The sequence below is a fragment of the Patagioenas fasciata genome, chromosome 6, assembly GCF_037038585.1.
Source record: "Patagioenas fasciata isolate bPatFas1 chromosome 6, bPatFas1.hap1, whole genome shotgun sequence".
Lineage (NCBI taxonomy): Eukaryota > Metazoa > Chordata > Aves > Columbiformes > Columbidae > Patagioenas > Patagioenas fasciata.
This window is the reverse complement of record NC_092525.1, coordinates 16023926-16168104: the sequence shown is the minus strand read 5'-3', so window position 1 is coordinate 16168104 and position 144179 is coordinate 16023926. Positions and strand designations below refer to the sequence as shown.

The 144179-nt window shown below is 43.1% G+C and overlaps 2 protein-coding genes and 1 long non-coding RNA gene across 11 annotated transcripts in view; 2 read left to right on the top strand and 1 right to left on the bottom strand.

Moving 5' to 3' along the window:
* The window catches only part of LOC139828266 (uncharacterized), a 57387-nt gene extending 25444 nt beyond the window's left edge, over positions 1-31943 (bottom strand). The window contains exons 1-2 of the long non-coding RNA XR_011739680.1: positions 31854-31943; positions 7771-7869 (exon numbers count right to left, since the gene is read on the bottom strand). This is a non-coding gene — a long non-coding RNA (uncharacterized lncRNA). The remainder of the gene's footprint in view (positions 1-7770; positions 7870-31853) is intronic.
* Positions 29211-44252, top strand: LHX8 (LIM homeobox 8). 6 transcript variants are annotated; one of them, XM_071810041.1, is made up of 9 exons: positions 29211-30211; positions 32617-32774; positions 33044-33205; positions 36430-36551; positions 37980-38200; positions 38652-38755; positions 41639-41734; positions 42725-42908; positions 43647-44252. In XM_071810041.1, the coding sequence occupies exons 2-9, from the start codon at positions 32694-32696 to the stop codon at positions 43721-43723; spliced, it is 1047 nt and encodes a 348-aa protein (XP_071666142.1). In that variant the 5' UTR covers positions 29211-30211; positions 32617-32693; the 3' UTR covers positions 43724-44252. The 6 variants fall into 6 exon arrangements, with proteins under 6 accessions (XP_071666142.1, XP_071666141.1, XP_071666140.1 ...); XM_071810040.1 differs by having other exon boundaries at positions 29211-30370; XM_071810039.1 differs by having other exon boundaries at positions 29211-30766.
* Positions 44253-60042: 15790 nt separating this feature from the next.
* Positions 60043-143166, top strand: SLC44A5 (solute carrier family 44 member 5). Of its 4 annotated transcripts, XM_065842106.2 has the most exons (22): positions 60819-61021; positions 98131-98179; positions 106040-106113; positions 112249-112333; positions 115196-115280; positions 118015-118143; positions 118932-118992; positions 120450-120573; positions 121684-121767; positions 123084-123196; positions 123623-123754; positions 126241-126340; positions 128683-128775; positions 129674-129761; positions 130987-131249; positions 132289-132383; positions 132759-132862; positions 134260-134333; positions 135372-135442; positions 136572-136660; positions 137256-137340; positions 138273-143166. In XM_065842106.2, exons 1-22 carry the CDS (start codon positions 60970-60972, stop codon positions 138383-138385), a joined length of 2163 nt encoding a protein of 720 aa, XP_065698178.1. In that variant the 5' UTR covers positions 60819-60969; the 3' UTR covers positions 138386-143166. The 4 variants fall into 4 exon arrangements, with proteins under 4 accessions (XP_071666134.1, XP_071666132.1, XP_065698178.1 ...); XM_071810033.1 differs by lacking the exons at positions 60819-61021; positions 136572-136660; positions 137256-137340; positions 138273-143166 and adding an exon at positions 60043-60262 and having other exon boundaries at positions 135372-135673; XM_071810031.1 differs by lacking the exons at positions 60819-61021; positions 136572-136660; positions 137256-137340; positions 138273-143166 and adding an exon at positions 60567-60703 and having other exon boundaries at positions 135372-135669.
* The last annotated feature ends 1013 nt before the right edge of the window (positions 143167-144179 follow it).

Genomic DNA, 144179 nt, shown 5'->3' with positions numbered 1-144179 from the left:
CGCACGTGAAGTGTCCTTTGGTGTCTGATTTACGGGTTCGAGCGGGTCAGGGGGCCAGGGCAGGGCCGGCTCAGCCGCGGGCAGGCGGTGACGGGATCGATGCAGCCACTCTCCGGGTCCACATGGATCACAGACTCCTTGTTTGGTTTGCAAACTCTGTGTGGGGACCAACAAAGGGGACCAAACTGGCTCTGTTTCTAAGCTTTCATTATTGTCATGTAATGAACCTCATAGACAGAAAGCAGAGGTCTGATTCCAGATAATAATTTCCTAAATAAAATACCAACCAAATGCAGAAATGCTGTTTTCTAATGGGTTCTGTTCTTCTCCTTTTTGCCAATATAAAATTCGATGTATTATAGTTTAGTGAATCTTTAGTTGAAAAAATCCATAAGTTATTCAGAGAGCTACTAATAACCAACTGCTATTGCAAGACTGCCAGGAAATCCCTTCAGTAAAGAAAATGTTGAGCAATTGTTAGCCAATTTCCTAGGGATTTTATACTTAATAAGCATAGTATGCTAGAAGCTCTTGATTTAACAAAAAACCCTGAATTATGCATTTGTGTAATGACAAGTACTGTAGGCAACATTTACACAAGCATGCAAATTTTATGTAAAAGCTAGTTTGTATATGGCAAAATACCCATCCCCCATATAAAACATGGGATCATTAGAGGGAAGAATTTTCAGCAGGTATTGCCTTCTGCCGCACGGCAAGCACCACACAGCTTGAGCGAAAAAACACGCTTCTCTAAAATAGCCAGCAAAACTATTGTTCTAACTAGTATGTGAAAAAGATGTGTAACTCACTGGAAAATCATGTGTGATTTGAGCATTTTGTCTCCAAGCTGGTTTTCCCATTGGAGGACATGCCAAACCCCAGACACCAAAATGGGTTATGCTGAAGAGCAAATACCAGTCATTAACTTTCCTGTGGTTTAATAATTACACCTCTTCCTGGGGATGTGATTAAACCACACACAGCATTAGGAAACAGAGGGAATTAAGTCAATATGCCTCAGAGCTGAAGAGTAAGTGAATGTGTATAGTGAAAAAAAAGCCGGATCAGATGGCTGGATGTATATTTCCAAGGTCTGTACAGCAGTGCAACACACAAATGCAATAAGAATAACATCGTTCCAAAATATAATGGCATGCTCCCCTCCATGAGGGCGATGCAGGACTGCATTACAGAGACACAAGGGGCACCCAACAGCAGGGACCTTCCTCACTGCCAGCCTTGGGGCTCCTGTCAAAACACTGTGGCACACTCCGTGTTTCAGCACTGGTGCTGTGGGTTTTTATTCCTTCCTGGAACAAAGGGGAGAAGTGCCTGAAGTGCCTGAACACTGTTGAACTGAAGCCCATGGAAATGAACGCTGAGCACAGTCTTTCATAGTCTCTTCCACTTTAGTTTGACTTCAGTATTCATGTGTTAGAAACATTTCCAATCGGTATAGAATCACAACATAACATCATGATTCATGTGGTGCTGCAAGGTGACATAAGCCATGAGAAAGGGCAATTCTGAAGAACTGCATTAAAAAAAAAAGACTATTTCTCCAGTTTTTAACTGGAGTAGCTCCAGGAAATTCACTTAAGTTGCTTCTGGGTGGGAAGTGAAAAAGGTGGACGGGTGGGAACAGTTTCTCTGTTTCTCTCCTTGCCTCTCAGACAAAGCTGTTCAGCACTGTCTCAGCAGGACACTGGTACTTACCAAAGCATCTGCACTTGGAAACAGTAATATTGAAGTGTGACCCTGGCAGGGAGAGGTTCCCAGCCCTGTGCTGACACTGGCGTCATCCTCCCTCAGCCCACTGCTCTCCAGCCCCCCACACTGCCCTGGACACTGAAGGCCAGCACAGGGCAGGCTGCGGGGACAGGATCCTCACCCAGCAGCACTTGGCTCTGGATGGCAGCTGCTCCATGTTCCCCCAGACAGAGCTGGGGACCCGCAGTCTGAGGACCTGAACCAGGGACCTTCTCAGGCTGGCAACTGCTGAGCCGTGCAGTGCTGCTCAGTCTGGGCACAAGTTCTGCTGCCAAATGTTTCTGGACCTTAGCGAATGCGATTTTTGTTTTTTAAAAACACTAGAATAATTAAAAAGATAAATGTTCTAGCAACGAATTTTCTTTAAAAAAAAAAAAAAAGAAAGAAAAGGTAGTAATGTGAGAGTTTCTCAGTGTGCTGGTTTAGTCATCTCACTATATTGCTTTCCCTTCTCCGGGAAAAAAAACATTCAAAACAGCTGGCAGAATTTGATGCAAACAAAAAGCAGTAAATTCAAACAGGTAAAAATTAGATATTTGTCTCTAAAAATCTTCCAGCTTTATCAGACCCACTGGTAACACGTAATAAAAAATATTTTCAGGTTGAGTGCAGATTTCTAGGCGGTGACAGCTCTTTTCTTATTAATGAGTCTTTGCCCACTGGCCGTGCCCTCTGAACACACATCTGGAGACGTTGGGAAAGGACATTGTTCTAAAACCTTTCGCAAGCAACAGTAACAAGCCAAAGAGGTTTTGCAAAGTTCAAGAGGATGCTAGCTCTGGAGACCAAATTAAATGGCTTTGATGGAGTTACATCGGGGAGGAATTTAAGACTAAAGCACTTCAGTTGTGAGTCATGTAGGCTCCAATGGCACCATCTGGTTTGAACACGGCTGTAACTGTCACTGCTCACGCTGCGTGCTGGGAGGAGCAGAGCAGCGCTGGCAGCATCCTACGGCTGATCAGGGGGGATTTCGATTCCTGGCGTAGAGGAAATGGCAAAAGTCACAAAGTTTTCATTTTCTTTGAACATTTTTCTTCAATGGTTTTGAGGGTTTATTTGAAATACCCAAGGAGAAGACATGGCATCTTTCAGTTATGTGAGAAATTGTTTTCCACTCAGTGGTGACACCCCTGGAACTTAACTGTAAGTGACTATTCCCTGTGTAAACTTGCACTTTAGCAGAGGCGAAAACTGGAAGAAAGATGTTTTCCTCTCCCAAAAAAAATATTTTTAACAAATAATTTTGTAGAATTCTAGCTAATTTCTTGTTCTGCTTTCATTAAAGTGCCTAGATACAGACTTGGACACAAACCCATCTTGCTCAGCAGCCCTTGGCAGTGATGGAAGGAGCCCTGCATGGCCCTCAGCGTGGCACGGCCAGAAGGGGCTGATGCAGCAGGCCTGGAGGTCACCCAGATGCTCTGAGATCAGCAACTTAGTCACCAAAAGCCTGGGGTCAGCAGGTCTCTGAGTCATATCACTAGCATTACTGATGTATATTTTACTTCCAATGATAAATAGTTATTCCTCTTCACTTTTGTATTATTCTAGCACCTATCTGCTGTTTAGAATAATTACTTTTGTACAAAGTTTAAATTTTCAGCAGTTGAAAATTGCATTTATATATCTGGGGGAGAGAAGAAAAGCCATGACTATTTGCCCAGGAAGCTGTCTGCTGCAGAGCACCCCAGAAAATGTCCTTAACTGCTGAACATGTGGCCCTGGTGACAAGGATGTGGTCCCTCAACACATTGCCCATTCAAGGATATATTGCAGACAGGTCTCCATGGATGGTGAAAGACCTTCAAGGGTACTACAGATAGGTCTTCTTTCCCAAGACCTCCTTTCTTTAAGGACTTGCATCTTCACACTCATGCAGAATGAGAGGTTTTTATAGACACAGAGCTTTATGCCTCCCTTAAATGCCAAAGGTATGATATTTTGTGTGAAGGGTTGTGAAGAGCTATCCCAACTGAACTTCAACACACCCGGGATTTAGTATGTAATATCAAGGCCAACAAAGCTCAGCTGGATGGGAAGCCTTGTCTTGCTCCAAACCAGAGCTCCTCCCTTGTAATAGCCCAAGGGCAGGCACTGAAGTCAGCCATCAGACACCATTCCAATCATCGCTTTCCTCCTAGTCCAATAGAGAGTAATTTCTCATGTAAACTCATATTAAAAACAACAACAAAAAAAAGTCATCTATCTCTCCTCTGCTTTCTGTCTGTTTCTGCTGCTCTGTGAGTCACCCCGAGCTCCCTGCCAAAGGCTCCAGCAGCCCCCGCAGACAGAGCAGAGCTCCCTTCCCTTCTCAAGGAAGCCAGAGCCCCAGGCAACGAAATATTGCGTTGGCAACAGACATCTGCATCACAGCAGCTCAGGTCACTCCTCAGCCCTACGGGCGATACAAAAGGAGTGCAAAAAGCACTTGCAGGGCATTGTATCTTAATGCCAAGAGGAAGATCAGAAATGGAAAATGGAGGATGTTTTGGAAAGACAGGAAAAGCCAATTTCAAGCACCCCCTGCAGTCTCCCTTGCTATGGTTTTGGAACAAGGAAATTTTTTTGTTTGTTTTATATAGTCATTCAGGTGCATAGCACAATGAGCCCTGGTCCTTATTTGAATACTAGAATGACACCAACCACATTTAGCATTAATAACAATTGTATGGATCAGTGACCAAGAGAACAGTGTAGCAAAGTCAAGAAGAGCCATCCTCTGCTATCACAAAATGCGAAACATGGGAAGAATTCTGTCCTGACAGTCAAGAGAGTCCCCTTGTGCTGATGAATTTTGCCAAAAACGCAGGTCCTGGTGCTGCCTTGGTGTCCGGCAGTGGCAGCAGAATGCGGTAGGTCAACAGCCACTCCTGCAGACAGCCCCGCAGCAGCCGGGCTGTGCAAGGTTGTTCTGCAAGCAGGAGGAAAAGGAGAAGATAACACAGCTCAGGAGAACTAATCGCTTAAACTACAAAATGTCACAGCTAAAATTAGACCATTAGATTTACTTGGCCTTGGTACAGCGAAGTCTAATAATGGGCAGCTTTAAACAAGCAAGTTGTGCCACTTAGCAGAATTCTCACTGCATTTCAAGTGATTTTATCCAGAATAAACACCACACAGAGCTTGAATTCACTGGCTGTCAACTGAAAGGAGTAACAGCAAACAAAACAGCTTGGGTAAATATCTGGATACTCTTCCCAGAAATATAACGTGGCCCAAAGCAGAAATAAACACAAAAGGAATTGCTCATGGTGATAAGTAGCTTATATGTTCAAGGATCTTTTTACAGTAGGCAACTACAGACTCAGTTAAGCCATATCTCAGTTTTAAAATCCCACTTTCTGCGTTATGACACTCCTTACAGCACATAGAAATCAGCATAGGACCAAAAACCAAAACCTGTCCTGGCAAATCCAAACTTCTTCCTATAGCTACACTGCATTTCCTTACAATCGCTCTATTCCGCAACATGATACTTTTAATTTACATCACTGTATTTTTATTGTCTTGTGGTTGCTTCTGTGCTGCATCAGTTCCCACTAAACATGGAATTTTAGCTGCTACTAGGGAGATTAAAAAAAAAAAAACAGACTGTATATGGAAGTTCCATTTATGACTAGTTCATAAAAGCTGATGAACAATTAAAAACATTTCTATCAACTGTTAATTAGTCCTTAGACTACAAGAGTTCTTTGGGGCAACAGGCTACTGAGAGCCTTCTGTGGATGTTCAGCTGGTGCGAGTGAAGGCACCTGCAGCGCATGCTGCTCAGCCTCACGGTGTTGAGCCTTCAGGGTCAGTTCATCACCAGCTGAATGGACACAGAACTCAGGAGAATGCAGGAGCTCCAGCCCAGGGTACAACAGCCACCCGTTACACCAACACCCAAAGGCATACCAGGCTATTTGACAGACTGTTCTATTACAAATAAATATCAATTATAAACAGAATATAGGTACAAATTATAAATATAAATTATAAATCAATAGATATCTGTTTCATAGAAACATCAACATTTTTAATGAGGATACATGTCTCTGAAGTTCCTCTGAGCACTGAAATAGAAATGCAATTTATCTCGAGACCCTAACCAGGAGACTAAAACAAACAAACAAACCAAACCAAAGAAACAAAAAAACCCACCTGTTTCACTGAACACAAGATTCATTTCACACCCCTTATTATCTGAATCATATGGACTTCAGACACAAGCAAGGGCACAACTAAGGAAGAGTATGTAACTCAAATGCTTTGACTATAAAAAGTGAGCTGCGTGTTGTATTGTCCTAATCTAAAAGAGGCTGCAGAATTAAATTAAAGGCACGTTTCATGTTTCAAGTTTCTTGCAAGAATCAGACCCCTCTAAAATGTAGCTGCCTTTTCTACTGTCAGTACCTCCTCTACCTGGGCTGCCCTCACTGTCGCCTTAATACGCAAAACACATTGCAAACGTTTCATTTGATTGAAAAGTTTCTAATGGTTCTTGTGCAGCAACCTAGTTATTCCCGTTCTGCATGCAATGTCAAGAAAAAACATTCCTTCTGCTTCTTTGTGTCCTGGAGTAAAACAAATAAAAATTCATGTTCTATGAAACAGTTTTTTGGGCTACTTCCACAGCTACACTTAACCACATGTATTGCACATACTCATTTTCCCCTGAGGTTTAAGGAGCTATGCAGCATGTGTGCATGGATACTCTCATTTTGAGCAAAGCCACAGTATCCACACAGACCCATGAATGCAAAGCATAAATGTTGAATTTCACCAAATTCTACTATGAATCCTATTTAAACAAAGTAGGATTTACAATGTACGCTCTACAACAAGGGATTTTTCTAGCAAATTCTGGGTTTAGCCTAAAGAAACTGTGAGACAATCGATTTTAACATTTTAATAAACGTGTTATTCCCCGGGGAAATTAAGAATTAAAAAAAGAGGTCAGTTGTGTGGTCTGCATGCCACATTGGTTCTTTTCTTCTGCACTGCTGCTCCATCTCACTGTTCTCACAATATTTACTGAGATAAACCTGTGTCTCCTCCCGCAGCTCCCTGTGCTTGCAGTACTCTAGCTCCAGCCAGCCTCGGCAGAGCCTGCAAAGCCCAGTGGCTGTAGGGTCACCTGGGGACAGGCCAGCACTGCTCGGTGGGGCTGGCCATGCCCCACAGCCTGCCCCACAGCGTGCCCCACAGTGTGCCTGGGCAGCCCCTGCACAGGAAGGTTTGGTGACCACGCTGGGACAGCTGCTGGGAGTCGAGAGCCAGGGCCCTGTTCCACTCACAGCTCCTCCTCACCTCCCATTTCACTGCTCTGTTTCATTCTGCCTCTCACTTGGCTGCAAATGCTCACTGGCTCGTTTCCTTAGGAGTCAGGTATAGGTTTGAGGATTTTTTTTCTCCTCTGTAATTTCACCCACATCTACCTGGGGAATCAAGTTATATAAATATTGACACGAGAATTTTACATAACAAAAATATTTGTCATTTTTGTTTTCCCTCAGTGTCAGGATTTTGCTTCAGGGTAGAGGTGCCTGTTTCAATGAATATGTTCATTAGCAGACAAAACAAACAGGATTAGAAGACATGTTTTTAAATAGGATTGGTGATGCAAGCCCTTATTTCAGAACAGTCCCAAATATGGTGCACGTGGGGTCCTAAATGCCTTTGTAGTGTCTTGTTTTGTGCTTAAACTAACAGCAATTTTTCTTCGTCCACGCTTCCTAGGGAAATGCACATAGACTGAAGTTTCAGTAGATACTAAAACACAGACCAGAGTCTCAGAATAGCGGCACAGAGCAGCATTCCCAATTCCAGTCACAGGAATTCTGTCTGTCTATAACTACTAATGCAGCACAGCATATGAAAGCACCAAAATGCCCAAGTCGGAGTAACTGAGTTACACAGAGCCCTAAGCAAGACACCAGTCTCAGCCCAGGGACAGGCTGCAGCCAAAATGAGAGCAACTGCACCAAACCCAGCGTGGATCTCAAATACCTGCTGCTACATCACTGCTGGACACCCGTCCACATCCCAAGAGTGCGGTGAGCAGCCCCAGGAGCTGGAGACAGAGAGAGGTGGCCGCTTCTTGAGGATCTGAAACAGAAGCATCATTTGCTAAGTCAGTTTTGTATCAGCTGCCATAAGAAAATAAGGAGAGATGTGCTGTATTTACATGAGGTGGCTCAATTCATATATCATCTAGGCAAAACAGGAGCCTATGTTATTTCTGTCATTAGTTATAATTAGAGAACTCTAATCAACCCCCTGCCTGCCCCAGTACTCAAAAGTGTTTGAATCTGCAATTTTACTTGTGCTCTTCATTAAAGAAGTGGGAAAAAGGAAAAGAAAGTCATTCATGAAATTCCCATCCGTATAAAGGATTTTTATTTTAGGTTTTACCTTCAACACATGTACCCTTAGATCTTTTAAATAGGAATGCAGATCTCTTCCTGTATCATCTTCAATAATAATTCTCTCTATGCATAAATTTATGTAATGCCTATTAAAGACTAGACATTTCTGATTCCTCTTCAGTAATAATTATATGACTTTGGTGCAGAGATACAGAAGAAATATTAAGAGAGGATAAAGATCTTTAAGACAACCACAGGAGGTATTCATTGCACATGCTTTCTAGTGCAGAAAGGCAAAATTACTGAAAAAGCTTCAGCATCTTGAGTCTCAACTATTTCCAACAGATGGTGCTGATGACATAATTACTAATGATTGAATTTCAGCTTTTATTAGTGAAGGATTTTTAAAGGCACAGGTAAGCAGCATCAGGCTCAGACTAAGATCTTCACCAGGGCTGCCCAGATGCCATGACACCAAATTTCACCTCCACCCATTCCACCGCTTGCTTTCTCCATTTCTAGGAGGTTCCAGGTTTTTGCTGAACAAAGCCCTGCTCCCTGCACACTGCTGGGGTCTGGAGAATCACCCATCGCATCCTTGCATGGCTTCATGGGATCCTGGATTTCAGAGGTTCATAGAGACCAGAGACAGTGACAGTTGATCATCCTTTTTTACTCTATCATGCCACTGCCCAAAAAGGTACCACCCCTATGTACTATAACACAAACAAAGGCTCCATTTAAGCCCAGTGTTTCACTCTTACAACCAGAAATGCACGATACTAGCAGAGAACCAAGGGGATTTGCCTGACATGGCTATGCTTGCAGGAAATTGATACGAGAGACTCACGCAACTGATTTCAGAAACCAAGCTGCATACCAAGAGATGTGAAAGAAGGCAAAAAATTGTGAAAAGGTTCTGCTTTGAGAAAGACCACAGATCTGCTGATTGCTAGAATCATGAGTCTGCGTCAAAACCAGGTAGTCAAACATCCGAGGGGAATATCCTTGTTTCCCCTAGAAACCCAGTGCAGTTTATTCAGAATTTCATCTCAGACACAACTAGTTGCCTATATGCTTTAAAGAACCAGTGAAATTTAATCAGACTGAAATTTAATCAGAGTTTCTTTCTGCCCTGTGGAGAAAAAAATTCTCCCTGATCCTGGAATGGAATAGGCAGAAGCCCCAAAACAGCGTATGTTTGGCTCTCTTGATAAATAACCACATGCCAAACACGTGGCCCGGTTGTCAGCTCTGAAATACCCAGGATTCAGTGGGCATGTGGGTCCCCTGGATTTCAGTGGTACTGAAGTACGCATGGAAGAGCCTTTCCCAAGAGGCTTTCTGAACTGCAATCAGAAGTGTAATGTTCATTGACCTGTCTCAGTTTCACCAGATTTGCACATTCCTGTCTCTTAGAAGGAGCTGTGAGACAGTGTAACACCAGGCAACACCGCGTCTGTGCCATTCCCACCGGCTAGCACGCCGCACCAAGAGCAGCCAGGTGAGCTGCAGCAGCAGAACAGGCAGAAATCATTACAGTCTGTTGATTCAGCTTATCTGGAATGAGATGTGTGGTCACTCTCTTATATCATGCTCTCAGAAGTCTAATTATCTCAGAATTCAACTGCTTTTTATTGATATTAGCCAAGTAAATGAACCAGGCAAACAGACAAACCACAGCTTCCAGAGCCGCTATGACACCAGCTTGATTATAAGTCCGTTATCCATGTGGCTGCATCGCAGAGGATCCAAGCATTCCAGGATCCAGGGAGTCCCCAGCCTCAACCGTCACTCATCAGCAATCCTCATTGGGATGGGCTTTGGACACCCAGCAGCACAGCTCTATGGGATGGAATAGCAATGTAACTGAAAAGCTGCCAGAAGGCTTCTTGTGCACAAGTGTCTGCTCGGCAGAAGATTAAACATGAGCACCAAAGACAACCAAATGAGTGTTTGTGATGGGGAAAGCAAAGTTCCCCCACAGTCGCCTTGGCAGCTCAGCCCAACATCCTAAAGGATATATCAACATTCTGGCAACAAGCATGTTTTCCAGTTAATTCATTCTGCTTTCCCACACCAGCCTTTCGTAGTAAAATTAAGAATAAAAACAATTAACAATCAATCGTCATGGCAGATTGCAAGAGCATGTAACCTACCTGCAATTTAAAACTAAGGACAGAGTTGAAAAGGCCTCCAAGGTATCCTGCATGGTTGCACAGACTCGCTTTTCATTGCTGTCAAGCAACAAACACATTCATTCTGACTCTGTCAACACTCTTCTGGGAACTTCATTCAGCACGGGCAGCATGGTTAATTCAGACACGATGCAGCACTCATCCAACTTCTTAAATGCTCCATTCAGCTCGGACAGCTGCACACAGCGCTTCTCTCAGCAGGCACATCAAAGACTCCAGTTTTCCTGCATCCTTCATCATCTATCTCAGTACTCCTTTCTTCTCTATTCATACCATATATCAGCAACAGTTTCACCCTCTCAAAGTTCACTGTGTTCACATTTACCCCAGGTCTGCTATTTCCCTTGCGTAAAGTTGCGTGTTCTTTGTTTAGCTTTAGCCAGAGCTGTGATTCTCCTTCAAGACACCAAAAAGCCTGCTCCACATTGTGGGGAAGTCTCGCGGGTACCAAGCACAGGCAGCAGTGTGCTGAAGCTGTCTCCAGAGGAACCACAGAGCGTGCACAAATGTGCAACCTGTTTTTCTAAAGGCACCTGGCAGAACCTGAAACATCAGGCAGAGGAAAATCTTTTTTAGCATTGGCCATCTCTCCTGAATTTCTCCCACTCCAGGAAATGGAAAGTGTTTCCTCTGCAAAGTTACTCAGGAAAAAAACAGACCAAATATTCAGCTCAGTTTCCTAACAAATAGGCTAACTGGCAAAGTGCAGCTGTGTATATTCATGTATGCACAGTCTCTTGTCCAGTCCCCACTCAATCAGCTGGTAATCCCTCACCAATTCCAGCTAGCTCCAACAGAGAAACAGAGGGCCATCTCCCAAACGTAGTGAAAACAGGTGACTGAGTAGCAGTAGCATCTTACTAATATTCTTACTGATGGAGGAAGTGCAACAAAATTCTGCCTGCAGCATCTGAGTGTTCACAGGAGGCAGAGATTGTGGAGTCAATGGTGGAAATCTGTACCTAGCTAAGGCACAACCCAGCACCGTGTTCGGGACACTGTCACTCCTGTGGCAGGTCTCTGGGATCTGTTAAGTGCTGAACGCTTGCTGTAACTGTAGTAGTGGCATTAAAAATCTGATCCATAACATATTACAAATGGATAAGTAGTGAGGATTTTTGGACAATTTCCTGAGCCTTCCCCATGGGTGACTCTTGGCCCCGTCACAGCTCGTCTGCCACCACTTCATATCCAGCCAATAAGGCAAAACAGCTTCACGTCTGGCTTCTGCCCTCGGGTGAGGCACCTCACCCTCCTGTCCGCTCCAGCACTCTCCATCCCTCCAACTCTGCCACGCACCTACACAGTCCTGCCCAGGCACAACCCGCAGCATTGCCAGATGGCAGCCATTGCCTGGGGCCGTGTTATTTTCCACAGGGTGTGTCACTCTTGGCGCTGTTTCCCCAGACAGCAGCGTTGAGCTCCGCGCTGCTCAATGTCTTCTCAGCACATCCCCGGACAGCACACAGCTCGCCCTGCCTGGCTTCGCTGGCTTGCCATGGGTTTCCTGACAAAAGGCAAGGTCTCCCGTTGCCACCTGTTCTCTCCGTATATTGTCCCCAAGCCTGATCACAGCAGCCTTCCCTTGCCTGTCCTCCCCTTTCCCCAGGCTGGCTTCCCCCACAGCAGGAGAAGCAGCGGCAGGCAGAGCTGGCAGGGGCTGCAGGCCTGGGACTGTCCTGACAGGGACGAGCTGAGGGGGACCCTGGTGTGAGCCGTGCCCTCGCTGGTGGGCTCCTGCCCCGTGGCAAAGGGGCAGATGCAGCCCCCCGGCAAGGGCAGACCCGCAGTGATGCAGACCCCCAGCCAGCCTGGCCAGGACCATCAGGTCCTGCTGTGCTCACAGGGCACGATATGACGCTCCCTCCACACTGGGGTGATGCTCCCCTCCCTCCTTCCCACAGAGTGCTGCCGGCAGCCTCCTGTGCTGCCAAGGCTGCCTCTACCCAGGGACATGGGCACAGGGAACAACCCAGGAGGGTGCCGGGGGCAGCACCCAGCAGCACAGCCACGCAGCACGCTGAGCACGGCTGGTGTCCAGCTGCTCCCCAGCCACAGCACCAGACCCCCCTGACTCCCAGAATGGCGTGCGTGTTCATGCCTGTAACTGGGCAGCTTAGTTCTTGTTTTTATTGTGAAAATAAACCCAAAGAAATGCACTCTTTAAATCTAAATTAACCCCATAGCCCTCACCCTGCCTCAAGGTTTTTATTCACATGCCTCAAAAAAAACCCCGTATGAATTACTTGGGAGACATGCAAATTCCCCTGCGTATGTATCACGTGATAGTATTTTATAATGCACCATATCTGGGAGGTATCGATCAGCACAAAGTTTTTCTCCTGTCGCCAACTAAACGGAACTCAACTACTTCATGGTCACTGTGACCAAAACTGCCCCCCATCACTGGCCCACGAGTCCCTCTCTGTTTACAAACAGCAGATCCAGGAGGGCACCTGTCCCTGTCAGATCCCTTAGTACCTGCACCAAGAAGTTCTCTCCAATGTGCTTCAAGAATTCCTGGACCTGCCTGTGTTTGCTCTCTGATGTTCCCAGTTACATCTGGGAAGTTAAAATCACCCACAAGGACATGGGCAGTTTTAAATATTTCCCTGAAACAAAAGGATGATAAAGGAATAGCCGCCAAATCAGGAATAAGCACAGGTACACAAGGTCAGGATTACCTGAAAGTCTTTAAGATGTAGATGTAGGTTGTAGAAAGACAATTTCAGAGATTAAATTTTAAACTTCCACTAAATGCAAAAAAATGTTCTGTGTTACAGTCTTCAAATTAAAAGTGGATGTAGCTTAGAAAAAAGGGTTAATGAGGAGTTATCTGATTACAAATGTAACCTATGTAAAAAGTACATCAGAAAACAGCAGAAGAAAATAGGAAGCTATTTCAGTCAGTGACACACTTTGATTTTAAGATAACTGATTTCAAAAAATGACCTGATTCAGTCACCCACAGCAAAAAAAAATGTTGAGTTTTCAGGAAATTGTTAGAGTTACTAAATGACTGAAATTTGACAAAAGACTGATCATTAATTGTTTGTCTGAGGAAAATTTTGTAGTGAGAGATTCAGGAGAGCTCAAGCCTCAGTAATCTGGTACTAACACTAAAAGTTCTAGTATTATCACTAAAAGCCTGTCTTCAAATACTCTTCCTATCCTCAGTTTCTTAAAACTTGTGGAATGTATTGTGTCCTTAAATGCAGTAATGGAAAGAACATTTTCCTGTGTAAATAGATTTGGACAGAGTGAAGAAAACTGCTGAACATAGATTTTTCTAGGACTGGGCTTAAGGTTAAAGTTGAAGTCAAAAAAATATGTAAAGAAACTTTCTTATTTGATTCAAAACAGCCAAGACATATGAAAATAAAATCCAATATTCTGAACAATAACAATAATAATGACATAGAGTTGTATATTTGAAGGCAGTGGAAATAGACACTGGAGGGAAAAATACACATGACACCAGGGAGCTGCTGTTTCCATGAAACGTTCTTTCAGAGAATTTTCCTTTGTTTTTCACGCAGTCCCTTACTTTCATCCCAGAGAGAGAGATGAACTGACCCGGCATCGGAGTGAGCGATGCTGCGGCAGTTCTGGACACACAGCATGGGAAGGGGGTGTGGAGATGCAGGAATTACAGGTGAGAAACACCAAAGGGCAGAGTGGTGGCTGCTGGCACTTCCCAAACCCCTCCTCAGGCTGCTACTTGCAGCAGTTTCCCTAAGAAGCCATTTTCTGTACTGAGGAAACATCACTGATCATGGCTCATCCAAGGAAAAATAACCTTTCTCTTTGTTGGGGAACCATGAAAATAAGTACGAGAAGAAAAAAATAAGTAGCCATGAATCATGTCTGACAAAGAGCCCTAATTCATCAACAACCTCTGTGCAAAGCAGGGCCAGCATCCCCCCACCCCTGGCACCACGCTGGGACACAGCCTGCTGCAGGACATGGCCATCGGGAGAGGGAAGGGATGCAAAAGTTGCAGTTCTGGATTAGGGGAGACCTTTGCCACCAGCAGTCAGCCCCGTGCTCCCCGTTGCTCCTGCGTTCGAGGGTCTGGCTGCCTGGCTAATTGTGGCATGCGAGCGGCAGGCTGCACAGATGTCAGATGTCACGCTCTATCTGATGGAGAGGTCTCTGCCTCGGGCTGTTTATATATGACCTACCAGAATTTCCTGCTGCATGATGAAATAATTAGGGGGCCCTCATGCAGGGAATAATGTTGGGAGTAGGTTGCAAAGGCATTACACATACAAAAAGAAAATCCTAAGCATTTTCCTTATCTGTGATATAATCTCCCAAGACCCCTTATATACATTCAACTTGTGTGTATTATTTCTTTTAAAGTTCTTCATGCAGATGCTAAATGAAGGCTTCAGAAAGTTTAGCAGTGTGCTTTCCTTTATGCTCAGATTACACAGTATGAATAGTGGCATAAGCAAACAGGAAAAAAGGGAGATGTATTTGTTTGTTTTAAATCAAGATGGCTTTTTGCCTCTTAAGGCAGCAAACTCTAAACTGCAGATAGTTTAATAGAAGTCGATCCTGTCATCAGAAAGAGTCTCATTTTTGTGGCTCTTCTTTTTTCTAATCAGTTTTAATTCACAACTGGTTTTATGCATAAAGAGAATGCCCATATGCCCGCATGCTCCATGTACTGACTGATCTCAGCCCTCTCCCCCTAGTTCAGTACACTGAAAACCACTGGATCACATCCTCAGTTTCAGTCTGCAACAGCTCACCCATGACGATCAAATCTCCAGGTAACACTTTGAAACCTGAGGCAGGACCCTGACCTCGTGTGTCCTGAGTTCGTCCCAGGTGGGTGAGCTGGTGGTTCTGCTGGCTGGGGATAAGCCAGCCCAGGCAGAGCGCGGCAGGGAGCTCTGTGCAGAAATGTCCCAAAGGAGAGATCCAGCCCTGGCTGTGCCCAGAGCCCCAGCCCCGCTCTGCTGCTGGGGTTGGTGGGCATGAGCTGCTGGGCACGCTGAGCAAGAACCCTGGTGCTTCACAAACCCAGTTCCAACAAGGGGGACACATCTGAGGCCAGAGCTGGAAGCCATCTTACAGAAAAAAAGTTTGTTGCATCTTCTGCATTGGAGAACTGGTTTCCTAGGCTCAAAAATGAGCAGAGTTTGAGAGCTGGGACTCTTCATCTAGAGAAGAGAGAGCTCAGGGGGTTTCAGCCCTGTGTATAAATACCTGATGGGAGGGGAGGAAGAAGAGGTGGCTCACTGACAGGACAAGAGGCAATGGGCACAAACTGAAATGCAGGAAGCTCCATCCCAACCTAAGGAAACACTTTTTCAGTGTGAGGGCGGTCAGACACGGGCATTGCCCAGGGGGGCTGAGGACCCTCCGTCTGCAGGGACACTGGAACTCACCCTGGGGTCGCTGACCCCACCAGAGCCCAGGGGTGGCACCCGGGATGTCCAGAGGCCCTGCCAACCACAGCTACCCTGCGACTCTGTGAACACAGTCACCAGACTGTTTGTTACTGTGAAAAAGCTAGAAAGTCTTCCTGGAAGCTCATTTAATTTGCACTTATTCTATTGACTACCTATAGCACAGTAAAAAACATGCTGTATTCTTTCAGTTTGGATACAGACACACAGTTGTTACCCTTCCCTGTCATTCTACATGGGCTGCCATCAGCACCAGGACACTCCCTCTGTCTTTCTCAGAGAGATTACCTGCTTGGATAGAGATTTTGTTTGGAAATGTAAATATTTTCTTTCTGTCTTTCCTGTTTCCAAAGCACATTACCATTTTGCTACTAAGGGAGGCTTAGAAATGGCATTATCTTTGTTTTTGAGAAGACAAAAATATTAGGTAAATCCCGCATTTTAGATTCAGAAAATAAATTCTAAAACCTGCAGTTCAGATTAAGAAAATAAATGAAAATGAATTTTCAGATTGGGTGCGTAAATCATAGCTGGCTGGTGGGGATTTTGACTCACTCATCTGGAGGCAGCATGAATTAGTCATAAGCATATCATTAAATAATCAGAAATCTTTCCAGGCAGTTAATCAAAATGGGATTTTCTCACAGAAATGCAGTAGTAAGCAAGTACATACTGAAGAAATACTTAGACAGGATAAATAAGTCAAACTTTTTTCTAAATGTCTCTTTTCGCAAATCATAAAATAATTCGGCGGGAAGAAACCCTAGAAGGCGACCTGGCAGCCTTTGCTCGGGGCAGGGCCACTTGGAGAGCAGCTGAGGTTTGGATGTGTGCAGGGCTGGCAGCAGATGGAGACCTGCCAGCCCACACCATGTACCTTCAGTTCTTCATCCTTCCCACACGGCTCCTGTGTGGAGCTCCGCAGCCCACGTTTACACACAGTGTCAGGGACAAACAAAACAAGAGGTTAACGCTCCATCTCCTCAGCAGTTGCACATCAACTGCTAACCAGACAGAGCCTGGGTGAGGGAGCCGGGGGGTGCTAATGGAGACAATTCAGTCTCTCAGCAAGGTGCAATTGGTATTTTTGGATCAGATCACTACACATCTTTTTCCTTCTTGCATCTTGACTTCTCATTAACTCTTCTTTTTAACTTTGGCCTCCGATGCATCATTGTACTGGTTTATTTGCTTCTTACACAGCTTCAAATAATGCACCCAGACATACTAAAATTAATTTCGAAGATTGAACTCCACAGATCTTCCAGATTGCTCAAACAGCTGCCATACGTGTATCACATTTCCAGAATTCACTTAATGCAAATGACCTCAAATGACTGGAAATAGGATAACAGATGACCAAAACATGAAAAAGAAGAGTTTTCACTGTGGTGACCACCTATATTTTCACAGTTAGGAAAGCTGGATCCGCACTTTTTTTAGAGCACAGCATGGAAAAGAAATTCACATTTCCCAAATATCAAAAGGTACGTATGTCACTGCTCTACAGATATAGGATACAAATCCATTTCTAAATCATCATTGCCTTCCCATATCTCTTTATCATCTCAGCAGTCTTCTTTTCCCCATCTGCTTTTCTAAATGGATCCTGTCTTTCACCAAGCACAATAAACAGACAATTCTTTGACTGTACGCTGTTCCTGAAGGTTTCAGTTCACGTTGCCACTCCCTAAATTAGGTTTGTACATAGCACTGTGTACAGAACTACCAAGGAAGTTGGTCTGAAAGGCTGGAATAAAACAACATTTCCTTGATCTTAGTCCTCCATCGAGCTCACTATTTCATAGCTTCTTTACTTATATCAAAAAGATAAAGCCTCGCTTGCTCACCACCATGAGAAGTGTACAGATATTCAGCATCAGCTGGGGCTTTGGGTGGGAGAACAGCTGGGAGTAGGGGTGCGTCTCACATCATGGGCAATAGCATTCTGCCCTCTGAGTGAGACAGAACCGTATTCCAGTCTGCTTGATTTAAGTTCCTTATTCTCAGTGTACCAGTGCACCTTCAAGACAGAATAAAAAACCCACAAGACAAGAAATTTTTTTGCTCATGTATTTGAAGACTACAACCATAACAGACATCAAGTCGCCTGTCATCAAGGCCAGGACCCCCTCGACAGCAGCCATTCCTTTCTGTAAGGGAAAATCAGCAACGATGTGTGATGATGGAAGGCTTTGCCTTCCTCAAGGACCAATTTAGCACAGCAGGGGAAAAGTAGCTAAGGCAATATGCATCTCAAAGCAGGAGAAAAATTAAAGGCAGGAAAAGGAAAAGTGAATCTGGAAAGGAGAGTAAGGGATGAGAGTAGCAGTAGTAACCATGGGAAGGATAACCATGATAAGGACAGTGGAGCATCCTCACACGACACTGCCCCGCACAGGACCTGCTGCGGGGATAGCACCATGTCAGCACAGCCCCATCCTGGAGGACCTTGGGCAACTCACTCATCTCCCTACATCTCTCTTTCTGCCTCAGTTGAATTTTACTGACTTACCTCATGTAACTGAAAAGAAAAATTATGAAATTAGAAGCATATTAAAAGTTGTGGAAAATTCCATTCATAGCTGGCTGCTGATGGAGCTGTGGAACTGCCTCCAAAACAATTTACAAGCCCTAGGAGTGCCTAGTATTTGCATAAAGTATTTGTTGAATCACCCTTATATTTTGATTTTTTATTTTTTCACAACATAAAGTCACAACTTATGCCTAAATGTGTGTATTAAACCAAAATTCAGTAGGGGAAGTGTAAAGAAGTAACTCCTTACACAAGCTAAATACAGTCATTGGAATACAAATTATTCACCTGTGGTGCTCAGTCCTTCAAACCAGAACTTCCATTAACTAAAACTCAAGACTCTTTCAAAGGAGTTATGGATTTAGACAACCCATTTGAAAACCTTTTTTCACTTATTCACTAGGTGAAGGACACCAGTGGTTTCCCAGACCCGTACACGCTGCTTCTGAAATGACTGGGTCCCTCCCAGCCAGCACCAGTTGGTGAGATCAGACCAGTAAGAGCAGAATACGGGAGGGACCCGGGCACAGCAGCCCAGCTCTGCGCTGACAAACCATCCCGGGTGCTGGGTGTTCCAATGGGGAACCCACCGGCAGGGTTCAGACAGCCTGTTGTGACAGCGAAGCCTGTGAAACAGCCTTGCAAAACGTGCTGCTGTGTCCTCCTCAAGTCACAAGCTGCCCTCCCTGACCTTCAGCTCCCACCGCGGAGTAAATGTGCAGTAACAGCCTGTTTAACCACTAATAGATAGCCCATGTAAAGATACAGAAAATAGAGATCAGTATGGTTTCACAGGTTCACAAGAAGGTTTATCCTGGTGGTCCATTTGATCACGTATGTTTGAAGGGTAACACTGAAAGGTTCTCAGTGTGAAAAGGACCATAGCCCAGGGGAAACCTGAACTCCTATGTTGCCCGTGATTTCTGTGATTGATTATATATATCCTTGTCTCAGTTTTAAGCTATTCTTCATTTATTTCATTTGCAACATTTCTAAGCCTTTCCTGATAATCATTTTACTCCCTTGTCTTCCTCCCATTTGGCAACAGCTGAGCTGGCAGCAAGCCCAAAACACGATAAATGACAAATCACTACCAGATGAAGCTGTGAGTTTTACATAGAGCATTTCCTCCAGCCACAGAATACTTTGAGGTCCAATAAAATTACTAAACTGACTGAAAATTACACCGAGATCAAGCTTTACATGAAGGCCTCCCAGTCACAAAAAGCCACCCTAATTCTCCAAGCTGCGAATCAAGTGACTGGGTTAATGAAACCCCAGAAAAGCTGTGGAGTCAGAAGCAGCGACAGCAATGCAAATCCACAGCAGATCCCCCAGACAGGGTTTCATAGTGGCCGCTCAACTGGGGGCAGGAAGGGCCTTGTGCTCCCCAGAGCCAGCAGCCATGACCAGGAACGCTCCACAAGGAGCAAGAGTTCCCCTGCACCCTCCCTTCCCCACGTTAATGCCAGGGACCTGCACCAAATGACCTCCCTGCAGAGGGGGCTCGGACAGGAGCTGCGTTTCCAGCACAGACACAAAAGTTTCCCAGCAATCCAGCAGTCTGAGCCAGAGGAGAATGCAGTACCAGGACTTACTGCTCCCAGCAGGCATGGAGAATCCTTCCCTGCACAGTGCATCCCCCGCAGAGAGTGAAAGGCAAGTGGGACGAAGTTACAGTCAGGGAGAAGGATATTTCTCCAGGGTACCCACCAAGCAGGATGAAGTTGCCTTTTCCTGGGAGTCCTTCCTGCAGTCTCTGTGAACCTAGCACTGAAGCCACAAGGTGTGAAATGTGCATGTTTTCTTAAAGCTTCTTTCACCCATCCAGGGCTGATGCCACAGGACATCACCTTTTTGTTACCCAAAATTATCAGACAAAAATTGAGACACTCCACCTTTCAAAAAGGCTTCCCCATTTTTTGCTAGGTAGACATTTTTAACCAAGCCTGTATCGTTTACAGTGCCCTTGGAGCTCATGCAGAGAGTTCTATTTCTTTATCAAGTTGTACAGAGATCTGAATTTCTGTGTATAGTAATTCTATAGGAGATACAGAATGATAAAGTGGATGTAAACTGAAACCATTCTGAGTCACATAACATAGGCTAAATAATGCCTGGCTGTGGACATAATAACCAAAAGATATAAAGTGAAACCAACAGAGTCCTAAACAGAGAAAATCCTCCTGAGGTAAACCTTTCCAAAATGTTCAAGATGAATGATACAGCCGTGCAATGAATGTTTAAAAGCAAAAGCAAAGGGGAAAGACTCAATAACAAAGCGGTGTTTGGCTATAGCTCTGTGTACCCAGATGCCACACAACTTGTTTTTCCTAATAGCTGGAAAACCACTCCCTTGAGATGGATGTTGTTTGATTCCGTGGGAAAGTTTATAAGATATTGACCAGTTATGTACACAAACGCACAATACACAGCACATATCAGGCTTACTGAGCTGCTTCCAATTTCAGCCCTTTTTCACCACAGGCCAGCCCCGACCACCCAGGGCTGGGTAGGAGGGACACCGGGGACCCACCGCAACCCCCGCTGGGCTCCCACGGGGCAGACCCATGGGGCAGACCCCAAGGGCACCCCACGCGCAACCCACAGGGCAGAGCCCACACGCACCCCTGGCAGCACCCACCACGCGCAGAGCGGGGACCACAGCGCTGGAGCCACAGAGCTGGTAGGTGGAGGTGAGGGAAACTTCAAAGGGTCACATCCAGACAAGACCTTCCTGTCTTGGGGAGTCACAGGCAGCCCGGGAGAGGAGAGCAGGGGAGGCCTGTCAGCCTTCATTGGCCACAGGTAACGGCACAGGGTAATTGCTCCTGATAATGTCACCGGCAGAGGAAATCCTGCAGACTAAACTCATTAGGGCTGCGGGAAGGTGGTGAGGGGCTCTCTTTCTGCAGCAGCACAGGCTGAGTTTGTCTGAGGGGGGGCATCTCTCATGGCACACAGACTGAAAGCTCTCAGAGCTGCTCTTTTCTGTATATTTTAGTTCTTAAAGCCTAACTTCTGACTTTTGGGTCAAAACACATCTGTCCTTTCAAAAAGCACTGCCCCCTGCATGCCCCCCCCCCCAAAAAAAAAAAAAAAAGTGGCAGATTGATGCTCAAGAGACAGTAATTTGGAAATATTTGAATCACTGTCCTTTGTTGGTGCTCTGGTATCAAGCAAGGCAATAAATAAGACATTACATTTCCATAAGTGCTTGTTCCAGAACTTGTTAAGTGTAATGCAGATATTTCCATTGGCTTTGTATCAAGACCAATAATGCCTTGAAGCTGAGGCTTTCCAAGGACTGTGGGCAGTGGCGGAACAGTCCTCAACAGCTCCTCACCAAAGGGCGGCACCATTTCCCAAAAATAAACATTGTTCACGCAAGGCACCTGAGGCACATGCAGACTGCACCCGCCTCTCCCCTCCTGCCTGCTCAGCACCCACCCGGCCTCCACACTGCTGGATCCCACACACCTTCAGAGAAACATTCCAACTGGGCCTCATCTCAAAACAAAAAACAATTATGACTTTACTCCAGTAGCAGTCAGAAAATTTCTGATGAACACATGTACCTCAGAAAACACCAGCTTTCAGAAGTTAAACAATTTGGGGAAAAAATATGTCTCTTTTGAGGAACCTTAATTTAAAAATAAAGATGAAGAGAAAGCATTTCCAGTAAAACATCATATTTCTACTTTTTTTTTTCAGGTTTTGAAACTAATGTCCAATAAAATGTAAAATATAAGATCAATACTTCAATGAAGTCATTTGATTTTATTCTCTTTTTTTATTAGAATTTGAGATCACATGACACGTAGAAGAAAAAAAAAATCTGTTCCAAAACAAAAGGCTGAAATCATAAACTTCACTACAAAATTGAAAGTCCTATACCTGCACTGCTGCGCTTTGAAGCATTAACCCATATTTATGGATTATAGTCTTTCACTCAGCATATCTAAAATGTCAGCACAACCACTCCTTTGCAGAGAAACATATGTATTTCATCTGTGTACATGTACACATGTACACAGGAGAAACTTAAAATCTGCAGAGAGAAGGCCAGTCTTGTGGTCATTATTCAGATTGAAGGCCAGGATCACAGGACTGTTACACGAACAGTGCTGCAATTGGATTTTTAAACACAGAACTTGTCATCACTAAATACACAAGCCGCTTTTGCATCCAAAAGTGTAAGTAACACGTTATATGAACTAAGCTGTTTGTCTACAGTGGCCTTCCTTGGAAATGAAAGACAAAATTAAGAGGAGTATGAACTATCTGAAAACGCAGTAAATTGAATCACTGTGACGCCAATCCGGGAGGGATGTTTTAATTCAAAACTGCTCTGCTGTGTACAGAGTAAGTCAAAAAGCCTCAGAATATCCCAGAGGCTAAGTTTTGCCTAGCCAAGTAAAACAGGCATCATTTATCTGCAAAACAGATACATACACACACTGTAAAAGAAGCGTGTTTCTAGATCTACACTACAGTATTATACACCCCACTTCTCCGTGAAACAGCCAGCACGCGGGCCACACTCTGGCTTCCTGCTGCCCAGCAGATCCAGCACACGTACCCACAGCCCTGACAAACCCATGTGCGAGCACACGGAGCTGGTGTCTGAGCACACAGAGCTGGTGTTTGAGCACACGGAGCTGGTGTCCAGCACCCACAGCTTCAGCACCCCCGGAGCCCCCAGCACACCCGGTGCTGGCTCCCCGCAGGCAGGAGAGCACACAGCACCCCTGAAAATACGGCTGTAATGTGTCTGGGGTATTAGAGCACATTTTCCATTCAACTCTGGAACTGGACATTGTGCTAAACCTCCCAGTGTATGAAAACCTACTTATGAGGCAAGTGAGCAAGACAGCAGGAGCCACCATTGGAGGCACCGCCAGCTCTTTACGCAGAGACCTGTTCATTCTGACAGTGCCCTGTGCCAATGGCAGCAGGCCCAGGCCTCTCCCCATCAAAGTCAATAGATTCATTGTCTTCACCCTGAGCAGAGTAAGCCTAAAATGAGGCCTGTGTGGGTTCTAAATTACTTTTTTTCAGATGTACATTGCAGATCGTTAAACTCTCACATGAGGTGCAGAGACACTGCTGCTTGAATCCACGGTTTCAGATTGCAGGGCAGAGCCTGAACAGACAGTGAAAAACAGATTATGAAACCTGCTCCTAGATGCACGTGTGTTTACATAATCTATCCCCAGGACTGTTTATTAGTATTGTGAATTGTAGGCATATAACCTTAAAATAACCTCTTCCTCCAGTATCCCATTTGCAGAGGAAGATATTACACCCCTTGACTGGATCCATTACTCTTCCAAAGCTTCCCTAAAATAACTGTTTTGATTTGGGAATTTAAATGGAATGAAGCACAGGTATGTAGGCCAGAACATATTTAAAGCATCACTTCTGTTCGCTGACCTGGACTAATTCTATTTCCTTCTTCATTCCTGATCATGGTCTGTAAAGCACTTCACATCAGATCCACGAGCTTGTGCTTTTGCCTGGATATTACTTCCAGATCTAAAACCACAGAAAGAGGGTCATGATCAGACAAATCCTGCACCAAGGTGGCCCATGGGCTCTCAGCAGAGAACGGTGCTGCAGATGATCCTGGAACAGACAAAAGCTCTTCTCTCCACTGGACGGGCTGGATGGAGCCTCCGCACACATCTGAACCTTGCTAAAGACCAACAGAAACCCTGGTGAATACACTATGTGGAAGCATCTGATCTCAACTGATCTGCAAAACTGGGAACTTGCTGTTACTGTGTATAACTGTGCTCTGAGAGCAAGACAGAAGGCATGACCTGCCCCATCCCCTGTGACAGAATGAGTGTGGCACGGTGTGTTGAGCACGGGCCCCTTGGGTCCTTCATGTTGTAAACCTGCCCCTTGATGCCATCAGGAGCTGGTTGCTGCCGATCTCAACGTTTGGGTATTGGTAACACAGCAGTAGAAGAGCATTAGTATTGTAGTCTGTGTAACCCTGACGGCAAGTCAGTGCTCCCTGGAATTTTAAATTTTCTTTCATCCCATTAAACCCTCTCTCTTAGAGTTAAAGAAATCATTTTCTCCCACTCAAGCACTGACATTCAGATGGTACTATGAAACAGCAAAACATTAGGCAGTGAAGTGCTGCTTTATGTAAAGCTTTTTCCAGGTAACCATCCAGAGCAGACTAATTTTTGAACGTTTGTTTGCACAGATTAAAGCAAACAGTTGCCTTTAAAATCTCCAGTGATTTCTTCTGTCACTCTCTTCTCCTTCTTGCAGTTTGAAGCTGAACCAATGAACAGTAGTTTATCGTTAAATCAACAGTAAAAATATTCATGTTCTGTCAGACTTTTGCTGTGCAGTACAAAGAGCATTGAGCATATCATATAGAGAGTGCAATGGCTCTTGGGCCCCACAAAGGGGACAAGCAGTTTTGTGTAGAGCAGTGATGTGAACAAGACCACTATATGTGCAACCAGTACATTTCAGCTGTTGAATGTGCTACCTGAGTAATCCATCTCTTCTGTTACTTCTTTCATTTTTTTTTTAATTTTTTTTTTAAGGTATGCTCAGTGAAACACTTCCTTGCTGCCTTTCAGAAGCAGAGACACAGCAGCTGGGGGTACTGCTGACCACAGCAGAACAGGACCAGATTGGGGTCTCAAACAGTTACAGCCACAGTACCACAGCACAGCACCAGATTGGGGTCCCAAACAGTTACAGCCACAGTACCACAGCACAGCACCTCTTCCCAAAGCCGCAGCGTGCTCAGAGATCAAAGACACGTTTTAAATCCTGGCCATGGGCTTTCCTGTGTGAACAGTTTAGTTAATCTCAGAAAACTGCTCAAACGAACAGGTGGCCAAAGGGACTTGTGTTACATGACATTTCTTCTATCTTGTCCCCTGTCCAGAAGCACTGGACCACTTTCCAGTACTTGGCTCGACGAAGGTAAATGTCTGAATGGAAACACACTGTCCAGGCATTTCATTCTCTAGTGCAACATCACTCTGGCACAAGGTAAAACTTCCCCACTTAGTTCTATGAGTGTCAGTCAAGAGTTAATGTATCCGTATCAGTGTAAAAATGACAAACACGAAAAGGAATAAGATCCCTTAATTCTACTTAAAACAGAGCCCTGAACACCTGCAGCCTCTGCACTTTCAAAAGAAATGTATTTTGTTTCAGAGAATTACAGTAGCACTTTGTACACACCAGTCACAAAATTATAAATCTTTATTCCCTACTTGTAGACACATGCAAATATGTGAGGAATTGTAACCCGTGAGTAGCAATTTCAGATTTTGCTTCTGGAGGCTTGCTGTGGTTTTCAGATCTGGTATGAACGAATCACATTTTTTCACAAGCTCCATTCCCAACTTGTCTACTTAGTAAATAAAATATCTCTAGCTAGGTAATCCCAAATGTGCTCAGTTTTTAACAGATATTTTTATTTTAATACACATGCTGCACATTGAATCAACATGCAAAATTGCAAATTAGCTGGAGAAGGCTTTGAAAGCTTACATCTCAGAGTGAATTTGCCCTTTAACTCACACCGCAAAGAAGAGCCCTTCACAGTGGTACACCAAAACAAGTCCCACCACCGAGTGCAATGAGGTACCCATTGTAACATGCTCTGAGAAGTGTCGTTACCTGACTCATACAGCAACCACAGTCATTTAGATCTCTGTGTAACACCCAGCATTTTCAACTGTGACCAGTAGTTAGGGAGGCAGAAGTACTAAAGTGTCAGAGGCAGTACAACTCCTCCATTCCTGGTTTTCACCAAGCTCAGCACTACTTTAGAAGTCTCCTGAACTTGCCTGCAGCAGAGCTCCGAAAAACTGAAATCCAGCCACTTAGCAATCCCTGAATAAACTTCCAGCAGCAGCAAGCCCATCTCAAAGGCTGTGATGTGCTCAGTGCATGGAATCTGTATGAGCAGACAGGACTGAGGACTGTATCGTGCACCCCGTGTACCAGAGCATGGCCCTGGACATTGGCAAGAGACGGATTTGATCCCAAGACAGCTAATATGATTTTTCTCTGAAAAGCATCTGCTGGGGGGGAGTTTTCATTCGTCAGCCGGGTAACTCGCTCTGCCTGCCCCAGGCGGAGCTGTGCTCGGCATTCGGGGCCGTGACCCAAACCGAAGAGCAGGTCCTGCGACAGGCAAAGGCAGCTCCGTGCTCTGCAGCTCCGATCCTCAGGCACAGTGGCGGCGTGCGGGGCCTGTGCCAGCCCGAGCCCCTGCTCGCCAGGGTTTGTCACCACTGAGCCGAAGGACGAGGCAGCCGCTGGTCGGGAAGGTGCGCGGACCTCCGGCCGGACCCGGCTGCAGCCCCTTGCCCCTCGCTGTCCCCCGCGGCGGCCGGACCGGGGCTCTGTCGTCCGTCCCGCCCGAAGGTGTCCAGGGGGAGTGCTGCCGCGGAACCCTCCCGAGCCGGGCAGCGGCGAGGGCTCCTCGGAGCAGGGGGATGAGGGACAGAGAGAATGCGGAACCCGGCGGGGGAGCGGATCGGGACGCCGGGAGGGAGACAGTGCGGGACCGTACGAGAGCCAGGGCGCTCTTAGTGCCACGCCGGACGGCATGTCGCGCAGGATGCGCGTAGCACCGCGAACACGCTGACCGGGACTCCGGCCATACGAGGAGTAGAGCACCCCGAAACAGGCTTCTTTTGGGGACCCGGAAGGGTTTAGTGTTTCCACAACATCTGCCAGGGGTGTCGACGACACGCCAACCGCAGCTGGGCCGCAACTCGATGGCCCCGGCGGAGCGGGGACAGGAGCCGCTGGGTAGCCTGCGGGGAGACAGAGATCCCTCCCCCGGGCGAGCCCTCCTCCTGCCGCAGCCCCTCGGATGCTTCGCAAAAGCCCGTCCAGGGCGGGGGTCCGTGCGGTACTCGCGCCCCCGTCCCCCTGTCCTCATCGACGGGGCCCAAGGCGCTGAAAATCCTTCGAGCTACTGCGGCTCCGGCGGACACCCCCTCCAGCACACGCGTTTCCATTTGACTGCCCAGGTCTTTGCCAGGGTAGTGTTTATTCATCGTGTAAACAGAAATGAAAGGAATTAAGCGAGCAGATACGATAGCTCAGGGGAACCTTTCAGGCCCTTTAGCATGGAGTTACCATGCTCACAGAAAACAGGACATCCTTACAACTGAAAACAGGCAGCGAGTTTTGTGGCCATGTATTTATAAACAACCCATGATGGTTTCCATTTCGGTTTTGCCCTCCAGTACGTTAAGGGCAAAATGCTCTTTTACATAATTTGATCGCTGCTTTAATTTCCTCTGTCCTCAGCACTTTCCCTAACCGAATGACAGCGTGACAAAATTAGCACAGACACTTAAAAAGTCAACTTCTAGATAAAGTGTTCACAGTGATTTCAGGAACGCATAGGTACAAACACTTTAATCGAATACACACAGATTTCATCCAGATAGTCTGTTCATAGTGCAAGGACCGGAGGTGAAATAAGTAGATCTGAGTAAATGAAGCAAAATTATTGCAGTTGCACACCGGGGTGCCGAAATTACTCCCTGCGCTTCCTCCTGCAGCGCGAGGGCCAGTACTCTAAAAAGATGCAGGGCTACATCCCACGAATTCCCTTCTTGTCCTTGCCTCCCCCCACCTCCAGACCCCAGTTTTTTTCTGTAGTAAAAACAAACAAACAAAAAAGGCAAATAGCATCAGCTTCTGGATGTTGGTGGGAGAACCTCTGGCTCAGGAATCCAATTAGGAAATAAAAACTTTTCCGTTTGACTGATCTGGTCATTCACAATTAAGCAACAGAGAGCTCCACGCTGGAACTGCCATGAACAAAAGCCACGTGTGCAGCTTTGGAAGATCCTGGACCCACAAACCAGAGACAGGCAGCCTGATCCAATAAAAGTTGCATTGCACCGATTTGGAAAACAAGTCATTGGTAAGAGACTGGGTTCGTTTACTTCTAGTTAAAACAGCCCGAAACTAAGAATTCAGGACTAAACAGTTTTGACTGGAGCCAGTGGGGATGCAAACGCACAAGGAGCAAGCCAGAGTGCTGGCTTTATTTTCTTGCCTGTCTTCCACAGCCCACGGAGGCCTCCACAGCCCAGGACGCTGCGGTCTGCAGATGGAAAACCTCTGGATACTGGCAGGTGTGCAAAGACCAAAGAACGTGTAAGAAGATGGCTGAGATGAGAGAGGGGAGCTCGCATGGAGGTCAGCTTTGTACGGCAATGGCTGACAGGCTCTCCTCTCCCAGCTGTCTCCTGCCAGACAGCTGCTGGCAAAGGAGGTGGCCGCACGGCCTCGTGGTTACACAAGGAGCAAACTGAGAGCCACAGCCCGTACCACCCCCGGGAGGACAGGGAGACCCGCGGGCCCGTAAGGGAGCGGGGAGGTGAGACTGCGGGATGAGGGCACCACTCCGCTGAAGCGGGAACCCCCCGCGCTGCCCATCGAGCCCCAGAGCGGGACGGGAGGCGGGACCCGGCGGATCCGGCCGCGGGGCCGCGGGCCCGCGAGAGCGGCGAGGCTGCCGGGACGGTACGGAGGCAGCTCCGCCGCCGAGTCCGCACGTCCCTGCCTCCCCCCTGACCACCGCGACTGAAACGTTGATCCCGCAGTGCCCAGCAGCCGCCGGCTCCGCACCGAACGCGGCGCCAGCGGAGGGGCGGTCGGCGCGGGGGCGGGGAGGATAACCGGTTGCTGCTCCCCCCGAGTACGGCCGGGCAGGGCGCGGAAGAGGCTCCGGTGCTGGGCGCACGGATGTCTCGCCCGGGCAGCGACCGCGGCCGTGCCCGACGGGACTGGCCAGGCGTGGGCGCCCCGATTTGCCGCGGCCCTGATCTCAGTGCCGTTTTTCATAAACTGACCACAATGCCGGTTTTTTGATTTCTCAGCAGACCGTGTTTTAACGGGAGAACCAGTTTCGCTAGAGCAACCTGCAGAGAGACCCATCCAGCTGCACGCACTTGCACTACGGTGCAGTCTTTGATCAAGAATTCTATATGCAACACTCTTTCGTTAAAACAACCCTATTCGTCTGCGCTCAGTACTTTCTTCGTGCTGTGCGTTACCGTCAAATATTTAAGAGATCGCTCCTATGTACAACTGATTAGCCTTCCCACCCACACACATACTTGCATTACTTATGAGAGGAATGAGATCCAGGCGCAGTCCGCCCGTCGGAGGGTCCCGCGGGAGTCCCCTGCTCCGCTCTCAGCCTCGTCAGGACCAGGTCGGGGCGGACTGCCTGCCCCCCGGCAGGGTTCCCTTCCCTCCCGTCCCTCCCTGCTGAGCCCGAGGACAATCCCCCGCCCAGGAGTCCCCCGCAGAGCCCGCGGCGGGATTAAAGCAGCATCCGAGCCGCGCATCCCTCCGGTGTGCGTGGAGACAGCGACAGGGAGACGAGGGTGCGCAGAAATCGGAAATTCCCTAAAACCTGCGTGTCTGCGTGTTTTCATCGCCTCAAAAACGATACTGGGAATACTCAGAGAAATATCGAGGGCGTGTAATTGAAACGATGAAATTCAGACTGGAATTTGGAGAGACAGGTGATAAAAGCGCGAAGCACGGGTGAAGCCTGGATAATCAAGCCCATGCACTTTCCACGTCGACCCCTGTACACATTATAGCGTTTCTGATCCGTTCTCGGAAATAACGCCTCTCTCGGCAGAACCGCAAACCTTTGCGAAGCACCCCCGGCCATAGCAATAACCAGGCTCTGCTACCTGACCGTCTCCGCGCCGGTCCTCGGGGCGCCTTGTCCTCCTGCCCCTCCCGCGCCCCCGGCGCCGCCGACCCGTCCCACGGCTCCGCGCAGCCCCCAGGGAGACCCGGACGAGACTGGCCAAGGCCCGTACCCCGCCAGGGGACGGCGTGCCCACAGCGTTCCCCCCCCCGCCACCCTAGAGCCACGAGGTCTGTGCCGCAGGGAGCGCACGGCTGCGGGGAGACCGAGCCCGGGCGGGGGGCGGAGGGGACCGCGGGAGAGGACGGCGGCCGGGACCGCCTGTCCGTGGCCGCCCGTCATCCACGACTGTCCGCCCGCTCGCCTGGCGGAGCCGGGCTCCGGAAAGAGTAAGAAAGACGGATAAATCTCCCGTACACTATTTTTCCTCAAACAACCGCTTTATGAATTACTGCTGCGCGTTCACAATCGCCGTGGGGATCAACGCGCGGATTGACTTTGTTGGCTCCTACGGCTATATTTTTCAGAGGGAAAAGGTGTATGCATACAGAAAGAGAGTTATTTTATCGAAATCTGATACGCAGCCCTCCGTGAAGCCCGCAAGAACACCCTAAAATAATACTTTGACAGCACCAAAAAAAAAAAAAAAAAAAAAAAAAAAAGGACGAGCAACAAACTCGACGCTGCTGTCGGCCGTGGAACGGTCTCGTCGCACCTGGGGCTCTCCTGACGGCGGGTCGGGCCTCGATCCCTCCACGGCACATCTCTTTGGAGCCCCCCGTCAGGTGCCCGTTTTCTGTGGTGCCGCCTAGGGCAGGTGGCGGCTCCAGTACCGTACCTGAAATGATCCCGATGGAGTCGGTGCTGGACGCGGCTCCGGGCCGAGCGCTCCTCCCCGCGGACACGCGCGCTGACCGGGCCCTTGTCGGCCCGTAACGCCCCCCGCGGGCCGGGAACGGAGACCCGAGGGAAACCCCTCTGCGCGGCCCGGGCCGGGAACGGGGGCTCCGCGCCGAGGAACCGTTAACCTCGGGGCGCAGCACCGCGCTGTGCGAAGCGGGGACCCGTCGCCTTCCGAGGCGGGTGGCCGCGCAGGAACCGCGCAGACGGGTCCGGGGCTGCGGGCCCCCGCCCCGCGGGGCAGCATCGGCCGCGCTCCGGCGCCGCGGGACGTGGAGGGAGAGGGGCCGAACCAGCGCGGGCGGTCCCGGGCCCACCCGGGAGATGCCCGAAAGCCGCCTCCGGGTCAGCGCGGGGAGGCGAGCCGGGGTGTCCGAGGGCGGGCAGTGTCCCGCGTTCACCCGCTGCCGCGGGGCCTCTTGGAGCTCCGGCGCACCACGCCGTGTCTGCTGTCGGTCGCGCTGCCTTGTCACGGCCAGAGAAAAAAAATCCAAAGCACTACTTGCCTTGCTATGGCACTGGCTGTTAGGGACACTAGGGCTAAATTCAAGCGAGGTTCTGTCCTGGTTTAGGTAGGTTTTAGCGCTGGACAAACGAGTGACTGACTTGGGATGTCCCGGATTTGCCGGGGCTCGGCACCGCCACTCGTTCAGTTACGGTCCTGCAGTATCAGGTCCTGGGACATGAAACACCGATCGTAATTTTCAGGGGGAAAAGAACACGGGGCCTCTTCTTTCATACAGCTTCTCAAAAACAGAATTCCCTTTTATTAAACTTAACATATTTCTAAGCGTACGGGCAATTCTCTCAGTTTGCTTTTACTGAGGCTCTGCAACACGTCTTGCATCCATTGTCAGGCGGAGCTGAAACAAAGGTGGGGGGGAAGATGGAAACATAACGACGAGTTTAATTAAAAACACCTGGCTTGTTAAATACGTACAGAGAAGCAGACACCCCGGTTATTTACCTCACCTGCGATGGACAAGCTGTTTTATTCTCCTGAAATGTTCCGAGAACATCAGCAGTATCTGGTCTGAGGGAACTCTGCAGGCAAGGTCTGTACCCATGGAAAAAGCGTGCTAGTAACCTACGGACCCCTCCGCTGAAAGAAACGTTTTCGTTTTCCGGGAGCTGTGGACAGCCAGCTCCCAGCACCCTCCGTCCACGGCGCGACCGAAGGCACTGATGTTAATTAGCAACATCCGTGGGCTTTCAGGCTTGATTTCAGAACCAGAGTAATGCCACGGCCCTTGGGCAGCTCAGATGTTCCTTTTTTAGCTTAATGAGAAAGGTTTTATCACGGGATCTTGGAAGCACGAGCAAGAGTAGAAGCAGCACAAACAGATTTAGGACTTGTGAGTCTAAACTACAGGAGTACGCTTGGGCTTTGAGTTTCAGCAGCGTGGAGAAACCTTTTCTGCTCTCACGTACTCTCTCTTTCCGTCGAGTTTCTCTTCTTTGCTAATGCAGAGATGTAACTCCGATCTTTCTTTAGACTGGGGCGGCGGGGGGCAAGCTGTGGCAAACGTTGAACACAAACAGGGGGGATCCTCTGGGTTTTTTTCGTTGCTGTTTTGTTGTTGTTGGATTCTCCCCCTATCCCCCCGCCCAAACCCCGGCGCGGGCTCGCTGGCGGAGATGTCGCTCCCGCCATGCTCAGAAGGCGGGTTTTGTGCAGGAGGTGAGGCCAGCGAGGCAGGTCCACCCACTTGAAAACAAAACTTTTTTCTTGCAGGCGCTGAGAGCAGAGACCTGGCGCGGGGTCCCCGGAGCCGCCTCGCCGCCCGCGCTGGTATGCGGTAGGGCAGGGCCATGTATTGGAAGAGTGACCCGATGTTCGTCTGCAGGCTGGAGGACAAGGATCTGCCCGCGCTCGGCGGCCCCTCGGAGAAGGTGCGAGGGGCGGCGGGCGAGCGCACCGGGAGCGGGTGGCGGCGCGGGGCGAGCGCGGCGCTGGTGCTCGGTGCGAAGGGGCCGCCGCTCCCCGCTCCAGTTCGGCGACCCCGGGTGCGGCCCTTCCACTTGGCCCCGCGGAGAAACGCCGGTTCCTGCCGCGATCCTCCCCGGCGGGGCGCCGCAGGTGCCGGTGGAACGGCGACCGGGCGGCGCGGAGCTCCGCGAGGGTGGCCAGGCGCTGACCGCGGTCTCCGTGCGCTCCTCAGCAGGCGAGCCCCGCGGCGGCCGACGAGGACTCCTGCTCTTCTTCCGCCGCCCTGTCGCCCTCCTCCTCGCCGCGGTCCATGGCCTCGGGCTCCGGCTGCGCCCCCAGCAAGTGCGTGTGCAGCAGCTGCGGCCTGGAGATCGTGGACAAGTACCTGCTGAAGGTAAGAGCGCCCAGCCCGGCACGTTTGCCCCGCGAGGCCCGCCGGGCTGCGGGACCGGCTCCCGCTGTGCCGAGGCCGCGGGGCCCGGACTGCCCGGGGAGAGCCCACCGGGGCGGCTGCGGCCGGCGGAGACTCTGGGCTCGGAGGAACCGGCCCTCGCATCCCTCTCCCGCCGCTTTCTCGCACCGCTGTCGGCATCTGGTGGCACCGTCGCGGCTCAGCCCCTTCCCACCGAACCGACGGGCCCGTCCGTTTGGCAGCGGGGCTGCTGCGGAAATACGAGCATGTAGTAGCGAGAAGTTAATTGTAGGCACGTCTGTGCGATTGGGGCCTTAGAGGAAAACTGAATTGCTGCTTATGTTTCGGGTAGCGTTTTTCTGCGCTGGGACTGTATTTTCTTGACGTGCTGTAGGAGAGAGTGGGGAAGAAAAGTAATGCTTTAGAACACAGATGACTTCCTTGTGCTTTATTCTCCTGGTTAAGCTGTGGTGGTATGACCCATTTGTTATTAGTTAAAATAAATCTTTTAGCGTGATGTGAATCTCAAAGCAAGAAGTGCCTCTTGAGAAACGTGGAAATCAGTTAGTCCTGTAAAAGGTTGTCTAGTAATGTCCGTGAAGCAAGCGAGCTCTGATTGCGGAGTGGTTTTGCTAGCCTTAGCATTTAGGGCTGGGTAAGATCATTTAGAAAGGAATTAAACCATGTGACTTTAAACATAAAGGGTTAATATGGTTGGGAAGGGGGGCTATTTTCCTTTTGTGTTATTGCCATTAAAACTGTCCTGGATCAGAATCTTGCCCTCCTTTCAAAAGCGAGATCAGACAACTATGTTAGAAGCTACTTGATTCCATTAGATGCAGCCTTTAATAAAGCCATTGTGTATCCTGAAAGTGAAAGTCGGTAACGCCGCTGCAAACACATCGTTATTGTTAGATCACTTGCTTAAATCTCAGTTGGGTGAGGAGGTCAAAGGAACGTGTATGCTGGGCTGGGGTTCATTTAGAACAGGGTGGGTGCAGGTGTTGGGGCGCTCCCACGTAGCTTTTGTTCTGGTAAATCCCGGCTGCCGCCTTTGCGCCAAACTGGACTGGTACACATAGTGCAGTGGGACTGGGAGCTGAGCGAATGTGAACTTTGTTCCAGTCCCTTTGACTCCGTGACATTTTGGTAGCTTATTTACCGATCGTTGCTGTTTCCTGTCTTGAAAAACTGCGATAATGTGGCTTAGGGCAAAACGCGTCTAAATGATTTAGCCTTAATTTTAAATTAGCTGTTACGGCTTCCTGCATAAGCAGGAGAAAGGAATTTGTGCTGGTGAACTGGTGTCTTCCCGATCATCCTCCAGCCCTCTAAATTAACGAGTGTAGACGGACGGCGTTGAGTGGGACAAATATCCAAGCTGCTGATGGAGGGAGCAGAGACCGAACCCCCGAAGGGCGGGCGGGAGATGAACTGTGCGTGGCTGGGCTGTCGCTCCCGCTCGCAGAGCAGCCTGGCGGTGCGGGTCACGGTGCGGGAGCGTTCGGGGGGGCCGCCCGGTCCGGCCCGAGTGCCGCTGCTGGCTCTGCCTGCACTGCAGCCTCTTAAGAAATACCCGTGAGGATCAGTTTGGTGACAGCTGTTATCAACAGTTTCACATTACGCCGTGTGTAACCTTGTCAGTGTATGGGAAGGCGGTTGCCAACAAGGGCGAGAGTTGGGAGAGTGTTGGGCAACCGCAGACGGTGCTGGTGGGACCGAGGAACGGCTGGAACAGCAATTTCAGCGTGAGCGGCGGAGTCGGTACCGCGCTGGCTCTGTGATTTGTCTGGCAGTGTTCTGATGAAAGGCACATCCTGGATTATTTCAAATCTGCTGTTTTGCCATAGGCAATATTATGGGCTGCTTGGCAAGAGATCAGAAATTGACTCAGAAAAAAAAAAAATTAAACTTACTCATTCTTTAGTTTCCAGAATTCTTCCTATGTGGCATGGGATTATTCAGAGGGTTATTACTTAGATTTTACAGTCACCGGGAGTCTTGGGTTTTCAAATAATTTTATTTGGCTGATGTGTGATGCACAATGTCTGCATGACAGAGTTCTCTTTGTAGCAATGAAGAAATGAAAATAATTGCACTCAATTTATTTGCCCCAAAATTATATGTGGGTTTTTAAAACTGCTGATTTCTACTGCTTTCCATGACTGTCTAGTTTCATGATGAATATTACATTTTAAAAAATTGTTGAATTTGCTATTGAAACAACTGCTGATATTTTGAAACTCTCAGTCCGTTCACTAACTTTGCTTTAACAGAAACCTGGCAAATTAAGATGTGGTTCATGGTGTGTTCTATTTGATGGACTTTTTTTTCCTATTTCAATACTCAGATTTTAAAATTTCAAATCACTTTGCAAAGTTTGTTCTTTGTTAGGCAGGACTTTTTACAGACTGGGAAATAAAAGTATGTAAGTTAGCTGCCTTCCCAAGGTCAGATGAGGCCAAATCTTGCTCTATTACTCTAATGCTATGAGAACAGAACTGGGCAGAAAATATCTATGTGGAACTTGAATCTCTTGCTTCCTCTTCTGGTGCTTTTAATTACAAAAGCAAGAAAGCTTATTCTGAAGACCTCCATCAAATTAATTAACCCTTAATATGACATGCAGTTCTGTAGGAAAAATGTTTTGCCTTGAAGATAAATTTTCCATGAATCATCATTGTGTAATTTTTGGCCTTGTCTGTGTAGAATCATTTCAGTTGGAAAAGACCCTCAGTATCATCAAGTCCAACCATAACCTAATTCTAGCACTAACCCATGTCCCTAAGAACCTTGTCTAAATGCCTTTAAAACCCCTTTAGGGATCATTTCCCCCCTCTCTGCACTATCTAGTATTTCAAATGTCCTTCTTATGATTAGGGGCCCCAAACTGAAGAACACAATATTCAAGGTGCAGCCCCACCAGTGCCAAGTACAGTGGCACAATCACTTCTCTGGTCCTGCTGGCCACACTATTCCTGGTACCAGCCATGATGCTCTTGGCCTTTTTGGCCACCTGGGCACATGCTGGCTCATGTTCAGCCACTGTCAATCAACACCCCCACGTCCTTTTCTGTCAAGCAGCTCTGGGTATGGATGGGAAAAAAAATAGGCTTTGTAAATATGAAATATAGTATTGGTAGCTTTGTAAATATAGTATTGGTAGTGCAAAAGCTGAGGAGTATTTTTCTTCTGTGTTTTTTCAGGTAAATGACCTCTGCTGGCACGTGCGTTGTCTCTCATGCAGCGTTTGCAGAACATCTCTAGGAAGGCATACGAGCTGTTACATCAAAGATAAAGATATTTTCTGCAAACTTGATTATTTCAGGTATATTGTAACTGGAATATGATTTTATTAGATAACATGTTACAATTGCTCGTTACTTTTCACTTAAGCTGCGACTAAAATGCACATTTCAGCTCTTTGGTTTTTACTTGCTAGGTTTATTTTCAGTAGTTAAACCCTGACATTTCTCACAAAGGGACTTGAGAAACCCCAAGTCTGTCTGATTTAACTACCCCGAGTCTCCCCCTCTACCCCTCTCGTATTATGTATAGTTGCTACCTTTATATAATAGTTTACTTGTGTATGCACAGGGGCAGGGGAAAAAAGGCAAGTCAGGGAAGCTGCCACAGTTAAGGTCGTCAAGCTATGTGCAAAGAATCATCCTTAGATAATGTTGATTGAGAATACAAGGTGGTGTCGATATTATATTTGGTTTGGTCTAGCACTGTGCTGGTATGAGGCTTAAGGTGTATCACATGGAACTACAAAAACAACCCAGAACAAATACTGTAATCTTTACAAGAAGCTTTCAATGGTTATACCTTTCTGTGATTGGTTTGATTTAGAACATGAACAATTATTCAAGATTAAGGTCTAAGCCTGTAAGGAGGAATATTATGCATTCCTACTGGCATTGAAAGTACTCATGATACAAAATCTTTGGTACAGAAAGTAGCAAAAAAAGTTGCTGTTAATTTTGTTGTGACTGCTGGTACTTCCCCAGACTGAATTATTTGTGCGATTCTCACCTCTGTAGCGGATGGATTACATCCAGCAAGTGAGTTTTGACACTGAAAGAAAAGGAGGTGGCAGGCTGAGCATTATGAACTTCTGCAAAAACAAAGGTTTCTGGGACTTCAGAAAAAGAACTTTTGAGTCTGTGAAGATTTTCAGGACAAATTCTTATCTACATAATCAACATATCTTGGTGGCTAGTTTCCTCTTCAAAGAGAAATATTCTACTGTAGTAATGTAAATACTTGCAGATATTTGAATTTCTTTTAAAATCATAATGTGGTGGTAATTAAGGAAATAACTATGAAGATACAGGTTTTTCCCTTCTGCTGCTGGAGGGGACTGAATGATTAGTGAAGGATGATGTAGCTAAATGTAATAATTCAGACTGCTGCTGGAGTAATGTGAAATATGTTTGAATAATTGGGAGAATTCTGAACGCAAAGTCAGCTATTTCCATCTCCCACTCTCAGCTTTTAGAGAGTACTTCTCTTTACAAAAGGAAAGCATATAGCAGTTAAGATGCTTCAGTTTTATTCTTTGCCTTAGGGAAATATTAACTTCTGTAGGTCATAATGGTCTTGCTATCGCCTACAAACTTGCTGACTTTATTGCAATAAAAACATGGGTACTCTGTCCCCTCCTTGCCCAGGTCTGGGCTGTGATGCCCTGGCCCCTCTTGTGTCCCAAACGTGGTGTCCCCTGTGTCCCAGTGTCCCTGTGTCCCCTCCACAGGCGGTACGGCACCCGCTGTGCGCGCTGCGGCCGCCACATCCACGCCACGGACTGGGTGCGCAGGGCCAAGGGCAACGTGTACCACCTGGCGTGCTTCGCCTGCTTCTCCTGCAAGAGGCAGCTGTCTACCGGCGAGGAGTTCGCGCTGGTGGAGGAGAAGGTGCTCTGCAGGGTGCATTACGACTGCATGTTGGACAACCTGAAAAGAGAAGTTGAAAATGGTAACATGCTGCTTTTGTTAAGAACTATGTTTGTGGTTTAGTTTTAATTAAATTGTTGGGGTTTATTTCATCTTCCTTATTAAGAGGTAATTACTTAGCTTTACTAGGGCTGGAAGCACAGGTTCTTGAATTAAAATAATGTGCAAATTATTTGATGTTTTAATTTTTTTAAAGTTTGTATAACTTGTTTTCTGTCCTAAGGAAAAGAAAGCAAGAGCACATCTAGTTGATACAATATGCGGGATCTATTCGTTCCCTCACTTGCAAGGGAGTCACTTGGGGCATAATGGGTAATAGCACCAGATGAGTTTAACTTGGAACAGACTATGGCCTTTTTAAAGCCGAAATTCACCTGGTCAGGTACTGTTGGTTATTGTTGGAGGACAGTCTGACTTACAAATAACATTGTTTTGAATATTTAGCAGCCATTGTTTTCTTTTTAACGCTTCAGGTAATGGGATTAGTGTGGAAGGAGCGTTGCTAACAGAACAAGACGCTAATCATCCAAAACCAGCAAAAAGAGCTCGGACCAGCTTCACAGCAGATCAGCTCCAGGTAGAGGCAGTGATAAAAACTTGCATGGTTCAGGTTCATGCAGGACAAGGGTGCTGAACTGATAGGAAATTGGATGCATGTGGGGGGAGAGAAAAAACTTGTGTGCTTTATACTATTTCATAAACTATCAAGACACAGCATGTTTCTGGAATTGTTTGTTAGCTTCAGCAGTTTAATACGAAATAGTTACTCTTCAAGCTTTTTATTTCCCTGGGGGCAGACAGTAATTCTGCAGAGTGGAAACAAAAAGGTTGTTCTATTTTGATTGCTCAGTGAAATCTATTTAATCAGGCGTTTATATCGCTACACATAATAAAGACAAAATATTTCTAGAATTATGTAATGTGAAGAATTGTTCTAAAGATGGGTGCTGTATGTGATTTCAAGGCATTAACAGGATGGGGCTTTTGAATTTTATTGTAATGCACAATAAGGGCTGCAAAAAATTGTGTTCTCAGAACAGGTAAGTGTTGTGGGCTCCTGTTGATATTTGCATGAACACAGGCTGACTCGTGGCAATGACTGTTTCTTGTGTTGTTTTGGTTTATAGAGAAGATGGGGAATAGTTGCACACTTATTGATTTTTTTTTTTTTTTCCCTTTCTCTTCCTAAGATGGTTGTCCTCAATACTTGCTTTTTAGATCATATGTTATAGTTTTGACTACACTTGTGTACACCAGGGAGAGAAACTATCAACAGGGACTCACCTTTGCTTTCCTTCCTTTTCCTCTCCCAGCCTTTCCAAAATGCTTCACGTGCTGATTTCCTCAAAGTGTCTTTGAGGTTTATCTGTTAAAAGTATACTAAAGTCATTATAGTCTGGGTGTCATATTTCAAAACCTAGCTTCAGTATTTAATGCTACATTTTATGGGGGGTGGGGGCAGATAAAGACCTGCACTTCATAGAGCTGGCTGGAGTGTAATACAGGAAAAGCACATTTGAAGTACTTGGCAGCAATTCTTGTACTGTCCAATTTGTTCTTGAACATGTGTTGTTGCAGTATGTTTTTCCAATATTCCCTTATCCTGGCTCAGTTCTGCTCCTTCCCATGGCCAGGACTGAGGGAAGAGGGACATGTGGGGAGCCTGGAAGTGCCAGATGAAAGCCTGTCCTGGAGGGAGGGGGATTGCCTGCATCTGCTTGGCTTTCCAGGCTTCTCATCGTACTGCCACCTCGGCAAGGGTTAGCTCTGGGCTGCCTCGAATAGGAGTTGTTGCACCCTCTGGATCACCACTTCATTAAATCAGCTTTCTGGGGAAGAACACCCTGACTAGGGCCAGCTCCCAATGAAAGGGTGGTGGTGAGACCAGATTTAGAGGTTTTAACCTGTAAAGAGAAGGAAGCTGCAGCTTTCTGCCTAATCCTAGCTCTGTACTCCCACTGTCAGTCTTTGAATTTCTGATCACATATGGCCACAACATCATTTGTTTTCCACTCTTAGCCTGACTTTTGATCTGTTGGCTTGCTCTCTTTTTTGTGGTGAAAGCAGTTGAGAAAAGCTAAAGTTGGGATGTAGTAACACATTGAGGCATTTAAGCAGTGCTATGTAACATGGCATGTGGCTGTTCAAAGCTTAGATTGCTATTTCAACCATGTTTGGAGACAGAATGCGTTGTTAACACAAACCAAGCATATTAGCAATAATCTGGCAAGGGCACAGGGCAATGGACACCAACCCCAAACTTCTGCAAAAGGGAACTTTCTTCCAGCAGTAGCTGAAGGGGACATAGCCCCAGCCATCAGGGTGGGAACGGAATTCAGGGCTTCTTCCCATTTGCTGTCACTGAAACTTCCGTGTTCCCCTCCTTCCCTGTTGTAAATAGATGGTAACCTACTTCAGCAGCTGATTGAGGTCTTGGGGCATCTTGTTATTTGATGACCCTTGTTATTTGCTCAGTGCATATCTCTGTGCCTGTCCTTGTTACTGGTATAAAACTTGAAGCAGGAGAAGCCTCAGAGGGGTAAGTGCCTGTCTGAGTGTCAGCATGCGGTGACACACCTCATGAAGGACTTGTACAAAAGGGTGTCTGTGCTTTCTGATGTCTTTGCATGATGCAATAGGACAGTAAGTAGTTTCATTGTTTCTGAATGTGGAGAGAAGGAGCCTGAATCTTCAAAGATGAGCCAGGCAAAGTTTGCAGACCATCAATGGTCAAAACCCAGAAATTAGAAACTACAGTTTACTAAGTTGCTGAAATACCCTGCAGAAACCCATAAAGCCTTCCTTAAATAAGGTGAGTTACTACAGGCTCTAAAACTGTTCAGGATGCAGGCCAAGTTGACATGTACTTCCTCGAAAAAATGCAACTCATAGCCTAATGATAAGTGTTCAGTTTTCTGTAAGTATATTAGTAAATTGTTTCTGTAAAAACAACTATGTAGTGCAGGTCAGCCAAGGGGGAGCGTCCATGTTCTGCAGGTTGGTTGGAGGTAGATGAGGCACAAAATGCAGCTGCAAAGAGGGTCAAGCTGCTCACATAACACAAGGTTTTCATATAACCGACAGGTTCCGTGGTGGATCCGAGCTCATTCCCTCCTTGCACTGTGTGCTGTGCTCTGCTGTCCTCTTTATAAAGCATGTTTGAATCACGTTGCAGGGCCTTTTCTTGCACAGGCTGTTTAAATCATAATGGCACCTCCATTTTTTACTACTGCCAAACAGAATTCACTTATTTCATTTCTGGTAAATGTCTCAGCTCAGTTAAGTCATAATAAGGGGCTTGTGGATTTTTTTTTTTCCTTTAATGTATTTGGGGCTGTCTGCGGACTGGTGATTACAACAGCTCCCTGAAAACAGACCAGGAGTAAGACCACAATGTGAGAAGAGTGTCTGCTGCTCTAGAGTTGTGCGCAAACTGCCATCTCCCATCTTGCTTTCTCAGGTTATGCAAGCACAGTTTGCTCAGGACAACAACCCAGATGCACAAACGCTTCAGAAACTGGCAGAAAGAACAGGCTTGAGCAGGCGTGTTATACAGGTAACTGTGCACGTTACTTGACTAACAAAGTTGGGTAGTGACCCATTGGAAAGGCTTAATTCTCTTCATGTAGTTATTGTGAGATGGAAAAAGATCTAATCCGGAAATTTTATCACAACTTCAGACAACATCCTTGATCAAAACCAGGTCTAGAACAAATGTGTTAATTGGAAAACTTGCTGTATTCCTCTGACACTTTGTGTGGAGGATTAATAATCTTCCAGGAAGAAACTTCTCAGCCTAAGCAGTATAGAAATTGGCACTAGGGTCTTATAAAGAAAAAATCCTGACTTTAATAGTCCGTTTTTAATACCACCACTCTTTTCAAAAATGGCTTTGTGGTGTGACACGTTAGGAGTAAGTGAATATCTAGTGATCCATTCTGGAGAACAGAGTTGAAATACATACCCATGCCATCCAAAACTGAGAGAATCACAAACTTAGTCTTTGCTTGAGGATGCCTCTCAGCAAACATTATGTGCATGCTCTTTTTATGCATTAAGATAGATTTTTATATACTACAAATTATATACTTATGTTTATATAAATAAAAATAACTTTGTGGTTCCCTTAGCTCATTCTAGCCTCTAAGATTGACAGTGCTGATGTAGAAATGAGGTATCTGGCAGCTGCCATAAAGCCCTAAATTAAAAGAAAAAAAGGAAGATTGTACATTTCTCAATGTAAACAGTGGGTATCCTGTGAAAAATGTGCTTGACTGTCAGCAGTATCCAGGCACAGGGGTGTCTGTGTCTGCTCCATGCCCAGGGAGATGCTGCCCCCAGGGGCTCACAGCCCCTCACCCTGCATGTCCCCATGGGCTGGAGGCATCGCGTAGGCTCAGAATTAACGCTTCATCTGAACTGTTATGTTAAGGGCTGAACTAACTAACTGAATCCAGCCCAAGTTAGAACTCTGAGGGTTTTGTTATGCTAATGTTGAAACAGATTGCAATCTATCAACATGATGTAAATTTTCCCCCCTTTTCAGGTGTGGTTTCAAAATTGCAGAGCACGCCATAAGAAACATGTTAGTCCTAATCATTCATCTACTGCTCCTGTCACAGCAGTTCAGCCCTCCAGGCTGTCTCCACCCATGTTAGAAGAAATGGCTTACTCTGCCTACGTACCCCAGGACGGGACCATGCTGACTGCTCTGCACAGCTATATGGATGGTGGGTACAACAGCCTTGCATGTCCAAGTAAAATCGTTATTGACTCTGGCAAGAACAGTTACCAAGTATAGGTTAAATAATCTTAATGGATTTTTAATTGTATTATTGTAACAGAATATCTTAATATGATGTCTGTGTTCTCTACATCTCCCAAGAAGCGTGCCTCCTCAAGCAGTGGCCCTTCACTGAAGGTCTGGGTGTGAAGACCACTTCTTGTGCTTCCTCCAGACTTTGAATACTAGTAATAAGAAATCAAACCCTTTTAAAGATATCCATGCCACTAAAACAAACAAACAAACCAAAAAAAAAAAAAAAAAAACCAAAACAAACAACCAACCAAAAAACACCCAACAACATAACTTACTATTTACCACCCTGGTTCTTACCCAGATGACCATAGATGCGTTCAATCCAGCAGCTTCACCAAATACTGCAGCTTCCCTCACAGTAATGCATGTGGTGGGGGGACCCTGGTGGTCAAAAGTCTGTTTTGGTCATTGTGTGTCTTGTGACCCAGCAAGTCAACAACTTTGGCTCGCATTTGTGGTGAGGAGGGGTGCTGAAGGTCTGGGAGCTGAGCCAGGTGTGTGGGGCTGTGGTGGAGTGTGGGTGCTGGGGGAAGAAGGGAGCGCACTGCGGGGTTTTGGGACCAGGGAACTACTGTTACCCAGTGCGATTTACTACTTGTTGTCTCTTTCTACGTCTGATGCTGACTGGTCAATATTTCTGGTTTTGCAGCTCACTCACCTACAGCTCTTGGACTCCAGCCTTTGCTCCCTCATTCCATGACACAGCTGCCACTCAGTCACACCTAATTCCTTCTGGCAGGGATATAAGCTATAAAGGATGTAACCTGAAGTCATTTATTGTGTATTAAAAATATCATTGGAAAGATATTAATGTTAACTTTTTATTTAACATCTAAAGCATTTTCAAGATCATTTTGCTGCCCAGGTATGTAAGTATATTTAGCCTGAAAGACACTTTTATGAATTCTGCATAAATAACTATTACATTGTTTACAAGCCTTATGAAACACCTTTTTGTATTGTCTGGAAGTAGTCCGCTCTAGTTATGTGTGTGTTAATTTATTTGTCATCAAAAGAGCACTTTGCCTAAAAGAAAGGACTGACAATTGTGCAAAATGTTTACAATTCTTTGTGAAATTGTAGTTTATCATTAGTTTGTATCTGTAAGTTATTGCTAAAAGTATTACCTGTATTTGAGTTGTATACAGCCTATATGTTAAAGCTTATTTCTGTGAGTTTACAAAAATAAATTTTGGTTGCAAATGATTTCAAAATGAACTGAATAAAGTTTCTGCTGTAGCATGCCAAGCAAAAATGTTGTTGAGTTTATGGCTGAACTGTGATCATTTGTCAAGTGTTTAATTTGAATCTTCAGGTTTGAGAGAAGGTCCCTGGCGTACTTAGGTACATTACACCAAACTCTTTCAGGAGTGTTCACATCCTTCCCAATTGATTTTAAAAATAATTTAATGGGCTTAGATGGGTCATGAAACACCTCAAATAGATACAACTTCACAGTAAGTATATGCAAAACGTTCTGCTCCTGAGGATGCACACCTTGGGAGTGGGGGGAATGGTGAATTTGTTGGATAGTTTTTTAACTGTGATTGAAGTTTTCAAGTGGAGGACCTGAAATTGCATCTGCCTTAACATTTTGAATTTTTACTACTTCAGAGTCTGTTTTCTTCCACAGTTTTGTCTTGTGATTTTTTTATTTAAGCAGGATAGCAACTAGTATGCAGTGCTTAAACAGAGTCTCAATTTTTAAAGTAAAATCTAGTTCAGTATTTTAACTGCCTTGTATCAAACTACATATGAACGGAGACTGGAATTCAGTCAAATGTATAGAAGTCTACTCTGTTTTAAACTGCAAATGTGCTAAGACTTAATTACAAAGCAGGTTTTGATACACTGATTTGATGGACAAAGGCTAGTGCACACTATCAATTCAAATTTTTTGTTTTCCTCCTCCTCACAGATGAGTTTCCTTCCAGGATTTAAGACGGGTACATCCCGTTTGTGCACCTAAACTTGCATCAGAAGGAAATGATACTTTTGAAGGTGTGTCTCCATGCCCCTTTTTTCTCTCTCACCTATGAGCTTTTGTCTTCTACTCTGCAATTTTTAACTGTCCTGGTCAAACCATTTGAACATGGGAAAGGTAGTGTTCTCCCTGCCACCATGAACAGAAGACGACTTTTGAAAGCATAACTTTAATGGCAAGCTCTGAATGATTCAAGTTCCATGAATTCAATGTTGGCACTGTTCTGAGTGCTGCTCACAGGTGCCTGAGCTCACCTGAGCAGCAAAAGCAATCACTTGTGCTGGTGTGGTGCTTTGTTGAGGCTGATCTTATCCTCACACACCTTTTTCACAGAATGTTCCGAAGACATGAGGTGTTGTGGAACTTGACTGACTTGACATTTTATTCTAACGTACCTAACCTCTTAGCGAAATATTCCAGGTGGAATACTGAATTCGGTATGCCATTTTAGTACCTAAGTTAGCTCCCTGCATGCATATCAGAAGACAAACTGGCTTTTGTGCATTTGTTGGATCTGATATGCAAGTAGGGCGACTGTACTGCTGAAGTTTTACCAGTTAAATGCTGAATAATGCTAATTTAGATCTGAATGTAATTTGGGAATTTAAAATACAGTTCAGTTGTCTTGTTTTAAAATGCAACTTGACTGCAACAAGTCCCTCTAAATAAAAGTAGTTATTCACTGTAATATAAAGGACTAAGCAGCTTCAGGTTGCCTGAAACAATGTCTAAGCTTAGTTATGAAATATTCCATTCTGTTTGGTTCCAAAGTCAGTGCAGGAATAAACTAAATGGGGAACAATTTTCCCATTTTCCTATGAAAATAGGAAGCAGGAGAATTCAGTTTTGCTACTGTGAATGCAGCTTTTTTAAGTGCAGCTGGGAAAAAGTCCAGTCGAAAATAAGGAGCTCCAGCAGAGGATCTGGACTTCAGTCTTCCCTTTGAGCAGGTCAGAGCTGCACACTGGCTGATTCCAGCTGTTTGCAGCTGGGGCTGGCTGTGGGAAACTGAGGCAGCCCTAGTCTGTGCTCAGCTGAAGCTGCTGCGGCCTGACCTACAGGTTCGAATGTTTGTGCACTGTCTTGTGCTTGTGACTTTGCTGAGCTCCTCTGATCTTGGAGCCATCCTTACTGCTTCTTGCTGTTCAAAAGAGTAACCTGGGTACTGCTGAGCTGAGGACTTTGTTTCCAGTAAGAGAATGTGATCATAGATACAACATGAATGTGTATGCTGAGTCAGAACCTTTTATACTGCACAGGTTCCATTAATCTGAAATGTTGTGTGAAATTAGTGTATGAAATAAGTTGATCTAGACACCTTGCTTAAAAGTGATCTGTCTTGAGCAGAGAGCAGTACAGAACCTTGTCTGGTGCTCTGCTGTGTGGTTGCTTTTGTGGATAACTGCATTTGAAATCTATTCCCTCTGATCTCAAGGCATTTAGCCTACAAGGTAGGATGATCATACAGCACTTGCTAATGCTTTCAATGTAACATATCTTAAGAAATCCAAAATGGAACTAATGATGCAAATACTCTGCATCAAGAGGCTCTCAAAGGAAGAAGTATCACTAAAAAATTAAAGTTGTGTCTCAAAAGTACTGTGAGAAGACTGGCTTTTGATTTCCGTTCCTTTTCTCCATCCTTCCCTAACCTGTTTAACCACCACAAGTTGGGGCTGGCTCATGTATTATTGTGATTGAACAAGTAACTTCACTGCCAAATAAAACTTAAAATTTGTCATATTCAACCTGCTGTAGGGGGAGGGAGGGAGAAATATAGATGAAAAATACCCTCCTAGTGCAAGCTCCACAGAATCTCTAAAGGATGTCTGTTTCCTCATTATCTAGAAATTGGTAGTATTTCAGTTTGCAGAGTAAAGAAATAGTCTATTGCTATAGCATCTTCAAGATCTTTTAGAAATATTTCGAACTCTGCAATTAAATACTGGAACTTAGATGTTTTGAAATTCCAGCTATTCTCTGCAAATGTGAAGTTGTGTTCATATAAGTATAAACCTGAAAAGTACTTGGGCATTCTCTAGTCTGCTTGTCATCCCAAGGCACAATGAAATATCTTAGCTACTGCTAATGGAGATGTTTGACTCATCTGCTCTTAAATGTCTTCAATAGTAGACATTTTTACAGACTCTGTGGGAAATCTGGTACTTTATTAGGGGAAGGGAAAAAAAAAGTCTTCTCCTCCCTGCCAAACAAACTTGATTCATCAAGTTTTTCATAGCAAGTTGTATTTTCTAATAGTTTCCATGCTGTTTTTTTTTTTTGTCCATCTTCTGGGAGCACAAATCTCTGCTTTAGTCAAGCCCTGACTGATGGTCAGCAGGTGACGAGGACACACAAGTTGCTTGTTGCTGTGTTCAGGGTGGGGATGGCTTTTCTTCTGATAATGTTCCATACTCTGTTTGGGAGCAGCTGTTACCTTGTCTCCTGTTTGCCATTCTCTGTAGATTATTGCAGCCTGGGCAAGCGGCTTCTATTTTTCCGCACTGAGTTTATTACAATTTCTCAAAGTTTTCTCGCTAATTTTGAATTCCAGTTCTGCGCTCCCCAGTACTAACTCACTAAGAATCTCTCTCTTCTGTCGCCCAGGCAATTAACTAAAATACTGACTAGAACCTGCTCCTTGGGTAATTCCATTGTTCAAACAGGATAATGTATTTTGTGAACTGCTTACAACTTTTTTTCCCAAGTTTTCTGTCCTAGGTTATTTCCCTCTCTTGTACAGGTCACAATCTGACATAAGCATCTTCTTGACCACAACACAGCTGTGTATCTGCTGTAGCCCTGTCCTCACTGTGCTGGTGACAGTGACACCAAGCCCGGGATCCCCAGCACTGCTGTCCACCAGTGGGTGGTTCCACGTTGCTGATCGATTCTACCCACAGCTTTCATCAGGAAAATGTGTGCACTGCAGCATAAAAAACTTTACAAGTTCAAAAATTTAACTTATGTTATTTTAATTTTGTATATTACTGCTGTTGCTATTTAACTTTTAAATTGTACTCATTTTACAATTAAAAATAAGCAACTAGTCTTGTCATACAAGTCACTAATGGCAAGCTTTTTCCAAAAAATGATTTCTATTGATCAGTAGTTTGAAAGAAGAGCAGAAAAGAAAACCTGAACTGGTTCATTTAATTTCTGAAAATCCACAGCTCCTTAGGAGTGGCTGAATCGCTAAAATAGTGACATCTAGGGACAGAGAAAGATAGTACAACATTAATCAGAAAAGCAGCACAAACTGCCTCTAATTTGTTGATAAATTGATTTACTCTGAAGTACATGTTTGCACACTTTAAATCTCCTTTTTCATTTTAGAATATAATGAATAGTTATTGAAAAGATACCAATCTGTTAACTCTCACGCATTCTTGGGTAGAATGTGGGAGGACAAGACACTGTAGTGGGCATGTACTGTGCTACTGTGTGCTTTTAACGGGCTTTAATACACGGTACTGGAATGCAATTCTGACAGTTTGATAGAATAACCTTCTCTTGTCTTCTGTAGCTATCCTGGTTTCAAGCAGAATAGTTTTCCTTTTCATTATAAGACAATACCTTTTCAGTTCTAGGTAAGGTTGTAACTAATTCTCACCCTGTTCAGAAATGCCAAGTCCAGAGTGTTTTCTGAGAAGATAACGATGCTGCGGCCGCTCTGTTCCTGGTACTCAGCATGTGCTTTCATCAACCACTTAGATCTGGAAAAGCAGGTGTGTTTGTGATTATGTTGCTTAGAACACGGTAATCTCAAATTCCGGAGTTCTACATTTTGATATAAGAACACCACTTCAAAATTCTTTCTAGATTTTTCCAGTTAAGTCTGGTAGTAACAACTGCGACATATCATGGCTATTTTTCTCTCCTGTGGGGAAAAGGATTATTGTAGACTGATATGCGGTACAAACTGAAGCTAAAGGAAAAGACTTACTGAGTCATTCTTAGTTCTTCCATGTATGCTTTATATAAATGCTTTAAAAAATCATAATTTTATATATGTGTGTGTGGATGTGTGTGCAGTTTCTTTTCTCTGTGGTTTGTGCTTTGAAGTGTATTCATTTCATGTGTTACCTATAGCTGTAAAGCCCTGAGGCTAAAAAAAAAAGAACAATGAAGCAAGCATTCACTCTTTTGGTTGAAATAGTTGACTGAAGTGTGATGTAAGACATGAGCTTTGCAGTATTTAATCGTTACCAGGATTAGCAGCACAGGTGGAGCAATCAAAGTCTGGCTCTCTCTCCATTATTTGTCTCCTAGTGCTTCTCTTTTCTACTCCTCCTCATTCTGGGTTTTCCCCACACACATAAGCACACAGCAAATCAGTGGTAGTGCTGGGAAAAGACCTCATAACTGCATTTTCTACCTAAAATTGCACATTCCTGTGTTTACACATCTCTCCCTGGACTTCATCCCACTCCTTTCACAAAGAGGTTTTCCCTGTTGGGCACATACATGACTGTATCAGCTCCCCTGTGGACACTGCTGGTGACTTCGGGGTTCTTTGGGTCTTGGTTGGGTTTTTGGGGGTGTTTTGGTAGTTGGTTGATTTGTTTTTTAAGCCTTCTCACATCTCAACACAAACCAATCACACTCCCACCCCCGAATTATATCATTTGACAGCTGCCATCACAAACTGCACCAGTGTTATTTCCCAAGCGCACTCCTGGGACACAACTCTCTCCTGCTCCAGACCTCCTACAAACTAAGTTTATTACTGAAATATGGGAAATCTAGAACAAGCAACAGTTACACCAGTATATAAAAAGGTACACATTTTTTCTATTTTAAAATTAAGCCATTGCCTTTGAAAGACAGCTACTCCATTTAAATAAATAATACAAAAAAAATTGATTTTTTTTTTAATGTGAGTTAACAAGTCATCCAAGGAAGTTAATAATGAAAATATTATTTAAATAAGATGTAAGCCATAATTTGCTGAGTGTGGGAACAACTAACAGCCATGTTTTTTACTATTCTCAGAAAACAGCAGCAGAAATACTAGCGTCCCGATAACTTGGATACAGACACTTACACAAAAGAAAATGTTAAGACAAAAACCCCTTGTATGTATGTGGTGCATAGTTAATTTATATAAATGTTACATTTCAATATACATTTTGATCTTTGCTGTCTCTACAGGAATTTGTTCAGGCATCTGGGTAGTGGACTAAAATGCCAAGACACTCCACAGGGTATGCTGAAACACGCAGTTACAAGTCTCTTGTCATGACATCAGTTCAGAAAGAGTTGCCACCGCTGAGCACCAAGACTAATATTAACCCCACAGACATAGCATCTAGTTTTTTAAGGTCCACTAACCCAGAACCACTACAGCTGAGTATTACACTCTGATTTGTTAAACTGTTTAAGGCTATTGTTATCATTCCCACAAAATAACCCTCTCGTGAGCTTCGTCATACCAATATGGTGATGCTATTTAAGTACTTCATATTTCTGTAAGAATCTGGAGTTGCATAAACAGAAAAACTCCTCCAAACCAGTAAAGTAAAATCAAACCACAAATAAACCCCCCGCTTTTGACATTATGATTTGGAGCAAATTAAGTATCCAACCTTCTCCTGAGACTACTTTGATTTTTTTCCAAGCTTGGGCTTTCATACTCCAAAATTAAAATAGATCACCCCCAGAACCCAGCCAAACCAACAAAAATGAGAACTCGGGACTTAATGAAAGCTGATTCAAGACAGGAAATTGAGTTGGTCAGATGTGTTGAAAATGATGGCAACCAGAAACTGCATTATGAAGCTCTGTACAAAACAATCCTTTCCTCTCCCTCCCCAAGCCATCTGCAGATGTGTGGATTTGCAAAGTAACACGTCTGTTCTTGGAAGAAAATGTGCCAACAGCAATGTTCATCTGCAAATTCAAACTGCAAAGACATCACAGGTGGTACACACCAAACACTGGCCAAGACAACAGCAGAAAGTTTCATTCCATGTTTATGACCAGGTCTGTTTCATTTCAAGTCAGTTATGTCATTGCTCTCTTCTTCAGCAGAGATCTCAGCCAGACCGCAGCGCTGCTGACTGCCCCGCTGTTCTGCCCCCGGGTGCCTGCAGCACAATTCTCCCTGATGCTCTGGAGTGGATGTTGTGGTGGCCACATCACCCCTTCCTGGAGCAGCGGGCACCAGTGTCCTGAGGAGCTCCCAGGACACTGTGCTCAGAGTGAGGGGCTTCCACAGCCACCCTTGTGACTGAAAATGAGCAGCTGTGCTGCATTCTGCCCTGTGGTGACATGGGCACCCATCTGCATCCTTGGGCCCACAGGCGAGACTTGCAGGGTGATGTTCCCCTTGGGTAACCAGAAAGCAAACCTTGCAAAAGAAGTGGGGTCCCTAGAAAAGACTGGAGATCAGATTGCTTGTACACGAGAGAAAACTCATGCTGGGTTTTGAATTCATCTGGATGTGGATTAAAGTTTCTAGGGCACGCAGCCAGCATTAGATTTAAGTGTAATATGAATGGCAAGGAAACCATATGAGATATAAAACACATCAGCCTGAAAACACATTTAAAAGGAAGCAAGAAAACAGTTTTGCTAGTAAGCCTGACATTTTTTGAAGGAGAACAATATAGCTAATAGCTGCAGTCGGTTCCAACAGACCATGTGTGTTAACAGGAGATACCAATGAAGTTTTAAAAAATATTCAAATTTAATTAAAATAATTTGTACATATGAGACACCTAGTAAAGGTCCTCTATGCTCCAAAAATCCCCTTAAAGTAACTTTTATATTATAAATGTATCTTCCAGCATGTGGGTACATGATAACAGATTCTATAGGGCTGTACATGATCACCTAAATAAAAACAATTATATTGTGCTTTAACATACACGGTGCTTTACTATTACTGATGTTGTTTATTGTCATGGTCAGACCTGTGCTTCACAGTGGTGCTTTACAGAACAAAAACCACACAGACTTTGTTTGCCAAATTTGCGTCTGATCGAACATTTTTAGAAGGTACGGGAAAAAAAGAGAGAACAGTGAATTTACGATAATAAAAGCGAAAATCAGCCGAGGGTAAGGTAGAGTGTCCTTCCCTCTGCATAGGACCAGGTTCCCGCGGTCTCGGGAGAGCCTGGGCCGAGGGTCGGTCCTCATCCCTCTTCTCTGGCTGGCGAAAGACGAGCGGTTCCACCGGGGTGCAGCAGCGGGAGAGGCGCGTCCCGGCCCGTGGAGGGTTCCCGGTCCCCCGCCGCTGTCCCGCCGGGGTGGGCTCGGGCCTGGGAAGCCCCCGGAGGCGGAGTCGGGCAGGGACTTTTCCGGGGCCGGTGCCGCAGGTAAGCCGTCGGGCCGTGAAGGGCGGGTCGTCCCAGGGCAGGTGGGGATTGGCCCGGGACGGGGCCACTGTCCGAGAGTGCCGGTCCCCCGAGGCCGCGTTGGCTGCGGCTGAGCCGTGTGCCGGCCCAGGGCTGCTGGCACCGGCGGGGAGAGCAACTGAGCCGAGAGCAGCCCCGTTCCCCTTGCCCGGCCGGCCCGGGGGATGCCGAGCCGGGCCATCCCGAGCCGAGCCATCGGTCGTGCCCAGCGGCCCCACTCTGTGCCGGAGCTAGGCTGAGCTCCTCAGCTCCCCAGTGGGCGTGCGGGGAGGACGGGGGAAAGCTGTGTCCGAACTCTGAGCGGAAAGGGAGCTGAACTCGCCGAGAGGTTTAAAGTTTCGGGGCTGAGGGACCTGCAGCTCCCGGTCCCCGCAGCCCCCGGCCCCCGCTCGCCGTGTCCGCCGCACCGTCCCCGGCTGCCCCGGGGTCGGCGGGGGGCGGGTGTGGGACAGACACAGACTGGAGAGAGCTGCTCTCCGCACGAGGAGGAGAACGCGAGTCCCGGCGCTGGTGTTGACACTCGTTTCCCTGCCAGCGGGGAGCTGCTTGTTTTCCCGTTCCGTGCTGCCGGTGGGTGCTGCACCCCCGCTGCCCGCCCCGGAGAGACCCGCACCCGCCCCTCAAGGAGCCGGGGACACGGCGGGGACACCCCGGGAGATGGGAACCAGGGACAGGGGGATGGCGAACGGCGGCCTGCGCGAAGAGGTTTTGTGAGGGCACACAACAGAATGTGCCAGTAGAGGCCGCTGCAGAAAGTCCTTTGCAGGCCGGGTGCCATACCGATGCTGACATTCGATAGCGTCCAAGAACGTAACCATGTGAATAGGTATTAGTGTAAGATGCAATGTAGACATCAATTTTACAGTAAAACCTGTGAGTTATTTTTGATCTAGTGCAGCAAATAACAAAACACAAAGTAAATTCTGCCTTAAACTACAAGAGTTCAGTTTCCATAACAGCTGACCGAACTTGTGCCCCCATACTGATGACAGAATTCAGTAACGATTACAGCTGTTGCTTTTGTTGGATTGCATAAAGCAGAGTTCAGAATAACTAACTGAGATTATTGCCCTGTTGAGGCATGTGCAGTGGAAAAGTAAAGAAAGAGAGAAATCTTTTGTTGGAGATCCTGGATGAAGAATGATGGGAGTGAGAATATGGGCACAAGAAGGTGAAGGTTGAGATTTTCATCCAACATTCATGTGGCAGCCAACCAGGCCCTTTGCAGCACTGGCAGCTAAACCTCATTTTGCCACAGAAGTAACAAGTCTTGTACGAGGTCAGCTCAAGGGTCCATCTAGAATGGTATCCTGCTTATGGCAGTTGCAACGAAGAAAGCGACAGAAGGGTTCAACAACAGACATTTACCAATAATGCAGTGGGTTTTTTTCTTTTCCATTTTTTTTCTTTTCCCTGTCCTCCTTTTTTTTTTTTTTTTTTTTTCTAATTTGAAAGTTTCCTGAGCTGGAGGTGATGGCTTTGTATTAAATAATGCTTCAAGGATGTCTCTTTGACTAACTTGACCAGTTGATTTTTGAATGTGTTGGGAACCACAACTTAGTTTCTTACACTATGAAGCATCACTTCGGTTTGCTTGTTTTCAACCTGGTATGTACTAACTTCATTTATTGTCCCTACTGCCTGAATAGGAAGAGGCAGTGAACTATCAGTCCTAGTTATCCTCTTTGTGTCAATGATTTTAGAGAAAAATGTCTTAATGTCCACTTGCTATTTTTTTTCCAAGCTGTATGTTCCTCTTTGGATACTTTGTACCGTGTCTTGGTGTTGTGGCAAGAGTCAGAATCGTAAAGCGGCTCACACTCTTGCATAAAGATGAGAGTATAAGTTCTGTTCTCTCTTCCTGATATTTTCTGGCACTCTGTTTTGACTGCCTCTGAACACCGAAATTAAAATTTTCATGTATTATCTGTGATAACAAAATATGATTCCTGGGATGTAATGATCAACTCAAAGTTCATCTTTGTGTATAGTTATTGGTCTGCTACTCTTGTCTGTATCATTTTACATTTATCTACCATGAGCATATCTGAAATTCCTTCGGTCCCATAAATAACTTCCTATCAGCAGCACCATTTTCCATTTCAGTGTTCCTCTCCTTTTTCAAATCCTTGATGGGTACCTGGAATGGCAAGAGTCCCAACACATAAGTCTTCGAGGTTCCATGGGTGACCACACCACTATAACAATGTTTTGTTTAGAAATTTAAAAAATATATTTTTGTAAGGGCATGTGGAAGGAAAGTTTCTGGTCCTTTAAGGATATCCAGTCAAGAACCTTTTCAATGCAAAAAGTGAGAACAAGAAATGGAGGAAGTCATAAACAAGAGACACGGACCTGACTGACAAATGGTAAGAGAGGCAGCAGTGAGACACGAACTCGGTCCGTCACCCTCATTGATGAAGGAATGTTTATTTCAGTACGATTATCTGGTCAAAGGACTTGTCAGATGGGATACCAAGAAAAAAGTGAGAAGCCGTAAACAAAAAACATGGAGATACAAACTTGACAAGCAAACGTAACAGCAACAAAGACAAGAAACAAGCTGGCTCTCAACAAGCTGCAGGCAAACTGGGACTTCGTAACTGATAAGGGTGCAAACCTGCGGGTCCAGAACGTTGGGAAGGGATCTGTGTAGCTGTGCAAACTATGAAGGAATGTGCAGGGGAAGGGTGTCTCGGGGAACAAAGGAGGAATAGGCAGAATGGGGTATAAAATGGAGCAGTTGTGTGAAAGAGTGCAGGCAGTACACTTGTCTGACTTATCCCAGCATTGATTGCCTCAGTCTTCTTATAAAATTCTATTTTATTAAATCTTCCCTTAACTATCTCTCTTTGTAATCTCACTACCTATCCCATGTGTATGTGTGTTGTAAGAATGAAGTGCCAGCTACTGAGAGTCCTGTGTGAGTGGATTTGGTACCAGCAAATGGCGTCACCTGGAACTGTAGGACCCCTGGCCTGTGTTCCCAGCAACTGCAGCCAGTGAGGTCTCCATGTCACCTGCTGGAGCGGCAGGAGGTCTGGGCTGCCGGCTGCTGCAGTGGAAACAGAGTGTGTCCTGAAAACTTGCTCTGGCACCAGCAGCCAGAGCGGGACGGCAGGTTACAGCTCGTGTGCCTGGTGCTGGCTGCTGAGGGAGACCAGTGTCTCTATCTTCCCCAAAGTGGGTGTGCATGTCTCGGTTGCTGGAAAACTTCCAGCTGTACTTGCTGGTGAGTGGGAGAGGCTGGGATGGCGGGCGTATCAGGCAGGCAAGGATCCATGCTGTTATCCAGAGCCACCCGAGAGCTGAGTGCTGTTGGATGAGTGCGCTGCATCACGCTGGACCAGCCAGCAAGTAGACAGACCCTGAGGATGGGGGAGGCAACTGGGCAGACAGAGGGGCTGCAAGTGTCTGTGTGCACCCAGAGAGAGAGGCTCACGTGTATGCACCCTGAGAGTGTCACGTGTGCACCCAGAGAGTCTCACTTGTGTGTGCATCCAGCAAGTGTGTGTGCATCCAGAGAGAGAGAGTCTTGCGTGTGCATCCAGAGAGTCCCATGTATGTGCATGCAGAGAGTCTCATGTGTGTGTGTACATCCAGAGAATCTCACTTGTTTGTGCATGCAGAGAGTCTTGTGTGTGTGTGTGTGCATCCAGGGTCTCGTGTGTGTGTGCAAGCAGAGAATCTTGTGTGTGCATCCAGAGAGTCCCATGTGTGTGCATGCACTGGGGACCTGTTGTCTCTGTCAGTCTCTGCTGAAGGCAGCACCTCCTCGGTGGCAGTGCGTGTGACCTGTCGGGTCTGTGTCTGTGTGTGTGTCTTTAGGACACCTGCTCAGCTTTGCTACTGGCTGAACCTGCACATGGGAAGGTGGCAGACACATCCCCACTGGGTCCCCAGGCACTGGGTGCCTCAGTGGATGGGCAGGAGGGGTCTGGGGCTGGAGCTGCAAGAGGCAACAGCCACTCCTAACATCCCTGAACATGCTTTAGCCATAAATAGACTTTTTCTTTTCCTTCTATGCTGGCTAAATTTATTTAAGACTTTTTGATGAGGAACCTAGTGGAATGTTTTCAGAAATTCAAGTAACATGAAGGTCAGCTATATTCCCCGATCTTCATGCCTGCTGACTCCTTAGGAGGTCTTCAGTAGTTCTGTGAGCCCTGACTTTACCAAAATCATACTTCCCAACATAACATATATTCAAAATCTGTCTGTATTATTGTAATTTCCACTATGTGCAGTGTGCAAATGTGAGGTTTATCAGTCTGTAGTTTTCTCAATTTTTATCAGAAGTATTTTCAAAAGTTTCCCAAATGTTGATCACCTTCAAATCTATATATGCATAGGAAGCTTAAGGAAAATCCCGTATTGGCCCTGCATATTCTTTTCCTGGTCTTGGCATTTTGAAAAGGCTGGAAAAGCTGGAAAGCTGCCCAGCAGAAAAAGACCTGGGGGTGTTGGCTGACAGCTGAATATGAACCAGTATGTGCCCAGGTGGCCAACAGGTCACCAGCCTCCTGGCTGGTACCAGCACTGGTGTGGCCAGCAGGCCCAGGGCAGTGACCGTCCCCTGTGCTGGGCACTGGGGAGGCCAAACCTCGAATCCTGGGGGCAGTTTTGGGACCCTCACACCAAGAAAGCCCTTGTGGTGCTGGAGCGAGTTGAGAGGAAGGAACGGAGCTGGGAAAGGGGCTGGAGCACAAGTGTGATGGGAGCACCTGAGGGACCTGGGGGTTTCAGCCTGGAGAACAGGAGCTGAGGGAAGACCTTCTGATCTCTGAACTGCCTGAAAGGAGCTTGGAGCCGGGGGGTCAGGCTCTGCTCCCAAGGAACAAGTGCCAGAATGAGAGGAAACGGCCTCAAGTTGCATCAGGGGAGGTTGAGGTTGGATGTTGGGAACAATTTCTTCCCCAAAGGATTGTCAGGCATTGGAACAGGCTGCCCAGGGCAGTGGTGGAGTCACCATCCCTGGAGGGGTTGAACAGACAAGAGATGAGGTTCTCAGGGACATGGGGTAGAGGAGAATTTGACAGTGTTGGGTTAATGGTTGGACTTGATGATTTTAAAGGTCTTTTCCAACCAAAATGATTCTATGATTCTATGAATAAGGATTATTCTTAGTGTCCACACTTTTTGCAAACTAATGCTCAAACACTTCCTGGCCTGCCTTACTGTGCTTTCACATTTAACCTGCTGAATTTTATGATCCTTTATAATTTACTCATTTGAACACAACTTTAACTTACTTAAAGATTCCTCCTTGTTTATAGCAACTGCCCTTTTCACTCTCTCTCAATGTGCTGCCTTCCTTTTGCCATTTCTCAGGCGTTTCTGTGAAACAGGAATACATAAAGATGATCTGCTGTGTCTGAAAGTAGCGTCCTTACAGAGCCTTCTGCATACCTGAAAAACTCTAACTCCTGTAGTTTTTAGTTCTATTCTGACCTTTTAAATTATTTTTCGTCAAGTTTTTAAGTTATTCAGTTATTCCTTGGTTCGAATACTTAGAACCAAGTCAAAAGTTACTTCTTCTCCTGGACGGTTCTACACTAATATCTAAATATGATACATTATTTTATTTTTAAAATAATCATAAGAATCGTAATTTAATATTGATCTATGCACCCTAATGAAAAGAAAGAAAAAGCTTTGCTGGAGTACATGTTAGGTAGTTTGGTTTGGTTTGGTTTTTTTGCCAGAACTTGGAAGTGCTGTGTAAGTAAAAGCTCATTTCTGGTTGTTCACAACAGCCCTAAATATATGTTATCTTATATATAACATACACTATATGTTGTATTATATATAGCACATATGCTAAATTTAACGTGTTAAAGACAGTATCTAATAAATATTATATTATATTATATTATATTATATTATATTATATTATATTATATTATATTATATTATATTATATTATATTATATTATATTATATTATATTATATTATATTATATCATATCATATCATATCATATCATATCATATCATATCATATCATATCATATCATATCATATCATATCATATTTACAATAATATATATAGACACAATATAATATATTGTGCATGCTGTATATCTTATAAACTATGTATAACATATGATACCTATAGAATATATTTTATATATTTATTTGTAGATCTGGCTATACAAACTCCATTACCTATGTTTTTTCTTGTGTGGTTTGTTGAGATTCCAATGCCCATTCTCCAAAGTAGACTCTATATAGATACACCCTCTGCACAGAGGGAGCAAAATGACCCTGAGATGTAGAATAATCCTGAGCTTTCCTGAGAATTGTACCTCAGTTCTGACCAGCAGGTCCTGTCATGCCTGGTACCTTCAGGTTGCTGTGCTGTACCAGAGTGAGCCAAAGACACTGACCCATGCCTGGCTGCCTACAGAGCTGTCCTGCACAGCTTTCCTCATGTTTGACTCCACCTCTGACACAAGAAATTCTTTTTTCTGCAGATGGGATTGTCTGAACTGTTCTTCTAGTCATCAACACTGGATGAAATAAGGAGTTCTTCATAGATGGCAAAACATGTCACCCCTTTTCCACAGTAGGTGTTTGCCTGTGGGATCCGTTTTCTGGGACACAGCGTGGCACCTTGTGCAGCTGGACCAGAGGGAGGCTCAGGAGAACAGGGGGGCTGGGTCTGAGAAAGGACTCCCCTTAGCTTTGCAGCCCACCAGTGGCACACAGAATGCATAAACTTCTGCCTGGGTAGTAATCTGATGAAATGAGGTAACTGAAGGAAGCAACTACTCATTTTAAAAATTACAGGAACAAATAAATCCTCACAATTTAATGCAGAGGGGAAAAGAACTCCCCCCACTACTTCCACTGCTAGCAGACAAAACTGCATCTGTGAAATTCAGTAATTAGAGCAATTGTCCTGAACTGAGACCTCTGGGAGGATGGACAAGGTGTTACAGATGCCTGGTTTAGTTTTCTTAAAACAAGCCAAGGCAGCTAGTTCTACAAGACCTGATGATGCACTGACTGCAGAGGAGGCTCATACCCACATCGCCTCTAGCACATGTATGATTGGGTTATATTTCAATACAAGCATGGTAACAACTTCATGAGCTATGCGTATTAATTTACTCATCATATGCCTTTGAGAGTCTTACGCCAACTTTTGAAAGGATACCTTTATTTGCAAGCCTTGGAAGGTACCTTTTCCTCAAATTGCTCATGTGTAAAATTGTAAATGGTGGCCTACAGGTGCACGTCTGTCAAGAATTACATAGGGTATTTCAAAATGTGTTTCAGTATAAAATGTTCTGTGTGTTGGACTTTGTGATGTTTCCCTAACAACAGAGTAATAGATAAACAGCAATGTGACATCTGAATATAGCGTCCTTTTGCTATAGTGATGATTTGTGGTGTCAAAACTGAAAAAGAATCTCAGCAATCAGACTAATTGCTCTTGAAGTGGCCATTGCCCTATTCAGGTAAAACAAAGGGAGGCAGATGACAACTGAAGGAATGTTTATGCCCAGCAACCCAAATTTGTCAGGACTGGACCTGTTTTTTGACTGAATCATGAAAATGCCACCACCCCGAACCAAAACGAAAGCGTTACAATTCCCCCCGGTGGGGAGGCGACAAACGGCCCCGCTCTCTGTGAGCAGTGCGGGTCCCTCCGGCACTCGGCAGCCCCGTGAGCTCACACCTGTGCCGGCGGGAGGCGGCTCTGGGGAGGCTCAGCACGGGGGCCCGGACAGCTCCGCGGGGCGGGAGCGGCTCCGACCGGCTGCTCTGCAGCGGCGGCACCTGCGGGCTCGGGCCCGGAGCGGGACGGGCTTCCCGGCAGCGCCACGAAAGCCCCGGGCCCGTGCGGCTGCGGCAGCTGCGTTTCGGGGAGAACGGGGATGGATGGAGATCCCCCCGCCGCGGACCGCACTGGGTACGGCGAGCGCTGCTACCGGCCGCCGAAGTTGTCACTGGGAGCCGAGATAAGGCGAAGTTAGCGCGGCGCGTCCCGCCAAGGGTAGCGGAGGGGGTGCGGGACAGCGGTGGGGTGCGAGGCAACGAAGGAGGTGCGGGGCAGCCGCGGCCCGTCCACCCGCTCTGCGCCCCCTGCCCGCGCCCCCCCCGCACGGCTCGGGCACCGCCCCCGCGGGCTCGGCGCAGGCGTCGGCCGCGGAGCCGGCGGGACGGGAGGGTCAGCGCGGGGCGCGGGCGCTGTTCGGAGCGGAGGCTGGCCGGGCGCTGCCGCCTCTCATGCCTGCACGGCAACAAAGAGCGCGCTGAGCGGCGGGCGGAGGCGCCGGGCCCGGGCTGCGCTGGTGCGGGGGGCACCGGGAGACCATGGCGAGGAAGGGAGAAGCCTCCGCGTCTCTCTACGGTGAGCGCCCGGCGCGGGGGCAAGGCGGGGCGGGCCCGGTGCTGGCGGGCGGAGGCAGCCGGCCCTGTGCCGCCCTCCGGCCTGTTTACATTGCGGATCCAGCGTGCAGCGGCAGCCAGAGTTTGTTTGTCTCGGCGGGGCTGGGGTGGGCGTAGGGCCCCGAGCGGAGGATCCCTGGGCTCGGGCGCTGCTCCGCCCGCGCTGCGGTTCGCCCGGCCCGAGGAGGCGGGACGGCCGGACTGGGAGCCGCTGTGCGCAGAGGCGAGATGGGGGCGGGCAGGGCGAGAACCCCCTCGGCTCCCCGCTCTCCGGCAGCAGGTGCGTTGCGGCCGCGGTGTAGGGGCTGCGGAGGGGCCGGGCGGGCGAGCAGGCCGGCGGCAGGTGCGCGGCGGCGGGAGGGCCGGGCAGGCCAGGCCGCGGCGGCCGTTGTGCGGGGCGGGGGCTGCGCACCCGCGGGTCGGGGGTGCCGACCTTGGGAAGCAGGGAGCGGCGGCTCCGTGGTCGCAACCGGTTCCGCGCTGAGCGGGAAGGTCACCGGGGGCAGAACTTCATCTGGGTGCTCCAGCTCTGCTTTAATTGCTCCTTGGAAGCTCATGTATTTGCGACAGAGGACACGGGGTTTGCAAAGCTTCTTAGCCTGTTTGAAGGTGTCGCTACAAAACCGATTTCCTCTTCAGTGTGCGCGAGATTTCCATGCAAAACAAATCTGCAGAACGAGCAACCCCCTTGGAAACAAGGCTGCTTTTCTGTCGGTCCCGGAGGCTGCCTGTAATTGGCTGAGTTACACGAATGGCCAGGACCGGCCTGGGAAGCAGCCTTTGCCTCGACATCGCGGGCGTGCTGTGTGACATGTTTATGGCTCGGAAAACCGTTTTATAATTCACCTCTGTGGTCTGAGCCTTGATCTGGCTAAAGGAAAAATCGCAGCTTGACTTCTTCCCGAAAAAGAAAAAAGCCTTTAGGGAGGAAAAACAAACCAGAAAGAAATCGGTGCTTCACAGGTGAAATCTAAATAGGCGAGTCTGTAGTTATTTAACTTCTGAGAGAACCTGTTCCTACTCCTGTGGAAGTCAAAGTGGTCTTGCAGGCCACTGCAGAGGGAATGGGCCTGGGACCATAGATATTCAGCACTGATGGTGGAAAGACAGGCATGGAAATGTTCTTCTGAAAGAAGAACAGGAGTACAGTGTTCAGGAAGGGAAAATACCTTTTGAATAGAGCTCAGTAAGTGCTGTGTATGTTTCCTTACTTGCCATTTGTAAGCAAAAACACTCTGGTAAGAAAGTTGTGACACAAAGTACAGAGTGTTTTATTGTCATAATACAATCATTTTAAAAGTTATTTTTTCAAAGCATGTTGCTCCAGTAAGAGAGAGGGATCCTTCAGTTATTCAACTTCAGGAAGGGGGGCAATGTGTTTGTAGTCAACTTGTTTGGAAGAATTATTCTGATTACAATTTTTTTTATTTTAGCTGTTTCATGTCATCAGTGTGTTTATTTCCATAGACATTTTGAGGCCTGTTCTTAAGCTCTCCCAGTTTTAGCTGTGTTACCTGTCTGCATGTGGGAGAAGGATTGTAAATTCATCTTCGGAAACAAGCTTCTTAGTGGTTTCTTTAGTCTTCACTGGAACAGCTGTAAGGTGGCTCCAGGAATTTCATCTTTTTTTTCCTCAAAATGGGTTGAATATGAAGATTTTGTCAAGAGCAATGACATTGATTTTTATTGAGGCCTCTCCCTCTAGTAGGGGACTTCCAAATAAGAAAAACCAAAGTTCTTTCCCAACAGGAAGGTTGCGACTGAAGCTAAGGAGGCAAATTACTCATTATTTCCCTTTCTCATTATAGCTGATTTTTGAGGTTGTGAGTTGTTTGGGTTTTTTTTTAGCCAAAGTAGTATTTCCATTCATGTAACTGCAATGTTAAGGGCTGTCATGTGGCTGTTGAAATCAATGGTGAAATTCTTTTTGACCTCGTTGTAGAATCAGGCTCTTAACAGTGATGGTACCATAAGCACTTTCCTATAGGGGTGAACTGCGGTTCAATTGTTGGCTTACAAATCACTGAAGTCCTAATGGATGATGAAGTTGTCTTTAAAGAAAGCTTTTATCACTGTTTTAAGAAACATTAGTAAGAGTAAGTATACGAAGTAACAAGTTTTATTACTTTCAACTCAAATTTAGCTAGCTGACTTTTTTTTATATCTGCATGTTTACATTCTCTCTAGGAAGAGCTACTTTCCTATGATTTCTTTTGCCAGTAGTGGGTGCAACCAAAACTTGAGTCAGTGGTTGAGTTTCCTAGTTACTGTTGTGAAGTGATCATGTCAATTTCTTTACTAAAAATAATTGTCTGTTTATTTTCCCAAGTGGGGAGGTTCTTGTATTTCCCGTGGAAGAGCTTTTGATGATCTATGAAACTTTCTGTTAAGATATGTTATTTCTTGTAGCATGCCTGCTTTTCCCTTTCTGAATTCCATCCAGTGACACAAGTACCATGCAGGAGGGACACACTTGGCCTAAGGAAAATGACTCTTTAGCCACCGCAGCATCATATGTCATGGAAGATGTTGACTGTGATGCTGCTGCAGATAAAGCCTCCTGATGTCCTGGTGGTAAATCCTTGTGTATCATGTTTTGTAATTTGTTTCACCTTCTGGGGTTCAAATGTCATTTATATGAAAGCTGAAACTTCATTTAACACTTTCTTCACATGTGAATATGCTTGGAAGTGTTAGAAGTAGGTGAAACTCAAATGTCTTAAACCTTTCTTCCTTTGACACAAACTTGGTCCCCTTTATCTAGTCTCTGCAGTGTGTGTTTTAGGTGGGATAAAGCATTTACTCTTTGGGCACATCTGCTCAACCTGAGTATGAAGCTTCAGCAATGACTGGTTTTGCTGATGTCATAGTTTTTGATAAAACAGTTAGCTGTGGAATAAATTTAGAGGTCTGGGGAGAAAACCAGAGTATTTTAAAAGCAGCACTTTGTAGTGTGCTTCCTGTTGTTTATTACTGCAGACAGGTCTCTGAGTGAGAACTTTCTTGGTGTGCTGCTTCATCTGTTGCCTGGTCCTTTGGTCATGTCCTCCACAACATTGTCTCTAGAGTTACAGCCAACGGCTCAATACCTAACTGGAAACCAGTAACAAGTGGTGTCTGTATTGAGACTAACACTGTTTAGTATCTTCATCAATGTCACAGGCAGTGGGACTTTGTTGTCGTAAGTCAGTCAAGTTTTGGGGGACATTTAGGCAGTAACTTCCCCTGCCCCCATCTTTGATTCTCCACAGTCTAATACAGTGTTTGCTTAACCTGTCATGCCTCAGGGCATGTACAGGGTCGTCTTTCATGATCTCCTGCTGATTTTTCACAAGATGTAGAATTATCTTAACACACACCCACTTTTGTAGCAGATTTAATGGAAGTTGATGATGGAATCCTAAGTTATTGGAAAGTATAAACAAAACACACAAAAGGTTTATGCAGTTGCATTGTAGATTTATTGAAAAATAGGTCTAATAAACACAATACTTATTTGTTGAAAAACACCTAGATACCAGTGTGTGCTTTGAGTTGAAAGTGACAAAGCAGTTGTAGGCCATTTATGTGGCTGCTGTTTCTTTCTTGACTTCATAAAGTGAATGCAGTGAGGGACACAAATAAGACCATCACATGGTGTATGTGAGGTAGATTTCTAATGTCTCAGAGGATGATGAACATTTCTTCCCAGAGTAAAACTGGGCTCTACATCAGGTGCCTAATGTGATGCTGTCTGCATCCTCTGAGCTGTGTGACATGTTTGTTACTCGTCAAGAAGTTCATCGTCATGTTGAATTTTCTTAGAATGAGTTTTTCTTTGAATAGATAAGACAAAGAATATATCATAATTCACTGAACAATCAGTATGGTGTCAAGAAAGAATTAGAAATGCAGTACAAATTGGTTTCGTTTTACCTTTTTGTCATGACAAGATTAACTCAAATTTATCTCTAAAGAAGTCAATACAAAGTTGTGCCCCAAAACTTAAGGAAGAACAGGACTGATTTGAGGATAATAATAAACAGGACAATAGTAGGGGAAAAAAAGATTCCTATAGAACTGTATGAGAGTGAACACAAAGGTTTGCAATAGCTTTCTAGATAAATTACAGTAAATTATGTAAATACACATTTCAGGACTGTTTAAATACATGTTTTCATAATCTGAAGACTTCAAATGCACATTATTGGCTGCAATAGGATATGATATAGGTATGTATCTAGACACTGTTGAATACATATGCTGTTTCTATTGGACTGTGGTGGCTATCTCTATAAATGATATTTTAAAATGTTGAATATTTACCACATAGAATAGAGACTTTCTGAACAGCAGTGTGGTTTATTGTGTATTATGGTAAAACCACTATTACAAAGATAACTGGGCATTCTTAGTTTTTTATGCATTGTGGTATTTTGGAAGCGTCTGTACTTCGGTGCTTCAGTGACAGTGATACCTTCATGGGATTTCTACATTGTGCCCATCTCAAAACCAGTTTAAACTTCATTCCCTCATTTGGATTGTCATGGAGACTTTTATGGGATGACTCGGATTTACAGAGCTAGGCGTATCCTGTTTTCACAAGAGGCCTTCAAGAGATTATTAAGGAGATGCAAACAATAGCTCAGTTAAATTTACAGATGTCTCCTTTGATACAACAATAAGTCCTTACTTTATTAATACAAGTAACTGAGTGGAATTCAGTGTATCTTCTTAAAACATGACAAGTGCTGCATGCCCGAAACAGGTCAGTAAGTGTACAGGCAATAAAATCAGTAGGATTTAGTCAATGTAAATTGCTCATCTAGTGATCTAGTACTTTTTATTTCTTGAGCCAAATTAATTACTACAGTTTCCAGTCCAATTAATATTCTAGAGTATGTGAAAGCATCCAAACTCTGACTGATCATCCTTTAGAGTTCGAGTACTGTACTTCTTCCAGTGTATTAACTGAAGCTGAGCTGTTCTTGGGAGTCAAGTGTTGCTCAGCTGTGGACAAGGGTGACACAATCAGAACAGCTTTGAGTAAGGAGATTGACTTAACTGTTATTAGTTGATTATTTATTGCTGAGTGGTATGACGGTCACTGAGCATTACCCAGAAAGAAATATTTTAATAAGCTAGGCTTCTTTATGACTACATAAACTTTGTTATATCTTTTAACAAGCAGGATATTAGTATGCAGTTGAGGGGATATTCTCTCTGCTGCTGTACAATTGAACAGTGATGTAATGAAATTAACTCCACATTTCTCTGTCAGATGGATTGGAGCTGTTTCTACATGACACAAACTCCAGGCGAGTGTGGGTGTGTAATGGAGTTGTCATGCAGGAGGAAATAAAGCTCAGACCCACTGCTTTTAGTGAGACCCCCTGTGTTATCAAAGCAAGGCTTTACATATGGGTATGGAGTTTTTAAAGCTTTTAGTGTTTATTTCCCTGGGCTCTGCGCTCTGAAAAAAGAAGCATTGCACAGAAGCGTGAAGCATAACTGTTGCGGAGTTAGAATTAGTACATTTACCATAACTTGGTAGTTTTGTCAGAGCTAGTGAATCCTTCTATTTAGGAGTCCATTGATAGACTGTGTCAAGAACATAAATAGGTTATCATGGACCTGACCAGTCTGAGGCTTCCACCCACGTCCCCTGACCAAGGGCTCCATCTGAGCTCAAGCTGGTGCCTCTGGTTCCTGTTGGAGCTCAGTCCAAGAGGTGTCTGTCCCAGTTCTGTGTCTGAAGTGCTACATGGAATCCTTGGTCCGTGACCCTGGCCTGGTGGCCTCTGGCTGTCCATAGGAGCTGATGCTGTCGCTGCCGTATTCCAGCCCCTGGTGCTTCAGGGTGCGGTGGTTGCACAGCCTGTGTTTGGGGTGTCCTGGGTCTCAGACCTGCCTTCCGTGGGGACCAGTCCTGCTCTTGCTGTTCTGTGGTCTGTCTCCATGTCTTTTTGTCTTCTCAATGTGACTGTCTAACAATGAAAGGGGATCCTTTTTTGATTAATCAGCATTTTGTGCATTCGTCACAAAGCAGTTGTTTTCACAACTCAACTTCAAAAGAAGTTTAAAAAACGTCTTTGTATCAAATGCAGAGGCACCAATGGTTTTGCGAAAGTAAGACTTGATACTTTTCACTTACCTATTTGACATGTTAATGTTCTGGTGTGCTTGCAGTTAAATATCTGCAGGTGTTCCATCTCTTTCTGTGCTTCTCTCGCTTTCAATGATTTTTGATCCGATCGATACAGTCTTAAATAACTCTCAATAATAGTTACAGTTAAATAGAATTAAAATTGTTGTATTAATGCTTCATGGTTTCTGTCCCTTCTTTCTTTTTCCTCATAATGGAAGGTTCACCCTTCCACGTGCTACTTGCAGTGACACCCCCTCGCTCCCCCAGCACCAGACTGAAGCCACCAGCGCTGGGACGTGGAGCAGCGATGGAGGGTTCATCCTTCATCCTTCACTTGCTGCTCCATGTCCTCAGGCTGGTGTGGGCTGCGGTGCCTGGTGCTGCGAGCTGCCAGTGTCTGGAATCTCATGCCAGGAGGAATATGATGTCGATGTTTTTTTCTTCCTCACTCTAGGATCCACTCTGGGACCTTTTAATATATTTGCTAACATACTTTGATACCTTGCCCTTCATTGGCCTACAATTTCAAATGATATGCAAACTTGCTATATGTGGTCGGTTTTACTTATGTTAAATATTTGCTCTGTTTTTCTGTTTTGTTGTCCCTGAAACCGGCGTTTTCCAGCTCCAGCACTGTGTTTCTTACCTGTCCATTGTGAGCTGTTCGTAGCCTGTGCTAAGCTTGTGTCCATCGTTCGTTTTCCCATCCTGTGCATGGTATTACCATCCCGTCTTCTGTCTCCACTTCTCAAGGTCTCTCCTGTCATACTGGGCCTGTATTTCTCTACACTGCATCCTTATGTTAGAGTCATAAATATGTCCTTCTACACGGACCGATAAGTTAATACTATTATCTGTAAAAACATGATAGTACCATACCATGATAAGCAAAAATAAAACAAAGTAGCCATAACTGCCTGGTCAGAAGAAAAATTGATGTTATAGTTAAACCAAACAAAAACAAACCTGGAGGTGATTTAGTAAATTCAGTAATTGATCTTCACTTGCACGTGAAAAAAACTTGTTTGCTGTGCATTCACTCCCGAAGTGCAAGGGCAGTGTAATATTTACAGTTGCTTAACTGTTTTTACTATTTATGTTACAATTTATTTTTCCTCAAGGGCAGTCAGATTCACAAAATCTGCCAGTGTGAGTATATAATTTTCCCTAGCATCTGATTATTGTGTGAAGGAGACGCTGTCTCTTTAGTGGCTATTAGTCTAATACAATAATACGGGAGCATCTAGCAGGATTACATAAATTGACTTAGAGCTGTTAAAGCATGTAAACAGAAGAGCTTTCCTGTGAGGTTAGGGACAGGGTGTGTTTGGTGAAATATGATTCTGCTTTGTTTAATACAAAGAAGATAAACACATCCCAGATTTGTTAACAGCCTCGTTCCAGTGAAGGCCAAGCCAAACATAGTGGCTGTGTCATGTGCGGTGTACACACAACCCTGGACATGCAGGTTTCTCAGGTCATCTTTTCCTGCTGAGCTGGTGCTGATTCCTTTGGGACTTTGAAGAAGGTGTTTCAGTCCTAGGTTGAGGAAGCAGTGAAGAGGTGCCCAGGAAAACCCTGGGAGAAGACAAACAGAACAACCCTTTCGAAGCTCTTTCCAACTTAATTTTCTATGGTCACTTGTTTCGAAGGTGGTTGAATCTCAGCAAGTTTGGGAGCCAGAAGGCCCTACAAAAAGCAGTGTTTGAGTGGGATACCTCTGTACCTCTTTTCCAGTGTTTGTAGCAGCTCCTGGTCAAGTTCAGACACAGCAAACAGCATTTGACTGTGGGTCGGTAATAATTGCTTAAAAATTCTTTCCTTCTTTCTTCTTGGGTAGAGAAAATAGTAGCTAAGATGGGAAATCTAGTGCATAGTACTTATTGGACTATGCTGACTTGATGAACTAATGGGGTCTCATTCGGGTGGTGAGGTGCAGGGGACATAAACTCCATGAGGGTGGTGGCAAAGCAGTGACAAGCCCGAAAAGTAGTTACTTGGAAAAAATACATTTATTGTAAACTTGTGTGTTACCTTTACCAGGGTGACAGGAAATAAATGTCTGACAGCCATTAGAGTTAGATGCATGTCTTGGATATCTAAGTTTTCTTGGGCAACAGATCTCAACAGTAACAAAGTATAATTGCAGACAAATGTCCTGCGCAACTTAAACTTTGTCTTAATGATTTTGCTTTTTTCCCCTCCATATTGCTCAGTCTGAGTTTGTTGGTACCAAGCTTTTATGATACTGGAATTTCACTCTCACTGTTGTCCTTCACAGCAGCTGGGCTGCTATAAGCGCCCATAAATAGAAGCAGCCAAGAGGAAATCTCTCTAACTTGTGGGATAATCCCATGGAGCCTACTGCTGATGTACAAATTCAGTGCTGTCCACATGCCCATACAAATTATGGGGAATTTTTACACACAGGGATGAGATGCTTCTGACTGTTCGTTCTAAGGGAAGGCCACACAGCAACATTTGCACGTGTCCTACCTCGATCCACATAAGTGAAATCATCCTTTCCCTCAGGTTGTGCTGAAGGGAGCTGCAGCAGGTGACCATCCTTCAGGGTGCTCTCTTGATCAGTCATGTTGAAGTCAAAGATCTTCAAGTGTACCAGAACCTGAAAAGTGCCTTTGATTGACCTTGACAGCTGCCAAGACAGGGAATCTGGCCTAGAGGAAAGACTCTAGCTAAAGAGGACCACTAACTAAGGTTCTCAAAAAGTGTTTGGCAGGTTCCTTCTCCAGCAGGCAGTCCCATGCTTGTGCCTATTCCTTAAACCAGTAGATAATCCGCTAACGTACATGGTTTAGTGTGTTGTGTGGTGCTGATGTGGTGAGCATGGGAACCTCGTTCTGCCCTGGGAGCAGGTGTCACCAGAAGGAGCTCTAACACACGAGCGGGGCAGGATTCTGCTTGATTATCTTTTCTGCACAGCTGATAATATATAGAAAAAAGTAAGTATCTTTGTCAGGTTAACAGATTCCTGGTGGACCAGCTGCATGCACAACATCTAGACTTGTACAGGGTGATGTGCCATGAAATCTGGTAGCTGAATTAATGTCCTTCATAATCAGTGCACTTTGAAATAGATGAATATGCTGAATAATAGCTCTAATACTTATTATTTAAGGTATTTGTACTGGATGTTACAGTAAAACTGCTTGTTTTTTCATCACTTATGTTTTTCTACAAGAGTTAGAATTTCTTGGACGTGATCAGGTTGCTAAAAACCAGCTGACTAACAGTGTAGCAAAATACAGTATTTATTTTTAGATTTTTTTTCCCCCAACAGAATGATAAATAGTGCCTATGCTGTTGCTTTGCTCTATCTGACAAAAGGCAATGAGCTGTATCTGTGAATACCCCTTTTTGTTGGTTTCAGTACAATGCAATATCTGTGCGATCATCTAGACAACTGCTATAAACAGGAACATTATAATAAGTGCTGTGTGCGTGTGACCAGTGGTCTTGAACTCTTGTAATATATACCCCTATAAGTAACTGAAAGGATTTGAATGGGATTTGTGAGATAATAAACTATTTAGGTATGTATATATTTATGTATTTAGGAAAATATGTATATAATACATGCATATGTATTTCCTTGTTAGCATTTTTCTAGCATCTGTCCAGGTCCCTACTACACCTTGACAAAACATAAATAACAGAATTATTATAGCCATAAATACATAATTTTGTTTGGAAAGCAAGTAACGTGTGCACACGTTGTTTTTCTGTTTATGCAGTTCATGCCAAGTAGACTCTTGCTGGTTTGTGCCGATGGGCTCTGCACAAGTGCCGGGTGCTGTGGCCAGAGGACTGTGACACGAGTCCAGCGTCTTGCCTTGAGCCTGAGCCCATCACCGTTTTGGGACTCGGGTCCTCCAGGCTGAGAGAACATCCCTCGCAGCTGCTGTCTTGAAGTTTCTTTGCAATCGTAGAGAAAATAAGAACAAGAGCTCAGCTACTGGGAACTGCTGGCTCTTTCTGTGGGTCTCTTTGTGATGAAAGGTTTCCCTTTCAACTAAGGGAATCAAAAATTCTGTAAGTAGTGGATGAAGGGTTTGGGATACTGAAAAACAAAACAGGAAGAGAAATCAGTGAAGGTTTCTTAACAAAACCAACCCTGAAATAAGTGAATCTGTAACTGGGGATAGTAAACAAATAAACAAACCAAGCCGCTAGAATTCTGAGCCATAAACTGTCTGTGAAGGTGTATAGTAAATCTGGAAATGTGGTGAGCAGGAGGAAATAAATACACTCTTTTCCAAGTGCACTGTAATGCTATGTACGCTGTAACCACTACCAGAAAAAGATATCTGAGAAAACCTAAGGATGCTGCTGATCTATGCTCCATCTCACTCACAGGTGTAAGGACAATATAACGAGAAAGGGTGACATAGTAAAAGAGCATTTTGTGGAAGTGTTTCTTTCCTCCCTGCACTGGTGCTATCAGCTGCTCATCGCTTATTGTATTTGCAAGTCCAGGACTTCGATCCTTGCAAGTATCAAAGTGGAGTTAAAACCTTCTCTCCAACAGTGTTAGAACATCCTAGCAGCCCTCATCCTAGGAGCCCACAACAGACTCACCAAATGATCCAAGATGATGCTGGGATTGGCCTAGGGTAAGTTTTGCTTGAAAGTACAGTTTTAGTTTATTGCTTGTTCCTTCCTTGGTTTCCTCTGTTTTAGAGGAATTTGGTGGATTTTCCTCCCCACCCTCACTGTTCTGGTTTCAACACTACAGGTCTGACCTACAGCAAAATAAAAGTGAATGAAAGACAGGGAATTTGGTGTTTTCTTCTGCATTAAATTTGCATTGTATGTCACTATCAGAACTATTTTTTTTTAAGGGTAATTGCAGGTGACCAAAATATAATCATACTTAGAATACAAGATTTCTGTCAGGATGAATTTGTACGTGACTCCCAGCTGTGAATTCTCTGTAATGCATTGGTTTTCCCTGTAGGGAAAACTGCCGTTGTCTCTTGGCAAAACCTCAGTAGTGATAAACACTGATCAACAAGTTGTTGAAGGTGATTTTGTACAGTTGTTTTGCAGCTTTCATAGAACTAGGTAGAAGGCACATTGCAGTGGATTTTCTATATGGCTGAAAGTTACAAGTCTTTTCCAAATCTTCAGGTGATTTAAAATGCTGAATCTGTAATAAAGTAAACATTTTGGCTATGAAAAAATATTCCTCTGGAAGCAGTGGGTATGATGAATGTTATCATGGACTAATGATTAAATTAGAAAAAGATCAGGAAATACTTAATGGGTAAAGGAAGCCTCTTATTTTCATCAGTTGGCTTATAATGACTTGTGTGTTGCTCAAGACAGGAAATTCATGTGAAAAGAAGCTCACACTTCAGGACCGTTTTTCCAGTCATTTTTCTGGAACAAGTAGTACATTCGAAGCAGTTGTAAATGTAATTGTAGGGATTTGACTCTGACAGAATATCAGAGAATCCCAGGAATAATAGTTCTTGGTACCCAGTGATCAGAGCTCTGGCTGATGGATTTATTTGTGGATTTATTTGTTGTTCAGAACAACTGAAACGCTTGAACGCTGGGAATACGAGTAGGAGGGAATGCGAACTGTGGGACAGATTTTTGCTTGAATTCTCTAGCGAGTGGGATGTGTTTAAAGAAGGGTGAAAATCTAGGCCTGGAGGTAAACAAAATACCATCTTGTCTTTAAGACTGAATGTTGGCTTTTGTGTGTATTGTGAAAACACATCATTGCTTCAGTGTTCCAGCATAAGCTGGATGGCAACTGCAGCAGAGATTAACTGGGTGGGTATCAAAATCATGGTAAGGGAGATGGGGACTGTGTCTTGACATAAAATAATTGGCAAACACATAGCTAAAAATGTGTCGCAAGACTATAGAGGTCACTGGCAAACTGACTTCACTTTAATATTTCCAGATTTCTGAGTGCAGTAATCCACAAGTCTTACCGTTTTTTACTTTTTTTTAGTCTATAGTAAAGCAGGAAGAGAGACTGAGGATAATAATTGTATGTCTAAAAAAGCCTACCATTGGAAAGTGTTGGCTTCCATCCTTAGAATACAGTAGAACAGTAACTCGTAACAGCCTTCTGGCATATAGGGTTCAAAAGTCAGTCTTTTGTCTCCTAGAATTTCCAGTTTGTCACATTTAATCTATATTAATCTTCACAATTTTTGTAGAAGCTTTGATTAGGTTTATTGGTTGAGATTTCATATAGAAGGTCCTCTAAGAAAAAACATTTGTTATCCTTCATTTTGTCTGTTAATGATAGGAAAATACATGCTTGTGGTTCAGGTAATTATTTTTTTTCTTCAAGCAAGTTCATTATCACATTTCCCAAAGCGTTCAGGATATACATGCATTATCATCTTGAGCTGCATTTTGCCATTATCTATATGGTTCTGTCAAGAAATCACATGGGGATTACTGTGTTTCTTTGTAAGCACTCAGGAATAATTTCATTAGTGTATAATCCAGAAGTCAAAACCAAGTAGTAACACAACTATCAAATTCTCACTTATCCACAGTTTACTAGGGTTATAGTTTGATTTACTTGGATTCAGTTGATGGGCAAGTACTGTTGGGTTGGAAAATGCTTAGGTGCAGCAGAAGAAATTATTGCTGGTGGTTAAGATCAAGTCATGTTATGGCTTGCAAAGAATTTTATCTTGAAAACATTCATACAATTCTTAATTACAAAATTGCTATGTTTTAGATTAAAATTTTAAATTCAGAAATGGATTTTTTTTGGGTAGTTTATTCCATTTCTCAGCTGTCATGATAACTGAAATCCAATTTTATCTTAATGCCCTTATGTTGCTTACTAGATGTAACTCGCGGTAGACATGTCTTTAGTGAAGGACATGTGGATAAGTCTGCTGTTGTTCTTGGGCACCTGATCAGTCTTGTAAATTCTCCTGTGTTTACGTTACAGTTTGTTCTTCCGTGGATCCTACTGCATCGTCTCATTCCTGTCTCCCTTGCTGACCTGATTAGGTGTTTCCATTTCCACTTGCTTTGAAGTTCACTCATCTTTTTTATTTTATCTTTTTCCCCTTCAGAATAATTAATTGTAATTGTAATTTAGATGGAGATCTGGTATTCTGTGTTTTAAGCCAGAGTTCAAATATTGTCATTGCTGCATTGGCAGGGAAAGAAGTCTGGAAAGCTGAAAACATTAGCATTCTACAATGTTTGATCTGTCCTATTTTAAGTGAAATAAGATTTTAAAAACAAACAAAAAATCCCCAACTAACCAACCAAATGAAAAATATCCCTGCCATCCTGGGAGCAGCACTCACACAAAGAGAACATTGCTCTTGCACAGACCACAGATGTTTTTAGCAGTAACACTGAGCCTGTGCAGGTGATTGGGGAATCTGAATGGACAAACACTCGTAACTGTCTTACCTCCTTCAGCACTCACACGTTCTGCTCAGGTGGACTTTGAGGGCTACAGATATCGCCCAGGATGTCTGGATCCTGTATATAATATTTGGATACATCTGCCCTCCGTGCTCCAGGTCAGATATGCTGAACGTGAGCCCGGCGTGGGCAGCTGTTGAACAGCCACGTTGGTGTGTGCTGGGTCTGTGGGTGCAGGAGCACTGATGCTCTGGGGCACAGCCTTATTTTGCATGTTCTGCCCATTCAGTTTGGCACTTGCATTGTAAATCTGTGTTTGTGGGAAATGTCAGACCTACTATGTATTCATGTAGCAGTTGTCACACAACCTGGAGGTACTGGACTTGATCCATGTAGCGCAGGACATAATTTCTCACAGTTCCTTATCTTCCATGGAAAAGCCTCGTTGTCTAATCTGGAAAGCTGATGTGTTCGAGCAAAATAGTTGCTGTGGATCATCCAGGGAGCAGTTCCCAGCAGCAGTGTGGGGGCGACATGTTCTCACTGTTAAGATACACATATATGAACTGATTGTTGAGCCCAACTGCCTGTAAATGGGACCTGGAAGGTTCATTGTCCAAGAGAAACACATGACACAAAGACTCAAGTGAAAGACTAGTATCGGCGCTTGTGAAACCAAATACTCAGGGGTGAATACTTGTGAGTGTTGTCATCTATCAATGGAAAACACTTCAGAGCAGGAGTGTCCAACTCATTTTCACCGGAGGCCACATCAGCCTTGCAGTGGCCTTCAAAGGGCTGAATGTAATTTTAAGACTGTACAAATGAAGGAGTAGACATCCCTGCTTTAGAGGTTGAAGAGGCTGGTGAATCTTCCAGCATCTAACAACAGGTTAATGTTTCTTTTTTGATCAAATTTTAATCTTCTGTGTGGGTGATGTTGTTCTGATTCAGACTATGTAGAATCCCCTGTGAACAATCAAGAACAGGAGAGGGCTCAGAGGAGGAGATGAGCAAGAATGAAGGGAATGACCAGCAGTATTGGAAAGAAAGCTGAACTTTAGTCTCAACATGAAAGGGAGTATAGGGTGACCTTTGCTTTAGATGTACAGTGAGTAACATACTTGTGTAAACTGCCTTTCCTGAAATAGTAGATAGTAATGTTTTCCTGAGCTAATCAGCACAGGGCAGGGAAAATATATGTGTGGCTCAGTCCACCAGAAAGTATAAAACAGGCATAACCAATAAAAGGACCTTCAGAGAGGGCAATGGGCTTGAGCTGGTTTTGACTTGCACATTTCTTCCCAGCATTGTGATGATGGACCACAGAGAGACAGGAGATGGGAATCACATTTGTAGTGTGATCCAGCTCTATATTGCATTTGCTATATTGTGCTTGTGTTACGATTTCCATACATGGCTGTATCACTCTGCTAAACCCACAGAATAAGTAAACTTGATATTAAACATTAAACCCTCTTAGTGTGGAGTATCTAAAGTAACCTGGTCAGAGAGTATTGAACTCTGACACTAATGAACTTGTGACATCCCACGAGGGAAGAAAATCCCCTATTTTCAACAGCTGAGTTTAAAACAGTTTTATTTGCTGTGAGTTACGTGTGCCTATAAAAATTTATGGTCTCGCTTGGGTTCCAGACCTGAGGTTTTGTTGCTGCAGGCTGGGCAGCCCCGGTGGGCACTGCGGGGTGGGGATACAGAAATTAAGGTTCACAGTGGATTTAAGACACTATGTGACAAATGAGCTTTGTGTACAAAGGCCTGAATTTGAAATCACAATTAACTGTGTCCTAGAAGGAAAGTATATACTTAAAATTAAGCCCACTCTTAAATGCTTTCCTGAATTGGACCATACTTAAGAGGACAGAAGAAATATTACAATAGATGGAATATGGATGTCATGGTGTAAATACTAAGAGCCTCAGTTTCATTTACACAAAGAGGAGATTCGATCAGATTTTAATCTCTAACATTAAGGCTAACATTTATTAACTTTTGATATCCTGCCATTTTAGTATTAACTGTGTATATTTGCAGGGGTTCGTAGGGCCTTTGGCCTACTTGATTTGTGCCCTGGATGCATGTATACCCATGAAACATAAATATTAACAAAAAAAAATTTTTTTTTTTTTTTTTAATTAGTAGTTCTTTTTTTACTAAGTGTCACTCCAGATACAACCAGGTGGATTTATTGGAGTCTGCCATTTCTTATAACCTGAGGCATCTGACTGAAGCAACAAGTGACAGGGGAAGCGACTACTATTTAACAGCACTTTTGACTTGATAAGTGCTCCAGCTGTGTTTTACAATAACGCTACTGTCAGGAATATGCCCAGGGACTTCGTGCCATGCAGAAATCACTGGCAGTATAAACTCACGTACGGGGGGTTTGTTAAAGCCTAGGTGTAATACCTGTGAAAAATAACTAATATATGTTCAAATAAATGTATGATGTTAATATTGGCTATAATCGCAATGTTATGTGTGATTATTAGTTGAATGTGAATGAATATAAAAATATATAAAGAAAAAAGAGAAGAAGAGAATAGTACAAATAAGAGCAATGAGTTACACTTACCATAGGAAAAAGTGCTTTCTTTTAGCTACTCCACAGTATTAATAAGAGTAACAAGATGCAGCAGATGTTGTCTCTTTGTTTCTCTGTGTTTTTATGTTGTGGTTCTAACTGAAATAGTGTTTGAAGAGAGTTTGAACACACGCACATTTTGGAAATAGAAATCCAATTCTGGCATATCAGTCTCCCAGTAAAAAAGAAAAATGTTTTAGGGGAGTATGTATTGATCGTCTGTAAAACAAACCAAACAAATCTCAAAAAAAGATTTTTTGGGGGCAGTAATTCATGTGGAAACTGCATGAAATTATGAACCAACGTTCACTGCCCTACTAAAACTGGCAGCCATTGTGCCTCAGTGAGAGCAGAAGGGCCTAGGGAAGCACAAAATATGGGGTACAGTTGTCTTCAGAGGGAACTTCATGACTGAATGGTTGCAGAATTGGGCCCAAGACACTTGTTTCTTTCCATTAAGACAATGTCAATGGGAAGTTTAAATGATACTGGTTTCTAAAGCACATCTGCTCAGTGCAGCACAACAGATTAGCAATACGTCTATGTATTTCTATCATAACCAACCCATAAAGTCAATCCACTGATCTCCAGCCTTACTGCTGTGGCCGTGGTGCCGATCTCGCTGCTGTGCCCCTGTCTCTGGTGCGGCTCTGCCAGGCCTTGTGGTGACATGAAGCCACGTTTCAGTCCCGTCAGAACCCAGCTGTTCTCACCATGGACATGCCAGACGTGGCTGGTGGCAGGATGGGGAGGACAGGATGGGTGGATGGGGGATAGGACCAACCTCCTGAGTTTCAGCCCATTCTTAAGCTGACCTGACAGGTGCTTTAGTTAATCCTGGACAAGAAAACATAGACTGACGAGTATAAGAAATCAGAAACTATCAATTGCATATAAATCTACAAAATTTTAACTTGCTCAACTCTCAGTGTTCTGAGGAAGAACTGAGCTACAGGTTTTGATTTTGTTTGTTTTCTAATGGTTAAAAGTTTTGGGGTTTGGGAGGGTTTGATTGTACAATTTAGCTTATTGATAAACTAATACAGTCTTCAGATGAAAAGGTGATCTTCACTCAAGTTAGAATTTGCCTTGCATGTGTCTGTTGTGATTTATTATTTTATTACTTCAGGAGCAAATGCATTTTTTTTAACCAAGATTTCTGGTAAGACTTGCAGACACATTGGTATGAAGGGTTAAGAAAAACAGATATAGAATCATAGAATTGTTTTGGTTGGAAAAGACCTTTAGCTGTCCTGTCAACCCTCATTTCCATGGATACACACTTTGAATAAAGGTATAATTAGTGTACTGCGGCCACAAGTACTCTGTCCTGAGAGTGACGTCATAGGGTAGGTGTGTTGTAGTGTCACTTCTAACACATTTAAACTGAGGTGATTTCTCTGAACTATGAGGTCAGAGTAACAGAAATGTTTGTTGTTTTGGGAGTTTGGTGAGGCATCAAACAAATTATCTAAACCCAGACAGACAAGCTGCAAATGTTTGTAAGGATTGTAACTTGTGAAGTTGGTACCCTGGAGAAGACAGGATCGGTCTGACCCTCAGGTTCCTCCTGTCTGTCGCTGTTTAGTGTCTGAGAGTGTATGGGAACTGCTTTCTGTGAACACCTCTAGTGATGGCAGAATGGTGTTAGCATAACTTCTAACACTCCCCAATAACAAGCATATACTTACCTGATTAATGACTGGCTTTATGATTGTCAAAACTATTTGCCTGCATCTCACTTGCTAATAGAATTAGGTGAATTAAATATTGAATCTTATTTAGAGACTGAATGTCTTGCTGTTATCTCTAATGTATAAGTAAATATTCCTCTGAGGAAGTGTAATCAGAGGGGTGTAAACTTCCCTGAGAAGGGAAACAAAACAGCTTGGCTGACCATGGGAAACTTTATAGCTGGCTGACAGGAACAGTGGGGATAGGGTATGTCTGCAGTGCTGCCTGAATTCAACATTAATGAGACTTAATCGTGAGCTTACACCACTTGGAACTGTTTTGCAAAGATCTCAGAAGAGCTCACTGCTGTAAGATGTCAACAGGCTGGTTCCTGTGTAAGGGAAGTCCTGGATGAAGTGCCCTCATCTTTGATCAGGGTGTAATCTGTGTAGTTTAGACTAGAGCCAGAATTATTAGACTGTAGACTAAGCTGGGTAGAAACTTTTTCTCCATTCTGGGGGCAGGGCATGGAGCAAATGATAGACCAGCCTATACTGGATCACTATAGTGGAGAAAACCTTTCAGAAGATAGAAAAAGGCCATTCAAGAAGCTTCTGATTCTTATCTTTGGCACCTTTTTCTTTAGCATAAGGTCTGCTGCTTAAAACATGAGAGAAACTCAAGACTTTTGCCATTTTCAGTGCAAATGTGTTTAGCTTTTCTTGGAAATGCTGCTGTTCGCAACACAAATTTAAGTTGCTCTTTAAGAACTCCATCTGTCTTTTTTTAAAAACCAGAAGATAGAATTCAGAAGCAGCAGAAAGCGATGAAGTTTCTGAAGCATTACTTCAGAATAGTTTAAGTCTCATTCACCTTCCAGGAAAGACTGACATGGGCCCTTTCCTGTGGAACTGGTAGAGAAATCTGTCCTTTTAACTGAGCAAGTTATAAAATATTTGCAAATGTTACTGTAGAATACTTAGTAAATGCATATATAGAGAGTGTTCACATTAATAAAATGTGCTAGTAAATACATCCATAGTCTTGGGAAGATGAATATCAATACCTCTGAAGTCCAAATGCTCTCACCAGAGTGTGCTGGTATTTGTTGCTGAAAGTTTAGAGCCACGTTCGTTCCCACTGGTGCTTCAGAGAGACCAGAACCTGAAACCATAACCTGGAGTTGGCATTCAAGGTGTGGGCGCTATGGGTGTTACGGCTGTTTTCATGGCTCCTGTTAAATGGATAGCCATCATGTTTTGATCCTTAACTTCATGGCTTTCATATTAAAAAGTGCTGGCTATGAAACTACAGGAATTGTGTAGATATTTGAGTGTAAAAAGATATTTGTTGATATCATTAGTCTTTGCTGCTGGAAGAGCGTTGTAGGTGAAGGAGTTAGCAGTGCTCATCAGAGCAGTGTGACCTCATCTGGGTGGCTGCCTTGATGCCACCTGCATGGCCTTGGCTTCATCCTGAAGTGAAGCAGCGTGGTCTCATGTGAGCATCCTTTTGCCTGATGGTAGAAGTGGTGAATAGAGTTGTTCTCTTCCAATAAAATCCCGTAAAGCCTGTACTGACTCAGCACTGATGCTGTTCCTCACAGGTGACAGCGTGTTGGGCTCTGGTTTGGGGTCTGAGTCCAAAGTGATGCCACTTGGGGGTCCCAGTGTCTGAAGGAACATCAGGTTACCATGCTGTCCTCTTTCTCCTCCCAGTGCTAGTGTCAATTAACAGCATTTTAATCAACACCAGCAGCATTATCATTTTATTGTTTGTTTATTATTAACAAGATTGTACTTGTTAATAATAGAAAATGGCTTGTTAGCTGTTGGGAATACCAAAGATTGCTGTTTTCAGAGCAGCATATAGTGTTAGTGTTCTGATGGACTACAAACATTCTTTTCTACCTTCTGTAACTTAAAAGGGCTTGTCTGGAACCAGTTCTGCAATGTTACATATAAAAAAAAAACAAACAAAAAAGGTGTTAGTGGAAATTAAACTCAGTGTTTCAAAATATTGTACAAGGTTCTTAGAGACACGAACTGTTTTAATTCCAGATTTATGCCATGCTTTATGCATTAGGACCTCCAACTAAATTTCAGTTTTGAGACCTTTCAATAATAATGTGTAGTTTTGTAGACAACAGAAGTCACACAGTCTCAGAATGGTTGACGTTGGAAGTGATGCCTGGAGATCATCTGGTCCAAATGTTGTGCGAAGAGCGTGGTAGCTGTTGTAACATTCTCATTTTACTGAAGTTATAACTGTCAGTGATTTGATGTTAGCTTTTAAAACACATATTACTGTGTTTTGGTAACATCTGGTTTTTGCTTTATATGCTTCTCTGAGCTGGTAAACATCTGTCTAACACCAATAAAAGTAGGGTTTGTTATTAATCACACAAAGTGGCAGTGAGTCCACCTCGGTTTTAGACAATACACTTTTAAAACACAAAAACTGAGCAAGGCTGTGATTGGTATTTCTTTTGAGAAAAGAACTTATAGTTTGTTGGTGTGATAGCACACAAGCTTAATGAATCCTGTGGGAGCTGCATGGAACAGATTAGGCAAGGCAGGATGCAAATCCAATCTTAGCTAAAAAGATCAAAAACTGTAACAAGTCCAGCGAAGTTAAGGAGTTATTCTGGATTTATATGATTTTATTTAAACCTGAATATGGCTGATACTACTGTAAAATTAGATATAGAATCAAATCCTCAGGAATGAAGGCCCTGTCAAACTTCTGCTGTAATCTCAAAACTTGGTCATGTGCTAGTCAAAAACACAAGTGTTAACATGCCTAATAATGGAAATAAGCAGTTGATAGAAAAAGTTAAAAGGTAATTAAATCTTGAAAACTCTTTAAAGTCTCAGACTAGTCTTCAGCCGTTTCAGTCTTCATCCCCGGCCTTTTAGAGGTGAAAGTCTGCTTTCCTCTTCCCAAGGACAGGTGTGTTTGTCGGAGATGTCAGCAGCAGGCGCTGGGGCGATCCTGTGCTGGGGACTGGGTGCTGCTCTTCAGGTGCCGCTCAGCTGTTGAAATTTGTGCTTTATCTCTCCATGATATCCCTAGAAGTCTTGTTTCTAAGGCAGAATTAAGTCTTTGTGCTGGTACGACTGCTCTCAAAATTCCCTCTTGTTATAACAGATCTTGCTAAACACCACGATTCTTAAGACATCGTGCACGTTTATCGCAAGAAGGAGGAGAAAAAGTAGAGTTCAGATTATTGCAAATACTATCTTCAACCTTTAGACAGAAATGTAAACAAAACTGATTAAGTTTCATTGCTAATTTTTCCACCTTTATTTCACTGAGGTGTGCTGTTACTCTTTGCACTTTCTTAAGGAACTCACCTCTGGTCCATCATCTGTGGTGTTCAACAAGCATTTCCCTGCTAGAATTAGGGTGATCCCAGAAGCTTTGGAAAGTGAAACTAGAGAATAAGCCACTGGCTTTAGAATCAGAACTTTCAAATTCATAATGCTGAATTATATACATGAAGGGCATGTGTATCAAAATGAGTAATTTTCTTCTTCTTATAACACAGTCATTTTCTGACAGTCCTTTTATTGATCTCTGCCACCATAGGGTTATTCGTACAGAATAGCGCTCTGTTTTCAAATTAGTTTCTGGTTACCTTACCTAATTTACAATATTGTTTGAAGGTTGATTTCACTCTTTGCAGTAGTTTTCTGTGATAGGCTGCCAAACAGAATGTCTCTTGACTGGCAGAATGTCTTAGGGGACATGAAGAGCTGCTTTTGTCTTAATGGAGGATGCTGCAGTGTAAAGGACAGCAGTTCAGAGGAGATCAGGCTAATGCTGCTGCTCACTGAGATATTTAATTAGTGCTGTGCATTCTACGACATAGCAAGGAAATGTCATATTCAGTAGTCCCTTTACTTGGCTGGCCCACATGTATCTTCTTAGGTAGCCTTTTGATTACAGACCAGCACTCTTCATTAAACAAGCTGTTATTAGAATGCACACACTGATTTTCAGTTCTTTCATATGTTTATATTTTAAACAGTGATAGAATTCACAGCAATTCTGTTAGGATTTGCTCAAGTTCTACATTACATTATCAAATGTCCTAATCAAGCTGAAATAAGTTACAAATTCTCCTGTTACTTTTGTTGGGAAGAGAAGCACGTCCAGATTTTTTTAGTCTACACTTTTTCTTTAAACCGTATAAAACTTTGAATGAGTTGGGGTTTTTTTTGGATCTTTTAAAAAGCTATCCTTAATAATGTTATTGTACTGCAGTGTTTTTCTTCATGACGTGCAATGGACCATTACAGGATAATTTAAAAAATACTTTTGTATGACATTATCCCACTGACATTTTGCAGGTTGGATGTAAATTGAAACAGAATATCCTGGAAGAAATGTATTATTTAGCAATCTATATGATCTCTTGTTCTTGCTCCCATCTCCTTCCCTGTATGTACTAATGGCCATCTTTGAAATTCATGTTCCTGATTCAACTGATATAATGGTTGTTTCATTTCTAACATACAGGTAGTTTGTAAAGATCACTACAATTAACAATTAAATTTTAAACTTTAGGTAGTGAAATTTTAAGGAGTAAAACCTAAAGGTTCAAAGAAAATCCGTGAGTGGAAACTGTGTTAACTGTTGAAAGAACGAGATCTCCACATGATGTTTTTGATGAGCTTAAACCAGTTAATGTTGTAGATTTGCAGTTACTTTATTAATGGCCTGATGAAGTGCCTGAGTTACCTTTTCGGTTTTTCCATCTCTCTCAACCAACTCAATTAAAAAGAATATGTCATCTTAAAAGTTATACATCTTTTCAATCTTTAGATCTCTGAGCTATAATACCACTACTATGGATTTTCAGAAGAGAGAAGATCGAATGGAAATGAAACTTGGGAGTTTTAAAAACAGGCATGGAATGGACACATAAAGACTAGAATATTGGTTGGGGGATGTCATCTGGAACTGGACTAGCAGAACAGTTTGAATAAGATATCTTTACAGATTTCTGGTAATTAGCCAAAGCAGAACAACTGCCTAGTTAAGAGATGGGATGATGTAGCTACATCCTTTGGAAAATTATTAAGATTTTAAGTTTCAGTATTCTGGCAAACAATTAATTTTGCTAACACTTTGATTCTGAATATTTTCTTCAAGATAGCAGGTTTTTTGCTAGCTTGATCCACGTCATCTTGAATGTGTGGAAAAATGAGTGATATTAATTTGGGAGTAAAATGAAAACAAATTCAAACACTAACTCAGTCAAGTGGCATCCTGAAGCAAAAGAGTGTGATTTGAATGGTTTGAGAACACTGCCGTAACTGTGACTAAACTACAGCCTGCTCAGGATAAGGTGTGTGAATATTAGATGTGTAGAATGTTTTTATGTCTGAGGTTGAGCAGAATGAAAACCTGTCTAACAGGAGCAGCCCTGTTGCATATATAGCACAGTAGAATGGCAATAAAAATGTGATTAGGAAAAAAAGGGAGAAGAATTTGGGATTCAGGATGGAGGATTTTTCAAGGACATGTGAAATAGGAAAATAAGGATCGAAGGACATGGGCCCTGTAAACCTTTTCTTCTGTACCTCAGGCCCTGGAGTTCATAGATTATTGGAATATAAACTAGCAATTACTACTGTTTACCAAATATCAATTTATAGGAATACATTGGAGATTAAGCTATAGACTAGTATTTAGACATCTGGACCTATTATTAAGGTTTTTAAGCTGAGAAAATGTCCTGGTTGTGCTTTAGCCAGAGGAATTCAATGGAGATCTGCTTATTATGAAGGGATCTCTGTCTCAACAGAACTGTTATTTCTGCTGAACTAGAGAGGAGGTGTGTGTCCTGCTAGCTGTGTATAGGTGCTGCATGTGTTATCACGCAATAACACACGGACACGTGTCACCCTGCAGCGTTAAAATCTTGCATTTCAGAGTCCCCTCGAGTTACAATTTTAAGTCTATATATGTGTAGACTCACAGACCCACATAACCAAAATGTAGGTAAAATACAATCATTGCAAAATTACTAGTTAATAGTATTTTTTAGGTGCTCCAGAGATTTGGAATATTTAGTTAGTGCTGGTAATAATGGTAAAAATATACATAGTATAGTACGTATATTGTGTCTTTCTCCTCACTTTCCTCTTTTGAAGAGATTAGTGGATTAGCAGAATGCTAAGGAAAAAGCAGGGTACAAGCATGCATGGTGAAATCTTCTCTTCACACCCTGACAGTTTAGTTTTGCAACACCTTTTGTTCAGATCAACCAGAGGCTCATCAGGATGAATACTGCGTTGTGGTCCTTCACTGTAGAAGGCAAATTCAGACAGCAGACCATGACATTTAGGTTGGCGTGCAATTCCCTCGAGGTCTCAAGAGGTTAGATTAATCCACCAGGGTAAGGTGTTCTGTAAGCTCAGTTCTAACTGAAGCGTGATGTGGTATCTGTGTGTTAACGTGTACCACTTTAAATACAGATTTTATTGGGACATATAACAACAACAATCTATTAGTTATTGGTTATTATTATTACAATATTTCTTGACTACACTTCTCAGTGCCAAGAACCCCAACAGGAAAAAGCATTGCAGTGAATTCAGCAATGAAAATGTAATGCTAAAGGCTCAATTTTCAGGGTTAACTTTGCTTCTAATTCCTAGGATTTCACAGTTTTTACAGGCGATTACAACTTTGTCCTGATAATCTGTTATAAGAGCAGAAGCTCTAGTGTCCAGTTATAATCTGTGCAATTACTACTGTTTACCAAATATCAATTTATAGGAATACATTGGAGATTAAGCTATAGACTAGTATTTAGACATCTGGACCTATTATTAAGGTTTTTAAGCTGAGAAAATAGTAACAGAAGTTCCAGTCAGCAAGTTCTTATATCCATTATGATTGTGTTGCTTACTGTTCTTAAAATGTTAAGGGACATGTGCAGTGCATTAAAGCTGAGCCTGGGACTGTAAAATGCTCTTCTCTCTGTGACTTTGTGTGAGGAGGTGAGACCTGTTTAGCTCCTGAAATTGGAATTTTCTGATCTTTTAGCAGCGTAACACAGATCCTTATTTTTATGACTTCCATCTTCTCTTATGTTTTTGCAGCTGTGTTAAAAAACTTTCTCAGTGTTAGTAAGATTAATATATATTCAGAGAATCTCCCCAAATCACATTTTATCTCCTACTTTGGTCTGGTTTTGATTTGTCTTTGAGATGTTTCTTCTACACAAGCTACTTGTCAGTCTCTTAAATATTCATGTGTTAAACATTCACATTAAATATTCACATCCACAGTGGGCTGTGAATTCTTTTTTCCTTCCCCCCACGGGAGCTGGAATACTCTTTTCATGCAATTTATGTCTAAAGTGTGAGTAGCAGTCTGGAGTTGCTACAAAGCCTGTAGCAATACCCCTTCCCTAAAGCACTGGTGGGGTTCCGAACCAGTATTCGTGTTGGACAGGCTTTGGGATCCTGAGCATTCGCTCTGAAGGTGCTCGGAGGCTTGTTCTAGTGTTCCTGTAATGGAAGCAGGTGCTGGGCAGGGTTGGCATTGAGTGGCCTTTCTTCTGAACAGCGTGTTGTTCAGACTCTAGAAAATATCGGAGAAATGTTCCTACAGGTTGTATCTTTTGTAATCACCTCTTCACCGATTCCACACGTCTTATGGTTCATCCACATCTAATGACTCAATGGGTTTATTCCTATAATCTTTTCAGTCTAGACTGAGTGTTCAGGGCTGTTATTTACAACCTTGTGTCCATGAATTTACATCCAGGATTATATTCTTCAGCAGTTTTGGTTCCAAAGTGATATACCAACAGCAATAGAAATGTGTTCCTGATTGCATCGCAAACAGGGAAATCTTTAAACCAGTTACAATTAACTGAGTCTTACATATGGAGCACATCCTGCATTTTGCTGTTGCAGCAGAGGGGGAATCCAAGTGCTTTAAAAGGTATCTTGGCAGCTGCTCTGCCGGAGCAGGTGGGTTCGCAGAAGGGATTTTCTCATAAATTGTATTTCTTTTACTGTAGCACTTCATAGATGTATGGAGACATTATTTGCTGCATCACTGTAACAATATGTCATTCATTTTGTATGTTGGAAATGCTAACAAGTTACTTTTGGGAACGAAATCCTTTTAAGTGATGTTGGCTACTTAATTATTAACAGCCTTATTACCTAGGAAGAGAACCTGGCTGAATGGCTGCAGACCAACTTGGCATAACACGTTGTGCCTTTAGAGACAGAAAACATCGGTTGTCACAGTCCCCTTCTCTTGTCTAAGAACACATTTGGCTTTGTTTAAACCCAAGCTTTTGATTCCAGAGGATTTTTTATGAAGACAAAATCAGGAATATAGTAGAAGTCTGTTTTTTATTAATAAGCGGAAAAAACTTGGAACAATGGATCACTTCTGACCATTTCTAAGCAACTGTGAGGGATTTATTTGCTCAAATAAATTCTTAAATTAAATCTGCCTGTGTTATCATTTTGTGAATATATTCACTGTTCCAGATACACAGAGCCATTGTTAGCACCGGTAAAACTGCAGAGCCCATCCTACAGTAAATGGCAGTAGTCTCAGAAATGAAGGCGAAATAAATGAAAATGGGGCTGCCTATTAAAATTCTGGATCTAATTAACATAATCTTACAAACTCCACTTGTAACCGCATATCTAATGGTTCAAAAACAACCATGAAGAGCTGGTGCTTTGTTCATTATACCAGACAGTGAGCTGTACATAGCCTGCTTTCAGAAAGGCGGGCATTCATAATAATGCGCCTTGTGTACAGTGTTATATAGACATAAATTTTAACCTCTGTTAAACAAGCAATATCACAGTATCACAGTATGTTTGGGATTGGAAGGGACCTCAAAAGATCATCTAGTCCAATCCCCCTGCTGGAGCAGGAGCGCCTAGGTGAGGTCGCACAGGAACATGTCCAGGCGGGCTTTGAATGTCTCCAGGGAAGGAGACTCCACAACCTCCCTGGGTAGCCTGTTCCAGTGCTCTGTTACCCTCACTGAGAAGAAGTTCTTTCTCAAATTTAAGTAGAACCTCTTGTGTTCCAGCTTGATCCCATTGCCCCTTGTCCTATCATTGTTTGCCACTGAGAAGAGCCTGACTCCATCCTCGTGGCACTCACCATTTATATTTATAAACATTAATAAGGTCACCGCTCAGTCTCCTCTTCTCCAAACTAAAGAGCCCCAGCTCCCTCAGCCTTTCTTCATAAGGGAGATGCTCCACTCCCTTAATCATCTTTGTTGCCCTACGCTGGACCCTCTCCAGCAGTTCCCTGTCCTTCTTGAACTGAGGGGCCCAGAACTGGACACAATATTCCAGATAGTCAAGAGTCACCAAATCTCCATCTGAATCGTTTGCTTTATATATATATATACATATATATATATAAAAAAATAATATCTTTGCAAGGTGTGTGTTTCTATACAGACAATATCCAGTGAATTAGCAAGCGTCTAATGATAAGGTTTTTTAATCCTATCCATGAGTCACTCATTTTCTCCACAAATCTATTGTTTACCTAACCTTGTAATCAGTCTAAAGCATAACCAGTTATTTTTGTATTCAAATACCATACCAGATACTAGTAACCAAGTGCAAAAGTTGGTCATGCAATTGGGCAGTTAGACTTTCACACGAAACTTTGTGTACATGGTTCAAACATTGTCCTTTGTAAAGGGAAAATACAACATTTTATAGCTTTTGGGAATGCTTTAAACTATCAAGTTGTCATATGTTAAATTGCCTAGACTAATGTAGTGTAATTTACCAGTCATTGCTCTGCATACATGATGTATTGATTGTTTCAGCAATGTTTGCGCAGAAGAATCCTTCAAATCTTTGTGGAGGGTATTCTCTAAGCTGGGCCGTGAGCCCTGTGACTGTGCTGGTGTGTCCCATGGGGCCAGGCTGTCCTCTGTGCCCCCTCGGACTGTGTCCCATGGCACCCACATGGCTCTTGGTCACGTGTGGTCCAAAAAGACCTGAATTAGGGCAGAAAATGTCTTGCTGTGCTTCCAGTTGTTCAATCGCTTTTTATAAAAAAGAATGGTTTTGTTTCAGATACAAAACGCGAGGGTGGGTGAAACATAGAGCATGTGCTGCAACAGCTTGCTGATAAAGATAATTAATACAATAAAGACATCCAAAGACTTGTTAAGGAGACTGAGTAAAAATTTACCATTTCCCCAGGCTATGCAGGGAGACTTTCTGGATGGTTTTCTGTTTTCCCACTTGTAAGCAACTATCATAGCTGGGTGCAGTTTCCAGGCCAGATTCTTGCAGACTGGAGGGCTGAGGAGTTTCCAAAAGCCATATTTTAAATTACCAGAGACGGTTTTTCCAGAGAATTTGTGCTGCTTGATAAGAATGTACTTTATAGATTTGTGTCCCCTTTTCCCCCAGAATAAAGTACTATGGGGGTGAATATTTGTATATTCTATTGAAAAACAAAGGCTGAGAGACAGTAGCTTGTTGAGTGAATCAGGATGTCTGGATTGCAATTTTTAGAAAATATTGTAATTTCTTAATGTTATTCAAAGAAGTGGAGCTTCATCTGTATGCTTCTGTCGGTGGATTACATCAAGGAATTACCTCATGTCATTTCTCTGGTTTTGAATGGACTGACACTACTATTCAAATACTTTTACTCAAATAGAAGGAAAAGCACAATTTGTAATGCTACTTCCAGTACTCCATTTACATCTAAAAGAAATTTTGACTTTGCTAAATAAGTTGTGACTTGAAGGTTCTGTATAGACTATAATAGTTGTTTTCTAGTGGATACTTCTTAGTATAAAAAATAGTAGGCAATAGGAGACAATTTTAAATTACTATTTGATCTTAGTTCTTAAGGGAATGCCTGTGAAAATATATTAATTGTCTCCATTTTGAAGTAATTAATTGCAGAGGACCAAGCTTCTGTCTCACAGAAAATGACAGTAATTCTCAAACGTCAGAGTCCACTAGAGGGCTAAATATTTAGTGGAATAAATTTTGTTTGTCCTAAAAATGTTTTGTAGAGGAGTATTAATAGTCCATTTTCCTCTTTACAGTAAAGTACAACTTGTTCTAGAGCTGAAGGTTGTCTTGCCTGTTTTATACCTTCCCTTTGATTTCGATATCAGGCTCCTATATTTTGTGATATTAGTGATGGAGTTGTTGTTGTTGTTATTGTTGAAGAAAACAGAAGGTTATTTTCCAATTCCTGTGTTCAGCTGCAGGAATACAGTTCCTCCTAAAAGTGAATTCCTAGTTGTGAAGGTGAACTCAGTGGCTGCTGAATGTGCTCAACAAGTGAGTTGTCTGAGGCTGGTGGGGTGGGACAGCGGGACACAGGTGGGACAGCAGGACATGGGGCTGTGCTGGGAACAGGGAGGACACGCTGGGAACCGAGTCTACAAGACACAGAAAGCCAAAAACAGGGACTGAAAACTGAGAGGACTGTCTACAAAATTTTGCCATCTGAAAGGTTGTTTTCAAGATACAAGCTGCATTTTAAAATGTTAAAAGAGAAAATGAGGGGAAAAAAGAAAGAATAGAACCTTATCTTAACTGTGGTGCCTTCTGAGAACTGGGTAAGTAATCATGACTGAAAAATTAAACATTAGTTGCATTTGCAATTATAGAACAACATGAAACACATGATGTATTGGATGTTTTAACAACATGTTACATCAGGTTTCTCGATGTCTAACTTTCACAGAGAATGTTATTGATAGCTCACTAGACAAATTTGTCTAACAAACATTAGGCAACCAGTGGCCATTCTTAGTTTAAATCTGCAACCATTAGAAAAGGCCTGGTATACAGAGGAGTAGAGATCTTCAAAACTATGCATGGCTGCTAAGGCTCTGATTACTGGAGTTTCCAAATGGCTTTTGTGAATTAAACACTGGTTTATTCAAATGGTTATGGGACTGACTGTCCCCTTGCTTGCAAAGTTATTGAATACATTTGTACAAATAAAATAGTGGTAAATAAATGATGCACACAAAGTCCAGAATAATCCAGCTTCTGTTTCCTCCACCTGACATTTTTGTGTATGAAAAATGTGTATAATTGTCATTCCTCTCCCAGTATAAACAGTGCAGTGGTTTAATTATTAATGCTAAATGCTTATAGATAATACCCTCCTTCTAAGGTTGTGAAAGTGTTATTTTAATGTTGTTTTAATGGTTTATAGAAAAAGTCTCGGTATGGTATCTGCACGCAGCATTTTACAGTACAAGATAAACAAGATAGGCTGCAATGATTTGTGATGGTATAAAGCAATTGGGGCTAGAGACTCGGCCAGGAGAAACACTCCTTGGCCAGCATCTGTCCTCATGGAGCAACTGCAGTGAAGCAGCCCAAAAATGAAAAGCTCTGGCATTTTCTGATCCTAGTTCGGAAGCATCTGATTCTTATTTCAAAACATCACTTTTTCCTGTTAAAGCATCATCAACAGCTGTATTTATATTTTGGATGCTGTTTTTGCTAAAGCACGAGACTATGCTTCAAGACCAAGCACACTTCCTAGCTGGATTAATAAGTAAAAATGTTGGGAAAAGGAGATATTTAACAGATATTTAACAGTTACATCAAACATAACTGCATGATAACAGCTTTCTCTAGAGTTCACCTGGTCTTCTGGGCCCCATCTCACTTTGACAAAACATCTCATGGAATTGCAGAACAGGTTGCACAGAATTATTCTTCCCACACATTTTGCTCTGTTTTGGAAGCATCTTGGTAGCTGTGTCTTAGCTTGGAAATTCTACAGAACTTGTGGCTGCAATAGGCCCAGAACAAGAATAAAAAATGTCTGTGAGACAAAAAACCAGACATTATTTCATCTCTAAAGAAGAATTTGGAGGAACAGCTAATAAGCACATTGAAATAGAAGCCTTGAAGCTGTGTAGGCGATACAAACTACAGGTAAACTTATTGTTTGATGTTTAGAGAAATGCAAAACCTCTACTGGCTTTCAGTATTCTTGATCGCATGGCAGAATTGTAGTTTAGAGTTCAATTAAGTTGCAGTATATTAAGTGTATACGTTTTCAGTCCCCTTTCTGTGGGTGGTTGTTTGGCAACCGGTACATTTCAAAATGTGCCTAACAGCGTATGTTGTCCCTAGTGTCAGAAGAATGTTAGGTGTGGGCCTTCGACGTTTGATCATATCATGTTGGTCAAACAGGTTTCGATGTTTTGCCTGATCTTAAGTGAACATGGACGACGTGTTAATTGCACAGGCACCACCTCAGGAAAACAGGTTGCTCAATTCTTGGACAAACTGATGGTCAGCTGTGTTGTCATTCACTTTGTCTTGTGGCTATGACAGGGAGAACATCGTGCTTCCTCAGATACATGGTTAATTAGGACAGTGCAATAACATTAATTTCGAAGTTTTACATTCTTAGAGCCTAATTTAGTGCTTGGTTTTCTTACCACGGTGTAGAAAAGGATCAGCCTTCTTCATTGGACTGTGACCGACCTCAGGATTCCCAGCCAGTTGTCTTTATGATATGTACATACCTGTTTAAGAAGTTTCTGCTTTGGAAAGGGACAGATGAGTTGTGCAAGAACTTGTTACTGTGGTTTTTCCTACTCCTACCCAGGATAGAAGGGCAGAAGCATCAAAATCTCCACATGACTTTTTAGTGAAACATCAACTGGGGTGGATCTCATCCAGTTCTAATACATCCTGGGTATTCATTAGCAGCCTCATTTGGTGGCCTGTGCGCTCGTGTCTTTGAGCACTGAATTAGCAGGTTGTGTTCACCTGCTGAAAGGAGGTGTCACCATTGCTGAGGCACATCACAGGAACTTTTAACCACTGGAACATGCCTATTTACCCCAGTAGAGGGAAGCAGCACATAAACATACTACTCCAAGGCTTTTCCAATAAAAATGCTGTTCTCTTACAAAGCCACACCTGTTCTAGCCACAGGCACGTGTAATCGTTGACCAAACACCAAGGAAGAAACACTAATAAACTCATAGCTGTTAAAGCAGAAGTAGCATTTTATTAGAGTTGAGGAATATTGTGCCATGTCAGTCAGTGTACGTCTGTTTTCAGCACTGTCTGTTCAGCCCGTCTGTTGCTGTGCTAAATTGAGAAGATAATTCCTTGTCATTGTGTACGATACAGTGACAGGGTTGAATTAAAAACATTATTTTTGTTGTTCTCACATGTAGTTCAGACCTGTCTTGAAACTTATTGTAGGAATGCATATGCAAGTGTATGTGTTTCCCATTAAAGAATTCTATGATTGGTGTTTCAATCGTATTCCACAGTGAATGGGAATTTCATACTGATCAGGATATTTCATGCTGGTCGGGATCACCACACAGGGATTCTGTTACTTTGTGGCTAAAAGGAGAGGTTGCTAAGATTGAAAGCTTTTTTTTTTTATGGTTTTGGGATTTCAGATTCACATACTGGCTATAATGCCTTGCATTTCCTTTCTCTGTACAGGCATTATAATATCCAAAGTAACAATGCCAAGACTTCAAGTGTTTTCTGTTCTGCAGTTCTGTGCTATGCAGAAATACAAAATGTACCTTGTATGAAGAAAATAATTTAGTAAATTATAGCTACTTCTAAAGATAAATATTCCACTGGACAAGATTGAAAATTTGATATACAGCAGATGGTTTACATCTTAGACTGAAATGTGTTGGAGTAAATCGTGTTTTCCTCACTTGCACGCCCTGTGCTTCGGGGGAGCTGCTCCCATGTGTACAACTGGTCTGGCCAGTGCTGAGCTGTATGGGCTCCAGCAGCACAGTAATTACTGACAGCGCAGTACCTTATTCTCAGCTGGGAAATCATCAGTCATGTTGTGGTTGTGTTGACTTCCATCAGCGTGTCTTACAGACGGCGTTCAGGTGCAGGCGTTTCCCTCTCTGCTCACACCTGGGGGCTGATGCGGCTGATCAGTCCCTGCTCCCCGTCCTGCTGGGTGCTGGGCTGGGCGATTTCTCTGCTCGCAGGAACGCCTGCCCGCCCTGAGACTGCCCTTCTGATTGGAGAGGTCTGCGGTGCTCGGCTTCCTTGTAAAATCCATTGAAATAGCACTTGTGTGTACCTGTGTGTGCTGGGAAGGTGTGCTGGCAGCACAGGAGGCCACAGTCAGTACCTCAGCTTGCTCAAGCGATCCAGGCGCAGTCACATGGATAGAGATGAAGGAAACTACTATGGAAAACACGGTAATTTACCTGCTTGCTTGTGACAGTTCTTAAGTGCCTGATCTAAATCTCTTTTATTTCAACTGTATTATTTCAATCAACTTTACTGGGCTTAGATCAAGCCCCAAATGGTTCTCTCTAACTTCTTCAGTTATTTGCAGCATCTTCATTTTTTTCCAGCTTAACATTTGCAAGCTCAAAGGTAAAGTGTTTATATATAATGTATATATATATAGCATGTTCTTATTTAAGTAATTTAGATGTGCTTTTAAAAATTATTACAGTGATAAAATGCAACAACTAAATTGATATGCTCTTTGGAATGAGGTATCTTGTGGAATATTTCTTGTAATGGTATTATAATACAACGTACAAAAGTTTCCTATTATAAAGCAGCATGTGAAATAGATCTGTCCCATCTGCAAAGTGAATATCATCTCAGTTTTTGATCTTAGCAAAGAAAATGGCAGTTGTTACCCCACACCACTGCTTTCTTCCTTGTGCCTACCACACTCCTAAAGCTTGGAATTTGATTTCTAAATACTTTTGTGCTTTGGTAGCTAAGGGAGTGGTTTGCTTTTACCGGGAGCTATGTAAATATTAATACTAATAACGTAAATAATTACCACTTCACCCCTCAAGAATCTGCTCAGTTTTTAAAGAACAGTAGTAACTAAGTAGGGAATTTATTATCTAATTTAGAAAAATGAGAAAGAAACAAACGCCATTTTTGTTGTTGTTGCACGAAACTATGATCACAATTGCTGTACCATATATTTTGGTAAGGGACATTCCAGTGATGCTCCAGACTGCTTCTGTCAGTGTATTTTTACCGTAGCCTATAGTTCGCTTTCTTCTGTAAACTGCTGTGTTCTGCACTGGGCTGTCAGCAGGGGCTGGGTGGCCGAGAGGACGGTGTGTTTGGGCACAACGAGCTGGGTACTGGTGCCAGGAGGCCGTGCTGGGCAGAACCTCATTGCTGGAGGTGACCGGTACCGTCTCACATCGCTGCTCCTGCCTGGGGCTGAGAGTCTGCATTTGAATCAGCTTTTGTATTTGCTTGCCTGTTAGTTACAGGGTGTTAGTTTTAATTGTAGCAGTCTTGTGGAGTTCCCCTAACAAATGTGAATATGCTCCATAAATACATGTACCTTTTGACATGCGTTTTCTTCCTTTCATTTCAGAAGCACACAGGTATGACATAAAAAAAGTTGAGCTATTTACAATGGTATACACTGTGTTAGTAATGATCTTCTTATGGAAAGGAGGCTAGTTGTGGAAACATTACATCTTGCCCAACCAGTCGCATTATAAAAGCATTCTGCTCACTGTAACCATTCTGGAAGCTCAGGAGATTGCCCATCAGCAACATTTCTCAGTGCATGACTGACTGGAGCAACATCTATAAGCAGAACATAAGTGTATTGCTTCCCTGCTGAAAGTCTGTTGTGTTTTTGAAAATCTAACTTGTTGCTGTACAAGGAGATCAGAAATCGCTCCTGTCTGTCTGGTAAGTAAATGATATAAAGACAAATGTTAAGAAGCTGGTGTGTTCTGAAAGGTTTCATGATGCCTGACCTAAACCAACTTTGCTGCAGATGAAGTTATTTCTCCCTCTGTTGTTTTTATATGGTACTTGAAGACTGTTGTTTTGTGCTCCTTCCCTTAATCACAGCCATTGAAGTTTGCATTCATTTACTGCTTTTTCTAAACCTCTTAGTGTCTTCTTTTCAATCAGTCTTTCTGCTCTCTCTAATTTGTCTGTATCATCTGAAATTCTAGTGTCATGATCTAGAAATAACTTTCCAGCAGAGGCCTTACATGTCCCAAGCACAAGGAGCAGTGACTTCACCAGTCATGCTCACATCTTGAGTGACTTTGTGCTTTTTTTAGCAAAGATGTTGCTGCACTGACTCATTCTCTGTCTGTAGTCTGCTGTAATTCATTAGGATTCTTCTAGTCAGTGTTGTTGAAAGCAATTATTATGTATGGACTCGTGAATGGAGTTTGTCTTGATAAGGTTCGTCAGTTTACGAAAATAATTTTGAATTGTTAAATTGTGTATCAAAATCCCTTTGATTCTGTCTCCAGAAGTATTTTAACACTTGTCACAAGCACAGTTGCAGAGTTCATTCTACTTCATTGTTCAATTATGAAGGAGAATATTTAATAGCTTTGGAGAAGAGGTTACTCCAGTAGTGGGATTTAGCTAGCGACTGACATTCAAGAGTGAGAAACTGGGGTCTTAATGGATGATTCAGTGAAAGTGTTTGCCCCCAAAATCAAGTAGACTGTAAGAAAGAATTGTTAAGAATGGACTGAGATCAAATAGAAGAAGTCATTACATGATTGTATAAATCACAGCCAACATTTGTGGTGAATATCCTGTGCAGTTCTGGCCCTTCCTTTTCCAGCGATATATAGTAACACTGAAAAAGGTACAGAAAATGAACATAAGCGTGACCCAAACTGGAATGGTTTATGTATGGGAAACAATTGAACAGACTAGGACTCTTGAAGGTAGGCAAGAGGAATATAATAACCTATAAAATTATTAGTAGTCTGCCATGATACCATACAGGTATGAGATGACTGATGGCAAGCTTAAAATAGGCAAAAGGAGGTAGTACTTCAATGATTCATTAACCCGTTGTGCTCCATGGTGTAGGGCATTGCAGGTTGTTAAAGTGTATGGAAGTTGAATAGAGACTTATGAAATGAATGACAAATTCACCCGCAACTGTGAAATACAAAGTCACTACTTTGGTCGCCTGGATTTTTCATTTCTCCTCAGAGATTCACTACAGCCCCTGGTTAGACACAGGGTGTGGGTTCCATGGATCTTTCAAGTGATCGACTCTGGCTGTTATTGTGTGATAGACTTGTGTCCTGGATGAGCTGTGAGCAGAGGTTCACTTCAGTATGTCTGGTGACCAAAATTGTCCTTAGGGAGTAATGTTACAGACCCTGAACTGTTCTGGAGAGAAATTATTTTGTAGAAATACTTATCGTAGAAATTGCTGTGCAAAAATGTTCTTCAAAGCACTGGTTTTGGTCCGGTGTTAGGTATTGTGTATGGTGCACTCACTTTCTGGACCATCGTAGTTGTGTAACAGCATAACTCACATCTTGCACTCCCAGCATTGCTGTCATACGTCACTCCTCCGACATTTTAGCTTTCCCAGTCTCTTCTGTGTTAAAGTATATTTGGTTTAAGAGCCAGGTAAGGTGGACCTAAACACCTCAGAGGAAGGGCAAATAGAATTGTATTATCTGCAGTGTTTATTGTACTGGTCTTTGTGTATTTTGATAAGGTTTTTGTGATACAAACCAAGAACAAAGTCTGGCATTTAGTTAATAAGTAAATTCTACTTTTGCACTGTTGCTGAATTCTTCCCTAATTGAAGAAAATAAGTATTTTTTTCTGCGGGTGGGGGAAAGCATAGGCTGGTAACACCCTTTAATACTAGATATCTTCAGAAGTGGAGATCCTTAAGAAGGCAGTGAGAAAGTGCTCTGAAACAGTCATTTGTATTCTAGCATTGATATCTGAGTGAAGAAGTGATTTTTTTCATTGCATAAAGTTTGGTTCAGTAAATCTCTGTAATTACCGAATTTTAAAAAAACCCCATAAAGCTGAATAACTAGCTTCAAAAGGAGAAATCCCAACCCTGGTTTATTGAATGAAGGACTGCTTCTTTCTCCTCATACACTAGCTTGAAACTTGAAAATGTAAATTCTACCATAAATTTTTGTTATTCTTTTCAAGTCATACTGTAATTCATCTTATTCCAGTCCACATGTGAAGCACAGATTGGTGGGTTTGTATTTAGGAGCTTCTTAATGTGGTTTGGTAATGTGTAGAGTGAATCAATGAGAACTATGCTGACCAGGATAACTATGTGAAGAAATTCTATCATGTTTGACTCCTTCCATCTGTAACCTCTGGCCAAATGCTACTGCATGTTTCTAGGAGAGACCTGACCTGACTTTCTTGCTGTTCTGAGATCCACATAAAGCAGCACCATGTTCAGGGTTGTGTGCACAACCAGCTTCAAACCCGCTCTGCTCCCCCCGGGCTCTACTGGAGCTGGAGCAGGTTTGGAACCCGCTCTTTTGGGGCTGCTGCGGGGAGTTGGAGCAGCCGGGTCAGCACTGGATCGCTGCCTCGTCTGATAACCAGCACAGAAGGGAGAGGCTGCCGCTCTGTGTCCCTGAGGTCCTGTGTGAATTACTGATATTGCCTCCATGAAATTATTTTAAAAGAATTGATTGAACTGGGATATATGGAAAAAGTTCTTCAAAGACTGCTGTTAACACTCCCCTCTCTATAGATTTTAAATAAGGACGTATTTTTATATTGTTTTATTTTAAATGCAGGTGAACCAAGGAAATTTGACCCAAAATTCAGAGGACCTATTCATAACAGGTAAATACCTTAACTCATTCTGTTTAATTCTTTTGGGTTTTTCTTCAGTGAACAGGGGATAAAAATATTATTAACAAAACTTGTGAATTTGATTCTGCGATTCTTTTAAATCCAGAAGACAATCCTTACCACCCTTGAGGTTTTATGATTACCAGGGAATATTTAACTGTGTGCTCTCAAGTTCGTCGAATTTGAATGACAGTTCTGTGTGCCTCATGTTGTGGAGCCCCTGCTGTCTGTCGTGTCCTGGTGCCACAGCTGTGGGATGCGCTCTGTCCTGTTTCCAGGCAGCACCTCCATTCTGCAGTTTGCAGCTGGTTTTCCTGCTCCCGCAGTCACCTCCTCAAGGGATTTACTTGGTTCTTTCCAGAGCTCGACCCGGGTGTGCTGTGACACTGGTGCTGAACCAGGCTGGTGGGGCAAACCGCTGGCCGAAAGTGGGATGGTGACGGGGCGGCTGCTGGAAGGACTCACATTGAAACCCTCACTTGAGTGGACAGGTTTTCACTCTGAAGTGAGTGACACTACCTATGGTGCTGTGCGCTGCAGAGTTGGACTCTAAAATATTGCAATTTAATGGTATTTTTGAGCAGTCTCTTACTGTGCTGTTCCCTCGTGCTCGGGGAGCGGTGGAACTCTGGTGATGGGATGCCAGGAGGACTGCACAGTTAGTAAAAGCTGGTTTTGCACTGTGGCTTGCTGTTGCATCTGTGGAGCTGCTGTGACAGCTTCTGCAATTCCGGGTGTATATGTGTGCTATTCCAATTGTACAGTGCACAGCAGCTTCTTAAAAACACAACCAAATGAACACAGTGCAACACCACTATACCACATACATCCATTGCATTTTATAATGCTTTGGCGAGATAGTTTTGTTGAGAACAGTATAGAAAAGATCAGTTCCCTGGACTTTATGGGTATTGCTTCCTTGTCCAGTAGATCATAAGGCAGTGATAGCTGCATTGATGCTTACTGTGCATACTTGGCCATGAGCTGCCCTTGGATTTATATTCAGCCGATGACCATTTCTGCAGGATACTCAGGTGATCAGTGCAGCACTGTGCAGTGTGCTATAGACATGCCCTTGAGGTACTTTAAGATTGTTATTATTAGTGGTTTTTAAATACAATGAATGAACCAGGGGTTTTTAAATTAATTTTTACAATTACTAAGAATAAATGATTAGGAAACCACAGTCTTTCAAACAAATAAAGACTTATGTAGTTCCTATGAACAGAATGCGTTCTCAGAAGGTGTTCCGAACAGTTCAACAGGAGGAAAATGGTCATCTTCCCTGAATCTGTTTCTGACTTTGGGGCTTCCCACTTTTCTGCAGGAGAAGAGATAGCAGGAAACTGAAAGCGTACATTTTTTTCCAGACAAATGAAGGCTGGTAATGCAAATGTGTGTGGGGACAGAGCCCTCTGTGTGCCTTGCCAGGACTGGCATGACTGTGTGGTGGTGAGGGAAACACCTGTCTATGTTTTCTGCCGATAAAATAGTTCGTCGTGCTCTTGATTTCACTGTCACTTTTCATTGGTTGTTTTCAATTTTGAAAAACGGAGAGGATGTGTTTCTAGGGAGATAGGCTGCAGATTGTATGTATCGGCATTGAAAGGTGCAGCAACAGCTGTAAAACGTCACATCCCATCATTGTAACTACTGAAGCTGATGCATTTTTGGAGGTGCTGTAGCATAGAAATAATGTTCTGAAATTGTTGAGAACCAAGCTATCCCCCTGACCACTAAAAGCCTGAAAAACTGTGAAACAGAAAGCCAAGTCTTACTTAATAGTGTATTAATGTCTGTTAAATAATGGATCACTCCCACACTGTTAGATGGATCCTTTGCAAGGAGATTCAGTTGTCTGTTGTGGTGGTGGGTTTTGTTGTTGTTTTAATGGTGGTGGGTTTTTCATTTGTTTTGGGTTTCTTTTTAATAGAAGAGGGATGCTATCAGTGGTTAGAGTGCTGCACACCGCGGCTAAAAGGAGCGTTCAACAGGGCGATGTGCGTGGTGTTTTGATAGCACTATCATTCTCAAGGTGGTTGTGTGTGGAACTTGGTGTATTTCATACAAACATATTTTTATTGAAAAGGATTAAAATGCAATGGCTGTGTTGATTGACTCTGAGCCAACCAACTCATGACAGTACAAAATGATGTTATCAAGATGATGTCTTTGATTGGTATGACTGCATACTGCAATCATTTCAGTTCTTTCCATTCTCATTCCGTACCATTCAAACCTGTCTGACACTCTTCTCCATAAAAACGTTAGTGTACAGTGGAAATGTACATTGAAAAAGTGGATGGTATCTAACCAAAAAGTAGCTCCGAAACCCACTGCTTAGTTACAAAGCCTCCTGCCCGAACAATCTGGCTTGATTTCGCAGTCGGTGCTGCAGATGGAAGCACGTCTGGTACCACTCAGAGGTTCACTAGTTTACAAGTCAAGTGAAATTGCTCAGAAAGCATCTAAGAGATCATGGGTAATTCATCAGTGTTTTCCCAGATGTAAGTGTAGCATAGAGAGTAAGTTGTAAACTAGTATTTACTGTCCTTAATGAGAAGAATAAATTAGAGAACCACCAGTTATTTATCAAATTTCTTTCTCAGCAGAAAATGTGTGACAGAAGACTTGAACACACACATACATCTCACATAGATGAGAACTGTGTGTATTTCTTATTTTCCTTTCTGAAAGCTAACAGTTTTAGAAATAAATGGAAATGTTTGTTTAGGGAGTTGATCCTAATTTGAGAAGTATCTTTATGATACTGCCAGCGAGACTTTGTGTGCATTGTCTATAGGAATGAATTTAAGGGGTAGTTCTGGGGTGTTATTAAGTGTTCATCTATGTGCATTACTACCAGAAAATACTTGCAAGGTTTCACATATCATATCTACCAAGTGAATAAACTTAGAGGTTGAAGCAGTAGCTCAGCAATTTCTCATCTCAAAGTGATGCAGCACAAGTTCTGGTAGACAGCTCTCTGGAGGAAAATAGAAACTCCTGGTGTTCCCTGTCAACCTGAGCTGGAGATGAACACCTTCCTTACCCTCCATCTCATGGGCAGTTTAACTTAATTCATGTGAGACAAAATCTAGCACCTCATATTTTCAATCTAAGCTGTTTCTGATTCCTCAAAGGCAGAAATTTCTCTAAGCCATCGTTCCCTGCCCGCAGAGGTTCACACTTGAGGACTAAGTTGGGCACCTCTCAGTTCTGAATGTCTGAATGCATGTCTGTTGTCACAGCCCTGGAGCAGTCTGTCTGTCCCTCTGTCCCATTGGCATTGTAATGGCCTTTTGTACTGGACTTCAGGCAGGTTTGTCACCTGAGCAGGGGACTCTGTTGAATGGTCTCAGTATTTCATGCCAATGCAGATGAAGGGGGGAGTGTTGTGGGGAAGGCTTGTGAAGTTAAGGGTTTGTAAAGAATGTAGGTAGAATGTGTTGTGCTTCTTTAAGAATAAAAAAACCCATTTCTTCCATCAGCATTGTCATATCTTAAAGATGTCTGTGGATAAATCAGTCAGGTGCCATCATACAGTGGGAAATCAAGCTTCTGGATTTTTTTAATGCAATTATATTACTTTGGGTATAAAATGAATTGCCTTCCTCCGTTTAGATTTTCTCTAAATTCCAGTAAGGGAATTTATACAGTCAATACAATCATAGAATATTTCTCTAAACTGCTCTGGCAAAATCAAATTAGTGTAAATCACACTTCTGACTTATCTCCAATTTTGCAGAATTAATCTTAACTCTTACTCTTGCCCCTTGTTATTTTTCTCCATCCTCTATGTAGTTTCTTGGGGTTTTCTAATAGTCCTCTTGCTGGTTAGACACATCGTAGGTTTTTTTTCTTGTTGTGTTTTAAAAACTACTGATGCCTCCTGGACTATCTATAATTGTTGAAAATCTTTACAGAAATTCAGTGTTCCTGTTAAGACAAAGATCATCTCTTCCTCTGTGATTAGAAAATGTAGTTAATGGGTTCTCCTGCAAATTGAATATCAGTAAACTTCCATAACAATTGAGCTATCTTTTTTTAACAGTTTGAAAAAAACCAATAAAATTTCCTAACCTTAACTAGCAATTACCTCTTCTCTGAGTAAAACACTGGCTGGGTGTCCAGGCCCAAAGAGTTGTAATGAGTGGAGTTAAATCACGTTGGTCACCAGTCACAGGTGGTGTCCCCAGGGCTCGGTAGCGGGGCCAGTTCTTTTTAACTCTTTATCAGTGATCTGGATGAGGGGATTGAGTGCACCCTCCATCAGTTTGCAGATGGCACCAAGTTGGGTAACATCACCTCAACACAGCATGGATTAGGGGAGTCCCAAAGCAGGAACTCAGAGTGAGGGGGCCTCAGTGGTCACCTTAGCGTGTCAGCAGAGTTGAACGTGGCAACTCAAAACCCATTGTGAACATCTGGAGCTGCGTTCTGCTCTGTGGCTGCAGAGTGCCATGCTCGGGACTGTTCGTAGGTGCTGACATGCTGCTAGTGCTGTTTAACGAATAAACATCATAATTTTTTGCTAGTGCAGCATCTTCACCAAAATCGCACTTGTAACAGATTGGGCGTGGAACTGCCAAACAGAGGCAGGCTCTAGTCAGTCATTAATGATGAAGTGCACGAACTGTCAGTGAATAAATGGCTTTTATGCACTAATACTCTGTGTGGATGATTTCATCTCTGCATTCATTTATTTGCCAGGGTGCTGTTCCACATGCACAAAGCATTGTTTGCATGCACCGCCACGTGTGATGCAGTGGGAGAGGCCAAGAGGCCACTGTGTTTCTGAGAGATGGTGGAAAGCAAATCAGACTAAATGACAGCAGTGAGCAGTGAAATGTGATGTGAGAGCCTGAACTGTGCACTTAGCCAAATGACCGTCTTTTATTACGTCACCTGAAAATGATGAATCTGATGGTTTAATCAGCAGTCTGTCTCTGTGGAAACTCCTCTGTTCAAATGCGTAGACTCACTGTGTTCTGGTTCAGATTATGGAACTTGGTTATCTAAAAAGTACCAAAACCCATCAAAATTTTCAATGCTACCTATTAACAAAAGCATTTTTAATGTTTTTGTAAACCATACCTTAAGAAATGTAAAGTGCTTTTTCTCATCAATCTTTGAATGTTTACACATAATTATATGAAATTATGATAGTGCTATCTTTAAGAAAAATAATAGAGCCCATATGATAAGTAGTGTTCTCAGTTCCTATTCTGATCACCATATTTCCATTAACCCATCTTCCTTAGGGTTCAGTATAACAGTTCAGTCTCTTGAGTGATTTTGCTCTGCCTCGTTAGCCTTTAACAAACTGAAAAAGCAGATTTGCCACAGCGGATTGCCACCTTATTTTGAAAAAAAAACCCGTATCAAATCTGTTTTAAGTCAAAGCATGGCTGGATAATTTCTGATTAGCTTTCAGTAATAAGCATGGGCTTCCAATGTCTCCTGTTTAGGAAGAGGCAATTCCCATTGTTCTAGTTCTTACAACTTTGGAAACTCCCAGAATCTTCACAGTATTACCTTTTATCTTCACCGAGTTATTTTAATTTATTTGTTCAAGATGTTTTACATTTTCTTTTCTTCTTCTGTGGAGCCTTGTTTTTATGAGGTAATATTATGATTTCCCTGAAACTGAGCTACTTGAGCTAACAATGATGTTGTATGTAGCCAAGGTTTCACCCATAGTATCTAGTAAAACAAGCAATTATTATGTATAAGCAACAATTATTCTGTACGAACTGCTTCAAAATTTTCTGAAACTTCCCAAAAGAGGTTTTGTGTACTACTTATATATTTTAAAATACTTATACAAAAGAAATACTTGGCAACAATGAGTTTTACTAGGTGCTGTGCAGAAGTTTGGGTATTATAAAGAACAGAAAACCCTGCACTTCGGTAAAGTGTTTATGGGCGCTTGCTTATGGTGGCTCTGCAAAACCTTAAAAGGAAGTTTTAGCACAAATGGGTGTAACCTTTAATTTCGTTTAGGTATCATAAAATGAGACCTGTGAGAAATGGACTGGAAGAGGGTTTTGAGACTATAGAAGCTGTAATTACAGTACTTATGGTGCCATATTTCTTCTGAGACATCCTGAATTAAATATTGTATCCCTTAAAAACTGATCTGATGGGGTGAGAGCCAAGCTTGGGCAGTGTCAGAAGAGCTTCTCAACAGAGGCTGGGAAGATGAGCAGCGCTATTTTAGCATCGCTTCTGCTACTTCAAGCAGCTGTCCTTTCTTAGATTACTGTCATATTGACCTTGAATCCTGTGCCACCTCATCCTCATTAAAAAATTGTTTCAATTAGATGCTAAAACTGTGTCTCTCTAGAGAAGTGCACAGGATTGTTCATTCCTTTTCCACACCTGGAAACAGTTTTCAAGTTCTCCAACTGTTTGAAAGATTTGCCGCCTGTATCTCCTTCATGCTAAATAACAGTTCTCTGTAAGAGGGAACAGATTGGAAGGCAGAAAGAATGGTAGATACTAAAAATGCCTGTATGTCAGTTTGGATTCTAAGATGCCGACTTGCGTCCCTTGGCTCCTGGCATGGGCTCATTTTACCAAGGTTATCCCCTCGCCGGCATCACTCGTTGGGTTTCCCAGGAGTCCTCCATCACGGAAAAGCAGGACAGGGTTTGGATCGGGTCGGAGCAGCAGCAGTTTGTCACTCAGCTGTGGGATAGCCCAGCGCGGCACCGGGGGGCTCTGTGGATGAGACCCTGCCTGAATGGGGTTGCCACGGGCCATACGCCTTTAGGTTGTGCCACCAGTTCTTCACCAAAACTGTGTCAGATGAGCAGGACGTGGTAAATAACAACAGCGACTGAAATCCTTCGGATCAGGAGGCTCTAGGCAGCACGCCCTTTTACCAGTAATTCACTCCTTTGTTAATTAGATCCTGGCAGACCATGGGCTGCGAATGTCTTTTAACTAGTGAGCCTGCAAAGGCCTGCAAGAGGTGACTTTAGGTTCCACGCATGTTTAGAAACAGGGCTTTTGGAGCTGGTGTGTGAGCGAGGGAGCTGCTCACCCCGGTGAGAGCCCTGGGACATGATGGTCCCACAGATACGTTGGACCTGCTGCGCTGCAGGTTCCTGCCCTTCTGGAGCTGCTCTGGTCATGGTCAGACACTGCACGTCCACATCTCCGCCTGCATGAGCGTAACAGGCACACCAGCCAGCAGAAGACAGTAGTTGAACTGAAGGCTCAGTTTACTCGCCGGCTGAGTTTTCAGACTGGAGAGTGCTGTTCTTTCATCACTTGTCCATAAAAGAAGGTATGGCTCTGCACAACGTGGTGGGGTTTTTTGTCCTCCCCGTAGAGCTTATCTTGGTTGCATTAAATGAGATCAAGCAGCTGAGTCAGAATTTCGTGCAGAGATTAAGGGTAGTTGTGTATAGGGTTTTTTTTAATTTCACACTGTTATTTTTCATAAGCTGTTTATAATACATGTAAGCTGTGCTGAATCTTTCTTTAATTGCATTGTTTGCAATATTTGATACCAGCTTTAGGGAAGTGCTGAGACAGATGTGTCTTGTAGTAGCTTATATCATGAGTGATCTCCTGGATTCAGTGTTATAAGGCATTGTTTGTTTTAATAATATTTAAACCTGTTCCTCAATCTGTTTTTATTGCTGTCTACAATGCAGAGGGCACACACATGTATTTCTGGTCTTGCTGTGAAAGCTGGGCCTTACACCTCAAATGTGATTTTGTAAGACTGCTACCAAGTGCAGATGCAGACGTCTTATTCAGATGTTAAAGTACTTGGTGTTTTCAAAGGTTGCATTAGATACTTTATTTTTAAAAAGTGTTTCTTTCTGTCCCCAGGCACTGTACAGACATTATTTGCTGTGTGATCTTCATAGTCGTCATTCTGGGTTACATTGCACTAGGAATTGTGGGTAAGTAAACACAGGTATGATTGTGCTTTCTCATGCACAGAGGAAGCAACTTCGTGGATGTTGGAATTCTTAAGTGAGATGTCCCTTTTGCTTCTATCTGTATGTTAGGGAGAAGTTCAAAACCATGTGTTTACTGAAGAGAAATTGAAAATTGTGTTCAAGTAAAAATGAGGTGGTTTGGTAATTTTGCTATCATAAAGTAACTGTGATGGAAAAATATCACTTTTATTTGTCATTGTTATGTTAGACACTTTGGTTTTAAGAGGCTTTTTGTTTTGTAAAATGTTACCGAAAGAACCTATGTGAGTAGTAAAAGGAGAATTAAGAGAAATTACATCATTTATTGTGTGATCCAGCGTTGTTTGCGTATCAGGATATTCATTAATAGTAGACATTTTATTTTGTATTTGTGAGAGAATTGTGTGAATGACTATGTGAAAGGGCAAATCATGCTGCAAAAGTGCACTTATTGTGTGTCTGCATGTCTGTCTGAGCTCTTTCAGTTTGCTTGCGAAAGATGGTTCTGGCCCTGTCTTACGTAGAAGAAAAGCCGTTAGTTTTTGTCATAGTTGTGCAATAGCACTTTGTGTTCTTTAGAGAAAGGCTGTGCGCTCCCTGTCCATGGGACACTCCTCTCTGTCCATGGGACACCCCGCAGCTGCCGGGCCATGGTACTGGGTCGCTGTTGGGGGTGCTGCCCATGGGTGTGAGCAGGGACCCCACAGCCCCGCCAGCCCCACTGCTGTGAAAGCTGCTGTCTGCAGCATGGGGAGATGCTGTGAGCAGGATGCTTTAACCTGGTGCTTCCAGTCACTGTCGGAGGGAATACTCATCCTCCCACTAAATTCCGTGGCAGCACAGCAACCACGGCGCTGAGCTGTCCTCTCTCTCCGTGCCTGTAGCCACTGAGCACTGAACAGCACTCTGTAAAGTCTGCTCCCTAGCATTGGGAATTCTTTGTGTCTACTTTTTGTTTCCCTTATTCACCTGCACTTACTGCCCTGTCATGAACCTGGCTGTCTTCAGGAAGACAGAAAGTGAGGAAGCAGATGCTATAATATGTACCAGCGGGTGTGAAGGAGTGCAGAGCCCACGGGGACAGGCAACGTCCTGAGGGGTGTGCTGGACACAGGGAAAGGAGAGCACTGACAGGTCATAGCTGTGCAGTGTTCTTGTGCTGTCACGTCTTGGCTCTTTCCAGCACTGTATAAATCCTCTCAATTTTTTGGCTTGAACATTATGTCAGGTTTGTCTGTGCGGTTTCCGAAGAAGCCCGTATGCCAGGGGTTGCAGGGGTGGGTATCAGCAGAGCACTGGCCAGTCCCTGGGCTCGAGTCCGCAGTGTCAGACCCACAATTCCTGTGCTGTGGGACAGGGACCTGCTCACACCCTGCTCTGCAGGGCAGGGGTTCCTGCGGGACACGAGGCGTCCCAACAGCCTTATCTTGCACACCTTAGGAGATATTGGTTAGAACTAGAATCTGTTCCTGAAACCAGGTGCCAAATTTGTAGCTGGTGGCTTTTTCTCATCCAGATTCACATGGTCCCTGCTTTTTCATCCTTCCTTGTGCCGTGCTTCAGCTATTCTTTTTGCTCTGATTTATTTCTAAGTAAAAGATGAGATCAGCTTTGGTATGGTTCCAGGGGCCAGCCCTGTACAAAATACTTTACAGTCAAAGAAGTTCACTTTAGGAGAAAATAGATTATATGATAAATCAGTCCTTAGTCGTCAATAATGCCTTATGGCTTATTATAGAAAAAAATATTTTCTGCAAATTCTTGAATATATGTGAGTACTGCTCTGGATTTTGTTTTAATTTGGCTTGACAAGTAAACAATAAACGCAGCTTCATCACACAACTGCTATGACTGAAAATGTGAGACAAATTTTGCCCTCACTATTGTATGTATAGCTCACATAGGCTTCAGCTATATGTGTGTCTCTGTAACAGTGGGGTAGAATAATTTCTGTTTTGACGGGGCTGAAATGTAGTGTGAGTAAAAGGTAGGCAGTTCTCCTTGAAAGATGAAACCGAATGATTTTTGATACTAACCTTTCTTAGTTCTGCTTTGGTGATGGCTGCTGTTGAGTGACTGTACTGAATAGAAATATTCTATTATTTACTTTCTTATCATTGTTTTAATTTCACAAATGAACTAATAGTTTTAATTTAACATTCAGTGTAGTTTTCCTTCTTATCAAACTGACTTAACTCTTTACATTTATTTCAGAGACACGAGGCTTATCCAGGAAAATGTTCAGACTCTTAATTTAAGATTGTTTTAATTCAGAAAAGTGTGTGTAAAAGGCAGGAAATAAGTTATATTGGAAAAGAGCCCCTCATTCCGAAGGACAGGTTAATTCAAAGCAATGGCTCTTGTTGTATTGCTCCAAAGGATGCTTAAGCAATACCAGTGTTATCAACATGGATTTACAAATTCTGTATCATGTATTCTGTTACCTTTGTCAATACGCTAGTAAATTGCCTGTGTTAAAAAGCCCTAAGAACAATTTGGCAGGTCAGTTTATCTATACATTAAAACATTAAAAATTTAAGTGAAGCAAAACAATGATATGAAAGACTGTCCTTTCAGAAATGCATGGTAGAGGGAATGAGACTGATAGTATAAACAGATTTGCAGTTCACTTTTAAGTATCACAGGATGCCATTGTTCTAATCACGTTTTCTCCTTGGCAGGCAGCTTTCCATTCCTTACAGCCGCTGACATGGCCCCAGAGCTCAGAAAAAAGGAGTGCATCTGATAGTCATTTAGTGACAGACATTAGCTGTTTTTTGTCAATAAAAGGAGTGACACAACTGCAGGACTCCAGAAAATGCCATAGCGGTGTCACAGGGTATCACATTGTGGCTCTGAGGATTGAGTCAACTGTGTCGTGTGAATCAGCTGTGCTTTAATTTTCTTCTTGAGCCCAGATGTTTGTGTCAGCACTCAGACTGCAGCCTTGTGAGCATCAGAGTATGCTGGCATTAAAATTTTATGTGACTGGGTTCCTTTTCATTTAGTGCTTGGTTGTGGGTCACCAACAGTGCAGCACAACATGCCAACCACGGCGCTACTCAGTTCAGCTAGCTCTTACAAAAACCCTCGCAGTCACTGAGAACTGTTGAATTAGGTACGTATTCTTCAGTTACTAGGCCAGAAAAATTGTGTATTATCACATGAATTCTTTCACTGTCATTGCTCTAAATTTGCAAATAAAGTGACTGGGGATTAAGTTTACTAATCGTGATAGTCAGTCCTGACACAGGCAATGACAGAAGCTGCGTATTTTCTCTCCTGTTGGTCATTTCCCTTCTCTCTCTGCTGTGAAGTTAATTAAATACTGAATGTATATGTTGTAAATCAGACCAAATCATTTTTTGTTTTGCTTTGGAATTTAGCTGAGAGATGTCTTCCTCCATCCCCCCAGCAGCTGATTGATCTCAGTGATGGAATTTCACAAAGCGTGCTAAACCTATGTTTTGAAAGCACATTATTTTTGATTATCACAGAATCACAGAATGTTAGGGATTTTAAGGGACCTCATAAGCTCATGCAGTCCAATCCCCCTGCCGGAGCAGGAGCACCCAGGTGAGGTTACACAGGAAGGTGTCCAGGTGGGTTTGAATGTCTGCAGAGAAGGAGACTCCACAACCTCCCTGGGCAGCCTGGTCCAGTGTCTGTCACCCTCACTGAGAAGTTTCTTCTCAAATTTAAGTGGAACCTTCTGTCTTCCAGTTTGAACCCATTACCCCTTGTCCTATAATTGGTTGTTTTACTAAAAGACGTGGCTGAAGCATTAGGCACATAGGACAACTACTATCAAGCAGGAGGAGTTTCAGACAATTTGATAATGGCAAAGCAGATACAGTCTTAACAGAAATTCTGTTCAGAAGTGAGCTACGTGTTCCAGTGTTTATACTCTGTAATTTCTATTAATTGAGAAACACGCTGCAAAACATGCATGATTGAATTTGAGACCAAGGATTGATACAAACCTAAGGGAGCCGCTTGAAATATTTCAGCAGACTTTGTATTAGAACTAAAAAGAACGTGAGGAGAATACACTGCTCGGCCCATTTGATGAGCTGAGTTTTATTCTTGTTGACTGTGTTAATCCACTCAAATAGGCCCAAGGAATTAAGCCTTGGTCACCTGGGCTCATCTTCTGGAAAGATGATTAGGAAGACTGAGATAACCAAAAAAACCAACCAAACAAAACAAAAAACAACCCCACAAAACCAAAAACCCCACCAACCAAGATCATGTTTCAGTGTTTATCTCTTTTCTCCCAAGTTCATCTGGAGAGTGAAAAATAATTCCAGGTTTAACATGCTACTTAAGAAAGGGGTATTGTTGGCAGTAGTGACTATTTCCAAATTATCTGTAGGAAGCAGATATAAGTCTTGCTATAAAATTCTCATCAGTACTTGAATCTGGCACGGTGGAGCTTATCTCTGCTGCTTGCTGTTTTGCTGCTGTTGAAGGAAGAATACAGCAAATGCGAAAAATTAGACTCTTTAATAATGTGCCAAACTACTTTTAAAAAGCCCAATTTTTGAGGCTGGGAAAACACCAGTGTAGTAGAGTCATCTAACAAACTCCAAAACACAAGAAAACTGACACAGGTTAAAAAGAACTAGCAGATTCATTTTGGTAATCTAAAACCATTCTAGGTGAAAGGTGGCATTACAGATTATCTGTAACTATTATTGAAGATATGTTGTACATCTGTCCTGAACAATTCTCTGAGATCTCATATAGGTTTTGCCTCTACTGCACATGTCATTATTGGTAAGCGCTGTTATTCTTACCAAAGTGACCTTGAGGAAAGTGACAGTTTTACAAATGACTAAATATAATGTCACAAAGGGGAGAGAAAATGTGGTAATTACAGAGAAGCAAGTTCAAGGTGGTTTGCATAGATCAAAGGCTGATGCTGATGCTCAGTGAGCTCCTGACGGTCAGAACACAGGGGGTTTCAGAGCGATGAGCCCAGTTTCCGAGCAGGGGTCCCATCCTGCATGTGGTGGAGGCGCCTCCTGGAATTGTCTGGAGCTCTGCCCTTTTCAGTGGTACGAGTGTAATTCATGGTGATTGCAGAGATACGGCGATCGCAGATTTGATCTATCATTTGAAAACACCCTGTATAGGTTGGGACTGAAATCTTTGTTAAACCGGTAATCTTTTCCATGTAATACAAGCACAAGGAAATGTTTGGGAGAAGAGCAATGGTCTTTTCTAACAGTTCTCTGCAACCTGATTTTAGACTGTCAGCTCAGGGTAGTAATATGGAATCATATTCTGGCGTTGTATTTTACTTTCAGATGATATTTGAGTGAAATTTCCTTTATTTAGGGTCAAAGAAGCAGTTAATAGAGCAGTTCAAGGGCTGGTCATTGGCTAGTCATGAAGGAGGCTGCATTAGGTCTGCACACTACAGCTTAGAAATAACATTACTAATAGCGATAGCTGGTCTTTGATCCTTAAAGAGAAATAATGGTGCAGGTGTAAATGGCTTGGAGAAGAAATCCTGCTTCAAAGTGGAGAAAAGAAGTTCCAAAGTTCAATATAAACCTCTGTTCCCATTCAGTACTATGGTTCATGCTGTCATAGACATCGAGGATCTGAAAAATGGGACAATTCCCAAGTGAGAAGTCAGGAAATGTTTTCATTTCCAAAGTGAGAGTTTCTTTCCATTCTTAGTGCAGATGAAGTCCATTGACTCAGTCGCACCCTGTGTGTTTGTCACACACCCAGATAATCCCATTTATTTCAATGCCATTGTGGTTGTCAATGAATGCTCATGTTTGTCTACATAGTTTTTTCCCTTTTTATAATACTGTTGTTTTTTAAGTCCATTACCTCATATTTTGGATACAACCCTGATAGATGTGCCCTGAAGGTAAAAAGTGAACTGCTTTGCTTTCTTACTGGTTCATCCATGTCTTAATTCAGTTTAGTTTGTTCTATATTTTAGATTTTGGTAGGAAATCAATACTCTCCAGTGGTAATCAACAAAGATTAAAATGGTACATGAGTGGTGATACATTTTTGTGCTAGTGAAAACAGTTTCAAGTATTAACCATGTACAATTGACTGTAATGTTAAAAGATATGTGTGTATTTTCAGCTTGGGTGCACGGTGACCCCAGGAAGGTGATTTATCCAACCGACAGCTACGGGCAGTTCTGTGGTCAGAAAGATACCCCGAATGAGTGAGTACTAAATCCATTCACATATCTTGGTTGCTCGTTCACTATGAATACAATTTGAGGTTTCATATCTCTCTGTCTGCTGAGGGTTCTTGTGGGAAGCTGAAGAGACTTTAAGTGTATTTCTTCCAAATAAAGTTCAGAAATAGCTTACTTGCTCAGTGCAAATCTAGACCCAAATTATGGCTGTAATACAGTTATTTTCATCATTCAGGGAATATTTTTGGTGACTGGCTGGGACAGCTTCTGACTGCCAGGGTTTGGACAGTTAATAACCTTCTTCTGGCCACTTTGGGGTGAGTGGTCCTAAAGCATTGTAGAATGGTTCTTAGTTATTCTCAGTGTGCACCAAATAACAGCAAAGACCATAAGGAAAAATTCTTGGTCTTTTGTGGTGCTTACTGGTGCTGCTGGAGAGGAGACCGAGTGGTCTGGGAGACAGGCAGCTGTGGCCGTACCTTCCTTGGCAATACCAGCCGAACGGCTGTTTGCTTGGCTCTGTTTCCCAGTCTTTTTAAGTTTTGAGTTGTGGGAATTACATTGATTAGTTGACATGAACAGACTACTTCTACAGGAAAATAGCTACTCAGGAAAGGAAGATGTTACATTATTATTATTCTTTTTAAAATCCAGATGTTTTATGAAAGAATTTTAAAACTAGTTTGCTTTTTTCCCTTGCCTTCTCCCTTTTAAAATGTAAATGTTAGGCACTCTTTTTTGCAGGGAGCACAACAGGAGCTGGTGTTTGATAACAGCTCTTTGCTGCTGTTTTCTTTTCCCATTTAGTTCTCTGGGGAAAACCTGAGGACGACACTGTCCAAAGGGCCTTGGATGGGGAGGAGCAGGAGACAGGGAGTGGGACAGAGGCAAAGCGAGGACTCTGTGTCCTCTGGAGTGTTTTTGCAAGGCAAACAGACTGGGTAGTGTAGGGAGAGCTGTTCCACCCTCCGACTAAGATTCTTCACAGCAGCGGTTGAAGAGTTCAACTTCCCAAAGAGGAAAAACTAGGAGGAAAAGTTGTGGTGGTGTGCGTGTTCTCCTCTCTGCACCCCTTCTCTGCTCCCCTGTCCTTGTCCCCAGCTTGTCCTTGTCCCCACTCTGATCTGCAGGAAGCAGCGGGCGGGTGGGTTTGAGAGTCTCGGACATTCCTGCATGGTGTGGGGTGGCCAGATGCTGCTCTCCAAGTGTCATCATCCACTCCCATTCTCTTTTTATACTCAGTTCTTCACTTTAGTTATTTCTTACAATGTTTCTTCCAGTTTGTATTCACAAATGTCCCTCCATATATATGATTGCTGGAAAATAATACAGCTGATGAGACTGCATTTTGGCACGCACTTGCTACGCTGGAGAGTTTCTTATATGAGCCAAAAAACACATAATACAACCTCCTGGAAAAGCAGGTGTTTATGCCAGGAGGGCCCTCTGAACAAGTCCCTCCAGGCCCTACAGGTGTGGGCCGTTCTTGTCAGCCCTTCACTGGTGCCATTGTCAGGTTGCTCAGATTCCCTGAAAGAAAGCAGTGTGACAAGCTAACCCAGGACTATGGGTTTCCAAAATCCCCAAGGACTTGGTCTGAGACTTTTTCCTTGGAAAGTGATCACAGTTGCTGTGTTTTGAATCTTGTGCTTGGGAAAAGCATTCCCAGCAATCTGACTGGGTGGAAAAGAGAAGCTGAAAACCAAGCCAACCGCCACAGCTCATGCGAAAACTGATTTGAACTCCAATGAGTTCCACGCAGTCAGATTAATTCTACCTTGTGGTGTCATGTGAGTCTCTCTTAGGCCTCTTTGTGTCTCCCTGTAATCCATCCATTAATCTCCATGTAATCTCTAAACTTCTTTTACCTTCTACAGAGCACAGTGTAATAATGGAATACAACACAATGTCATTATAAAGAATACAGACCGAGTTCTAGGTGGCTGTTTTCTCATGTTATGTATGTATTTAAACTTTGTTTTCCACTGTCAGTATCAGCAAGTGAACTAAGACAAGAAGAAAAAAATATGTCAATAATGGCTTTGTGCAGCTCACAGATTATGAATGCTTTCAAGAAACTATTGAAGAATGATGACATTTCAGTCCAAAATGTTATTCTATTGATTTGAAGAAATAACAACTAATGAAAGTGAATTGTTTTTGTCAGGGTGCATGTTTGTTAAAGAGCACGTAGTAGAACATACCTCAGTGAAAACAATTTAACCTTGTAAAATGTCAGGCGGTTGAGCTAATCCCGGTTTAAAGGGAGGAGACTGTGCAGTGATATTCTGTGTTTGGTGGGGGACACGGTGGCGGGAGCAGGTGGGCAAGGGGCAGCGCCATAGTTAATGCTGTCATCCCGTTACTGTCATTCTGTGTCCTGGCCAGCTGCTCTCAGCTTCCAACCATAAAAAGGTTTTGATTGATTTTGGTGCCACCTTCTGATCAACAAAAAATAGACAATTTTTACAGTGTGGCATTTGCTAATAGTCATTTTGCGCGTGGTACACACATAATACATTCGGTGTAAGCAAAGGGCCACAGTGGTTTTTTTGCAGGGGTATTTTACAGACCTCATATCTCAGAGGCAGGACTACGGAGACGTGTAACAGTGCCGAGCATTGTGTCAGCTTAAAACCTTACTGTGGAAAAAAATAGCATTCTTTAGAACAAATACTTCTGGTTTCAGAAATGTCTTGGAATGGAGCATTCAGGGTCTGCTTGGGATTTCCTTTTTTGTCATGTGTTTGTGATATGACCATTCATGATAACAGAATTTAAATAGTGATTTATGCTATTAATGTTTGAATGGTAGGATGTATATATATATACATCCTATATATATGTATATTTATAACATTAATTCTCTTATATTTGCTTCCATAGGAACAAGACAATTTTGTTTTACTTTAACATTCTGAAATGTGCCAGCCCCGTAGTGTTAATAAACCTACAGTGCCCTACAACACAGGTGAGTGAAATACATAGAAAGAATATTTTTCTTGTCTCTTAGTCATACATTTGTTTGGATTTAAAATTTGGTGTTCTTCTCCTTCAAAATACAATATGACTAATTTATAGATGATATGTAGCACAGAGTCTCTGTAGCCTGTGATGGTCAGAAAAAATAGGTAGAAATGCACAAGATTGTGCATTTTGGATAAGAGTTGACAAAAAAAGTCTGTTTAGTTGAATACAGCAATTTGTTACTTGTGAATTAATCACAGGCAGCTCTCCAGTAGTAACCAGTGCATGCAGAAAATAATTTTGATTGATATCTAGGGTTTTCCAAACAGGACATGTTCAAGGTAATGTGCGTGTCCTCAGTGACAGGCTGTGGTTAGAGCCTATGGCTCTTTCCAAAGTGAAGGTCTTCAAAGCCTGTTTTCACCTAATGCCGTAGTTTGCACTCCTTTGGCTGTGCTGCAGCTTCTTGCGAAGCTGTGAAATACACCCAGTCACTGAGTTGTGTGGGATAAAATTACCCTCCTGATCTTTTTTACATGAGACCCTTCTACTGACCTGGTTTGTTGAACAATTTCACAACCAGTTCTCTCAGCCCATCTTATGAGGCAACAGCCTGTGGCCTGGGGCAGATCAGAGGAACTGGGTGCAGATCTGCTCTGATCCAGCTTCGCTGCCAAAAAAAACTGTAGCATGTGTTTAAACTGCAGGTGACAGAGTGTGGTCTCAGCCGTCTTGACAACATTCAGTGAAGTCCAGTATTAATTTGGATGAGGGTGGTTATATGGTAACCAGTTTACTGATTACAAATGTTAATTGTCTACTTATTTGACTATCATTTTAAAATGTTTCGCATTCCAGCTTGCCCTTACTCCTGGTCCCTATCCTTGGTAGATGTTTCTGGCCTATCAGTTAGTGAGACCATATGGACTATTTGACACAGCTGAAGAGATGGAAATCTCCAGCAAGGAAGAGCAAGAAGCCTCCTAACGCTGACCAGTTGCTGTCAGAATGGAAACTTTATCAGCAGCAGATTTGCTTCAGGAATCCCCATCTGTCCACACACAGACACCAACACTGTTGCCCTGCAGTCCTTAGACTCTGTTACTGGAACAATTCAGCCGTTCAGAAATACTGAGGTCATTGTGTGGGACTTGGCTGGGGCTGTGGTCAAGTTGGCAGTGGTCATGAACCAAGTTAGGTGAAGTACTTGTTGAAGGAGAGTTTGGGGGAGCAGAGTAGTTATTGTGTTTATTTTCAAATATACAACAACTCCAAAACTGATCGTGTTTTTGAATGCTCTTTGCTATTGCAAATGGTTAATTCTCTGGTCTTTTGTGAAAATGCTGAAGAAATGTTTGATAATTCCTCTTCTGAACTGCAGATAGAGTCTTCCATTCCTGTCCCATTCATATCAAATAGCATGAGAAAGTTAAAAAAAAAAAAGCCACAAGAACTGGCATAGAAAGAGCTTCAGTCTTTCAGTAAGACTGTGGATTTGCAAACAGACTGTTAGAACAGTTCACTGATTGTGCAGACAGCATGTTTCGTTGCCCATTTTACAGCTGGGAAACTGAGGCCAGGGTTAAGTGTGTACTTGTTAGTCACCTGTTGTCCCAGCAGAGACAAAACTCTTCTTTCTTTGCTCCTTGGCCTGTGTGTAGCCCATAGGACTGTAATGCTTGTCTAGAATTCACTCTTGCTGCATCTGCCCTGTTCTAACAATTAGTACAAGATCTGTTCCAAAATTCCTGTTGGTGAGTCATCTATGGTGGGATGCCCGTGAGGGGAAATACAGCTTTGTGTGCTTGGAGAGCAGAGCTTTGCAAAGGGTGTTTGGATAGCACAGGTCTGGAAACAGAGAACAGCCTCTAGAAAAGGCTGAAACTTGCTAAAAAGGTGGACTTCAAACTACCTCACAGTATTGAGGAACACTGAGGAGTCAGAACAGCTCAACACCTGCACGATTTTCAGGGACCGGCAGAGCCTTCAGTGTGTGTTGGGGCAGCTCCTTCTGCATTGGGTAAATCTGAATCAGAATTTCTGAGCGGGTGCATTCGTCAAACCCCTGTCCTCACTCGATGTCTCACTGAAATCTGGTTGATAATGGCTGTACCTTGAGTAGTATGAATTTCGTTCCTGGCATGTGCGCCCCTCTTGCTTAGTAACTAGGGGAGGTTCCTCATTAGTGAGTAGTAAAAAGTCACCTTTGAGTGATTTACACCTGACTTGACTTGAACGATATCTGTGCAGCTGTATTTGACTGAATGGACTGTGTAGAAGGGATGAACAATTTTAGCTACATGAGACATTATTTTTTAAAAGTTCTCCTTATAACTGTAATAAAAATAAACTACATGTATCCTGTGAAAGTAGCTGCTGCACCACCCTGCTCAGATACGCTGCTACCTGACAGATTTTCCCCTCGTGTTTTAAGAAAAGGGTATTTTTCTCAACTGAGAACATAAGAAGATACCAGAGTGTCTTGATATGCCAGATATGAGGAGAAACTTTGAAAGTGTATTCTATCAAAGAATTTCAGAAGTATTCATCTAGGGATCCAAAAGGAAACATACGCCCCTTTCTGAATACTTCATTACACAGTACTGAAGCAATTCCATAGAACGGTGTGCTTTTATAAGTGGCCTTTGTCTTGCTTTTTAATTGCACTGACTTTCCTTACCCTTCTCTACCCGCAGTGTATCTTTACTCCTTTTTTTTTTGTTGTCCTTTTCTTGCAGCTTTGTGTCTCAAAGTGCCCAGACAGGTTTGCAACCTACATTGATGTCCAGGCTTCCTACAGATACAGACCAGATCAGTGGAACTACTTCAGGCAGTTCTGCAAACCTGGTTTTAACAATCCTCGCAAGGTGTGTATGTATCAGTAGGTGACGGAACACATGGGGGTTTTTTTGGGTAGTATGTAATATGCATGATTTTACTAGGCTACATCAAAGCTTTGAATTATTCTGGTTTCTTCCTATAAGGAGTTGACCCATATGTATGGTTTGGCACTGGTTTAGTCAGGAGTGAAGGTCTTGTTTGCACACCAAATCCTCCACTCTTTCAGTTATTACTGTTTGCTTAACAAATATCTGCAGCTGCCCGTGCAGTTGCAGTGCTGTGGGTAGCAGCATTCTTTAGAACTTGGGTACTCCACTGCAGGAGAGTAGAGTGGCTGAAATCAGGTCTTGAGGCTCCTGGGTGATCTAGAGTTGCTTAGTACTTTAGCTACAAAAATCAATTGATCCTTGATGTAACTGATTTTGCACTCACGTGTACTGCATTGTTTGTGCCATCTGTAAAACACCTTGCAATTCAGCTGGATTAATTGTGTTAAATTCTTACTCCTCTTTAAGAGAAAAGGTGAAGGGGAGGCAAAGAACAATTGCCCAGTCAATTCTGACTTAGATGCTGGTCCAAAGTGAGCAGATCATTTCTTTCGTTGTCACTAGGAAAGGAAAAGTAGTCTTTTTGCAAATCACGGTGACAGTTTGGATTCTCATGTGTGTCATAAATGTATGTTGCAGTTTCACCAGTCACGTTTGGGGAGCAGGCTGCCAAGCCCAGTTTAGGACTTTTTCTCACACTGGGTGAGAAACGAAAAACGTGTGGTTATTTTTCTATGTTTTCAGCATTCTGTTTTTCCTCTTTTTAGTCTGTTGCTCAAGTCCTACGTGATGAAGATTGTCCTTCGATGATCATTCCAAGCAGGCCTTGTGAGTGGTTCTACTTCTTACACACATCTTCACAGATCATGAGCGTTCACATTAAAGCACAACTCCAGTCTGAAAAGTGTTTTGTGGTGAGGTCGAGGTTGCTAGGAACTGTCTCTTATCTGACGGTGATGTCCATTCAATTTGAAACAGTTTAAAAGAGTCAAGATTTCTTATTATTTTTTTGTGGCATCTGTGAACATACTGATTGGGTCAGACTGAGTTCTTTCCTGCTCTTTAATCATCACTGATAACAAAAGTTTTACAGCTCAAATTATGCCTTCCAAAACATGTGAGCGAACAACCCCATTAGCACTGGGAAAATGCAGGGCAGACTTGGATTAAGGGGCCAAAAAGTGGTTTTGTAACTATGGTCAGCAGGTATTTCTGAGCAGATAACCACAGGTCATCTCGGCTGCAGAAATGTAATACCAAGACTATCTGTCACTGACCCAGAAGCTCATGCAAATGAGAAATTGCTGTTTATTTTTCCATTATTTCAAATAGGCACCATGTAAACCAGGGACAGGTTATCAAAAGGAGAACATTTGGAATAAGTTTTAAAAAAAATGTATTAAAATGGCTGTGCTGACCCAAAAGACAAAAAATAATTAGCAAAGAAGCTATTATCTTATTTTAGACTACAACAAGGGGCAAAGATTACAGAGGAAGGTAGAGGGATGTTAGTTATTTCCTCAGAATAATTGGTGGGGTGGATGTTCTAGACTGAATATTGAACCCTGGCATCAGTATTTTCTGGAACCTGTTAAGGAAAGCACCGAACTGTTATATTAAGTTAAAGTATAGCTGTGCAGGAGGACTGACCTTTGGAATGGAAACCAGGATTTTCTGCAGCAAGGAGCAGGGCAACATAAATGAGGATGTGAACACCTCTCCTTTTCTCTCTCTTTTATAATATCCTCTTCACTCTCTCTAGTCAATAGTTTCTATCTTTTTTCCATTGCTTCCTCTCCAAGAATATCTAGTGATTGTGGCTGGAACTGCAGCTTCCCTGGCACATAAGGAATGAGCACTTGCTGTTACTTGTTGGTTTTGATACTAATACCATTTGTGATTAGTCATGTTGAGTCTGTCCCTGGGGGCTGGTTTGATTCATATTTGAGCAGCTGCAGTTTTTGTAAGCTGCCCAGATACTAACAGATTCTTAAACTGCTACAGATACTACTGTTGTTATTCAGTAGCACCTAGAATCTCCAGTTAAAAACTATGATCCCACCATACCTGAGCTTGGACAAAAAGCCCCAGAGCATAAAAATAATAGCCTTTGAATATAATGGCTCTTCCAAGATTTGTCAAAGTCAACATATTGTTAGATAATCAGTTGAAAAACAATCAACTGTGAATCTGAAATGATTTAAATATGTTACAGAAGACAAGTGATGCAAGTGGAGCTTGATGTGAAATATAATATGCGTGCTTTGTTTTGATGTTTTGAATAGTTCTTAAGAGATGCTTCCCGGACTTCTCCACAAAGAATGGTGTGCTAACTGTGGCAAACCAGACTACGTTCAAGGACGGAAGAGGGAAAACAAGAAATGTCACTGATCTCAGGGAAGCTGCAAAGTAGGTTTTACCCTTCTTTAGTGTTGCTTGTTGGATTCTGAGATTGTGAAATAAATTAATAATTAAAAAATCTGTTGTAGCAAATGGCTGAGGGTACCCAGGCAAGACTTGCTACAAATGTTTCCTCTGTGAAGTTCCATCAGGAAAACCAGCACTGCGGTATACAGAAGTGAGCAAGGAGCCAAGAGGCTTAGTCTGATTGTCTCGGAGCGGCTGTCAATTTTTAAATAGTTCTTGTTGTTTTTCCTAGCAAAAAATAGAACTAAAGAAAGCTAAAGGAGATTCAAAATTAAATCCTCGTGCTGCAGGACTCAGGCCAATCAGTAATGGCCTTGGCTTTTCCACCAATGCAGGCTGTCCCGGTACTGAGGGCACCTCACCCCGTCAGAGTCCTCCTGGTTTTAGGACATATCTAAAGGTCAAAAGTGAAGTACTGGGCTCTGGTGCATGACAGCACGTCCCTTGCAGAGGGATGGCAAGCAACTCCAGTCCTGGGAATCAGCCAGGATGGGAGAAAACTACAGCAATAGCCTCAGTTTGCAGCTGGTGCCAGTCCCAGCCTGTCTGGAGCTCAGGGCACCTCACCTCACGGTCACACCTGCACCTCGGCACGTTCCTTTCTCTGGCATCTGCAGCTACATAGTCCATTCTTTGATAAGAAGATTCTTCATGTCTTCTTAGGAAAACATTAATATGGGCAAGCGCTTCGCCAGATAGGAAGACAGTTCCAGAAATTTAGCGTTTTGCTTCCCTGAGCTGTTTTCTGCTGCTCAGCTGTTGGCAGCTCCGGAGTCACAACTGCTGGGCTCTTGGTGCACTGCAGTTCTCAATAGCAGACACTTTTATTGTGACATAATAAGCAACTATATCTGGCGGTAATTAGTACTCATGAAGCTTTTTTAATATAGCTTTTTCAGTTTTTCAGGGTTTTTTTACGCAATTTTTTTCTTTGACAAACTGATTTTGGCTTGGTTACAGAACTAGAGGATAGTAATATACTCTTATCACTAGCAAAGATATTACAAATTCTTTCACTGCATTTATTTGTTGTTTAAATACATTCTGCTTTTCTACCTAAAGCAACCTCTTCTTTGGTTTGTCTTCCTTCAGCGGCATCAATAATGTCCTGGATGCAAGATCAGTTGGAATGAAAATTTTTGAAGACTATGCCATTTCTTGGTATTGGATTTTAATGTAAGATTTTTCATGGGTATTTTTAATTTTTCCAAACTCACTTTGGAGCATGCAGGGAATTAAAAAATAAATAATGTATGTGTTTGTTACCAATCCTACTTTTAAACTCAAAGAGCAACAGTGATATCCTTTCATCACATGGTAATAACTTTGTTGTGGTTCTGTACCTGAGGTAAGGATAGCTCAGCATACAAGCATAGCCTGTTAGCTGATCTGGAGTAGCTTTTAATATGGGAAAATGCATCATGCTAGGAAACCTTTAGAGGACTACGACTTAGACCAGCTTACAAAGGTTTAACTAAGCTGATGTCCTTTTTCTTGTCCCTCTGCCCATCTGGCTTTTTTTGCCCAAAACATCTGGTTTTGACGATTTATGCTCAGGCTGACCCATTTTTTATCTTTGTTAACTGACTAAATAAACTGGGAACATTGAGAAGTTACTGAACACAGGCAAGAAGAGATTTTAAGTTTTTCTGAGTCTGTACTAATAACAAAATTCCAATGTAACACCTACGAAAAATTCTGAGAAATGGAATGTTCTGTGAAGTATCTGAGATGGATGGTTTTGGGGTGGGATTTTTGTTCACTTTGCTTTATTCATGTGGCTTTAGAAGACCTCGCTGGGTAAAAGGGTCTTTCACAGTTATTTTTTCCTTTCTGACTTGCTTTCTGAGAGTGAAATGAAAACAAATATTTCCTTACTGCAGACTTGATAAAGACACTCTGCTGATGTGTTTCACGAGGGCCTCATTAATAGCGCTTAACAGTTTATTTTTATGCATCACAATGCCCTGATCATTTCCTCTTATGATGGGTAGAGTCACTGGTTTTCCTCCTAAACTTAATTTTTTTTTTTTCTAGGAAAGCTCGTGGGATGTTACTTTACTAACATTGTTTCTTTGCAAGTAGGGATTTTTAATGGAGGACATAAACCAGCAACCTCCACACACACGGGTATTCCTCCGGTTTAACTTTCTGTGCCGTAGACTGGACCATGGCCTGAAAAAGGCCGTGAGTTGTTCAGCTGGTGTAAACTAGCAAAAAGTCATTGCGCTGGTCCTGCTCAGCCAACCTGGAACCTGGTGTATACCAACATCGCTGGCTCTGCCCTGTGTGATCATCACAAATAGGTTATTTGTTTCTAACAGCACGTAATAGCCATGAGCATGTATTTCATAAGGAAGATTGTGAAATGCATTTTTACAAATCATTCTCTTATGTGAGATGAAGTGACCTGTATTTGGGGTACCAGATATGCAAGAAAGTGAAGCTTCTCACTCTTGTTTTCACTCTGTGTGTGTTTCTTGTCATTCCAGTGGGCTGTTCATTGCAATGGTCGTGAGTCTGCTCTTCCTTGTGCTGTTGAGGTTCATGGCTGGGGTTCTCTTCTGGATTTTCATCTTTGGTGTGATTGGAATTATAGGTTATGGTAAGTGTAGTCTAGCCTCTGAGGCTATTTTTCCTTATTGCTGAAGTTTTGGCAAGGAAAATCAGTAATTACATCAATTAAGTGGTACAACTGGGAGAATTAATGCCTAGTTTTAGACGCAGTTAAGTGAGAAGGGCTTAAATGGCAGTGAAATGTAGTAAGAATCCAGCTGTGCTGATACTTAGCACCAGATATAGTAACTTGAATTATGTACCCACAGTATGCTTGGTCTGTATTCACTTGTACCGATATTTCTTTTCTGTACATGTGATGTTATAACTGACTGGTCTCACAGTAATGCATTTTTGGTTTTTGCTTACCTGACATGCTGAGGACAAACATTTGGCTTGTGCAAGTTTGTTTTTATTTAAACTTGTCTTTACACTCTTCAGAAACATTCATTTTATATTGATTGTTTTTTAAAAGGCATCTGGCATTGTTACTGGGAGTTTGATCATCTCAAAGGAATACCTGGGTCTGACCTCACTGTTTACGATATTGGATTCCAGACAGACTTCAGAGTGTACCTGCAACTGAGGCAAACATGGTTAGCGTTTAGTAAGTGCCCTTTAAACTTGGTATCTGTTAATGGATGTTCAGGAGAATCAATCGCTGTCTTGCTCTGGTTTCTGCCTTGTTAAATCTCCTTCTCTACATATGTCGCTCAGAGGAGAAAGCAGAATTCTCTTTCTCTGTCTTGTGCAAAAATCTACATGTTTTTACAAGGAGACTGGTGTATTTTAAGGGTTGATTAAGCAATCACTCCAGTGATGAGAGTGAAAATGCTTGTGTTGTTAGCATTCTATTTCCTGTGTGTTCAGTCTTCATCATGGGGAAGCAGAAGGCAATAACTACATTAGTCGTGGTGTAGTTGCATAAGGAGGGGCATTTTCCTCTCCTAATCTGTCGATTCTCCCTCTTTGAGGGCCCCAGAAATTAAATTAATAGGTCTACACATTTTTGTAGAGCTGTTTACATAAAGGTCACTGAATTTTCTTGGAGCCTGATGTGAGACTGTGGAATGAACAATTGCAAATTTTATCACCTTTATTTTCAAAAGTGCATCATCTTCTCTTACAAGGGCAACGTATTTAAAACAAAATCCTGCTGGAATGAGACAGCCTGCAGCATATGCATCCCTCCCCAGGGAAAGGGGCGGAGGAGAGAACAAATACTTGTCAAATTACTTGCATTGGCATTACTGCTCTATTAGAAGGCACACAGACACCAACTGATGATGAATGGGACATAACTAAAACATTGCCTCTCCCTGTTGGTGACTAAATTAATAGAGCAGTAGTTTACTGCTTAAATCACCTCTCTCTGCTTTGCGTGTTCATTTAACTCTATGTTGGATCATTGGGCTCATGAGGCATCCTCTACATATTGCTGAGGCAGTGCTTTTTAATATGCTATCCCTAGAGAATAATAGGGCTTTATTTTGTTTTTCCTTGTAACTCTCCAAACTCTGATTCTCAGCAGCCAATGTGTAGTTTATCTAGAGGTCAGTGTCACTTTCAGATGAGTAAGTTGAGGTAATCAGGAATTAAATTACTTTTCCAAAGTCACACAGTAAATCAGTTAAATATCCTTGAGGAGAACGTGGGTCCTCTTAGTCCTAGTCTAGAACTCATCGTGTACTGACATTGCTTTCCTTTTTCACAATGTTTGGGACAAGCTGCATTAACTTAAGAGAACTGAACTGGAATGAGACCAGCTTTAAAGAAACCTGGTTGTGTATTCCTTCATGGGGAGCTGTATCGAAATAGGGTCTGAAATGCAGGTAACAAAACCTTTGTTCTGCACAGAGTCTGTGGCTCGGACCAGCACAGCAGTCACTGGCCACCTGCAGTTCTGGTGGCTGGGGATGCTGCTCATACCTGGGATTGTAACCTGACATCTGTGACCGTCCCTGTCTGGATTCTGAGACTATGCCTAAGCTGTGGGACCTAAAGCCAGTTCCCATGTCCCTTTGCAAACCTCCATACAAGCTAGGGCTTAGGGATACTGTCCCTTCTGTCTTCTCCTTCCACAAAGCTTCTTCGTTTCAGCTGGAGAAGCCGGGTCCTGCTGTGTCCAAACATCCGCAGCGGCCGGGCTGATTTACAGGTGGTCTGAGCATCTGAAGTGCCCAGAATTAATGGCTGTGTCTGTCCGAGGAGGTGTGCTTCAGACATCCAAGACTCTGTCTTCTCTAAGTGAAGTCCAGAGAATTTCATTAGTTTCTACCACAGAAGTAGGTTTTGAACTGACACAAATAGAAATCAAACTGACAGAGACTCTTTAAACCAGATCTGGGTTATGATTCAAACACTGCTCAAAACTGAGAGAGGAAATGTTCTGGGACATGGTGCTTTCAACCCTCTGACCTCAGAGCAAGTTTGTATGATTCCAGCAGTACAGCTGGAAGGTGAAAAAAATGTGTCCCTAACTGCCCTATCTTAGACTCTTCTTCTTTTTTACTCAAATAAGGTGAAAGGAGCGCATACCAGGTTAATACTCAAACCAGCCTATTGATTTGAGTACATCTAAATGTTAGAATAATATATATATTGGGAAAAATGCATTCTTCATTTAAAAAGTTGATGCTTCATATCCATTCTATTCATTTTATTTATCTAAATACTACAAATTATCAGCATTAGAATATAAATATGCAAAATGTTTGTTTATGAGAAGTAGAATTTGTTAAGAGTGAGCAATATCTAAGGCCAAATCCTACAGTCACATTTAAGTAAATTATTATCTTTGTCTGAGAATGATATGTTCCGTTTTTCTTCTAAATTTATAAATGCTAATGTCAGGGTCCTGCACACTCTGACTAACTCTCTGATGCAGAATTTCCCGACACTGGAACTTACAAAACTGTGAAATGGGATTGAAGACTGGCAGGTACAGTGCGAGGAAGAGAGAACTGCTCTAGCAGAGAATTGTATGGAGTTCATGAAATATAGTATAAAATACAAGGAAAACAAAAAACAATTTACAGAGACAGGACGTTGGTTTGTTTCTTGATAGATCTAACTTTGTGTGTTTGTTTACAGTGATAATACTTTGTGTTGTTGAGGTCATAATCATACTGATGCTGATCTTCCTAAGGAATCGTATCCGGATTGCTATTGCACTTTTGAAGGAAGGTAGTAGGTAGGTTGGTTTGATTTTTAATATAGTTTGAATTTTATTAAATGATCTCTAGAGTACACTGTTCTTGAGTTTCATCTTCCGCTACCAAGGGCATAAAGTTGGGGGTTAAAATACAACACTGGACTTGCTGAGCCAAACAGGTAACATGAGGAATTCCAGTTCTCTGTTAATGAGGGTGTTCTTACAAGAGGTTTCTCTTTTGCAGTCAGATGTTTCTTGTCTCTCAGTCCCCTGCCTTAAGGGTACGTGTAAGTGGTACCGCGGACCCTCAGTGCAAGATGTTATCAGCAGAAATGCCAAGTGTGGTATGGTGTTCACAGGAGCCTGGGACTGCAGCTGCCAGTTCTGCTCAGTCCTTGGGTTGTCTCTGGAGTGACATACTAGTGGTAGAAGATTGGTGTTGTTTTGGCCATGGCTTTTATTCAGGAAAGACTGAATTCTTCTGGCTCAAATCAAAGTTTTGTGTGGACATGCATGAATGTGCAGAGAGAACAGGAAACTTCCATCACCAGACACTGTAGCACGGTGCACTCCGAGTGCTTCGTTCCAGCTCTGAGCACAGAAGGAGGCAGAGCAGGGTGTGAGAGCTGAAGGCCTGGGAGACCTCGTCATTTGCTGTGTCCTGAAATCTGCACAGACTTTGTTTGGAGTGGCTCCTGTTTTACACAGTGGCAACACTTAGTTCTTTTATTTTTTTGTTGTTGTTGTTAATTGGAATATAACAAAGTAGGAATGGACTTAAAACATCAGGCCATTGGATTTCATTGCAAACAGGCAAAGCTCTCGTAGGCCTGGGAAGCAGAGCTCTGTTGTTAGAGCACACAGAATTAGTTCTGAGTTTACCTGTGTGCTCCTGCTTCTAGTTTTCTGTCATCTCCGTTGACATCATGGCTTCCAGGAGTCAGGATTTGGGATTTTTGTAATGGGATTAAGAAATACTGAAATTCTACCCTCAGCCAGGTACCTGTTTCCTGTCTTATGGTACTGTGCAATTAGACCATAGCAATTTATTTTGGCAGCACTAAATTATTATCTTTAATTCCTGTTCATTAAAACACTCTGCAACACTTTTGTTCACAGCCCTGACAGGTAGAAGGATTTCAGAAAGTTCATAAACTTCCTGCTGAGAAGTAATAACATTCTGTAGTTCTTTAGCAGCATGGAAAGGTCACTTGAGAGTGATGGTTTTTACTCTCCTGCATAATGCATGAGGTGAAACACTGTATATCGTTGCTGTAAACCTAACAGACCATGCCATGTGTTCAGGTAGACGAAAAATAAGCTGTTAATGACTGGAAATCAAATTACATTTTTCAATGCCTTTTAACTACTCTTTCAAAAACATTACAACTATAATGCTAATAATTGACTTGAAATCCATGGTTAGAAACAATTATAATTTGTTTGTTGGAGTAACTGTCAGTGGTATTGGAGGTAACCGAAGGTGCACCATGAGCTGCCGAATGCTGCTCATGTGCAGTGGTTGTTTCTTGGGCAGCATAAGGCTCTGTTCTCCTTAATGACTCTGGACTTTTGCTCTTGACCCCTTGATTGCACATGACAGGTCACTTGCATTCCCCCAGCATTTACCACTTTAGTGGCAGGAACTGGATAAATTTGACTTATTTTAGATTCTGGAAACTGCCTTATATAAAACAAATAACGTCAGAAGTGCCACGAATCATAGCAAAAATACTATAGAAATAATAACAGAAAAACAGCTTGTGGTAAGCTTTACAGGGTCACTGGAAAGAAAATTCAGAGTAATGGGAGAGGTGGATGACAGGAGTGTAAAGGAGTGCAAGGACAGTCGTTCAGTCACAGGCAGGTGTGAGCGTGTCCTGGTGTTACAAAGGCGAGTTGAGTGTCCCTGCCCCAAAACAGTGAGGACTTAAGGCAGGAAAGGGCCTGGGAACAGTGTCCTCAAGTACAAAGTGGCAAGAGGTGATTTCATATGTGCAAGAGCTGAGGGAAGAGTGTGGGAGCTGAGCAGAACCAAACAGGGAAATAAGGCATCAGCAGGGAGAGGTGACTGAAAGGTCTGTGACCTGGAGAGAGCCAGATCTGGGAAGTGGGTGGAGAAGGAGGACACAGAAGACAGACTTGAACCTGGCAAGTTGATAAAGGTGACTGTCGTGCTAAAAATGGGGTGGTAGAAATGACAAAGTGAAGATGTGAAGACATTTGAAGAAAGAACCTGCAGGATTCTGAGATCTCAGCACTGTATTATGCTGCCGCTGACAAGGAGCTCAAAGTAAAAAGGATGATGCTAGAAGAGGACTGACAAAGAACTTGTCTCTTAAATTGTTGCAGCTTACTGATATGTTTTGTTTCTTTCGTAGGGCTATTGGCTATATAATGTCTACATTGTTCTACCCAATTGTCACCTTCGTTCTCATTGCAATTTGTATTTCCTACTGGGCTGTGACAGCTGTGTATCCTTCTGTCTGTGTGCCTCTGTGGAGGAACAGTCTTCTGGTCCTCAAGGCCAGATGATTCTCTGCTGTTTCACCTTAACCAAACCAGCATTTAGAGGGCTACTTGGTCACTTAGCACTTGCTGCACCGATGCACTGTTCTCACGGCACATTTGCACATGATGTACAAATATAATTTCATTAAAAAGAACTGGACTAAAATTCATGCCAAGGCAGAGGGATAAGACAAGACCTTGTGTGCTACGTAAGTCTGACTTTAAGGGGTGAAAAAGGGCCCTCAGCAAAGAGTGAATGTGGCCTTTAAGGTGCTGTGTGCTCCGAAGGTTTAATGTTAGTGATCTCTGAGCTGGTGTGGGCTCCAGGTGAGTTTTGTTCAGAAAAATGTAGGAAAGGAGTGAGAGAATGTACAGTGCACTGAGTCCTCTTTCAGTTGCATAACAGCAACCACTGTCTTTTGCCAGAACCGCAAGGGCTTGGCAAGGTATCAGAAAGGGGAAAATTGCCTTTTGAAAACAAATGGTGCTTTTACATGCAAAGAGGGGCAGTTATTGCTGTTCAGGACAGTGTTAATTTATCCTTATGCTCTGTGTCTGCTTCTACCCAAATACGAGCTGTCGAAGAACAATGCATAATCTGCTTTGTCAAAGCTGATGTGCAGGAGAGACTGAGTCACCTTTCCAGGTTATTCCCCTTGCCCGTTCTGGTCAGGGGTTATTACGGGTCCGGGATGGAGTTTGCCTCAGTTTGTCTATCAGCCCTTCACACACATCTCTGCATAGCAAGGTCAGTTTTTCTGTTATCTGCACAGGTTCTTTAGCCAGTCATTACCCCCTGCAGGATCCTGAGTTGCTCAAAGCCTACAGTTCTGTGATTCCTCCTTAAAATATTTCATTCAGTTTTCTGGCTACATCGGGAGAACCTGTATATAAAGTAATGGCTAATCAAACACTGTGCAAGTATGCAAATCTGACGTGTGACCCAGAGGTAAGTGTAACAAATACTTACCTGTAGTGAGAGCTATACTAATTGCATTTCTTAATCATGATTAAATGCAATGCTAGTAGAAAACGTGTATATTTTAAGTAATGAGTCCTCATGTTAAAACTGAAAATAGCACTTAGTGTTCAGATAACGCTTATTTGTTCAAAGCAGTTTACAGATACAATTTTTTTCTACTAAACTGTCCTGCGAGGCGGGTAAATATTAACCACTCTCATGTATAGGGTGAGAAAGGATGACACAGAAGTATAGGTTTCTTTGGAAAGGTGTTCTTGAACTCATGAGAATTCTGTGTCGTGGTTGTTAAAAGGCAATGGAAGTTTTGAAAGCTGTGCCTCAGACTTGCCCAAGGACCAGCTGTGTTTTGAAGCAGAGGCTTAGCTGCTTCTGGCACAGCAAGGACCTTTATGAAGCTCCAAAAATATTTGTCTTATTTTTGTTTTGTCATCCATCAAATGTTTTGACTTGACTGTGGGACTGAATTCAATTTTTTTTTTTTTAACTGGAAATATTTATTAAATGTTACATCAGGGATCTTTTCAGGTATTTACATTTCAATGTACTGCTGTGGTTATGTATATCCCAAACAATTGCCCACCCTACTGATGTCTGAACAGTAAAAAAGAAAGGGATTAGAAATTGGCTGCTTTTCTTTCATACCCAACCTGACCAAATACATGAAATGAACAACAGAAAGAGGCAAAAGTAATTCCATGTAAAGACTACTCCTGTTTTAATATTCTGAGATAGGTAAGAGAAGTTGCGACCACATCCACAGCATGTGTAAAATAGCACAGCTCACTTGATTTCCATTCAACTGTGGTGATTTACCCAAACTGCAAATTTGGCCTCTGCTTTTCGAATATATATATTTTTTTAATGTGAGCAGATTTTTTAAAATGAGAATTAAACATTTATGTGTCTTAGAAGTAGATTTCTGAAACTCACATTCCATGTATGTAGGTTTCAGGCATGGGGTGAACAGCCCTGTTTGCAAACTGCATAGTTTAGAGTTAAGCATCTGCATAAAGACATTAATACAAATCCTTAAATATGTAAACAGGTTACATAGTATTGGAGTGCAGTGCTGAATGACCTAATGAAACATCAAGCAGAATTATATTATTTGTATTAAACTGCTAAACTTCAGAGAATGTATACACAGAATTCATTGCTAATCGTTGTGTTGTTTATTTTTCTTTCTATGCAGACTTTTAATAGAACCAATGTGACTAAATTGTGTCCGGGTGCTCAGTGTACTTTTGCGTTTTATGGAGGAGAAAGCCTGTACCATAAGTACATCTTCATCTTCCAGTTGGCCAATGCCTTTGTCTTTCTCTGGCTGGTGAACTTTGCAATTGCACTGGGTCAGTGTACCCTTGCTGGTGCCTTTGCCTCGTATTACTGGGCCTATCGAAAACCAGCTGATATTCCACTGTGGCCACTCTTCTCTTCATTTGGACGAGCAATACGGTGAGGCTGTGGAGCTGGATGTGAGTCTTGTCACATATCTAGCAAGTGCTCTCTTTACCTCTAGGGAGGCCAGACTTAGAATATCAAATGAAAATGATTAGTCAGCATTCTGGTTTAACCCCGATGGGCGGCTGAGCCTCACGCAGCCACTCGCTCGCTCCCCCTCAGTGGCTATGACACAGAATTGGAAGAGTAAAAGTGTGAAAACGTGGGCTCAGATAAAGGCGGTTATATGTAAAGCGAAGCTGTGTGTGCAAGCAGCACGAAGCAGGGGATTCATTCCCTGCTCCCCCTCACAGGCGGGTGTTCAGCTGTCCCCAGGACAGCAGGACTTCAGCACACGGCACGGTGACTTGGGAGGACAAACACCCTGACTCTGAACATCCCTCCTTTCTCCATCTTCCCTGCAGCTTTTCTTGCTGCATCCTGTTGTGGGATGTCCCTTGGGCCGGTGGGGTCAGCTGTCCCGCTTTGTCCCCTCCCAGCTCCTGTGCACCCCTAGCCTGCAGTGGCAGGACCAGAAAAGGCCTTGATGCTGCTCAGCCACAGCTAAAATAACGGTCTGTTACCAACACAAATCCAAATTGTAGCACCGTACAAGCTGCTGTGAAGAAAACTATCGCTGTTCCATCCAAACCCGGTACAATCAGGCAAATGTAGTTGTTGGGGGAGGCTGAATCCTGAACCCCAATGGCAACAAGGCTGTGGCAGCTCTGTCCTTCGGGTCTGACCAACTACAAGTGTGAGCAGGTATTCCCTGTAGGTGCACTCACCCACATGCATGTGTACAACTCTTACATAGACAGCTGGCCACACAGACTGACAGACAGACAGACGCAGCACTCACACAAACACCACCAGCAACTTCATCCCGTTCTTCTCTGCTGGATCAGGCTGAAGGTCTATTAGCAAATGTAATTCCTACTAATGGACCTTCCTCCAGTTACAGTTTTATTTATATATATACACACATGCACATACATATGTAATTGTACATATACACGTATGTACAATGTAACAGTTATTTACTTTGTTTTAGATACCATACAGGTTCGCTGGCATTTGGAGCCTTAATTCTTGCAATTGTCCAGCTTATTAGAGTAATACTGGAGTACTTGGATCACAAACTGAAAGGTGAGATTTTTGAATTTATTCTAGGTTATTAAGACCTCCTTTGGTAAATTGCTTACTTTCCCAAGCTGTTTTTTCAGCAATGAAAAGAGATTAATTTCACACTATTTTAGCCATTGTAGGTTCATTGAAGCCAGTGAATTTGTGCTGCTTTACTCAAATTGACTCTGTGTCCTTGGGAACTTAATGCAAAGTTCATACAGGATGTGGATCTGATCTAATTGAAAGCTAGTAAGCTAAATTTGGTTGAGAGAGTCCATACCCAGAAGAAATAATGTTTCTGCTTTTGTCACAATTTAAGGTTTTCTTCCAAATAGCTTTCTATGTTCTGATTACTGCTTATGAGTTCCATGTATGATGTACTCTCCTTTTTTTCAGGTACACAGAACTCCTTCACTAGATTCCTACTCTGCTGCCTCAAATGCTGTTTCTGGTGTTTGGAAAAATTCTTAAAATTTATAAACAGAAATGCCTACATCATGGTATGTGCTGTCTCTGCATGTGCTCTTCCCTATCTGGGACACTAAAATACTCTAACCACTGCTAGTTGATCAACACCCACCAGTGCTAGAATCTGCTGAATAAATAACGGGATTTCTGGGAGTTTTCAGGAAATGCATGTGGTCCTACCATGAAAAAGTAAGATCTCTTTTTCTCATTGAGCCTCCTTTTGTGCCTGTCTTTGTCCATTCCCCTCACCTCCCAAAGTAAGTGGTTCAGCAATTGAAATCCTGATTTCAATAGGAACATGAAAAGTTTCATACTGCATGTTGATGACACTTCTGTTTGGAGGCAGTGTTTGAATGAGGAGGTCAGAAGGCACATGGTATCTGTATTTCCTCATGGAAGTTAAAAGCACAAACTCTTCTAGCAGCAGTGATATTACTCTAAAATAAACCTACTTAGCTTCCAGAGAGAAATTCCAGATTTTCACCTAATTAAACGTATGTAGATTTCAGCCTAGAATGTCCTGACTTGAAGAAGTTTCAGTGATTGAATGGTACAGTCACAGACTTGTCTCAAAGGAGGTGGCTGTAATGGGTCCACTGTAACCCATGGTCGTGCAATTGATTTTTCAAATTAATGCCATCTTGAAGATAAAGTTTTCTTTTTGACTGTCTTGTTTACAGTGTATCAACTGACTGCACTAGGGGCTGTTCTAGTAACTCTTATCCTAGTGGGCACTATTCCAGGAAGAAGAAATTATTTTTCTCCTGAATAGCTTTAGCTGCTTTAATTTGTCCTGATATAAATCCACTGACTTTGATACTGGTGTTGCTGATTTCTTCTTGAACGAGAGTAGCATCAGGTCCAAGGAGATACCTACAGGGGTCAAGTCACTCCTGTTCTACAAGTGCCTGTTGCTTTCTTCTTGCTATAAACCCTTCCACTGACTGCAAACCCCATCTCCTTCTCTGGAGACATTCAAACCCACCTGGACACATTCCTGTGCAATCTACTCTGGGTGAACCTGCTTTAGTAGGTGGGTTGGACTAGATGATCTCCAGAGGTCCCTTCCTACCCCAACCACTCTGTGATTCTGTAACTCTGTGTAGGTCACTAGCAAAGCGAGAAGAATCTCTCAGCAAGTACCTTGTTTGTTCTGCTTGGCAAACTAAGTACTGAGCTTACTGCCTGCAAGATCACAAGGGCTGACGTGTTCAGCACCAGGTGATTTGGAGGGGGAAGGTGGATAATATTCTGTCCCCGCCTGGTGGGAAGCATTGATAGGTTGGAGGTGACAGGCGGAAGTGCTTGGTGTTCGTCTGAGTTTAAGGCCGTGTATTAGAGAGAGGTACGCTTTACCTGCAATAAGATTCTGGCATACAAGGAGGTATCCTAGTTATTTAAAATACTTAACAGCTACTTTATTTTGCAGATTGCCATATATGGTAAAAACTTCTGCACCTCGGCAAAGGAAGCGTTCTTTCTGCTCATGCGGAACGTGGTGAGGTAAGGGGCCATCTCCAGTCCTCAGAAGTGTCAGGATTTCCTGCTGTTGCACACATTTGTTTCCTCTCCTCCAAACAGTGTTGTAAACTGCGGCTGTCCTCAGCCATGGCCCTCACTTCTGAACAGTGTGTAACCACAGGCTGGCCAGCACAGCCACCTCTGCCAAGCTGACAGAACAGCTCCACCTTTGGTTCTGTTCAGAGCATCGTCTCACTATCCTTGGTGCTTTTGCTCTTAGTCAACAAGAGCGATAGATAAAAGCCAGGCATATAATTTTATTGTTCCAAATGGAGATTTTTAAAATCTTGTATATTTTGCTAATTCTGAATTCTGACAGGTTAATGATGACTTGTTCTCTTTAATATTTCTTAATGTTTCTCTTTCATGGTAGTCAGTGCTGTATATTACCATACCTGTAGCCTTCAGTGCTGTCAAGAGGCTGATGTTACAAAGCTCATTTTCCATCCTGTTATTTACCTGCAGTTTCTGATAAGTCAGGCTGGCAGGACTTTGAGCAGAACCTCCCTGCTGTTGCTTTCAGTGGGGGCTGCAGATTTACTGACAGTTTTTCTGTGATTGTCTCCCTGCTTTGAGACCGTGATCTCTAAAAATAGCAGATTTGTCATGTTACAGGGTCACGAAATGTAGCCAAATAGGACTGAGTAAAAAGAAGACCTACCAACAATCTACACAACCATTGCTTTTTGTTTGGCTGTGTACCTTTCAAACACTAGTGGGACAGCTGAAATAAAAATGCTGTGATGTTTTGGTTTGGTTTATTTAACCCCCCTTCACGTGCTGCAGCAGTATTGCCGCATCAAGGCCTGACTCAACCAGAGGCTTGGAGCTCTTTGCCTGGCAGGATTAGGCTGTAACAAAGCCCAGCTCAGCGCTGGTTCTGTCTTGTGTTGTCAGGCTGTGAAACCAGCAGAAGGCAGCTTCTTGGTCACATTCTGTCGATTATTCGTAGCTCTGAGGAGAAAGAATATAAATGTCTGGTTTGTGATGGTTATGTGTCATCTGTCCTTTGCTGAACAGAGTTGCAGTTCTGGACAAAGTTACAGACTTTCTTTTGTTCCTGGGGAAAATTCTCGTGGCCGGTGGTGTAGGTAAGCTAATTGATGTTTTCTAAATGTACGTTTTATTTTCTTGGCATCATAGCTGGATCAAACCAATTCACACCCATTGTCAGCCCCAGTTGGTTATCGTTTCTAAGAACTGAACAGAATTGCGGTTGAGGTGCCCCTGGCAGCAGACAGTGTGGGGACAAGAGGAGGGGCTGCAGGTCTGCAGATGGACCCCAAGCTGTGCTACATTCAAGCCCATTATATCTATAAGCTATAGTAAAAGAAATAGAATATTTCTAGCATACTTATAGGGTTTTCTTAGTTATCAGTAAAAATCAAAATATATTATTCATGTTTTTCTGTGACAGAAAAGTGATTTTTTTTTTAAATGAAACACTTTCAGAAATTCAAGTTGGCAGTATTTCCTTATGGTTCTTCTGAATTGTCACAGCAGTTTCAAAACAGTATTTTACAAATAACTATATTTTATATTCTGCATGCTTTAAAAGATTACTGATGAATTATATTTTAAACAAAAGTTGATAATTAGTACCAAGAACAGATCTAAAGTATTTTGTGGTGTTGTAGAGTGATTTTCAAACTGGGGTAGCAAATTTGATTTGAAACATATCCTCTGAAATGTAAGCCATGAAATACTGAAATTAATTCAAGTCTCAGTCTTCTTCAAGAATAAATTCTCTGGGTGATTTCTGTTGTAGATGCATTGGTCTGATCTAGTCATGCTTACCACTAGCACTGCCGTTTCTCCTTTTATTCTGAAATAGCTGTATATCTTAAAGCAATAAAATTTCAAGCAGCAGATTTTTCTTCCAAGTCTGTTTTGTAAAAGATCCACCCAATGGCCTTTGTTATCCCAGGTCACTGTCTTGTCATTATTTCTTAATTTTGCCATTAAATCCATTAGAATGATGAAACAAAACAATTAATAAACATGTCTCTCTGGGCCAATTAATATCTTTATGGTGATTGACTCATTTACATATTTATTCTGTCAGAATAGAGATCCTGCAGATAATTAGTATTGATGAATTTATTGTTTACAAACTGTAATTTGAACCAGCCTTGCACCTGCTGTTGTGTCTCACCACTCGTTGGGTGTCGGGACCTCCACGGCAGCGCAGGGATCATTGATGCTCTGTTCTCCTCGCAGGCGTCCTCGCGTTCTTCTTCTTCACACGCAGAATTCCACTCTTTGCGCAGGAGGCCCCTGCACTCAACTACTACTGGGTACCGTTGCTGGTAAGGCAGCGCCTGGTCCCTGCAGACGTGCTCAGGCTGCCCGGGGCTCGGCTGGTGGCAGCTCCGGTTGTCCTCACGCTGTCCCGTGGCACAGAGGTGGGGACTGGTCTGTGCTCGAGTCCTCTGGTGCCTCCAGGCACCACAGTGACTCTGCACCCGCAGAAAAACAGGGTGTCACAGCTGCTCTCCTCAGCCCCCCGACAGCAAAGCCCGGTGCTGAGGGACTGATGACACTGGGGCCTTACGATGCATGTCTGTTTCCTTTTGTAGCCCCCCAAGGTTTGGGAACATCTCCCAGATGAGTAGTTCTTTAGAATAATCTAGAAGGAGTTCAGAATATTCTTGGCATATACACCCTTTGAGGATTGAAATCACTCCAGTTTGGCAGCTGGAAAACCGGTGGTTACCACATGTTGGGACACAGTGTCTTGAACATGTGATCCCTTTCCAAGCAGAAGTAGCTTTTGGTAGAATTACAGAGCTGTCATTAAATCCTCCCAAGTTTGCTTCGCAGACTAGGCTTCTGATTTGTGTTAACACTGCCACGTTGGTCCCAAACTAAATTTGGGGTTTTGTTGTGGTTTGGTTTTTGCAGACGGTCATTATTGGCTCCTACCTAGTTGCACACGGGTTCTTCAGCGTCTATGCAATGTGTGTTGACACACTTTTCCTCTGCTTTTGTAAGTACTATGTTTTCTTTCACTAATACCTGCAAGTCACTGGAAGAAGAGTAGAAAACCACCTTATCCGTTCTTTACAGAATTGTGGTGACATGCTAGCAGATTGTGAAAAATGAACTGCTTCTGCTTTTCAGACTGGCTACTTAATGCATTCTTCAGTGCAGAAAGTGTCTTAGTATTCAGATTTAATTAGTATAAGTGATGGAAGGTGCCTGTGTGGCTCACAGGCTGTTGTTTATCAGATGTTTCTTAACTTCTATTAACAGTTTGCTTCTGAGTGCTTTATGAAGCGCCCTGTACAGCAGTGATTCACTCAAACCTCTCATTAATAACAAATTGGAAATTTTTCAAACTAACAAAATGTAGAAAGTCTGGTGTGCTGAAAAATTATCAGGCTTTATTAATTTATGCCAAATATGCAGGAAATACACTGCCATGGAGCTATGTGAAGGTTTTCTTCCTGTCACCTCTGGTCACTCCTGACAACTCGCTCTGGCCATGCAGACACAGCGTGTCTGCACTTTAGAACTTTATCTTAGGTAGTGAAAAAGGGTCCAGTTTTTAAAAGTGATTAAATCCACAGCTCTCTTTGGGATGACTTTTCTAGCAAGAAGTACCTGAAATGCCAGGCTTCGGTGGAGGGGTGAGGGTTTCTGAAAATTTCCACCTGTACTCCCAGACCAAAGAACAAAAAGGATATGTTGCTGTCATTTAAAAATGGTTAGATGTTTGTGTCTCTGCCTTGTCTAAAACCTCTTCTGGTTTGAGAAAATAGAAATTTTATAGTGTCCTTTGTCAACTTAACAATACAGCTAAATTGCCTTGATTGGGAATTTTTTGTAATGTTTGGTCTTTTGCTCTCTCCCTTCTTTGATTCTGTGTGTGTGTCTGCGCTGTTTGCTCTTTTGGCTGCTTTTGCTGTGTAAATTCAGGTGAAGACCTGGAAAGAAATGATGGATCTACAGCAAAACCCTACTTCATGTCAGCCAGCCTTCACCGAATTCTGGGAAAGAAGGAGCTAAGCCCGAAGAAGGCAGTGGGATAACACACATGAGACCTCAACATCCAAACAGTGTCACTTTTAAGCAAAACGTGTATAAAGTAGGCAAAAGTAAAAACCGTAAATGATGCTTCTGGTTAATGGGTGATTCTTTTTTCCTTTTGCTTATATCTAAAGAAAAATGAGCGACATTGGTAACATTTAACTAGTTTGAATGCATAAACTAACAGCTGTGAAAACAAGGCCACGTTTTAATTTAGAGTGCCTATGAAAAGGAAAATGTAAATTTGAAGCTTTTTTAAGTCTATAATGATGTTTTAATAACTTTTGTAATACAAGTTGCTGCCTTAGATGACAGCAGTTTTGATAATGTTTCTTTTTATAAGTGTATATTTGTAAAAGAAATTCAGGCAATTTTTTGAAAGCACTAACATATAACCTAATTAGCCATAAAAAGATAGTTTGAGATGCTCTAGTTAAGCAGGAGATGGTACTAAATTTGTAAATATGGTGCTATGATTGTATTTTTTTGTACAAGCTGGTTCACAGCTATTTAAACTGTGATTATACATGCATTAATGATTCCCTACACTGAAAAATGTAGTGATATTTTAATCACAGCCACAACTGCGTCTTTTAAGAAGTGATGGTACCCGCAGGTCCCAAAGAAGTTGGTCACAGAGGATTATAGTCGATGCTGCTTCAAGTGACATTTCTTGTGAGTTGTGCTTAAAAGGTGACATAACCGAAGGTCCCACTGCACGTGGTTTGTGGTTCACACAAATGAGATTTCATCGGGTACAGGATGGTGAATGTATCGTTTTCAACTGATGCCCAAGAGAGATGCACTTGTGTTAATAGCCCCGTCTCTTAACGAGTCTCTGATTGTGTTCTGCATTATGAGGGAGTTGAGCTTCACTGAAAGGAAAACCAAATGCAGTCTTTTTTTTCCTGGAAGGGAGTCTTGGCACAAGGAATTCCATTGCTCTGCCTTGCTCAGAAGGGCTCCTTAACGAGACGTTGACCAACCGGGGTGTTGAGGGCTGGAGAGTCCTCTCTGTGGGTCTGCAGGCTCTGGTGCTCACACAGTGAGGTGTTGAGACGTTGAACTCGAGTCTTCTTGTGATACAAGATGAATTACTTAGCTACTGAAAGATGCTCCAAAAGATTTAGTTTGCTTTTTATTTATTAAGTTTGCCCAGTCATTAGTACAAAATCTATTAGTAGCAAGCACATTGTGTTCAGTTCTGTGACCCTCCTGTTGGTGGAACTGTCACCAAGGTCAGGAGCAGCTCTGCCCAGGGAACAAGTCTCGCCCTGGATCCCTTCTCAAGTCTGTTACTGCCATGAGCTGAGCTGAAAAGGTTTTAATGTATTCGTCTCATAGAATCAGAACCACAGATGGGTTGGGGTTGGATGGGCCCTCTGAAGATCATCCAGTGCAACCCCCGCTAGGTAGGGTCACCGGGGTGCCCGAGGACCCAACCATGCTGAGGCCTCCCCCTTTTCCCGTGTACCGAATGAGCTGTTGTGCTGCTGTCTGCTCCCCAGGTTCGTGCTGTACCCCTGCCAGATCTGGTGCAGGAGCTCAGCGCCTAAAATGCTTTTCTAGCCCCAGGAGTCCATTGGTGTCACAAAGAGAAAAGCAAATTCTTTTCCAGAAGATCTGAATGCAAGTTTCTGGGCAAAATTTACTGATGTTCCACATCCCAAAGTAACTTTGCTCTGTAACTTGTGGCTCCAGTTGGTGGCTGTGACCGCTGCCCAGGCAGTGCTGTCCCCATGTGGGTCCGGGAGGTGCTGGTGCAGCATGGTCACCGCAGCTGTGCCAGGATTCCGAGCACAGGGCAGGGGATCCCCTGTTGTCTCTGGGATCCAGCAGACACTGCAGCCCTTTCCCCAGAGCAGGAATGAGTGGTTCAGTGTAGGACTCAAGTACTGTAAAGCAAAGGTGTGTGGTTTCAAACGTAACTACAGATTGTGGGCACCTTCTGTGTTTGGTAACTCCTCTGGAGATGCCCTGGAGTAAACCTGACTTTCAAAAAGGGCTGAGAAACCGGCCTTGGAAAAAATCAGGCTCTTGACTGATGGTTTTCATCATAATCATTATTATTACATGCATGACATTGAATATGCAAACCCCTCCATTATTCTAATATCTTCTGAGAGTTAAGTCAGTAACATTTTGGAGTACAAGTCACCATTCTGTGATAAAAAAAGCTGCTGGTCTGATTACTGTCCATGTGCTAAAACACTTTTTTTTTTTTTTTAATACTGTGTGATTAGTTTGCAGCTAAAGAAATTGCATTTAAGTAATTGATATTTCTACTGGACTTGAGTGTCTTACTGGGAGCTCAACTGAAAAAGCATATTTCTGAATACAGCGTGCTTTTTTATCATATGAATGTAACCATAGAGTTTACTAGGAATAAAACAGAATAGAAATAGTATACAGTTATTTGATTAGAAGACTTTTGTAACAAACTATGCATTTACTAAAGGAATTTCTAAAAGTTAAAGTTTTAAATTGTATTATTATTTATATACAGTAAAAAATATATATATGTATAAATTTGCTCCACTCACTATTTTGTGAAATTATTTAGAATGTAAGTGATCATCATTTCTGAGAAGAAAATTTGAAAGCCATTTTCTTAGTGATATAATTATGAGAACTGTGAAAATACTAAGCAATACCATGTAGATTTTGTAATCAATAAATTGAATAAATAAATAACAATGATTTAATATGAAGATTGGCTTTTAAAAAATAAATTGCTATTGATGAATTAAATACAAATTAATGCAAGTATTTACTTGGAAAATTATGACTTAAAATATTTTAAGACTAACTTATTATAGTGGTTCCCAACTAACCCTGTGGCCAGAGTCTGCAGGCTTACACCACGGAAGAAGTGCTAGTAGTGACGTTTATGGATTTGGACATTTGCTTTGTTGCTTGATTTAGTATAAAATTTAAAGTTCCGTTCTTCAGAGAGTGGAACATGCAGCTGTTTATAACACGGTAAAATACGTCATACAGGCTTTGCTCCTGAGCCCATGGGAGTCGGTGCTGTGGGATCCCCTGGTGCTGTGGGGTCTCCAGTGCTGGGCAATCCCCAGTGTTGCGGGACCCCCTGGTGCTTGCAGGACCCCAGTGTTGCGGGATCTTCAATGCTGGGGGATCCCCGGTGCTGTGGGACCCCCACTCGCGGGGCTTAGCCGGTCCCTGGGCGCTGCGGGAGCAGCTTTGGTGGGGCAGCGGGACATGGGCAGAGCAAACTGAGCAAGCTCTTGTGAGGATCTTGAACAAGCAGAGTGTAGAAACTGAGACAGAGGAAATGCAATCGTACCCACACAATCAATTTTGGTTTAGTTCAAGTTGGATCCATTGTGTCTCCCTATGGCATGTTAATGGGTGGCTTTCATTTACATGTTTTATACCAAAGTTTTAATGTCAAGCCTTCAAATGTTAAGGAAAAAAAAAAAAGTGACCCAGAAAACAAGAAAGATGGGATCATTTCTTATGCTGAGGGTTTTTATTTCCAAGTAGTGTTCAGTAGCTGATTCTTGGCTGTTACAAGGATGCTGAATAGTCTTTTAAACATTAGTATTTAAAAGTATGAACTATTTTACTGTTGCACGTTCTGCTGTAGAACAGGAAAAAGATGTTGGCAGACGCAATGTCAAGCTGGTTCTGGGCTGGTCAGTGAGTATTGTTCTGCAAATGGGTACTCAGAGGAGTGACCGTGAAGAACAGACTGACTGTGTTTGGTGACGCGGAATGTCCCCTGGACCAGTCGCTCGGCCTGGACGCTGCGTCCTCGCTGACAAAGTGCCTTACTGGCTGTTGTTTTACCTGACTTGTATTTTGAAGTTTATTCACACCATGTAGACTACAAAACAGAAAAGGCTAGAGAGGAAAAACAATACTGTAGTTATTTCGAATTGATATAAAACGATGTCAGATGTGTTTGGACTGCATGATGCAGCACATGAATTTCCCAGTGGCTGGTGTCAGGTCATGGAAGTGATAGCGTGATCTGCGAGAAAACACACAACAGTTGTGGTGTTGCAAGTAATTAAAACAATGCAAGACTGTTCCATATTTAGTAGTAGATTTTTTACAGCTTTAATTTGTGGTGTAGTGAGGTTCTGGGTAGGACCTGTTCTGCTCTCAGTTACAATGGTCACACGAGTCGTTCCCATGTAACTGGGGGGAGAATGGGGCTCCTGCTGCTTAAGACAGAGGGGAAAAAAGCAAATACATAGTATGTTACTGTAACACAGCTGTTGGTGTGTTCATAAACATAACTTTCACCTTCCATTTCAAGACTGGTAATTTGCTATTCTGGGAGTGTTTTATAAATTATTCTAAATTTTTTAACTTTTGATACAGGTGATGATTTTTGAGATAATATGTAATTTGTACTGCACTGTAATCAAATTAGAAAGATAACTGTTTCTTCATGTTTAAGTAACACGAGTGCTACTAATGTTAAAATTGTCTGTTACTCTATGCTACAAAATACCCACATGTATTTGTCCCAAATAATGAGTTGTAAAATCACGAAGAAGGCTCTCCAAGGTTTGAGAAACCAAAGGGAGGTTACTATTCATTGATGTGATCGTTAAAGGTATATTATTATCTTGCCAAAACCAAATTCACGTGAGCATGACGGTTTGAGCTCTAAACCCTGTTTGCTTCTGCTATGCAGAAATTGGGAACGTATTTAAATATGTTTGATAACGCAGGTGTTTGATTTTGCTGTTCTGTCACTGTTTTACAGCTCTTGGGGATTGTTCTAATAAAGTTTCGATACGAACCGGAGTCGCCTGTTTGTGCCGCACGGAGCCCCCGCGGGGCGCCCCCCAGCGGCCGCGCTACTGCAGCGCCCGGGGCCCGTGGGGGTGGGAAAGGGGGCGGGGCCGGGAAGGAGGGGAGGGGCGGGGCGCGTCCCGGGTCCCGCCCCTTAACGGGAGGGAGGGCTTAGTTTTAGTTACAGAGGCTTGCGGGTTTATTTGTTTATTTATTTATAACTACGTAATAATAAAACGTGGGCATTTTGGCTGAACCTGTTTTGAGATCTTATACCAGACAAAGTGTATTTTAAATCAGCCAAATCCACACCTTTAGTGGTCCGGTCTGTGCAGCTGACAGAGCTCTGGTTGTGCACCCTGTGTTGGCTCCGCTCCCTTGGCTTCCACGGGAAACGCTGCTGTGGGTGTGAGGTCACGGATGGAGCCGCAGCCGGACAGTGTCCCGGACCGGTGCCTGTGCAACAAGGCGGGACATGAGGCGTTATCTCCGCACGTTTTTGCGGCAGACGGGGAAGAAAACGGTGCACAAGCTGTTCAGAGTTTGAGGGTGGACGTGGGCAGAGGCAGCACTGGAGCAGCCACGCAGCGGGAGGCAGGACAGAGGGAGAATTTGGGCTGGAGGTTGATAGTTGAGGTACGAGTTATAGGTCATTCCCTGTGTGGTCACTCAGACCATGCTCTCACTGCCTCTCCTCGCATCTCCTCGGGCAGGTGAATGGGAAATTGACAATGTCAAATGCAGGCTTGGGTGTTGGTATCTAAAAGCCCTACAGCCACACAGTCCAGTGGTTTGGTGTACTTGAAACTCCATTTAGAATGGGAAGAACATGCAGAAATCTTCATTAAATACATAAGTAACATAGTTATAAATTATGCTTGTGCCTTTTACACAACTACCCTTAAAGCACAGGAGAAAAAGCCCACTGTCAACTGTCAGAAAAAAAACACCAATAAGCAATGAAGAAGAAAACATACCAAGGTAATAATGAAATATTTGGAAGACCGTATTTTGAATTGT

Bases quoted from the DNA above. Each gene is read 5' to 3' on its own strand.
- LHX8 (XM_071810041.1), top strand. From the start codon at position 32,694: ATGTATTGGAAGAGTGACCCGATGTTCGTCTGCAGGCTGGAGGACAAG. The intron at 36,552-37,979 runs GTATATTGTAAC...TCCCCTCCACAG, and splicing joins TGCAAACTTGATTATTTCAG to GCGGTACGGCACCCGCTGTG. The intron at 38,201-38,651 runs GTAACATGCTGC...TTAACGCTTCAG, and splicing joins GAAAAGAGAAGTTGAAAATG to GTAATGGGATTAGTGTGGAA.
- SLC44A5 (XM_065842106.2), top strand. From the start codon at position 60,970: ATGGGGGCGGGCAGGGCGAGAACCCCCTCGGCTCCCCGCTCTCCGGCA. The intron at 118,144-118,931 runs GTGTGTATGTAT...TCCTCTTTTTAG, and splicing joins GTTTTAACAATCCTCGCAAG to TCTGTTGCTCAAGTCCTACG. The intron at 131,250-132,288 runs GTGAGGCTGTGG...ACTTTGTTTTAG, and splicing joins TCATTTGGACGAGCAATACG to ATACCATACAGGTTCGCTGG.